Source organism: Chroicocephalus ridibundus, chromosome 9, assembly GCF_963924245.1.
Source record: "Chroicocephalus ridibundus chromosome 9, bChrRid1.1, whole genome shotgun sequence".
Lineage (NCBI taxonomy): Eukaryota > Metazoa > Chordata > Aves > Charadriiformes > Laridae > Chroicocephalus > Chroicocephalus ridibundus.
The window spans coordinates 21,705,948-21,849,692 of NC_086292.1; the positions used below are offsets into that span (position 1 = coordinate 21,705,948).

The 143,745-nt window shown below is 46.8% G+C and overlaps 2 protein-coding genes and 1 long non-coding RNA gene across 8 annotated transcripts; 1 reads left to right on the forward strand and 2 right to left on the reverse strand.

The window, feature by feature from the left end:
* Window positions 1-52,604: 52,604 nt before the first annotated feature.
* HPRT1 (hypoxanthine phosphoribosyltransferase 1) lies at window positions 52,605-73,073 on the reverse strand. Of its 2 annotated transcripts, none has more exons than XM_063347114.1 (9): window positions 72,412-72,786; window positions 70,787-70,893; window positions 69,105-69,288; window positions 63,546-63,611; window positions 62,508-62,525; window positions 60,157-60,239; window positions 57,781-57,827; window positions 55,487-55,563; window positions 52,605-54,879 (listed from the first exon to the last, which is right to left on the reverse strand). In XM_063347114.1, exons 1-9 carry the CDS (start codon window positions 72,769-72,771, stop codon window positions 54,832-54,834), a joined length of 990 nt encoding a protein of 329 aa, XP_063203184.1. In that variant the 5' UTR covers window positions 72,772-72,786; the 3' UTR covers window positions 52,605-54,831. The 2 variants fall into 2 exon arrangements, with proteins under 2 accessions (XP_063203184.1, XP_063203185.1); XM_063347115.1 differs by lacking the exon at window positions 72,412-72,786 and adding an exon at window positions 72,921-73,073 and having other exon boundaries at window positions 52,641-54,879.
* Window positions 73,074-73,113: 40 nt separating this feature from the next.
* LOC134521054 (uncharacterized) lies at window positions 73,114-81,385 on the forward strand. The gene is made up of 3 exons (XR_010072608.1): window positions 73,114-73,264; window positions 74,017-74,279; window positions 76,947-81,385. It is a non-coding gene; the product is annotated as an uncharacterized LOC134521054 (long non-coding RNA).
* A 2,489-nt stretch (window positions 81,386-83,874) lies between these two features.
* On the reverse strand, window positions 83,875-111,744 carry PHF6 (PHD finger protein 6). 5 transcript variants are annotated; one of them, XM_063347112.1, is made up of 11 exons: window positions 111,517-111,744; window positions 106,316-106,495; window positions 106,011-106,112; window positions 102,443-102,576; window positions 102,078-102,121; window positions 92,553-92,719; window positions 92,231-92,374; window positions 90,898-91,002; window positions 89,955-90,088; window positions 89,208-89,337; window positions 83,875-83,984 (listed from the first exon to the last, which is right to left on the reverse strand). In XM_063347112.1, exons 2-10 carry the CDS (start codon window positions 106,451-106,453, stop codon window positions 89,208-89,210), a joined length of 1,098 nt encoding a protein of 365 aa, XP_063203182.1. In that variant the 5' UTR covers window positions 106,454-106,495; window positions 111,517-111,744; the 3' UTR covers window positions 83,875-83,984. The 5 variants fall into 5 exon arrangements, with proteins under 5 accessions (XP_063203182.1, XP_063203180.1, XP_063203181.1 ...); XM_063347110.1 differs by lacking the exon at window positions 83,875-83,984 and adding an exon at window positions 84,841-86,335; XM_063347111.1 differs by lacking the exon at window positions 83,875-83,984 and adding an exon at window positions 84,845-85,922.
* Between the last annotated feature and the right edge of the window lie 32,001 nt (window positions 111,745-143,745).

Here is a 143,745-nt window from a genome sequence, read left to right on the forward strand (position 1 = left end):
ACAAAGGAGACAGAAGCAGGCCCTGGAGTCCCCTTGATGAAAGCTCTCCCGCCACAGTTCTTCAAGTCTAAAGCTTTGCCACAATTTATAGCAGGATGAGGGAAGAGTTATAAAAAGTACAGGAATGCAAAATTCTGTCCTCTTCTCTGCAAAAGTAGAAATAAACTCTGTGTGTGCATTTCCAGGACAGAGCATTCTCTACCGTCAGTTGTGTCTGGTATAAATGACCTGTGCATTGGCATCTGCTGTACGTACAATTTTTCAAGCATCTTGGTTAGCGGAGCGGATCCTGCATCATTTATTTTGAAATGACTGTGTCCTCCCCACAATGCAACTGACCTGGAGGAACAGCATATTATGACTAAACACCACTTTAAAAGCAAATGTGATCCTTTGATGTCTAAAAGACGGATTTGTCGAGCCTGTGTTTGTGAGAGCAACACCAAAACTCGGAGGATTACTCACCATGGCAGTTTTTGAAGATACTGAGTCACTCACCCAGATTTTACCCGTAGACAGCCAGGCCAGGGGATCCCTGGGGTTGCCCGAGTTGGGATCTCCCACCGGTGCCCAGCTAAGGTCTCAGAGCCCTGCAAGACCTCATCAAAGACTGCGCCTCCACTTCTCATTGCCAAGCAAGTGGGACCATTGATAAGGGTTTGAAAAGGCACAGTCAAAAGACGGAGCAATGAACAGGAAGAATTCAGAGTCATGAGAAGAGATATAAAGTGAATTTCCTTAATTTTTGAATATTGCTCTCATTATTTTTACATCTACGATCTTTTGGCCAGAGGCACCGAATGGACCGATCCTGACGTCTTGCTCCGAAAAGACGGTAGCTCCAGCCTTTCGCTGTGCATCCCACCATGGCTGCGTGTTTGGAAGCCTGTGTCGGCAATGGTGGGAGAGCTGTGCAATACACTGCTATAACACGTTCCTCTTGCAACGTTATCTTGCTTTATATTCTGTTCTTCCTGGAAACTGTTATTGCCGGTGTAACAGCGGATCTCCTCCTTAAGGAAGGGCCATTGTCCGCATGCCTGCCCTCATCCATAGACTGAAGATACCAAAAAAACCAAACGGGAATTGAAAAAAGTAATGAGCTAAAAAGGAAGTGACACTGCTAATGAATTTATGAGATTGCTTAAATGCTTATTTCTCACCAGTCTTTATTGGGCTGTGTCAGGATCCCTTCCAAGCGTGGCCTGGAGCGCAGCAGCCCGGCTCGGAGCGGTGGAGACTGGCAAGGGGTAAGGAAGGAAACAGCTGTGATCCCTTTTCAGAGCGTTTGCTCCTATTCATCCCCTTAGATGTATCCCCATGTAAATAACCTTTCATATCACTTTACAAAGCAATTGCTAAGTGGGACGGAAGGGAAGGTATTCGGTAACGTAATAATTTCTGTCTTTTCTCTTTATTTTCCTGCTTGGTCACAGAAAGGGAATCTGGCTGGTTGTTAATTTGAAAGCATTTGTAGCGGTGATGGCATAATAGATATGAAAGTTCACAGGCCTCTGGCAAGTACTAATGTATTGAGGCTTTCAGATGAAAAAATGAAAGCTGCCTGTAAAGGATTCCCATTTGTCATGAAAACCCCACGATACCACGGGACAGCTGTTTGCCTGGGATCTGTATCTCAGATGTAAGGAACCAGAACAGACATGTGCTCTGTTGTACAAAGACCATTACCCCAGAGACAGGTAAATCATTCTTTATAAGGAAAAAACATCATAGAGAATTAACATTTTCTATAAAAGAGACTTTTCAGGTTTTGCTCGCTCTTCGACATAATCAAAAACATGGCTTCAAATGCATAAATTATGGTCTTTTATATTCTAGTGCTCCAGTAACTTGCTCTGGAGATGGATCTGGCGCTGCTGCAAGCGTGGCTGGATACCCTTTGGCAAGGAGTTCTCCCGTTGTCCCACAAGAGCACGAGGGTGCAGCAAGTGGCAAAAGTTTCCCGGGAGAGGTTGGGTCCAGAGTCTTTCTTTACTCCCCTCAAGCCACTCCCTGCTTTGCCTTGTTCCCCACACGGAATAACTTGGTGAGTTTTCATTTGAAAATCAGGATGAAAAAAAATTGTCCAGGGCTGAAGCTTCACCAAGCAGCTGGAAATGCTTGGTGGAAAAGCCAGGCTGTGATGCCAAGGTAACACAAGCTTCACACGAAGGGTGAGCTCCTGGCAAATCTCCCCGATTGCCCTGGTGTGGTTTTATTTTTCACATGGCATCTTTGCCATGGCTTCAAACACAGCGCCGGACTTACGTGTGACCAGATTGCTTCGGAGGCCATCGCACGAAAGTCTTTTAACGACACAGAGGTACTGCCATGAAGTTCAGGGAGGAGAAATAATCCCTCCTCAGCTCCCTGTGAGCCTCCCTGTTGATATATGTTAGCCATGACTCTTTTTAGTTCATTCTGTGTCAGGAAATTCTGCACTGAACTCCCCACTGTGCCACGCCGTGCCGGTGGCACAGGGCAAAGCACATCTGGGTGGAAGAGTTTACCTAACATAAATTTCTCTGACTTTGGCAGATCCCAAGATTTCCTCCCATCCTTCCTTCTTCTCTCCACTTTTTGGTTAGTGCTTCAAATGGAGAAGACAGCAAATAAGGGGTGACAAAAACATGCAAATAAAATGGCAAGATTAACCCAATTATGGGCTCAGTGTGTGCAGGCATAGGAAAGTGAACGAATATTGAACGGAGCTTTCAAAACTTTGTTTCTTTGCCAGAGCTCGATCTCCAGACACTAACTGAGCTGTACTAGTAATGCATTTAAGCGTGTTCCTCTGTTAAGCAGTATATTCCCTACAGAGCGGCTCTGGAGCAGCTGTTAGCTCCAGGCTTTCCGCAGGCTGAGGCCTCCAGGTCAGGAACGCTCCCTCTTCCACCAGCACATCCCCCTGAGCCGCTCCACACGTTGGTGATCTGTCCTCAGGCAAGGCGAGTTCCAGGTTTCAATGTGCTTTTAGCTCTGTTGGCAACGCAGAAGCCGAGGTGAACTCAACCGCTTGCTGCTCCTGCCAGAGAGAGCCATGGTGTCTGGAGGCTCAGCACTGTCCCTTGTCACATGTCGGCCAAAAATGCTGCCAACTTTGCTGCAAGGAGCTATGCTTGGCTGCTGCGTGCTCACCCCAAGTTGCATAAGCCACTGCGCCCCTGCGTTCAGACACAGACACCTTATTTTCCTTAAGGTGGTGCAAGGTCTTCCTTTTCCAAGGCATGAATTCATGTAAGTGCAACCCAGGGCTTGCAGAGCACCCGTGGGGTGAGACACTGGGGATGGAGGAGGACAACCTTGACTTTGTTGCTGCTAAAGACAGAGATTATTTTTAATGTAAAAGTTATCGTCTCGGGCAGCCTTCATCTCACCCGTGCACAATTTCAGAATGCTTTAAATTAAGTCTGGAAGCTAAAAGTGTGTTAGTCATTGCCCATACATCTTAGGGGAAGCAGGGCTCTCTAAAGTTATTGTTAGCATCAGGCATCTGGTTTATGTTTATAATGATTTATTCAATGATGGGAGACAGGTAAGGAACCATCATGGAAGACAAACTAGAAAAGACTGGGGTTTTCAAAGCTCTGAAGCCATTGTTAAATCAAAGTTGTCTGACTTCAAAAGGAATATCTAACTCGATTAGGTTCTTTAAACAATGTACAATGCTCACAAAGTTGGCAGATATTATTAGAGGCAGAGTTGGTAGCACAGCCTGCTCTGGAGGTGGCTTGTCCCTTCTAAGTGCAAGATCCTGTTCTTATGTCATGACTCTGGGTTTTTCTCTTTTTTTTTTGAGAAAATTTCAGCCAAGTACTTCAACTGCCTGCGAGAGCCAGGGCAGAGAAGAATACGTTGTTTTTACAGTGTTAGAATAATTCAGGAAATCCTTTCTTTGGAAAGATCTAACGCTTCCATACTTTGAAACGGGGACTTGAAATCCAATGGGGGAAGATAGGCTTTGTGCTAAAGACAGGCGCGTTGCCATTGCCATAAGGAGCCAACCACGGGTGTTTCAGTTTTATGAGCCTCTGAAAAAGTCTACTTTGTGTTTGTGCAGCAGGGCTTTGCAGGAGCTTAGCTAAGATTAGAGAAGAGTCTCTGCTCGTGTCTCCTGGTGCCTGGCCCTCACCGGCCTGCGCGAGGGGTGGAATTGGTCTTTCCTGGTAAGGACTAGCTCTCGCTAAAAGCGGGACGTTGGGAGGGAGAAGAGAAGCCCATCCACTGTGGCTGCCGGCATGCTGGAGCAGAGATGGGGACTGTGCCTGGAGGTGGGAGCTGGTGGGATGGGGCAGGTCGGGAAGGGCAGGCTGGGGGGGGGATGAATCCGTGCCCGTTCTATCCCCTCTCCCCAGCCTGACGGAGTATTGCCTTCCTCTCTGGACAGAAGACATCGGTGACACTCACAAGCAATAACCCACATTTCCTCCAGGCGTGGATGCACGCAGAGGGTCACAGACCACTGCTGTGGCCATCCCAGGTCGTGGTGTGCCCCAAGGGGAGGAGGGCAGCCCCGGGCACCCGGCAGGACGAAGGCAAAAGCTGCATCTGGAGGTCCTCAACTCTTCCTCCAGCTGAATGTGTTTGTTCATCTCATGCACTTTTTTGGATAAAGGACCCTGTCCCAGGTTGCAGCTGATGCCCTCAGCAGGTTCCAATCTCCACACTGTCCATCCCAAACTGTTGGGCAGGGGCTTCTCCATTTTCCTTCTGTAGCACAGGGCGGATACATCATCATTATTGCTCAGTCCTCTGCCTTGTTTCAGAGCAACCCTCTTTCCCTGCTGCAGAGACATGGTGCAGGGATGCATGGGGCTGGGCACCCAGAGGAGCCAGCTGGACATTTCCAGTGCCTGCACTTTTCCTGCAGGGTGAAAAACAGGGATACACAACTGTAACTGCACATAGCCACATATATACTTTTTTTTTTTTTTTATAACTTTTTCCAACACAAATCTTCACCCAGGGGATGACCCAGCTGGCATTTACCAGCCTGCTGAGGAAGGAGTTTAATGAAATGTTCCAGATTTGGGGGGAAACTCTGCGGATTTGGGAGAACTTTTCAGGGCTTTGCTATAAACTCAGCACGCCCGTCCCACCAGGTTCAGGCAGTGTCACCTCCTGCCATGCTGCTGAGGAGGCAGCGGCGATGTGGCCTCCGCATGGGGACAGGTTGTTGGGGGTGACCAACACCTGCCAGACCTGCAGCCACCCCAAAATGGAAATAAATAACCCACGTTTTGCATTGGCGCCATTCACCTGGGGTGAGCCCTACCCGCACCAACCAGCCTATTGCTCCTTATCCTGGCCAAAGCACTGTCCGACAGGCGTCCCCGGCTCGGGGAAGGGCACGGGGGTGGGCACAGCACACCCCGAGCGGCTCCGAGTGACATGGGCGCGGTGTCACACGTACGGTGCGGGGACCAAACCGACGCTCGGCGTGGGAAGTTTGTGGAGCTGCTGGAAGGAAGCCAGCAGCCTGTGTCTGCTCGAGTTAGAAAAACGTCCCAGCGCTGGATCCGCCCAGCGCAGGGAGAGCGGGGGGCTGCTTGGCCAGACGACAGGCCTGGCTCTCGCTCCAAAGTGGACGAGCGCCAAAGGGGATTTTTAATTTCCAGATGCTTTTAAAATAAAAATAAAGGCTCTGCTGTAAACTGGCTTTGAATGGACGCCTCTCCTTCAGCCAAATAGCTGACTGATATGGGCTGGATGACTGGGCGATCTGGTGCACGGTGGGTGCTGGCGAGCCCCGCGCCCGGCCCGGCCATGGCTCCGGGGCCTGCAGGCAGCCCGTCCTCCCCGCCGCGCTCCCGGCGCCCTCCGGCTCCGGATAAAAATCTTTACGCACTTTTCGACTTCTTTTTTGCCCTTTTGGGAGGGAGTGGGGGGAAACGCTCCGGGAGAAGATAGTTGGCAATAGCAGAGCGGGAATTAAAAATTTCATGGGGAATATTGTCCCGAACATGCTGTAAAGTGCTGCCGGGAGCCGGGCCGGGCTGGTGACAGGGTGACACCACAGGACCCCTCGCTCTGCGCCTTCCTCCAGATCCGGCCGCAGGCACGTTTCTAAGCTGGCCCTGGGTGAATCCCTCTGCAAGCAACTCAAACCTGGTGGCTGCCAATCAGCTTAATGAGACCGGTGAATTAATTTCCGGTGTCCGCAGGGATGTAGCTAACAAGGCAGGCAGCCAGCCCTGCTCTGGGCCTCTGGGAGCTGGGGCTATTACTCTGTGGCCTCCTGTAGCCCACATTTTACCAGCCCGCCGGGCGTTGGGGCATCCCAAGCCTGCAGAGGCACCTTGTTCACAGAATCCCCTCCCTGCAGCGCAGCCGGAGGGTGCTTTGTGAACGCGAGGGATGGATGGCTGTAGGAACGTGAGGGTCTCCGTGCCGATGCCGGTCGGGAAGGGGAGGGGGATGCCCGAGGCCGGCTCGGCAGCAGAGGAGCCGTCAGCTCACCCCCTGCTGCCGCTCATCGCCTCCCCGAACCCAAGCTCACCCCCTGCCCGGCGGCGCTGCCAGTTGCTTTATCAGCACAGATCTTGATTAATTCCTTACGCTGCAGGCATGATTGCCTTTTCTGGCTGGCTGGCTTTCTCTGCGCCGTGTTTTATCCCATTCCCGGCACCGAGCCGGCACGCGCGGGAGCCAAGGGAGACTGGGGCAGTGGAGCCAGAGACACCAGCATGGAGGGAGCATGGGCTGACGCAGGGTGACATGGGGACGACCCGGGGCTGCAGCCCACATGCAAGCCCAGGAGCAGTTCCCCAGCAGGTGCTCTTGGAAAAAAGCGGGTTTTTTGGCTGTTTCCAGAGCCTGTGTCCTGCTGCGGCAGGCAGGGAGTGAGGACAGGCTCGTTGCACATGACACCATGGCTGTTTTGGCAGCGCTGGGGCTGGCTGGGCTCGCTGGTGGCCGTAAGAAAACAGAGCAAGCGTGAACCTGCTCGGCTGTACCAGGGCTCACTGTTACCAGCAGAAATGCCTGCAATGGACGGCTTCAGTCGTCCATCTCCCTGACCCAGAGGAGGAAACATGGCTATTGCTGATGGCCTCCAGGGGACAGAGCCCTCCCAGTGACCCAGCAGGACCACCGAGGGCCAGTCCCTCTTTCCCTCCCTCTTGTAGCTTTTTTTTTCTTGTTGAACTACTTGCACAGAGGCAGCTTCTGCAATCTGTTCCCTGCCTGACTCCTTTTATTCTGCATTTCCTATGGTGATTTTGATCCGGAGCCAAGGCGAGCTGCTTTGCCTATGCCTGTCTGCACCTGGACAGGGCCGGAGCACGTCACCCTGCCTCTCGCCATCACCACCCATGAGGCAGCCTGGGGTGGCACCGCAGCCCCCAGCAAGGACCAGCAACGTTTTTTGCCCCTGGAGAGCAGGGGGATGTGAGGAGTTGTTGCAGATACTTCAGCAGCAGCACCAGCATTTTTGGTGTCGCTGTGGCATCTCTGGCATCACCTTTCTGTGGGGCAAGGTGTCTGCATTGTCCCGGTGTGACCCAGGACACGTGTCCACAGGCACATGGAGAAGGTCATGCTGGGGTGTGCAACACCTCTGCCTTGCAGCATCCTCCGTGGCTCCTCCGTCCGGACATTGTGCAGCTGACATGGAGCAGGGGGTTCTAATCCTTGCTCCTGTTTCAAATGTCATTCAATTCCTCGTGGCATCTCACAAAAGACTGAATGGGCAGCAAGCATAAAGGCAAAATAATCCTTACGATGGGAATGCCTTTGAACAGCCCTGACCTGGCTCCGCAGGCATCTGCCGGCATGGGGGATGCCACGCAGCTCTCCTGGGTGTCTGGAGTTTTGAAGATGGGAGACAGGATCCTGCCTAAAATATTTGCATCCAGATTAGACTCTCAAATGCCAGAACATGCATCTGTGTTTGCCTGTGTTACTCATTTCTTCCTGACTTGACATTCCTGGTCACTGGGTAAAAACCACAGCAAATTCGCTTTTTGTTCCCCCCTCTTGTTTAACTTATTAATTACATCTCCTGTTACACTACACGCTGGCCTCAATGGATTAATTTGTGATTCTCCTGAGATATGCATGCTGCAGCAGCAGATAGTAGCATATAATCATTTAACATGTGAATGCTGTCAAACAGTTTAATCAAATCTGAAATTGCCCGCCTTTGTGCCCTGCGCTAACTCGTTGTGACTGCGGAAAGTGAGCCCGGCTCCCCCAGACAAAGAGCAATTGCAGCCCAGCTCTTTGTCTACTCTCTTTGCATAATTTCCTGAACCCTGCCCTGTTCCACCTGCTCACTAATGTTAAGCTTATTTATGGATAATTTATATGTAGCCCCCTCCCTAAACACGCCCTGGCGAGGCATTTTTTTGGAGGAACTATGGGAACAAGCCTGTCTCCGGGTATGTTCCCCTCCAGTTTGTAAGCCCCGAAGTCCAAATGCTTCATCAGCACTTCCTCAGCCTTCCCTGAAACACCAACTTGCAAAAGCACAAGGGTTCTTGTCCTCGCACCAGCACCCGTCCATGGACTGCTGGAAATTCAAACGCTCTTTTGGTGGGGGTGGGGGATAAGTCGCAAATCTTCTTTTTGTTGTTTTGTTTTGTTTTTTTTTAACGCCTGCAGGACGGCCCCGCGGGATGCCCACTGCTCCAGCTCGCTGGCCACGTCGAGCGCAGGGTGTTTCTGTGGCGCTCATAGCCCTGACCTCGGGGCTCCCGGAGGAAGCGCGCGGTTCCTGGAAAGCATTGTTCCCACGTTTGTTTGTTCCGCGTCCTCCCAGCAGCCACTGAGAAGAAGAAGAAGAAAGGGCAGCCTACGGGAGCTGGCTCCCGTGGAGGAGACCCAGGAGGCAAACAGGGCTGTGCACCCTGCCTGAGCCCCCGCCAGCCTTCCCCGGCACAGCCTGCACGAGCATCCCTGACCATCTCGTGCTGGTCCACGCGTGTGAAGGCGCCTGGGTGTCCATCAGCTCCAAAGGCTCTCCGGCAAGGAGAACAGGCAGAGCTTTGCTGCCGGGGGACCTCAAGTATGAGCCCAGTACAAGACAGACATTATGATTCTGGAGTGTGTCCAGAGAAGGGCAACGGAGCTGGTGAGGGGTCTGGAGCCCAAGTCTTGTGAGGAGCGGCTGAGGGAGCTGGGGGTGTTCAGCCTGGAGAAAAGGGGGCTGAAGGGAGACCTTCTCGCTCTCTGCAACTCCCTGAAAGGAGGGGGCAGCCAGGGGGGGGTCAGGCTCTTCTCCCAAGGAACAGGCGATAGGACAAGAGGAAATGGCCTCAAGTTGAGCCAGGGGAGGTTTAAGTTGGATATTAGGAAAAATTTCTTCACCAAAAGGGTTATCAAACATTGGAACAGGCTGCCCAGGGCAGTGGTGGAATCGCCATCCCTGGAGGTATTTCAAAGACAAGTAGACGTGATGCTGCAGGACGTGGTTTAGTGGTGGGTTTGGCAGTGTCAGGTTGATGGTTGGACTTGATCTTAAAGTTCCCTTCCAACCTGGACAATTCTATGATTCTGTGACCACTCTTTGAAACACAAATGCAACCTCGGGGCCAGCCGGGCTGGCACTGGTTGTGTTGCAGGAAAGCCTTTGCCCCTGCTCTACCCTGGCACTAACTCTTCCAGGCGCCCATCGCCCTCCCGGGATGCCGGGGAGGAGGCTCCCAGCAGCCGCCTCTTTGGCCTGTGCTCAGGGGTCTGTGGGAGCAGCCACCCCCCATTGGCCTGGAGCGGAGCGAGCCCTCGCAGCCACCCCGTGGGGAGCAGCTATTTCAGGGCGGCGATAATCAGAAGCAGGACTGCCGAGCCAGAGGCGAAGGGGTGCCTCCCCCCACGCTGCTGCGGGGATGGCTGCAAATAACTTGTGCAGCCTCTGCCAGGGCCCAAGACGCCTGAGCTGGGGCCGCTGGTGAGACCCGGCCACCTGGCCACGCTCCAGCCCACGGGCAGCAGGACCATCCCCTGGCCAGAAGGTGCCGGCCACCCTCGGCCACCCTTGGGGCCACCTGTGGTGCCAATGCGGGTCAGCCCTAAGGTGGCGGTTGCATCTGGACGTGCTCATTAGCAACTGCCTTTGCAATTAGCCCACCAGTTTCCATCAGCATCACTGGGAATGAGCCTTGCCCTGGGATGGCTGCCCCGGAGCGGGATGCTGGCCCAGCAGCCACCGTGCGACATTGCTTGCCAGGGCTGATGCTGGGGCGCTGCAAAGCTCTTTTCCACACCAAAATCTCCAAACCTGGCTCAAGCAAACGCCTAAACCAGGTGCGGACAGTGGGGCCAGGTGGAGCAATTTGGATGCAGAGGCGTTTCCTACACGGCAGTGCCCAACCCACCAGTTCCCCAATTTATTATTGAAGAACCATTTGGTGTTTTGCAGCAATCTCTTCAGCCATCCCCCCAAAAGCTGGTTCGTTAACATCCCCCATACCTTGTATGCCATTTACTTTTGCTCACAAGGTTTTACAGCCCAGCCAGGAGCCCTGCAAGCAGCAGCATTCGTACCTGCCAGTGGCTGGGGACCCCCCGCTACCCCCAGCCCTCCAGACACCTGTCTTTGCCCAGGGGCCGCAGGGCGAGAGCGGGCAGCTGGGACGTGGCCAGCGTGGCTGCGCCGGTGCCTGACCGAGCCAGGGAGTATCAGCACGTCCTGGCACGCGACGCGACGCATTGTACCAAAAATAGGACTCCCCCATTGTATTGTTAGGCAAACATCTTCTGCGAGTATATCAAACTCCCTGGGATTTTCCAAGCCGACTGCCTGGGATTTCTCAGGGTGATTTCCCTCCAGCTGCTGGGCACACTGAGACCCCAAAGCACAAAGCAGCCCTGGGTAAGCGTGGCCCACAGGGGGTCTCCCCGCTTTCTGGCCTGCCCCAGCGGGCAGAGGTGATGCCGTGGGTCCCATCGACCTGCCACCGAGGAAATCCAAGTTTCTGGTTCTGCTGCCAACGCAAGCAGGGCTGCTGGCCATCCTCAGCCCATGCATCTCCTCCTGGTGCCCGGGCATCCCTGCCACCACCTCTGGGGCTTCAATACGGCCCTGTGCCAGCTCTGCCAATGCCGCAGCTCCTGGAATGCTCGCTCCAGGCAGGCAGAGCCAAATGAAAAAAACCCAGCCTGTCTGCTGAGCAAAAGGTCCAGGAGGAGGAAGAATAAACACAGGAAAAGCCACAACATTCAAGAACGTCGCTGGATACTTAAATGGTGCCAATGTCCTTAAAAAATGCTTGTGTTTGCAGAAATGCTTCAAATATGGCATAAATTTTTCATGAAATAAAACATTAGTGACCAAGATAGCAACATAGATAGTATCTGTCTCTGGCACTTGTAACAGCACCGCTGATGCAGTGACCTCCAGCCACAAAGCTTCCAGGTTCTCAAACAGCATGGTCATACCCACTGAGAGATGGGGAAACTGAGGCATGAGTGTGCACCACAGTTTTTCCTACCAAGGTGGCAGCTGGAGGGAACTGCCCCTGGCTGCTGGCCTGGCACCCCATCCTGACCTTCCTACCTCATCCCCATCCCGACCCAACCCATCCCATTCCACCACACTCCATCCCATCCCAACTCAACCCATCCCATCCCAACGCAACCCATCCCATCCCACCCCATTCCACCACACTCCATCCCATACCAACTCAACCCATTCCATCCTACCCCACTCCATCCCATCCCAACTCAACCCATCCCACTCCGTTCCATCCCATCCCAACTCAACTCAACCCATCCCATCCTACACCATCCCACTCAACCCCATCTCATCCCATCCCACCTCTTCCCAACCCATCCTACAGCTCTCCATTTCCTGGCCACATTGGAAGACAACTCACCGTGCTAGGGACCCTTAGGGACATCCTGCTCCCACCCCAGGTGCTGCACCAGCACCAAGGAAGGGACCCACGGCAGCTTTTGTGTGCTGGGGAGTTTTACAGGGAAAGCCTGGGCTTGACCCAACGTGGCACAACTCCTGTTGAATGTGCACCAAAAACTTCTGTTCTCCAGTGCAAAAAAGAGCTTCTTCATGGTCTTTTTTGTGTAGGACATGAATGGGAGTACAGGGGAACTGGGAAGGACTCTTGTTCCCAGTAATTGCTGGCCTGACATGGACAAACGACTCCTTAAAATATTGCAAAGACTATGAAAAGTATTACTGATAAAAGGCAAGAAGCTGGGAAAATGGACTAGGCTGGACTATTTTTAGAAGCAGTGGCATCTGGACAGCATGAGAATTGCTTCGTACAAATTTAGTACAGCTGATGTTTGAACAAAAAGTTTGCTGGCTAAGCTGAAATCACCCAGCACAGCCACCTAGAGAAACAGCGACTCGCACGAACCAGCGACGTGCGCACAGGCAAGAAAAACCCACAGCCAAGTGTCGCTCGGGGCCACCTGAAACAGTGACACGAGGCTCCTACCCGGCAGCCAGCGCTCGGGGAGGCTCTGCTTCAGGTGGGTTGGGAGGGGGAGGCTGTGCAAAGCGTGTGGCCTAATGAACAAACACTGTCAGCATTTTAAATAACCAAACTCTTTAAAAGCCAAATGCCGGTGACTCCTGACCTCGGACATTTTTGCCTGCCTGCATTTCTGCAGCAGCCGGGCTTGGGAGAGGGAGAAGCCCTGCAAGAGCAGTGCCACTCTCTCCGGTAAGGGGACAAATTCGTCTCGCATCCAGAGAGCCATTTAAATTGCCGAAGGAAGCCAAATATTGCCTGGGATGTATTTTCTCTCCACCCATGCAATAAACCTCTCTCATGTTCTCACTGATACGTCCCTCCTCCTTTTATATAGCAACAATTTGGGTTTGAAATCAGCCTCCAGCTGACTCCGGGTGTGACTGAGGGGACGCTGGCCTGAATCAGACATGTTTGAAGAACAAGTGGCACATCTCCCCCCCAGCCCCAGACTTGTCCCTGGGCAAAGCCCGTGGCAAGAGACGAGGGACGTGGGGAGACCCATCTGGGCACGGCTGGCAGGGGGTCGGCTCCAGGGGCTGCAGCCCCCCTGTTTGCAGGTCAGCAGGCAGCAGGACGGCCAGCACAGCCACCCCCTGCAGCATGTGGGACCGGGCGCTGTGGGTGCTGCACATGGCCCAGGACCCTTTAGCTGCCCACCCCAAGCTCAGATGCCACTCTGGACACCTCTGCCCTTCAAGGAGTGGGGTGGTCCCTACGCAATCCAGCAGCAAAGTCCTTCGATAAACCTGCATCGTCGGGGCTGGTGCTGGGGGTCTGGGGAACAGCAGGTTTGCTGCCGTGATCGGTTCGTGGGTGCTGGGGCCTGACTCAATGCATCCTCATCCCCACCAGCTCCATCACCTCCCTGCGTCCCTCCCTGCCTGGCCCACCTCCCTCCCCCTCCCTGCGGGACACGGCTCTCGGACAGGGCTCTTACCCTGCAGATGGGACCCCCTGACCTTCCTTCCTCCCTCAACACAGCAGCCCCCGCACCATTACTCCCAGTATGGCTGTGAATACTGGTCCCAGTCCCAGCAGAGAAGGTGCAGGGGCTGCCCACAGACCCCAGCCAGGGCAGCGTGTGCCCCCGAGGTGGGGGTGAGGGGGAGCCCAGCCCTCCGGGTAGAGCGACGGCAGCAGAGATGCTCCCGATGGCTGCGTCACGATAGCGGTAATGAAAAAGCGCTGGAGTTAAACCCCTGCCTTCGGTCTGTGTTTTGCTAGCCCACTTCTCTGGTTGGAGCTGGCAGCCCAGCACTCAGCTGGCTACGGACCCTTTCCAAAGGTTGGTGGTGGCAGTACGAACCATCTTGCCATGGCCAAAGGCTATTTCTTACTGGAAAAAGCTCTGGTTGAGTCCTCGATGAGGCACTCGGACACGGGCTGGGCAGCTGTGTGCTGCTGGGAGCCCCTGGGAGCCAGCGCACGGGGGTTTGCAGCCCACCTGCAGCAGAAAAGGCAGGCACGGGGACAGGGGACCGGGAACCGGGGAGGGGCCTGGGCACAAAACATCCTTTGCGTGGCCTGGGTGGCCACAGCATCCCCGAGAGACCTGAGGAGTCTGTCACCCCTTGCTTGGTGACAGACTGGGGAGATAGAGCAAAGCTGGCATTCCCCTTCCCCACGTTGCGTTCGTTGTGGTTCCTGTTAGTCATTGTTTGCATTTGGACAACCGCTGGGTGCTGGTGAAAACACTCGGAGCCCAGACTCACAGTGTCTCATCTATTTCAACACCAATGATTATTCACCCAGTAAGCTCAGACGGGAGTGTGGTATTCATTTTTTGCTACTCTTCAGTCTCCTGTTTAAAATGTTCCCAGTCCAGGCGCAGGAACCGCCCTGTGCCCAGACAGCCTGGCACGCACGCACGCACCCGCGGCAGAGCTCACCGGCAATGTCCAGGCCTCTTGATGATCACCGAGTGCATGAAGGCAACCCAGCTCTGCTCAGAAACCCTCCCCTTCCCCAAAGGAGACTGTTCGCTGCAGTTATTACCTCGGTCTCCGCTGACAATCATCATAATAGAGTATTTATTCTCCATCTCCTTCTGTTTACCCTGGAGGACATGATTGTGTCCCAGGCTCATCAACCCAATAGCGCCGGTCCCTGCGCACTGGGACCCCGTGAGCAGGAGCGATGTTGTCCCAAGGAGATGGCTCTGACGGGGACAGCCCCCGAGGAGGCGCTGGCTTCTGCAGCTGGGCGAGGGAGCCTGGGCCGGCTGGGAGGAGAACGTGGAGCTGGTTTTGGGGTGGGGGCTGCTCTGCTGAGCATTGTCATGCACTTCTCTGCCTGCACATGGGGGAAGAGCATGGTGAGAGTTGATGCAGAGCAAAGCAATGGCGCGTCGCTTTTTAGACCCCCTGTTTTTTCCTATCTGCCCTTCGCAAGGCCAGAGCTGCCACCAGGCAGGCGTGACGTGAGCTGACAGCACGAGGAGACGCATCCAAGAGCAGCCACGGCTCAGCTCCACGACAGTCAAGGGCCTCCAGCATCCCTGCACACGTGGCACAAAACTGCAGGAGCTCGGTCCCCACGTCTGTCCCATCCGGCAGGTCCAGTAGAAGGGACTTGCAGCTCGGGAGCTGGGAGCACCGAGCAGAGAAGGGAGGGCAGCAGATGCCCGTGCTGGTGCTGTAACAGAGTTATCAGCCCAGAGGATGCCCTGAAGAGCCCTGTGTACATGAGGCTGTCCGATCTGCCCTGATTTCACATGCTTAGGGATGCCCGGTGTGCGAGGAAGAGCAGTGCCACCCGCCCACCCGGGGCCACGCGCGATGGCAATGCCCAGTAAGCTCTCGAGAGCACGTTTGGGCTCCGAGCGGAGGCAACAACAACCCAGCTGAAATGTTACGCTAAAAATAGCCCAGTGTCTGTGTGGAAGCACGCTGTGGTTAGCCGGGGATTTCGCATCCCTGAGAAAGCCTGTGCTGAGCAGGGTCCCTTTGCTCCCGTTATTGTCCACTTTCCCCCTCTCCCTCCAGAGAGACCCTGGGGATTAACCAGAAAATAAATGACTTAACACAGGACAACAATGGCTTCTGTGATCCATCTTCATGAAATGTGGTTTGGTAGCTCTGCAAGAATCAAGCCAGCTGCCAATATAGCCCGGAATAAGTGAGAGGCTGCGACGGGGCTGCGGGGACGGAGAGGCGAAACGCCGGCGCCAAGAAGCGCAGCCCGGGCCACCTCAGGGCCACTGCAGGACCGGGGCTGCCCGGGATGGAGCCAGAGCCAGGCATCCTCTGGGAGCTGCGGTGCTGCTCGGCTCTGAGGATGCTGCGGAGGGAGGAAAATCAAGAAAAGACAAGTTTAGGAAAGTGTGAGTGTGCAGGCAAAGAGAAGCTCATCCCAGGGTGCTTAATTTGGGCAAAGAGTCAGGCCACCATGTTCATGGGTTCTTGTCCAGGAGCATCTAGAACTTGCCCTGAATGGCTTGGCTGGATTGGGTTTTCATGAAATTCCTTCCCAGGCTGCAAAAGCTGAACTCCAGATTAACCAGCGTTTGCTGCTGCAGTCGCTTATGTCAAGTTACGGCACTCGAGGTTATGGCTGAAGTCTGCACGGAACCTCACCTGTGTGGCTTCTCCATACAGACACCCCTGGCTTTTCACTGGCCAAAGGGAAAATGAAAATCAAGGTGGATGCAAAGTAGCGTAGACCATTTGCCTAATTTCCCATCCGGACAGCTTCGGTCTCTGCCGGTACCTGCCAGCCTCCACCTGAGACCCCCCCTGCCCCACTGGCGCCCGGTGTTGGACCATCCTCATCGCATGATGGAGTCTCTCCCTACACCCCAAGCCGCATCCCTGGAGCTGCCTGCAAAGCCCTCGTTACCGAGGCTCCTGCAGTGAAACATGAAGGAGGGTGAATTAAGATTTCACAAGCAGCAGTTCAGGTGGTTCCTCCCTCTCCAGCACCTGTCTTGGATGCAAAGGGGGGGGTTTCTGTGCACCACCGAAGGTCGGGAACTCGCCCAGCGGCACGCCTGCAGTTTCGGCACCCGTTGTATCAGAGACTACCGTTTCCTAGGGATGGTGCCTCGCTGTCACAAAATATTATTGCTGGTGGAAAAAAGAAGTTTGTTGCTCGCTCAAGAAAAATAAATCCTTGACCCTTTACGAGACCTGTGCAGTAGTGGCGCCGCTGACTCCTTGTGGAAGTGTGTGGGTGGGAAAATAGTCTGTGCTGACTTTTCTGCGAGCTCTGGGAGCTGTGCGAGACGTACAGCCTCTCGATAGATGGCTGATAACGCTCCGCTACTCCTCCGCTCGCAGCCTGCGAGCCCCTAAAGAAACACTGAGTGCAAGCACGAAATTAGAGTCTCCCACTCATTATTCGGGAAGGACGTGCCTTTCACAGCCAAGTGGCCTCTATTTGCTTGGGGGGTGGGGCGCGGGGGGGAGAACATGTGCTTATCTCTTGCTTTTGTGATTTATTTCTTGAGATTAATGCATCAAATTGGCTTGCTCCCAAGCTCTCAGTGAAGTCTCTGCTTTCATGGGACTGTCCCGAACCACGCAAACTTTCACTGCTTGTTTTCTGAAACGGGGAGGAGGATTTTTATCTCATTTGTAAAGCAGAATTTGGGGGTTTTGCAGATGCAAGGCAGCCAGCATTGTTTTGATCTGCAAGCAAACGATAGCCTTCCCCGAGTTCAAGGAGGGCTATTAAATCAGCCCTGTGGAGATAGAGCAAACAAAAACAGACGGAGCAAAGGAGTTGAGGGGGAATGTTTCTATTCATATAAGAAAGCACGGAAGCAAAGCAGGGGAGGCGAGTTAATGATCAGCTCATCTGGGGTGTTTACTTTTACATGCCACTGGGGTAAATAGAGCCATGTCATCCCTCCAGCCTGCTCTTGTTTATAAATATACAATAACATTTACAGCTGAGCCGGCTGGACTCCCCTGGGTCTGGGCTGGAGAAGCCGGATGGGTCTCGTCTCCCACCCCTGTGTTGCACAAACTCTTCTTCTAGAGCTCTGCTGCTGCAAATTCACCTTCCAGCTCTGCTTCTGCATCTGCCTGTGCCGGGGAGGCACAAGCCCATCTCCCAGTGCAGCCCCTTGGAGATGCCCCATTGGAGATGCCCCGCTAGAGGTGCCCCATTGGAGATGCCCCATTGGAGATGCCCTGTTTGAGGTGCCTCATTGGAGATGACCCATTAGAGGTGCCACGCTGGAGTTGCCCCATTGGAGATGTCCCACTGGAAATGTTCCATTGGAGATGCCCCGTTGGAGATGCCCCGTTGGAGGTGCCCCATTAGAGATGTCCCATTGGAGATGTTCCATTGGAGATGCCCTGTTGAAGATGCCCCATTAGAGGTGCCCGTTGGAAATGCCCCATTGGAGATGACCTGTTAGAGATGCCACACTGGAGTTGCCCCACTGGAGATGTTCCATTGGAGATGCCCCATTAGAGATACCCTGTTGGAGGTGCCCCATTGGAGATGACCTGTTAGAGGTGCCACACTGGAGTTGCCCCACTGGAGATGTTCCATTGGAGATGCCCCATTAGAGATACCCTGTTGGAGGTGCCCCATTGGAGATGACCTGTTAGAGGTGCCACACTGGAGTTGCCCCACTGGAGATGTTCCATTGGAGATGCCCCGTTGGAGATGCCCCATTAGAGGTGCCCGTTAGAAATGCCCCATTGGAGATGCCCTGTTGGAGGTGCCCCATTGGAGTTGTCCCATTGGAGATGCTCCAGCAATGTCTCTCCTACTCGATTCCTGTGGCTACTTGGAGCCATCCCTTTGCATTGCCGGGTTTGGAGCTGCAGCAGGTCCCAGAGCCCTCTTGGTGCCTTACAAAAGCCCGAGCAGATACGGAGACCAACATGCTCATCTTCGTGTCAGCCAACCTGCCACAATGACAGTCAGAGCAAGGATTTGAAGTCGTTGGTGTTACTGACTGCAATTCATAGTTATCCTTCAAAGAAAACATGTTTTGCCTAAAAAATAAAGTTGCTATAAATGCTGTATACATATATAAAGTTCCAGTAAATCCTATAAAGTTCCTGAGAATGCTACTATTCACTGAGACCCCATGGAGGAAGCAGAACAGCAAACACTAGGTGATTTACCACAGCTGACAACTTAGTGCAGCTATTTTGTCCTGGATTCATTGACCACCACCACAGACAAATCCTGATGATCTCCCGTTTTTTCAAGCTTCTGCCCTCGCTCTTGGTGCTCACCTGGTTTGCAGTCAACACGAAGGGCTGGGCGTTTGAAATGTGACCCTCCACAAGGACACGCCACGCAGGGTTTGTCGGCACGCAAATTTGCATGGCCGTAAATACACAGATGCAACTTCCTGTACAGACATGATCGTGGTGGTTTAAAAACATACTTTTTTTTGGGCTTACTTAAAACCCACTCCCAAACAATTTAAATTAGACGTATTTTATTTTAGAGTACTGGTGCTCATACAGGTTTTTTCCCACCTTAAATGTTGCATCTGTAGTTTAATCAGTGCGATTCCACGTGTGCCCTTAGCTCCATATCATGGGCAAAAAGATGCATTAAATCTAAATTACATTTCTGTGAATAGTCACTGATTTTTATTATTATTTTGTTAAATAACTGTTGACACTTTTTTGCCTGAAATTGCATAGGAGGCAAGAAGTTCTGGTTCTGTAAATAGTCAGCGTAAATACCAAGGACTATTCATCCTCATTTTCATTACTAAACCCATAATCCCGTAACGATGGAAAGGACCGTGGTGGGAATAAATTGGTTTACATGGAAATACGTGTTTGTGGACAGTTTTTGTTCACAGCGTGCACAGACCTGACAAACACATGTCCCCATTTGCATCTGTCCCCCGAAGGGGACTTGCAGAGCCCTTAATAAAATTAAAAATAGCCAAACAGGCATCAGTGAGGTGTGTGTTTCTGAGAGGGAAGCAATTCTGGGTTGCTTGATGTTCCCGGCCTATAGAAAGCAAATAACGCCCCAGGTGGCGTGGACGCTGTCTCTTGTCATCGCACTGCTGGCATTGCAGGCTTATATCAAGATTAGCACAGGATAAATACTGGAAAAATGTAATCAGTAGTTATTATGCAATGAAAACGAAAATGCCAAACTCCGCACAGAACCTTATTCACAACAAATTATACAACCAGCTGTAATCAAGGTCATTGCAATCTGAAAGCATTTTCTATTGAAATCCACAACAATATTCAGGCCCCGCTCATTGCCCAACAGCGAGAAAGCCACAATTGCTCTTGTGTGTCTGGATGCCCCGGGGTGGCGGGGCCGGGCCCGCCGAGGATGCACCCACCACAGCCCTCTCGCCCGCCGAGGGGACCAGCACAGCCTGCGCGTCTCAGCCTCGTTATCTCCAACGTCAGACCCAAGCACGGCTCACACCATTCCGAAACCGCCATTCCCTCCCCACGCCGTTCGCTCCGTCCCTTTCCTCCGTCGCAGCTTCGGGCAGATGCACGCTTTGCTCTGCAGTTTGGGTTTTAAGTCCTTGGGACCCAGAAGGTCCTCGAGTCACTCTTACTTCGTGGACCTCACGTGTGGTGTCACCTGCACCCACGCCCCGGGGACCAGCCCCCCGGGGTTTGGAGCTGAGCATCGGTGCCGGGACCAGCCGGACCCTGCCTGGCTCTGTGCCACCAGAGCTCAGCTGGGCTCCGGGAAATTGGGCTGGAGCTCAAGCTTTTGCACCATCCGTGCAGTTACCCAGGCTGGAGAGAGCGGCAGGGTTTCCTGAGGGACACCCCCAAGAAAGCTGCTGGTGAAGAGTCACGAGCAGGGAGGGGGATGCTCTGGAACCCGTCCCTCGGCTCACAGAGGGCTGCAAGAGATGGTTTCGTAGTTAAGGCTCAGGCTGAGGCCCCAGAGACTTGAGCTTGGCCACCGCCAGCCTCCGAGCAGAGCTCTGTGTGTCCATGCTCACATTTCCCACCCACGCAATGGGACCATCACCCTCCCTCGGCGCCCGGCCGCCAGTGGGACAGTCTCCAACGGCAGCTGTGACATGGATCCACCTACGGGCATGGGGACAGGGCACCCCCTATGAAAGGCAGCCGAAAATGTACAAAATGCTGGCTGTGCTTTCCTAAATAAATGCTGAAGCTTTGCCAGACAAGACCTAGAAGTTCTCCCCGTGGCAGCAACAGAAGTAACCGTGCAAACTCCCCGGCGCGATTTAATTCCTTTTCTGGAGTGACTAACACCTCTATTATTCCCATCTGACCTCTGCAGACATCCTGCCACGCAATTGTCTTAAACTCTGCAGCGAGGAAGATAACTGGGCCTAAAATTAAACCATCCAGCACGTTTTTAATATTAGCACAGGCGAGGAGTGAATTCCTCCCGGGTGGAATTCACCTCTTCTTGAATGAGCAAGAAAAAATAGCCCTCGCGACTGTACCAACAGCAGTGACGTGCTGGGAATTATTTGTCTTTTTGCTCTGTGAGCCCTGCAATGGCGGGGTTGGATCACCTGGCCCAGGTAGAGCCTGTTCGGCGCAGAGATCTGCCCTGCTGCAGGGCACAGGGCGCTGAAGGAGGTCCCAGCACGGCCATCGCACAGCAAATGCAGCCAGAGACTTGTTTGGTGAAGCCAGGCAGGGTGCAGACAGTAAACACGAGAGCAGGCACCCCCCTGTGAGCAACCTGGTGTAAATCAGGTCGGGGAGACCTTTGGGTCCCTTCCAGTCCCTAAAGGGGCTCCAGAAAAGCTGGTGAGGGACTCTGGATCAGGGAGGGGAGCCATAGGATGAGGGGGAAGGGTTTTCAACTGGAAGAGGGGAGATTTAGATGGGATATCAGGAAGAAATTCTTGGCTGTGAGGGTGGTGAGCCCCTGGCCCAGGTTGCCCAGAGAAGCTGTGGCTGCCCCATCCCTGGAGGGGTTCAAGGCCAGGCTGGACGGGGCTTGGAGCAACCTGGTCTGGTGGGAGGTGTCCCTGCCCAGGGCAGGGGGTGGCACTGGATGAGCTTTAAGGTTCCTTCCAACCCAAACCATTCCGCGATTCCATGGTTCAATGAAGCCGGAGCTCCAAGGTATCTTTGGCTCTGGGAGAACAAGAGCTGCAGCATGACAGGCAGCTCCAAGCCACAGCAGGGATATCACCAGACCCTTTGGCTACAGTTGGATGGCTGCTCTCTTTTCATTCGGATAGAGTTTTCCATCAAAAATAACCCCCTGGATTTTGCCATGATGGCTTTTTCACAGCGAACTCCAGAAGCAAGTCGGGTTCGGAGGTGCTGACAGCTGTCCCACGGGGCCGGGAGGGGAGCCTGGCTCCTTGGGGCACAGCAGGTACCCGCTGCTGTGCCCCCATCCCCAGCGATGGGTGCGGGTTGGGGCAGGGGGGCTTCGCTCACGCCAGCAGCGTGCGGAGGAGAGGGATACAGGTGTGGGGGATAGAAACATCTGAATTGAAATGTGCCCTGATGAACCAGCGATGTCGCTGCAGAGCTCCGGCCATGCCTTACGGAGTGCCCGGGCAGGCTGTGTCCCGAGCACGACCCTCCTTACTCGTTATGTTACCGTCTCCCACCGGACAACATGGCTCAGGGGGATGCTGAGGGAGAGCCCGAGGGATGGAGGTTGCCTGCGCCGCTCCATGCCTTCCCTATAGGTCCTGTCGGTGCTCGCTGACCCTTGGGGAGCCCTGTGGCTCTGGGATGGGGCGGTGGGTGTCTCAGGACCTCAGGACCAGGGCAGAGCAGCCGTGGGGCCCACAGTGGACCAGTGCACACCAGTGCACACCAGTGCAGCCGGAGCCCTCCTCCCCCTAGCTCCCAGGTGGGATTTTTGCACTCTTGTGCTCCCTCTGCTGGTCCTCGGCCCAGCATTGCTCCGGCACCGCACCGGCATGGCTCCGGCATCGCTCCAGCACCGCACCGCTACTACACCAGCATCGCTCCGGCATCGCTCCGGCATCCCTCTGGCACCGCACCGGCATCGTTCCGGCACCACTCCAGCATCGCATCAGTATCACTCTGGCACTGCATCAGCACAGCATCAGCATCGCTTGGGCACTGCACCCGCACCACTGAGCCCTTGGGCCACCCCCGCTCTCCAGGGCCAGCAACACCCCAAAGCACATCTCGGAGCCAGTCCCCAGCGAAAGAGAGGTCCCCGGTGCCGGCCCAGCTGCTGCCGTTGCACCAAGCGGGGCATCGCAGGATTCAGACAGGATCCATGCATCCCCAGAAACAGCACAAAAACCTTCCCCAAAATAAAAACTTTAAAAAATGCTATTGGGAGTGATATTACAACACATGGCTATGATGAAGATTACATGATGAAGAATACAAACAGGACCAGTATTGTAGGGTTTACTTTATTAAATAAAGTCACACACAGGCACAGAGAGGACACTGTGGGTTTCTCAACCCATTTTTCACAAACACCCTGTGCAGCTTTGTGCACCAACGCCTCCACAGCTTGCGGTGTTCGCGTAACCTGTGCAACACCAGGCGACCTGCCTTGCTCTTACATTGTGCAGGTACAGCTGGCCGCCGAGGTGCCGCCACCAGAGAAGGAGGCCACCAGCATGGAGCAAAGGCTGCAGCTTGGCTCACGAGTGCCAGCCACCCTCCTGCCAAAGGGGACAGGGAAGCACAGAATCGGGCTAGGACATTGCAGTGCAAGGTCTTGAGCAACCTGGTCTGGTGGGAGGTGTCCCTGCCCAGGGCAGGGGGTGGCACTGGGTGGGCTTTAAGGTCCCTTCCAACCCAAACCATTCTGTGATTCCATGATTCTATGATTGTATAAGGGCTGGTTTGCAGGCTGTGCTCCATGATTGCATGCGGGTCTCCTGCATTTTCTGTCTTAGCAACACTTGCCAGCTTTATTAGAAAGCTGGTTGTTGTTTCAAGGCTGCTTTCTAGGGGTTATTGCCAGCTGGGGACGGAGGTGGGGGAGCTGCGCTCCGCGCCGCATGAATGACAGCTGCCAAGACACCTTCTCCAAGGCCCCATAAAAGCCGGGTTATGGCTGAGGCTGCCTCCTCCAGCCAGACGCGCCGGAGGGTGACCTGGCGCGGGAGGCTGCCGCGCAGCCAGCTCCCCCAGCACACAGCCCCGTGTCCCCATCCCTGTCCCTCGCACACAGCTCCGTGTCCCCATCCCCATCCCTGTCCATGGCACACGGCCCCGCGTCTCCATCCCCATCCCTGTCCCTGCAGCGATGGCTGGCTGCCTCACTCACAGCCATGGTTCAGTCACAATCCTGATGTTCCTGGCACTTGGAGAGGAGCCGCTGTTTAGCGAAGGAGGTGAAAAACCTGCCCCAAGTGAGCTGAAACCCTCACCGTGCCCCGAAACCCTCACCGTGCCCCGAAACCCTCACTGTGCCCTGAAACCCTCGCTGTGCCCTGAAACCCTCACCGTGCTCCGAAACCTTCACTGTGCCCTGAAACCCTCGCTGTGCCCTGGAACCCTCGCTGTGCCCTGAAACCCTCGCTGTGCCCTGAAACCTTCGCTGTGCCCTGAAACCCTCACTGTGCCCCGAAAGCATTGCCATGCCCTGAAACCCTCCCCGTCCCCTGAAATCCTCGCTGTGCCCCAAAACCCTTGGCGTGCCCTGAAACCCTCGCTGTGCCCGAAACCCTTGCTGTGCCCCGGGAGCAGCCCGGCACGATGGGGAGCTCAAAGGCAGCGGAGAAGGAAGAGGATGTAAATTGAACAACAACAAAAAAGAATGCTGTTATCCTTCCCACGCAGCCTCCTCCTCCTCCCCACTACCGCCACTGCACCCCGGGAAGCCACGGTGACCCCACAGAGCATCGCTGACCATGGAGGCCGCGCCGGGCACGCGCTGCACCCCAACCTCCACCATCACCCCCCTAAAACCTGGGGGTTTGCCTTCAGCCGGGGCAAGGAGCAGCCCGGCAGCTCCTGGGGGTGCACGCCGGTGTTCGGGGTGTGCAGACCTGCCCGTTCAGAGCTGCTTTCCAGGGCGAACAATAAATCTTGGAAACAAGTGGGGGATTTCTCTGAAAGTGGCTGAATTCAATGGCTGAGCCCTGCAACAAAGGCTCTTCCTGAGCGGGGCGGCTCCTCGCCCGCTGCCCTCCCCGGGGGGACGGCAGGGGCGGCGGGGAGGAGGTGAGCTCGGCCTCAAGGTTGTGAACTGTGACTGCTGGAGGAAACAAAACCTGGCCAGAAGTTTTGGTAGGTGCCGATGCCTTCATTGACGCGGCTGGTCCCCGGAGGTGACCGGCACCGTGACCTGCTGCTTTTCCCCAAGGCACCCACCTTAGCGTGGACGATTTACATCCTCTTCCTTCTCCGCTGCCTTCGAGCTCCCTGTTGTGCCGGGATGCTCCTGGGGCACGCCGAGGGTTTCGGGGCACAGCGAGGGTTTCGGGGCATGGTGAGGGTTTTGGGGCACAGCGAGGGTTTTGGGGCACGGCGAAGGTTTTGGGGCACAGTGAGAGTTTCAGGGCACAGCGAGGGTTTCGGCGCACAGCGAGGGTTTCGGGGCACGGTGAAGATTTCAGGGCATGGCGAGGGTTTCAGGGCACAGCGAGGGTTTCAGGGCATGGTGAGGGTTTCGGGGCACAGCAAGGGTTTCGGGGCATGGTGAGGGTTTTGGGGCACAGCGAGGGTTTTGGGGCACTGCGAAGGTTTTGGGGCACAGTGAGAGTTTCAGGGCACAACGAGGGTTTCGGGGCACAGCGAGGGTTTCGGGGCATGGTGAAGGTTTCAGGGCACAGCGAGGGTTTCAGGGCACGGCGAGGGTTTCAGGACACAGCGAGGGTTTCGGCGCACAGCGAGGGTTTCGGGGCATGGTGAAGATTTCAGGGCACAGCGAGGATTTCAGGGCACAGCGAGGGTTTCAGGGCACAGCGAGGGTTTCGGGGCACAGCGAGGGTTTTGGGGCACTGCGAGGGTTTTGGGGCACAGCGAGTGTTTCAGGGCACAGCGAGGGTTTCGGGGCATGGCAAGTGTTTCAGGGCACTGTGAGGGTTTCAGGGCACAGCAAGGGTTTCAGGGCATGTGAAGGTTTCAGCGCACGGCGAGGGTTTCGGGGCACAGCAAGAGTTTCGGGGCACAGTGAGAGTTTCAGGGCACAGGGATGGTTTTGGGACATGGCGAGGGTTTCGGGGCATGGCGAGGGTTTCGGGGCACAGTGAGGGTTTCAGCTCACTTGGGGCAGGTTTTTCACCTCCTTTCGCTAAACAGCGGCTCCTCTCCAAGTTCAGCTCTGGGGCTGAACACCGTCGGGGGAGCTGCCAGAGCTTCTGCCAGCGCCTGGGGGACGCCCCACAGATATTTCTTCTCGTGAAGAGCCCACACTTGGTTTCTGCGCAACGCGGGGCTATTCCTATCTAACTGCCAACCCACGCCCCGTGTCCCTCTTAGGTGTCCCGCTCTGCCTCGGCAGATGTGAAAGCCCACATCGGACCGAGCGCTGCAGAGCCGTGGCGGGCTGACGGGTGCAGCCGGTGACCCACACCGCAGGGTGTCCTCCGGGTGAAGCCTCATCATCCACCCTTTCACTTCGTACAACTCTTGTAGGGAAAATATTTTCCGGAGAGAAATGCTTTATCTTTCAAAGCTGATCCCTCTGCTTTCTGGGAGCGTTTCTGTGGATGCAGATAAACAGTTAAACAGATGTAGTTGTCTCCCGTGTTCACTTTCTTTGGTATCATCGACAGCTGCTTTCCTTTCAGTGCATGAAACCGCAAAGTCGAAGTAAGTGAAAGTGTAGAAGAACCAGGGCTCGGATGGTGAAACCTTCCCGACCAGAGGCTGATAAAATGAAACAGTAAATGTTTTTCCATGGTTGAGAATAGCCCCGTTATCTCTCAGGGAGGCAGCAAACCTCCCTCTCCAAGGAGAAGGTGAGTCGATAGGGCCAGGCCAGGCAGCCCCGGCACGCACGTGCTCGAGGAGAAACGCTACAACATATTGCCATTTACTGAGAGACACAAATAAACTCCATTACTGATGTTAATTCTTCAGCGAAATTATTTTTCCAAATCTTCCCTAAGCCAGATGTGGAAATATTTAGCTACCTTTGCGCTCCTCCAGCCCCGAGCCCCAACAAAGTGTTTCGAAGCAGATGAGAGGCAGGGGGAGGTGGAAACTGTGGCTGGTTTCAGCGAAACTCATGGATTTCCCAATTCATGGTATCATTTACTGACATCATGAAACTCATTTGGGCTTTTTCTTCTGTCTCTTTACAGTTAGGTATTTTCCCCAGGAGGCGGGAATTTCTCTTTCTTTCAAACAAAATTGGATTTCATTCCTGTGAGGAGTGCAGAAATGTAGATCCCGTTCCCAGAAGCGAGATTCAGAAATCATTATTTTTTCGTATTAAAATATTTTATTAGATGGAGTCAGTGCAAAAGACTAAAAAGGCAAGTGGCTCCAACAGACCGTCTCATCACCACCTCTCCCAGTTCACACATCAGACTGGAAAACAAAACAGGCGGTCGCCCTGCTTCCCTCCTCGCCTTCGCCCCGGGGGTTACGCCGCCGCTTCTCTGCAGGTTTCCATGTCTCTTGCCTCCTCGGCAGAGCCGGAGAAGCCGGGATGCCCATGGCAGTGTGATGCTTGTGTCTGCCCAGGTGAGGGGCTCGCCGGGAAGGGCTGAGCTGGTGCGGAGCCGGCCCCCCACGGATGCGCGATGTGCAGAGGGTATGAAGGCAGCCGGGAGAGCGAATGGCCAAGCTGGCCGTCGAGGCGGTGACAGGCTGGGTGATGTGATGGCAGGTGAAATTTGGTGTGGGTGAGAAGGAAGAGCAGCCCCAGGGTGCCCTGTGCCGCCGCAGGGGGTGAGGAGCGCTCACAGAGAGGCAGGCTGTGGGCTGCGGGGTGCATCCCCCATGGCAGGGTCTGGCCGGGGCATGTGCCAACCATCACCGTTCCCAACCGAGGAGCCGGGGAAGGTGCGTCGGCAGCCACCCCCCTGGAATCCAAAGCCCGCCATGGCTCTCCCACCGCCCTCCTGGGCCACAGCTGGGGCACAGCGGTGGGAGCCGACCCATGAGACACCTACCTTTGTGCTTGCCCCGCACCCACATGGCCAACAAACCACCCCTGAGCTCAGAGGTGCCCCTTCTGCAAACCCCCGCGATGGCACTTCCACCCGTGATGGGAGCACGGTCTTGTTTTTCAAGCGCTTGATTTTCCTTCTCCAAGCAGAGATCTCCCTGCCCCCCCTCCTTAAAAACCACTAATTATTTCTCACAGTTTTCAGCACCCACTGAAATAAGTAATACTGGGGGAACTCGGACATTGCATTCGCTTTTTAAATTGCGCAGCCCTCGCGGTGGATGGGGGCCCTGCCGTACGCAGCAGCCTGGACGTACCTGTGTATTTCTGCTCCGGCCCGTCACACCTGGCTGTGCCCCCCCCAACCCGCACCATTTGAAACCAGACCCATTCCCAGCAGGACCGGCTCCGGGGCTGGCACGGGGCCCGATCCTGCACCCCAACCCGTGGGCAGCCCCAAGTCACTGCCATTCCCCATGGGAGCAGCGTGTTATCACACCCATCTGACTTGACATTTCATGAAGCCGAAAATGAATGAAAGATGAGCGGAGAGAAGCGCTAATTTAGGAAAAGTACTAATTAAAGCTATTCTGGGTGGTCTCGTTTTGGCGTTCTGCCTTTTGGGCTAGACTGGTTTTGCCGCCGCTTCCCTCTCTCCCACGTTTTCTCCTCTCTCAGCGCCTTTCCCAGCCGTCCCCGCAGGGGATTTCCAGGGGGGCCTGTCCCGGTGCCCGGGGGTCGCCCACCCCGCTGGCTGCCCCTTGCCGGGGCACAGGGCAGGATTTTCCCTTCTCTCCCTGGGCTGCGCTGCATCCCTCCCCTGCACGCCGAGCCGCGACACCCACAGCCCTCAGCACCATCCAGGGCAGGTCGCAGACACAGAGACACGGAGGCATCGCGAACCCCAGAAATGAACACAGCTTTTCAAGAGACAGACGTCCAGGGCTGACGTTAAGCAGCTAATTCCTTATACTACTTCTTTCTCTACAAATAACACTACAGTTTGCAGTTTTGGTGGAAAGCAGAAAGCTATTATTAGATTTCACTGGGCTTTCACTGGCCCGCACTGGGCTAGATGGGGCAGGCCAGTGCCTGGTCCCAAATGGCACTTCAAATACAAGTGCATTTGCAAAGTGGTGGATAGGGCAATCCCTCCCCACACTGTGTGCAAGTTTTGGCCACCCGCACAAGATACCTAATGCAACGTCTCCTCTTTGCACCCAGGACAACATAAGAAGTACCATCTGAAGCCTGTTTTGCCATTGTTTCTGCACTGTCAGTTAATATCCATGCAGTTTTGCACAGAAAGTCAGATCCTGCGTGGCTTTAAATTCCATATTCGCCCCTGAAGCCTTATTGCTATGGAGGCACGATGAGACAGATCGCTCTGGAAGAAGGGCATCGCAGAATCCCAGAATCCCAGACTGGCAGGGGTTGGAAGGGACCTCTGGAGACGATCCAGTCCAACCCCCTGCCAGAGCAGGGTCACCCACAGCAGGTGGCACAGGAACGCCTCCAGGCGGGTTTGGAATGTCTCCAGAGACGGAGACTCCACCACCTCTCTGGGCAGCCTGTGCCAGGGCTCTGCCACCCTCACAGGAAAGAAGTTCCTCCTCATGTTGAGGTGGAACTTCCCATGGTCACGTTTGTGCCTGTTACCCCTTGTCCTGTCCCCAGACACCACTGAAAAGAGCCTGGCCCCATCCTCCTGACACCCACCCTTTCCGTATTTATAAGCGTTGATTAAGATCCCCCCTCAGGAAGATGTGAATAAAGTGCCTCCCCATGAGCTCTGCCAGCCTTGACGTTATGGTACAAGCAACACTTCTTCATCCTCCTCCGCAGAGTGGGAAACACTGAGGTTCAACACGGTGTACTGAGTAATTCAGGGTAAAAACCATGTTTGAAGGTATATTGTGCCCTGGCCGTCTCGAAACGTAATTAATGTTTATTCCCAGGAGCAATGCTCGTCTTCCTGTTAAAACTCTGCTAACAGTGGTGCACGGCCACGCTGCGCACTCACTCGGTGCTGCCATTACCTGTCCCACCCTGCGACACAGCGCAAGGCCGTCCCTGCTCAAAGCTGCCTTCTTCTAAAGCCTTGTTCTTCTCTTCGGGAAAATGAGTGCCGCCAAGGAAAACCAGGATGGGGATTCTCAAAAGCAATGGAGGTCGCTGTGGGAGCTGGGTCCCCCAAAAGCCCCCATGAGTTAAACTTCCCCCAGGTGGGTGTCCAGGAGCCACCAAACCAAGTATTCATGGGCTGGAGGGACACAGATCTACTGCATAACCCTTCCCAAAGCCCTTCCACTCCTTCCCAGGGTGGGAAACCAGGGACACGCCAGCAGTTGGAGCGCTTGGGACCATCCTGCCATGCTCTCTCCAGCATTTGGACCCTCGCTCCTGTCCTCAGCAAGCCCGGCCTTCCTTACGAAGGCAAAGTGCTACCAGGGACCCCCAGACCTGCTGGAGGGCAGCGATCGCAGTCCAACACCCAACAAGGGACCCAGCTGCCTACAGACAGCAAAGGGCAAGGTTTTTTTCCCAAGGAAAATCACAGAGAGAGGCTTAAAACTCAGCCGTGAGAGCATGGTGCCAGCGTGTGGGCAGGGGCTCCTGGTGCTCCTGGGCTGGCCATGGACCTGCTTGCTTTGGAAACAGAGCTGGATCTCCAGGAGCGGTCCATGGGGTGACCAGCAGCTCAGAGGAACGTGTTTCCCCGCTAGCTTGTTGGCTGTCAGCTCTCAGAGACGCACAGCTTTACTGCTTGGGTTTTCTTTTCGCCAGTCCTAGGCACTAGCCTTTAGGAATTCATACGACTTCCAGGTAAGAAGCCAGGAGCCAGGCTATCTTTCCCAGGAGAAGGGCCAAGGCATCTGAAAGCTACCACTAACTCACCATTTCACAGACCCCCTCACACATCTAAGGGACACCTCCGGGGGCTATTGCCTCGAATTGTACAAAATAACTCTTGGACAGTATAATTTAATACTGTGTGTCATATGGCAGAGGTCCATGGGATGGTCAAGGAGCATGATACAAAAAATATTCAGCTGAAAATATCAGCTTTCCTATTGTCTCAGCAGAATGAGGACTTTTGCAAATGTCTGCTGTTGGGACCGGTTTGTATTGCAAATGTCCCTCCCTAATCTACAGCTCTGTGCTAAATAACACATGAGCCTATCGTGGCATTTCGCTGTGCCAGGAGAGCACACTGTTGATACGTACGTGCCCACAGGCCTGCATTTCTGACAGAATACCGTCTTAATGACAAACTGCAAGTTTGCTAACACAGCGGAAGGCTGTGCCACCATACAGCGAGACCTGGACAGGCTGGAGAGCTGGGTGGAGAGGAACCTCCTGAAGTTCAACAAGGGCAAGTGTAGGGTGCTGCCCCTGGGGAGGAATAACCCCCTGCACCAGGACAGGTTGGGGGTGACCTGCTGGAGAGCAGCTCTGTGGAAAGAGACCTGGGAGTCCTGGGGGACAACAGGATGCCCATGGGCCAGCAATGTGCTCTCGTGGCCAAGAAGGCCAATGGCATCCTGGGGGGCATCAAGAAGAGTGTGGCCAGCAGGTGGAGGGAGGTCATCCTCCCCCTCTGCTCTGCCCTGGGGAGGCCACATCTGGAGTGCTGTGTCCAGTGCTGGGCTCCCCGGTTCCAGAAGGACAGGGAACTGCTGGAGAGGGGACAGCAAAGGGCTACCAAGATGCTGAGGGGACTGGAACACCTCTCTCATGGAGAAAGGCTGAGGGATTTGGGTCTCTTCAGTCTGGAAAAAAGACAACTGAGGGGGGACCTTATCAACGCTTATAAATACGGAAAGGGTGGGTGTCAGGAGGATGGGGCCAGGCTCTTTTCAGTGGAGCCCGGCGACAGGACAAGGGGTAACGGGCACAAACTTGAGCACGGGAAGTTCCACCTCAACATGAGGAGGAACTTCTTTCCTGTGAGGGTGGCAGAGCCCTGGCACAGGCTGCCCAGAGAGGTGGTGGAGTCTCCGTCTCTGGAGACATTCCAAACGCGCCTGGAGGCGTTCCTGTGCCACCTGCTGTGGGTGACCCTGCTCTGGCAGGGGGTTGGACTGGATCATCTCCAGAGGTCCCTTCCAACCCCTGCCAGTCTGGGATTCTGTGAAGTTGGAAAAAGTTTATATGTGCTGGCTTGGGGAAGTGAGACAAGCTTGTTTAGACACAGAAGAGTCACAACAGCAGACAAAGTCATCATTTGAATAAATACTGATCTTCAAAACTGTGGCCAACTTTGCACAGAAATAGGGAATTTCTCAACGCTATTTCAAACGCGTGAGAGGAGCTCCGCTTTCAGGAGCGAGCAGCTCTTCACCCATGGGCCAGCCCATCTTCTGCCGATGCCACTCGCCTAAGGACGAAGCCAGGGGACGCCTCTGCGGCCAACGCGCTGGCGGTTACCCCGCGGAGAGCCACACTTCTGCTTCTCGCAGCCAGAGAAAACCAAGCGGAAAGTGCTCCAAGCCCTTTTTGGAGTGACCTTGATGTGCAACTCCCCTCCCGCGCCACCAAGCTCTGCTTTTTGTGTCCTGCCTCCATCCCTTCTTACGCTGCACCAAAACCTCTGCTGCAGTTTCGGGTATTTTGGGTATTTATATATATCTCGTGCAGCAGCATCTTCTTCCCTGCCTTCCTTGCTATTGTTGCGGGATTTGATGCATCCATGGGGAGAGCTCACGCTCCACTCAGGAACCCGAAAGGGCTGGAAATATCCAGGGAAATGGGTCTGAGCTGACGCGGGGGTCTGCGCAGGCCCGGGTGGCAGCAGCAATGCCGAGGGTTTGCCCAGGACAAGCTGGAGTATCTCACTCTTCCCCGCCCTGAATTTGGTTAGAATATTTTACAGGCAATTTTCGACCGAGATGTCGGCTGCGCTATCAACCCGCCCCCTCCCCTGCACATAATCAAAATATTTTGATAACCGAAAAATGTCAGGCAATCCAGCTAATTTTGCAGTAAATAAATAGAGCAAATAACTGCAAAGACAAGGAGGGGAGGAGCGGGAAGCTGCTGCCTCGGCAGAAGTTTTTCCATCCCCAAACAACAATAAGATCCTTTACAATGCCTGTTTTGACAAAACTCGTTATTTTCTACAAAAATACCCCCCCTCTAGTGGAAAAAGGAGGCTGATGGGAGGGAAGCTCATGCTGCTGGTTCACACCTCCCTGCTTTGGAGGGGCGGCGCTGCCTCCGAGAGCACAGCACAGCCCCACGGCACAGCCCCACAGCACAGCCCCCCACAGCACAACCCCACGGCACAGCCCCCCGGCACAACCTCATGGCACAACCCCATGGCACAGCCCCACGGCACAGCCCCCCACGGCACGGCCCCACGGCACAGCCCCATGGCACAACCTCACAGCACAGCCCCACGGCACAGCCCCACAGCGTAGCCCCACGGCACAACCTCACGGCACAGTCCACAGCACAGCCCAATGGCACAGCCCCACAGCACAACCCCACGGCACAGCAAAGGCCAAGCCGCTCTCGGCGGCAGACGAGCAGCTATTAGATGAATCGCCTGGCAAACGAGCCCTCAGCAAGATACTAAACACATCCCAAATATGTGTGACAAATTGCAATGACAAGGTTGCGCTGGCAGGCTGGATGGCGGGTAACGAAATCCCTGTCCAGACAGCGCTATGCTCCGGGCACTCTTTGAGCCAAGAGAAGGCAAGAAACGCTGCCAAAAACCCGTCGGCACGGCCACCACACCCATCTTCCACACCAAGGCGAGTGGTCGGGGCTGCTGCAAACAGTGGCGGTGCCCGGAAAGCCGGGGCTGGGACATCCACGCCACGGACAAAGCTGGGGGGAGCTGCAGAATGCCCAGGGCTGGGGCAGAAGGTCAGGTGAAGGAGACCCAGAGAGAAACCGAGCCCAAACCCAACCCGTCAGCGTGGCTGGAGAGGACCGAAGCGCCGGAGGAAAGGACGGTGCGGAAGGCAGGGCTGGAGATGGGCAGCTGGCGTGCGGTAACACAATAAATCAGAGGCACGGCTCCCCATTCTCCACGTGGCCAACCACGAGCTGTGGTGGCCACGCACACCCACGCTTGCTTTCCACCACCGCCCCCGGGCTGCCCGCCCGCACTCCCTGTACTCCCCACGCAGCCCCTGCCGGCGCAGGGACCCCCTTTTCCATGCCAAACCCCAGTGCCGGGATCCAGTTTGGGGCTGGCCAGGCACTCGGCCAGAAGGAGCCACAGTTTATGAGCCCAGTGGCTGTGGAGGGTCTCCAGGCTGGGCAGGATGCTCGGCAGCGAGCCTGGGGAGAGCAAGGGCAGCATGGCTCTCAGACCCCAGGGGCTACTTTTGAAGAGACGTCTCTCTTCAGCCATTTGCCCCTTCTGAGGTCCCCTGTCTCACCACCAGCCCTCCTCAAAGGGCACGTCACCTCCAAGCTTTGTCCTTTATTCTCCTTCCACTTCCACTGCCACTTGCTTCCGAGCAAAGATGAGCCCCGCATTTGGGCTGGCGCTGGGCAAACAGAATTGGACAAACTTTCTCTTCAAAGACAGTTCCCTGCCTTTGCCATGAACCCACTGCACAGAAGGGGCAGTCACAGCTTGTCCCCGCTGCGAGGAGCAGAAGCATTTCAGAGGGCCATGTTTAATAGCTGCGGTGCAGGGACATTTATTTTTTTAACCAGTTCCATAGCTACCACCTCTGCAAAGGCATCCGGGTTTGACTACGAGGACAGGCTGAGAGTTGGGGGGGTTCAGCCTGGAGAAGAGAAGGCTCTGGGGAGACTGCAGAGCCCCTTCCAGTCCCTGAAGGGGCTCCAGAAAAGCTGGGGAGGGACTCTGGAGCAGGGAGGGGAGCCATAGGATGAGGGGTAACGGTTTTCAACTGGAAGAGGGGAGATTTAGATGAGATCTGAGGAAGAAATTCTTTGCTGTGAGGGCGGTGAGCCCCTGGCCCAGGTTGCCCAGAGAAGCTGTGGCTGCCCCATCCCTGGAGGGGTTCAAGGCCAGGCTGGACGGGGCTTGGAGCAACCTGGTGTGGTGGGAGGTGTCCCTGCCCAGGGCAGGGGGTGGCAAAGGGTGGGCTTTAAGGTCCCTTCCAACCCGAACCATTCTATGACTCAATTATTCTATCTCCCCTTCCCATACTGTGCTACTGGAGTTCTCCACAAGCACTGGTTCGCACCCTTCCCCATCAGCAGATGCTGTGTCATCGTTCTATGACTATTTGATAAGCCCCAACCCGGCTGGGTTTCTGTATCCCACGGGGGAGGGAAAGCCAGCTGTATCCCTTTCCCTAGAGCGGAATGGTGATGCTGGGAGAGCCGGGGGCTGCAGGGGAGGTGGCGATGCCAGGGGAGCCGGGGGCTGTCGGGTAGACGGCACCCAGGCAGGACCCCAGCAGGTCATCCTGCAGGAGGGGAGAGCAGCCAACAGCTTCCCAGGGGTATTTTGGGCTTTCTGCTTTCCGGCCGAGCGACCTGCGGGGCACATCTCTGCTGGAAGGCAGCGGCTGTAGACCATCCATCTGCAAAAATACCCCGGCAAACACAACTCCTCGCCCTCCCCCCCAGGTCTCTGCGAGCGGCGTTCATTCCTTGCTCCCGCTGTAGATCCGGCGTGCCGAGTCCTTTCTCCCCAAGAGTATTCTCCCTTTACAAAGCAAGATCATAAAGCAGTGACATAATCCGAGCTTGGCAAACACTTCTGCTGATGCGAAGCCAGTGCCTTTCGTGGTTCTCGCTGCTGCTTTTGCCTCCACGATATAGATGGCGCAACCGGCTGATTAAACGCACAGGAGCCTCCCAAGATACCATTTCGTTTGAAAGGCTTTTTTTTTTAATTATTTATATTTGACATTCCAATAAGTGTGGGGGCTTTTTTTTTTTTTTTTTTTTTTAATTGGTTCTCGCAAGGGTGCAGGTCAGCCACGGCTACGCGATGAAGTTCTCCGTAGAAGAGGTAGGATCCAAAGCGATGACTCCCGGCCAGACTTCCTAACCCATCTAACCTTGCAGCCGAGCCTCCGAGCCAAATTAATTAGAGGCCACCCACGGGGAGACGGGAGAGGTTGTAGGTGAATCTCTTCGCCCGTTCATCCCCCGCCACGTCTGCCGAGATCTCGGCGCACACGCTAAGGGTGCGTGGGAGGGCCCCGGTGCTAAAGAAATGACTCGATGCCTTTCGTTTTGACACCAAAACGCAGCCAGCCGGCGAGGCCCAGTAGTAAACAATAGTAGAAATGCAAGAAAAAAAAAAAAAAATTAAAAAAGCGCATATAAGATGCCTCAATGAAGAGGTGTGATTGTTGGCAAAACGTGTCCTGTTTGAGTTTATGGGATGTACAGAGTCTTTTTATTGGGGATACTTTTTGCTATTAGCGCAATAAAAAAAAGGACCAATTGTTTCTGCCATCTGAGAAAACTCTTGGTGGAACAGGCAGAAATCCAGGAATAATTAAGAAAATAATAGCGCACACCCAACAAGAAAAACATTATTTGTTTAAAGATGAAGTCCCTCCAGAATACTTGCTAGTGATTGCGTTTCTTTCAAAAAGTCGGGGGGGGGGGGGGACGGGGGACGGGGGACCCTTCTAAATGAAGAGCAGCAGCCCTCAGCTCGTTTCTAAGATGCCGAGCGGAAAAAGCGCGGGGCTGCGATACCCTTCAGAGGTGAGGCTTTTTTCCGTTTTCACCGCTCTTATCAGCCTGCGCAAAGTTGCAAAATAATAGTGTTTTGCCCTTACATGTTTCCATCGGAGGATGAGAAGCGCTTCACAAAGCAGAATTAATTGAGCTTCACGGCTCACCTGTGAGAACAGAGCAATTATTTAGCAACAGGGCTTGGGGTTTTTTTTTATTTAGCTGGTTGGGGCGGGGGTAGAAGTAAAAACTGCAGTGGGAAGACCACGAACCCACCCAGTCAACAGGAGGCTTCACAGCTTTGCCCATTCCCAACGACGGACACTCAAGTGGAGGACCTCCATCCTCCAGGATGGACCTGCAAGTTTCTGACCTCCAAATCCGGATTGTCCCTTTGGAAGGGATCACTTTGTCCCAGCATCACTTTTTTCCCAGGCCTCAGCTCACCAGGCTTCCCACCGGCACGAATCACCATCCTCCCAAGCTCTGACTCTTCACATTCAAGAATCTTCAGACAACCATGTCTCCAAGCCACCCGCCTTCCCTGCAAGTGTGTCGCGGTGCCACTCCGCACCCAGCATGTGTGAGGTGGGCCCCCAAATCCCTTTCCCATCGCTCCTGGGTGACTCTGGGTGGGTTATAAAGCTCTGCCAGCTGTGCACAGGAACACGGTGGGGAACACCTCCTGATGTTGGAGACCCAAGTCATATGAGGAGAGGCTGAGGGAGCTGGGCATGTTTAGTTTGGAGGAGAGGAGGCTGAGGGGAGACCTCATTGCCCTCTGCAACTACCTGAAAGGAGGTGGGAGAGAGGTGGGTGTTGGCCTCTTCTCCCACGTGAATAATGACAGGACCAGAGGAAATGGCCTGAAGTTGCAGCAGGGGAGGTTTAGATTAGACATTAGGAAGAATGACTTTACTGCAAGAGTGGTCAGGCACTGGAACAGCCTGCCCAGGGAGGTGGTGGAGTCACCATCCCTAGAGGTATTTAAGAAACATCTAGATGTGGCACTTCAGGGCATGCTCCAGTGGCAGAGATTGTAGGGGTTTGTGTGTGTGCGTGTGGTTGAACTCGATGATCTCAAAGGTCCTTTCCAACCATGAAGATTCTGATTCTACGATTCTATGATTCTATGGGAAAGGGTGCAGACCAGCGCTTGTGGAGAACTCCAGTAGCACAGTACGGGGAGGGGAGATAGAATAATTGGATCATGGAATGGTTTGGGTTGGAAGGGACCTTAAAGCCCACCCAGTGCCACCCCCTGCCCTGGGCAGGGACACCTCCCACCAGACCAGGTTGCTCCAAGCCCCGTCCAGCCTGGCCTTGAACCCCTCCAGGGATGGGGCAGCCACAGCTTCTCTGGGCAACCTGGGCCAGGGGCTCACCACCCTCACAGCAAAGAATTTCTTCCTCAGATCTCATCTAAATCTCCCCTCTTCCAGTTGAAAACCCTTCCCCCTCGTCCTATGGCTCCCCTCCCTGCTCCAGAGTCCCTCCCCAGCTTTCCTGTGTCCCCTTTAGGGGCTGGAAGGGGCTCTAACGTCTCCCCGGAGCCTTCTCTTCCGAAGAACCCCAAAGAACCCGAACTCCCATCAACCCCCGTCAGACATCACGGACCGTGTGCGGGCAGAAGCTCACGCCCAACAGCCATAAACCGACTTTTACCCACCCAGGACTGAAAAAGCATCGCCCCCTCGCCACCCCCCCCCCCAACCCCGGGACGGTTCACAGGAGGCTGGAAACCGCGGAGGGCAGAGGCAGCGGAACGAGCCCGGAGGGCAAAGCCGAGGTCACCCTTACGCCCCGCGCGGCGCCTTCTGTATTTTCCCCGTTTTCAGGGAGAAAACTCGCAGGGATTTTTCCTCCGCAGCCTGGGCCGGGGGGGGACGGACAGGAGCCCGGGCTCCCCGCCACCGGGAACCCCCTCCCCACACGGGGAACCCCCTCCCCAGCCCTCCGCCGCTCCGGCCCGCGGAGATACGCGTCCCCCGCCGCGCCGGGGCCGGGGCCGGGAGGGGCCGCCGGGCTGCCCGCCCCCCCGCCCCGCCCCGCCCCGCCCCGCCCCGCCCCGCCCCGCCGCCGCCCCCGCTCCCAGCAGCCCTTGCAACCGCCTACAATGAAATTTGCGAAGTTTTTTCGGTTTCGGCGCCATTTTCGAGTGGACTCGGAGGTGAGGAGGGAGGGCGGGCAGGGCGGCGGGGGCCGGGGCGCCGCGGGGGGGCCGACCGCTGCCCCCCCGCACACCCCCTTCCTCCTCCTCCTCCTCTTCCTCCTCCTCCTCCTTCTTCTCCTCCCCCTTCCCCCGCGGGCGGGACCGGACCGGCGAAGGTGGGGGGGGCGGCGGGACGGGACGGGACGGGACGGACCCGGGGGGGGGGGGACCCGCTGCCGTGGGCGGGGTCGCGACACTCCCCGTTGTTGCGGGGCGGGGGGGGGGGGGGGGGGACGACGACGGACACGGGCCTGGGCGAAACTTGAGGGGAAAAGGATAAAAAAAGCGGTAAAAGAACTTTTTTTTTTGCGGCGGGTGGGGTGGGGAGAGCGGCGGCACCGGCAGCGCCCGCCCGCGCGGCGCCGCACAAAGGCGGCACTGGGGGGGGGGGGGGTGACCGGGGGTGGGGTGGGGGGGGGGGCGGCCGGTGACGCAGCGGGCGGTGACAGCGGGACCGCGCGGGGCGGGGGGGGGGGGGGGAGGACACCGGACCGTTAGGGCGGGAGCGGTGCGCGGGGACGGTTCCCACGTGGGTGCGGGGCGCCCCCCCCGATTCTTTTTCCTCCTTTTTATTATTATAATTTTTTTTTTTTTTTTTTTTTTTTTGCGTGGCGGGGAGCCGCGCCCGCCCCCCGCAGGTGTGGCTCGGCGTTGTTTGATTTTACGTTTTGTTGTTTTGGGGTGGGGGGGGTTTTTTTTGCCAGTTTCCCTTTTTTTTTTTTATTTATTTATTTATTTAAAAGAACCCCTCCCCACCCCCTCCCGGGAGCCCAGTGGCTCCGTTCCGGCGTGGGGCCTGCGCCCCCCCCCCCCCCCACCCGCGCTCGCCTCCGCTCCCAAGGCCAGCACACGGGAGAAAATAGTTTTATACGTTAAAAAGAAAAAATTAAAAAAAAATAAATCATAGTACAACCAAAAAATTAGGCGAAATTATTTAAAATATTAAAAAAAAAATTGGCAGCCAGTTTTTGCTATTTTTTTTAATTTTTATTTTTTTTAGCCCCCCCCCCCCCCCCCCCCCCGGCTGGTTCCTGGCTTTGTACAGGAAATTTGGATATCCTGGCAAAGGGCGACAAAGGGTGATGGGAGAAACGCGCGGGGGCACGGGGGGGTGTGTGCGTGTGTTCCCCTTCTGATTTATCCTGAACACCGTATTTTTCCCCGCGTAGGGATCAGGTACATAAAGACAATTTTTTCACACTCAGGGAGTGAGTTTTCCAAAGGTTAAAACATGCTCCCTCCCCACCCCCCAAAAAAAAAAAAAGAAATTGTGCTCGTGTGTAGGTGAGGGCCCATCCGCCAACTTCCATCATTTTCTGCTCTGAAGAAATCCAAGGAGCTCCAGCGCTCGCCATCGGCTGCGAAAGTCTGTCTTCAGTTAATCCACTTTGGTGGGAAATACAGTAAAACTGAGCTGCTAATGCAATAAACATTTATGAAATATAAGAGGGAAGCTCTAAGTAACGCTTCAGGCAAAATGACCCAAATATAAAAAAAAAAAAAAATTATAAAATTACTATGCGCTTGTTATGTTTTGAATTAATGTTCATCTGACAATTTTTTTATTAAATTTTTTTTCCCCCCCTGTTCTTAACAAATTTTATAGGAGTCGGGCTTCCAGATCTGTCCCTTGTTGTTTAAAACTGGACGGGATGACAATGCAGGAAAAAAAAAACCAAAAATATAAAAAAAATGGAAGTAACAAGAAGCATCCTACTTTTCTTCTCCTCAGCAGCGTTGAGAAAAAAACTGCGGATCCGGGAATTTTCCTGTGGATTTTACTGGTTTTCTGGAGCACTGTAAGTGGAAGTCGTATCCCGCAGGCCCTTGCGAGCGCCGGTAGCTCTCCCTCGTGTTAACAGCCCCGTCTCGATAAACGCGGCCCGTCCCGCCGGTAACCGTGCACCGGGGTCGAGTTTCGAATCGAATCGAGCTAACGAATTAATTTTCGGCGTTATTTGAATTTGCCCTTTGTAGCCGCGGTGTGGTTTCGGGTCCTCTGCCCCACCTCGGAGCGCCTTCGCGCCGTGCGGTTTCACGCGCGAAGGGTACACCAGGCTAAAATTAAAATGTAGCTCTGATATGCTGGTATTGATTTGAAATACACGCTGCTCCTCTGAACTTTTTCTGAGTAAATTAGGGAAAAAAAATAAAATTAATTTTTTATGAAGTGTAGGAGAAATTAGCCGCTCTCATGTAGCTTTGACAAACGAATGGGGAGAATATATATGTATTTTATGCGTTTATTTTGTGCCGCCTAGGAGAAGTGGTAGCTGGCTAAAAAAGCGGCGTACCGGTGATTTTTGGCGCGAGGTGAGGGGGTGCGGGGGCAAATGAAAGTAACGTGGGGGCTGCGTGACGTTCCCACGTCCGCCTGCTGCTGCTCCTGCTCCTCCGCAGCCTCCCGCGGCCGCTCCTGTGGGAAGCGCGAGAGCTGGAGCCGCTCGGTGGCTGTCGATGGAGCGTCGGCTCCGATTCCAGCTGTGGGCCACATCTGTAAATATTAATACGCGACTTGGGTTTGAATCGAATGGCTCAAGGGGAGGCGGGGGGGAAGTGGTGTGGGTCCTCTCAGGCCCAGGCAGGCACGGAGCGTTTCGGTGGTGCTGCTCGCCCCCTTATTTTCCTTTTGTTACCGTAGCTATGTCTCACTAATTAATGTCTGGGACCTTCAGCTCTAACAAGATGATTTATTTAGTCTTTTAGTAAAATAGTAAATGCCTTCTTTTTTTTTTTTTTCTTCTTTTTTTTTTTTTTTTAAATCCTTTGAGAACAATGACTTCAGGGTTAGTTTGTGCGTGTCTCCTGAAAAACTGTTCGATAACAAAGTTGGGTTTTTTTTTTTTTTTTTTCCTGTGCTTTATATAGGAAATGCTTAATATTTACTGGTTTTTGGGCTTAGCTGGCCCTGAAGTGTGCGAGTCAGTGAAGGCTCTGTATGCAAATCTGTCCTGTCATAGGCTCCTATATTTATTTCCTTTCCTTTCCCATGGCGCTCTTTCTCACTATTTTTTTTTTTTCTCTTTTTTTTTTTCCTGGTTACACTGTCCGTGAGGAGGGACGGGGTTGTGTTTTAAGGGAACCCCCTATTTCGGGGTGAATTTCTTTTGGTTTTGTGTGTGTGGACTCGGGGAGGGGTGTGTGTGTGTGTGTGTTTTTTACTTAATTGCCCAATATACTTTGGCAAGCAGAAGTTGCATTGTTTTGTGAGCTACCCTAATGGATTTCTGCATGTTTGAATTTCCCTGGTTGTGCGGGGGATTTAATTAAACCCCTGAAGGTGGTTGGTTCGCGTAGGTGACAGGTAGAAGCCTGGATTTCTAGAAATAGCTGATGTACACACCGCAGGCGCGGAGCAGAAGAGCTTTTGCGCTGCCTTTGCGTCGAGTTGGAGCTTTTGGGGCAGTTCTCTTGATATTTGGGGCTACTGGGTGCAGTGGGACCCCCCCAGTTCCCAAAGGCTGATGGTGCTGCTGGGATGCTGCCTGCCCCGGCAGCGAGGGGCTGAGGTGCCACCAAAAAAAAAGTCCCAACCCCCAAATAGCCGCCTTGCATCTTACCTGCTGGTCCTGAGGGGGGGTTATCACCTAAATTGGTGTAAGAAAGACGTTTCCTTTGCACCTGGTCGGCTGAGAGCAATGGGCTGCTCTCGCTGCTGCTGCTATAACCCCTTTGGGGAGGGATGGGGGCTTCCTGGTGGCCATGTGCGGTGGCTTTTCTGCTTGACCACTGGTTTTGGCCAGCAGGAGCCATCTCGCCTCATCCCTGCTGGCTGCCTGGCGCCCGGGCGATGATGTGGGGTTACTTGGGTACCACTGCCCACAGTCACCCTCCTGGCGGCAGGAATGGGGAGGAGAGGAGGGGTGCCCTCGCTCTTCATGTGCTGCTTTGTAGCCTGCCCTATCTGGAGGTGAAAACTTGATTTATTTTTATTTTCCCCCTAATTTAAAAAAATATTTGCGCCCATCCGAGCTCTTGTGTTCTGCACATCCCTAAGGAGAGGACTCTCCGAGGCTGCGCGATGGCCCCGGTGTCCCCTCCTGGAGCGCGGCCGTGCCTCTGCGAGCGTCTCCTCAACCCTCCTCCTTGTGTTGCTTCCTAGATCCCTCGGGAAGAGCGCATCCTTGTCCCCCGGGAGAGCCAGCACGGAGGAGCCGCTGCATCCCCAGGTGAGTTGGGAAGGTAAGCTCCCGCGGCCGACCTGCTCCGAAGCACCTGCAGCACCTCCCTCCCTCCGGATAAAGGCAGGTTCCTCTGAAAGGCGTATCCCGAGATGCGTGTCCCTTCCGGGGCACTGCGGGTACCGCCTCGGGGGGTCCGGATAAACTCAAACCGTCCCGTTCAGCTGCCGCCTTCCTGCTTTAGGGTGGAGGGTCCAGAGCACAGACTGAGCTTGAAAGAAGCCAAAGTAGTGACATGGGGCAATTCAAAGGCGGAGCTTTCTACTGCTTAAAATAATTACGCTGTCACGTCATAAACACGCGTAGTTTCTCAGATACATCTTGCGCTGCGTATCCCAAATTTCCACTTGCCCAATACCCAGCGCGAGTGTTGATTTTTCTCTCCGTGCTAGAGAACAGGCTGGTGGAGGTGTATCGAGCCCTCCCTTCGGAAGGTCCTCCTTGCTGAAGAGAGCTCTTGCCCCCCCTGTCGAACTAGCCGAAAGACTGGGGTTTATATATATAAAAGCATTAATTAAAAGAGGAACCTCAAACACAATCGAAATGGGTTCTAGAGCGGAGGTTGTTTGCTGTTGCCTTTATTAGTTTTTTTTTTTTTTGAGTCACTTGAAGAGATGAAAGGAATAAAACTACACAGGTACAGTCAAGTAAAACGTTGTTACGGAATAATTAGTGGTAAAGTTATGCGGGTGGGGGGGTTGTTTTGTTTTAGCTTGCGCAGGTTTAACTTTCTCTGGGCACTTGTTGGCTTTGCCGTAAGTAGCAGTTGCTGGCGGGAGAGCTGGCCCTGCTGCTGGCGGTACCGAGGACGCTCAAGTGGTGGGGGGGAAAAAAAAAAAAAAAAAACCCGAAACAAAAAACCTGCTTTTTGGTTAGCAAATATTTGATTTAAAATTTGCAATAATTTGGCCCGGGTGACGAGAGCTGTTGAAATTCCTATTTTTTTTTTTTTGAGTTTGCTGAAGGGGCAGGGAGTAAGAGGAGGGCCGGCTGGAGCCCGGTGCGGCGGTGGCCGCGGCACGAGCCTTTTGCCTGCTGGCGTCACTGCTGACATTGTCCGGGGTTGTTTTTTTGGGTTGTTTTTTTTTTTGTGATGCCGCTTTTAAAGAAAATGAATTGAAGGAAGTTGTCACATAACTAAAGTGGAGGGGGGGGGGAAGTAAAGTCGAAAGGAAGCACGAAAAATGTCAGGCTGTGTGCGCAGCTCCCGCGCAGCCCCTGCCGCTGCGCTGGGGATGCTGGTACAGGCAGGGGGGGCCGTCAGCTTCCAGGGTGTCTTTTATTTCTGATCGCATAAAGTTTGTCCATTCAAATAGTGAATGAGCACAATCTAGTCTTTTTTTTTTTTTTTTTTTTAGAAAAAAAAAAAGGGGGGGGGGAGTTAGCTTGTGGGGTTGTTTGTTTTTTTTTTTTTTTTTTTTTTAGATTTCTCAAAAGTCAAAACGAGCTGAATAAAAAATATTTTAAGGAAAACTGAACAGGTTTTTTTTGAACTGTTGGAATCTGGATTTATTTATCTGAAATATTAACATTGCGACTCCTGGAAAAAAAAAAAAAAATCCTTGCTGTTCAGCAGCCCCTCGGAGGGAAGTACCAGGTAACATTTCCCTGGGGAGGGCCGGGGGGGGGTATCTGGGATCTGCTGCCAAAGCAGCAGCTCTGCTGCATCGGAAGGTGCACGCGTGCCGAGGCCCGAATATTTTTGGGGGTGGGAAGGGAACAGTTTATTTCTGATTCTGTTTCTGGTTTGTTTGCACTGTGTAACTGCTTGTTCTCTTATAGTTACAGACTTTCTGATAGGACCCGTGAAGAGAAAAAAAAAAAAAAAAAAAAATAGTCCCGTGGTGGTAATGCATGCACGTTAAATTCTTCATTGTAGAGTGTTCTTCAGTACCTTATATCATGGTTTTAAAATAACAATAATAATATATATGTATATATTCAAAATACCATTTGGAATGTCAACATTCAGTGGGCTTTGAGGAGATGTAGCAGCACATCATGGTTTGTAGGGACAAGGAGATACAGACCATTCTGGGCTGCCTCATTACCTCAAGGATAAGACAAGAAAGTGAGCTTCTGGGTATCATAGATGTGGAAGCTAACGCAGTCCCATGTCTCTCTTTAGCTCAGTTGACCAGGTACGTGTAGATAAGTTCTGGTGCTTCTGTCTCCGCACATCCCTTGCAGCTGCAAATCCATTCCCCCAGGAGTTTGTGTGTGTCCGTGTGTCCCGGCGGGGCTGGCCCTGCAGGCAAGGAGGGACTTGTAGCTCCCTTTTCTTCTCCCGCACGGGCACGGCCGGTGTTGGCTTTGCACCCTGCCTTCCCCATGGCTCCTCCGTCCCTGCCCCGGCAAAGGATGGCCCGAGGTACTCTGTCCCCCGGAGTTTGTGGGGAGAGGCGGGGGGGTGGTGTGGGGGCCGTGGCGAGGCGCTGGGCTGGAGAGCTGTCAGCAGTGCTCTAGCAGCACGTAAATACTGGAGTTGGGGATTGCCTGTTGCTCTCCAGTATTGCATTGCTGCTTTAGTGAGGCTGGAAATCGGTCCCTGCCACAGGAGCCGGGGCTCTGGCTCTCGGGGGGGGGGCCCTCCACGGCACCCCCACGGCACCTTCCACCCTGCTGCTGGGGGGCTGGTGCCTCCCACACCAATAAACCACTGCGGAGGCAGCAACTACTGAGGGCTTGGTGTCGTTAATGGGGGGGGGGGGGGCCGGGGCCGGGCTGCACCCCAACACCCCACTGCTGGTGGGTACCCAACATCCCACCCCAGGCGTGGAGCGGGCAGAGGGCACTGCCAGGGCTGGGAAATGGTGCCACGTCCTTCCTCGGCGTCACTGTGGGGGAGGGAGGACCTCAGGGGGGGCGGGGGAGGGTGTTGGTGACGGGCAAGGGCTAATGGTGGTCCACCCAGTACTTGCCCTGCTGTACCCTGCCTCCAGCAGCTGGGGGGGGGGGGGTGAGGTGGTGAGGACTGATGGGGACCAGAGTGTCACCTGGGTGGGGAGAAGGAAAGGCTTGGGGTGCTCCTGGGGAAGCCCTGCCATGGAGGCGACCTGCAGCTCCAGCGGGCGCCCAGGGCAAGCACAGCCGAGCTGGGGGCTGCCAGCACCCACCCAGCATCTGGCAGCACTGGAGATGTAGTGGGAAGAGTTTGGAGGGCCTGGAGCACCCAAGGGTTTGTCCACAGACCCATGGCTGCAGCAGCGAGCTCCTCCTGAGCAAGCCCAGCCCCAAGGGGAGATGGTTTCCCTTCCTTTGCCCTGAGCATGGCCCTGCTCGCAGCTTCCCAGCCCGGATGGGAGCAAGGGATAAACACCGGGACTGCCGTGGGGCCAGGGTTGCTCCTCCTGGGAAGGGCTGGGATGGTGCCATCCATCCATCCATCCATCCATCCCCTGCGGTGGGAGCGCGGTCGCCTGTCGTGAGGGTGCATCGTTAAGGGCCCGATCCTGCAGTCTCCTCTTGAGCGCTGGCGGCTGCGAAGCCCAGAACATGTTTTTCCAACTGTTCTTAGGCATTAATAAATCACAGTCGCTAGTCGCGGGGCAGGGGGGTGGTGGGGGAGCGTCCTCCTGCTGATTTACAGCTTCGTGGCGGCTCCGGGGCTGCGCGGTGAGCGGCGGGTGAGCATCGGTGCCGCTGGCCGAGCAGCGCAGGTGAGCCCCCGTCCCGTGCATGAACGCCTCCAGCACAGGGGAGGTGCAGAAGGTGCCTGTGTGGGTGCACAAACAGCTCAAAGTCACAATATTTGGACACCCAACTGACTCATTTCAAAGCAAACATGGGCATTCTCGCGCTCGCGTCCCTAAAACGGCTGATTCCTGCTTTCTGCAAGTCAAACCCTTAATCACCGTATAAAATACTGCTTTCCCTCAGGAAAACAATTTAATGAATAACTTGGTTTACAGGGAAATTGGCCAGTAAAGTGATTAATTCTGTACTTCTACACTTTTATTAATTCTACATCAGATTTTTTTTTTTAGGACGGTTTTCTGCTATTTGCATTTATAGGTGGAGTGTAAGAGTTAAAAAGCAGGTTTAGTCCTTCTTTTTAGAACTTTCTGTTGTGATTGGTTTGATTTTCCTCGGCTAGAAAAAGAGATCTCCACCTCAGTCTCCAACGGAAGAGTCCTGCTAAAACTCCGCTTTCACCCTCCCGACAGCATCAAACCACCCTGACCGTAACAGGAGAATAAAAGCACCGTGGTTTTCGGAGCAGCGGGCAAGAATGAAATGTAGAGGCTCAATCAAGCCAACAGGGAAAACGATCCCAGGGGAGAGAGAAGGATGTGCCTGTGGAGGTGGCTGGGCTGTGAGTGAGCGGTTCCTGTCCAAGCCCCAGCTCCGGGTGATGGATGTGCCGTGGCCAGGGCACAGGGGTGGTGGCTACGGGGGGGGATGGATGTGCCGTGGCTGGGGCGCAGGATGGTGGATGTGCCCTGGTTCAGGCACAGGGGGGATGGATGTGCCCTGGTTCAGGCACAGGGGGGATGGATGTACCATGGTTGGGATGCAGAGGGGATGGATGTGCCCTGGTTTGGGCACAGGCGTGGTGGATGTACCATGGTTGGGATGCAGAGGGGATGGATGTGCCCTGGTTTGGGCACAGGCGTGGTGGATGTGCCATGGTTGGGGCCATGGATGTGCCATGACTGGGGTGCGGGGCTGGTGGATGTGCCATGACTGGGGTGCAGGGGTGGTGGACGTGCTGTGGTTGGGCACAGGGGTGGTGGATATGCCGTGGTTTGGGCACAGAGGGGACGGATGTGCCATGGTTGGAGTGCAGAGGGGATGGATGTGCCATGACCGCGGTGCAGGGGAATGGATGTGCCGTGGTTCGGTCGCAGGGGTGGTGGATGTGTCATAGCTGGAGCACAGTGGGGATGGATATGCCGTGGTTTGGGCACAGGGGTGGCGGATGTTCCCTGGTTGGGGTGCAGAGGGGATGCATGTGCTGTGACCGGGGTGCAGGGGTGGTGGATGTGCCTCCCGTGCCGTGATCACTCCCCTCTGCTGCTTGTGAGCATGTCTCTGCTCTGCTCCGGATCTGTCAGGATATTGCCAATTACTAAAGCAGAAAGCCCAGGGGACAGACATCCAGCCGGGTTCCTCCGGCTGAGAAGCTGGGGCAGCTCCTCTCGTATTTTTTTTTCCCCTTAAAACGTCCAAGTTTGCCTTCAACGTGTTTGCAGGTTGACTTCACTACCGTGTTTCGGCACAAACCACTTGGAAATAAATAAAAAAAAAAAAAAAAAAGGCAGCAGAAGCGCTTGCAGCACATCCCCGCGCCAAGCTGGGCCAGCGGAGCCCCCGGTGTCATCGGCGGGGGCAGCTCAGCTCCGCAGCGCCCAGCCCCGCAAAGGGGCAGCAGCTTTTCTCTTGCTATAGGCTAAAGCAAGATGTCTGTTTTATAAAATGTGAAGTCTGCTCCATCAGGAACACGCGTGACCGCTCTGGAGGAAAAGCCTTTCAGCTTCCCCAGTAGTTTTTTTGCTGTGTTTTTTTTTTTTTATAGTCGAGCTGGACGGCGGCAATTCCCCCGGCAGGTAAATCCGCGCAGCACATTGCACCGCGGCGTGGCTGCTGGGTTTAGGAGGCAGGCTCTAGACACGCTTATTAATGGCACGTTTCTACACCTTTTTTTTTTTTTTTTTGAAATTTCACCCAGACCGAAACCCTCCCACACGCGACGGCTGCTGCGGCGTTACTCTGCCGAGAGTACCAGGTACCTCCGTGAGCGAGGCAGCGGGGTGGGAGCCAAATGAGGTGTTGCAGATTCCTGTAAACACTAAAAAAGCAACGCCAAAAGCCGCCTTATCTACCTTCGGCGCTTCCCCGCTCGCCTCCTTTGATGCAAAAGGAATATTTGGCAGCGCTTGGCAGCGGCTCGTCGCGGTATCCAGCGTGATCTTGCTTCCCTTGCACTTCTTGCCCACCCACCTCCCCTGCGGGGCCGCAGCCCCATCCCGCGCTCCCAGCCGGGGCCGGCTTTCCCAGGGCTTGGAGCAGCGCCTTGCCCGGCAGCAGCGCCCGGTGCTGGGCGCTCACAACTTCAGGTCTTGCTTTTTATGCACTAACTGGGGGAGAAACCCCTTCATACGCCTGTTTTAGCGAGGGCGATCCTGGCTAAGGCGGCTCTAACCTCTCATGCAGCTGGGTTCAGGGGGATGCCACCGGTATCTACCCCACGCAAAGCTGCGGGAAGGACACAATCCCCTTGGTTAATTTAAAGGTGGTGGGTGGCAGCCCCCCCCCGGCAGAGCAGGAACCCGCTCACCCGCCCCAAGGGTTTGCTAAAGCGAGTGTCACCTCCAGGGCAAAGGATGGCGCTGGCGCCCTGAGGACTCGGTGGGTCTTGGCAACAAACTCACCAAGTGGAAGAAAAAAAATGGGATTTCTTTCCGTTTCATTCAAAAATCTTTTCATTTCTCTCAGCAGTTTCTCACCTAACCCCATTCCTGTGTGCTGGTCAAGTACCAGAACGTTGGAGGTTACTCAAAATAGGATTCAAGTAAAGCATATATTCATTTATAAACTGGGCAGAGCGAGTTCTCTGCGAGAGAAAAGAGCTTCCACCTCGTACCGAAAAGAAATTATTTGAGTGTGCACAACTCGGACGGCGGGGGAGGACGAGGGGGGGTGTGGAAGGTGCAGCTACACGGGGGATTGTGTGTGTCATTATTCTTTACTTAGACAGCACAAGATGGTTTTCTGATTGCGAGCGTCAGGATTTTAGACTGCAAAGGATATTTCTCCCTCGGATTTTGTATTCTCCGATTGCTATGGGGTACTTCTTGCATTTTGTGAATGGAAGAGAGAAAATTGGCAAGAAAGGAAATTGATTGAGGAGGAGAAGAAGAGCTGATAAATACACTGCGATGTCCATTTAAAAGCACAGACGGTCCCCTCCGCTCTCCTCCCCCCGCCTTCCGGATGGCTTTATCGTGTCCCGGCTCCTCAGATGGGAAACGGGCAAGTGAGGCATCGGCATCAGCATCGCTGCTCCGGCACGTCCCGGGCCCCACGGGATGCCCAGCGGAAAGTGCAGGAAAGGCAGCGTGTTCCGTCAGTACCCAGAAAGTCTGTCCCCAGGGAAAAGGCTTTCTCCCTCCCTGACGGATGGACGGCAGAGCTGACGCCTCGGGCTTCCCAAAACCCCAACAACACCTCAGGCTCCCCAAAACCCTGCCCCGGCTGCTTCGCAGGCTGCAGGGAGCGAACCCAGCCCCGCGCCGGCATCCCCGACCAGCACACAGCGGATCTGGGGGCATTGGCGCACCCCCACGCAAAAATCCATGGGGAGACATGCTGCTTTCAGTGGCGGGGTTGGAACACATGAAATAAATCAGGTCACTTCACCGCCCTGCACAGGAAAAGATTGTAGGAGACCTGAGTTTTTTTCTGAGTCTCTTCCAAAAGCAATCCTGAAGCGATCCCACCCGCGCGTCAGGGTTGTAAATGGGGCAGGGACGCGCTGCCCGGCCGCGGGAAACCCGACAGGGCTGCGATTGGAGGCGGAAAAAGATGGGTCCTCGTTTACACACGCAGACATTGTCCGTTGGGGAATTTTCCTGGCTGTATTTGTGGCGGGGGGGGGTTCACTACCTGCAGGAAAGAACACGGACCGTCTGGGAAACACACACCCGCTCCCCACCCCCAACGCCCGAAGTTGTGTCCCCCACACACAGCGACGTGCTGTGGGCGACCCAGAGACCGGCCGGAGGCACGAGGGTTGGTTCCCTTCCTGGTTATGGGGGGGGGGTGTGTGAAAAATAAAGATGCCACCCATATTCTCTTTTTAGATAAAACCAAGGTTCATTTACCCGCACCTCGATGTACTGGTGGGCACGGGCCTGTCCCTCCTGCCCACTTCTGTGAGGACTGGCACTTGCTGGGATGCCCCGCTTCACCCCAGGTGCTGTTTTACCTGCGCAGAAGAGCCCGGAGGACGAAGCCTGTACTCAGAATTGTGTCTGCAGAAGGTGGCTGGACACAGACCTGTGTCTGCAGCCACACAAACGTGTCCCACACACACACACCTCGCACCCGCCTTGGCTCACTCGGCTGACTCAGCCCCTGGGGATGGAAGCCCTCGCTGCCAGCTTTTACATCCTGCTGCATCTTTGTGCTCTTCTGTCCCTCCCTTCTTCAGCATCCTGCCTGCAGCGGGGCACTGGCACGTTCACAGAGCGAGGAAGCAATTTCCTCATCAAAATATTACCAAATTACAACTGCCTGTGAGATTAAATCAATTACAAATGCTTATACACTAAAAAAAAAAAAAAAAGAGAGAAAGAAAAAAAAAGGAGAAAAAAAAAAAAGACAACTGTGATGTCTCATTTGCTTATAAAGGCACTTGCTCCACAGATCTCTGACCTGGCTGGGTGCAAGAACCCAAGATGGGCAGAGCCCGAGCAGCGCTGCTTTGCGGCGCAGGGAGCAGTGCCCCTGGGAGCAGGGTGAGCCCTCACCCCGGGTCACAGAATCCCAGAATCCCAGACTGCCAGGGGTGGGAAGGGACCTCTGGAGATGATCCAGTCCAACCCCCTGCCAGAGCAGGGTCACCCACAGCAGGTGGCACAGGAACGCCTCCAGGCGGGTTTGGAGTGTCTCCAGAGACGGAGACTCCACCACCTCTCTGGGCAGCCTGTGCCAGGGCTCTGCCACCCTCACAGGAAAGAAGTTCCTCCTCATGTTGAGATGGAACTTCCCATGGTCATGTTTGTGCCTGTTACCCCTTGTCCTGTCCCCGGGCACCACTGAAAAGAGCCTGGCCCCATCCTCCTGACACCCACCCTTTCAGTATTTATAAGCGTTGATAAGATCCCCCCCTCAGTTGTCTTTTTTCCAGACTGAAGAGACCCAAATCCCTCAGCCTTTCTCCATGAGAGAGGTGTTCCAGTCCCCTCAGCATCTTGGTAGCCCTTTGCTGTCCCCTCTCCAGCAGTTCCCTGTCCTTCTGGAACCGGGGAGCCCAGCACTGGACACAGCACTCCAGATGTGGCCTCCCCAGGGCAGAGCAGAGGGGGAGGATGACCTCCCTCCACCTGCTGGCCATGCTCTTCTTGATGCACCCCAGGATGCCATCGGCCTTCTTGGCCACGAGGGCACATTGCTGCCCCATGGGCATCCTGTTGTCCACCAGGACTCCCAGGTCTCTTTCTCTGGCTTGGCAGCACTTTCGGAGCGCAACAATGAGCCACCAGCACCACTCCGTCAGCCAGGACATACAATTACAAGGCTGCTTAATAGATCCTCGTTTGTCTCCATTTTCAAACCAGGATTCACCCCCCCGCAGCGAGCCACCGGCTCAGGTCACATAAAGACTTTTAACCCCATGGCCCGGCTCCGTCCCAAGCACTTCAGATTCCGATCCATGTGGATTTAAAGCAAGAAAAACAAACACTCCAAGCCTGAGCTGCGCATTTGCGGCACCACATCAGGTGGCGTCAGCGGCCCGCGGCAGGCGGGAATTACCGAAATGTACAGAAACGCCAGATGTCACGGGGTGAGACGGTATATTAAAGCCTATAAATATTCAAAATTATTTTTCCAGCGTACATTTGCGAGTCATAAAACGTGGAGCTCTAATGAATTTCAAATGCCGCATAAATGTTCAAATACAAGATTGTCTCTGTGCTTTCATAATGTTTTAACAATATATGTCTGGGTTGCATAAAGTTGGCATTTAACTTGCCAAGGTGTGATGAAAACCCCAGCCTTTTAACCAAAATGACTGCCTAAAAAGTAACGACTGCGGCTTCAACTTTTTTCAAGTGGGAATTTCTCTTGCTGTAGCGCAGGCCCAGGTGCTGTAAAGCGCTGCAGTGCGTTAGAGGCGTTCCAGCCGGGGCGAGAGAGCGGCTAACTTTTCCTCCAAGCCATTTTCATCGAAAAGTACCCAAAGGTTTTGAGGGAGGAATCCCTCTGGGGTGATAAACTTCATCGGGCAAGCACCTCTGTGAAGGAAATGCAAAAAAAAAAAACAAACCAAAAACAAAAACGGTGCCTGTTCCCCAGAATTTGAAATGTGGGATTTTTATTTATTTATTTATTTTTTTAAATTATCGACCTTTCCCATCACAGGGGTGAGGTTTGTTACTAGGCAAACCGTCGCTCCCGGGGTCAGCGTAGCTCAAGAGCATCTTCCCAACCCTCTTCTGTGACTCCCCGACACACGCGTGTCCACGCAGTTCCTACCCTCCAATTTCCCCAATTTGGAAGATAAACCCCCTCATTTATGACTAAATCTCTCCTCCCCTTCCCAAATCACGGCATTTGAATGTCGTCTTAACCAACAGGATAAACCAATTGAACGGTTTAGTCCCAAAAGATACTGAACACCACTTCTCACTCTTTCCCTGTGTAAGCAGGCGCTTTTAGGCCGCCTCTCCAGTGTAATCTCCAGGTGCCATGAATTTATTTTAGGATTGTGAAGCAGGAACTACTCAGATGGCTGAAGAAACCGCCGCATTTTAAGATTCGACCTTAAGCCCAACCAGAACTAGTGCAAACTTGGATGGATGTAGCAATTCTCAAGCGGTTTCTATTTTCCTATGTTGCTTTTGCGCTTCCTCTTCTCGGAGCTGCATCACGTATTTTTGCAACAAGTTGTCCCAGGGACGGTCCAGGTTCTCGGAAAGGCAACTCCACAAACGTTATTTAGGAGATGGAGACGTACAGTCAGACTTTGCAGTGCATTTGGGAAAAGAAAAACAAAAAACAAACCTCTTTGGAAAGTTAACTCTAACATTGCAAAAGTATCGTATAATCACGAGCAGTGTTCTAATATTTGTTAATGAGAATTTTGATTTACAAATAGGTCTCCTACAGATCGTGGCCGTTTGATCTGAATTCCATCGTGAAAGTTACTCATATTTTAGGTCTGCTACAGACGACTACAGTTGTAACGTAACACAGCGTGGATGCACAAGGATGCGCGGTACTTGGAAAAGTACAGAAACACGACCCAAGCTCCAAAACCACAGAAAAATCCTTCCAAACAGGCTGGCAAAAACGTTGTGACGCATCGAGCGTTGAGCGGCGTTAAACAGGAGCACAGAGCGCAGAGCGACGGGAGCCGGGGCAGGGAAGGGATGGAAGAGCATGGCCAAGGAGGAGGCAGGAGACAGGCTGCCACGTTTAGAATCGACGCGAACAGAGGTGTTGAAAGAAACAAACCCAAACAATTCTGTACAAAATGGCTGTGGGGGTTTTCCACATGTGTATGTTTAATGAACATATAATCTCCACTCTTCATCTTTGCCAAAACAGAAGAAAGGACAGTGCTTAAACCATTTTCTCCAAAATCTACGCTGGTTATAGAACACGCAAGCCTTTCCATATTTTCCCTCAGCGCTTCACGATCTCTCTTGTAGCCAGGATAACGTTAACCAAAAGCTCCACAAAGACACCAAAGGGAGAGTCTGCCTTCACCACCAGAAACGCTCATGAAAAATATCACTGAGAAGAAAATTTCAAGCGCGCCTTAACAGACAGACCGAGCGGCATAAATGTATGGGGCTTATTTTAAAGAGACAGCCTTTATTTAAAGTACTTTGTTTGGTAGATCTTATAAAGTAAACATTACAATACTTTTTCACAAATATATTAAAATTGTTTAAATTTAAAAGGCAATTCCACTGGCTGATGGATATTTCTAAAGAAAAAAAAAAAATAATCCAAGAGAAAGAGGCAGCTCAACCGAAAGTAGATTTTAAACATTCTGTTTTGTCATTCCATCTCCTTTAAAAAAAAAAAAAAAAAAAAAAAAAAAAAAAAAAAGACTTTTTCACCCAGACTTCCTTTACAGCAATAAGGCAACTCCGGGAGATCTGAACGAGCTCCTTGGAGATTACAGATACTGTAACTGGCTGCTCCTCATGCCTTATGACACCCAAAGGTGCAAACTATCCATTAATCACAATCACATCTGTGCATTAAAATATAAAACTTAAATTACAGATTTTAAAAATATTACTAATAGACTTCCCTATCATAAAATGTTTTACATTTACAGTACTTGAACTATTTCAGTTCTGGGTTGATGAGGTTTAAGCAATTTACCACTGCGAGAGTTAGACTCCGGAGCTCACAAACAGCACAACCCAACCAGGGGCAGCAATAGTCGGTAGAGTCATAGTGCAAATCAAAATAAGGAGTGCAGAACCGCACCGGTTGTTTACAGTTCTAAAATATAAATGAACAAGACAAGATCTTATATCGTACATGCAATAAATTATAGTAAGCGGTATGACAATGGGGCTGGGGCATCCTACAATTTTAGCTGGTGTACCAGAGTTGAAGCCTGTGAAAGATAGGACTCGGTAAACAAAACATTTCAAAGCTGTGTTGTCATAGCACTTGAACTATGCTTTCATGCTTTGTACTTCTGCTTCCCCGTCTCGCTGATCACACAGATATGCTGAAACAAAACAAAATAAAAAGATCCTGTTAGAAAAGTGATGTAAGAGACCAACGGTTTACATATGCATTCAATAACGCGCTTCTGAAAAAAATCCAAGCACGCTATACACGGTTCAGTATGAAAGAATCTTGTGATACTATTTATGTAGAACAACTTAAGCCATTTTTTTTGTCTAAAAGTCTCAACATTGCCTTCTTCCTCCTCCCTCTAATTATCCCACACAGTGTCCAGTATAAAGTTGGCGAGACCCAGATGAAGAAAGTGACCCCCTCTTAACTTCCAAGGTTTCTCTTCTCTTACTAACTAAGCAAATGCATTTATTTGTTGCAGGCATCTGGTGAGATAAGAAACTTCATATTACTTCAAAGTTGACAGGAGATGCGTAGCCTCCATTGTGCACGTAGCCAAATAAATTTTAGTTTCCCAAGAGCTCCAAAAGGCTGTCCTGCTGCTCTAGGGTTTGCTCTCCTCGTTGCATCACCAGCGGAACAGATCTGCACACGAGGCATGATTTACAGAGGAGGGAGAGCGACGTGAGGGGACTTCCCTTCCTTCCTCCTCCCTGGTTTTAAATGGACAAAAACATACGGGAGAAATTACTTACGTTCAAATCTCTAAAGTATTCATTGTAATCTAGGGCGTATCCCACAACAAATTTGTCTGGCACTTCAAATCCAACAACTGAAAAAGACCATAAGTCACCAGCATGTTAGAAAAGAACTTCCCAGAGTTCGTTAGACCTTTTTACAGAGGCAATCTGGAATTGTATCGCTATGTGTGCATCCTAACTCACTTTATTTCTTCTACTCAAGCACCCTCAGATTAACATTCAAGCTACTTTAAAATTTTAACTTACTTTGTTGATTTATTTCATCGACTAAAGCGAAATTAAATGGATGTGTTTATCGGTTCCCACGCAGCAGCGTGGTGCTAGCACGCAGTCTGCAGGAAATGAATGGAAGTACTTAAATCTACAGACACAGCATTATTATCAGAATGTAAAATTCCTTGAAAAAGTCCTGCAACTTTGTAAATACATACAAAAAAGAGCACTCCCTAGATGCCTGACGTGCCAGTGCAGCAGCAGTGGATCTGGGGAGGACAGGACATGTCACGCTCCCAGAATCACTGGAGAGGGAGCTGGGCCGGCGCCTGGGGCAGGGCTGCAGGAAGGGTACCCACAGGCGTAACGAGTTGGCAGGGTCAGTCGTCAGCTCCTTCAAAACTGTGGGCGCGCCAAGTCCCACAGGACTTTCTATGAAGGGCTGGGAGAGCGAGCACGGAACAACACGAGTATCAGAACCATGGTTCTTGCAGGGAAACCAATCCTTCGCCTTTCAGTAACTGCCTGGTGGACTCCACCCTCGTGACTCGCAGGCATTGACCCACTATGTAGGAACATACTATCACTGCTAGAGCACGTCTTAGATACTGAGTCTGTGATATAGAGAATAGTGAAGCGCAAAGAATTCTTTATGGAGTCACCTGCAAGTTTCAGAAACAGGTGTGGGGTTTTTATTTTTCCACCAAAATTTCCGAATTTGGTATGTTCGGTTGTGTTTTTTTCCTCCCAGAGAAGCTGCCTAGAAAGAGGACATCAGCTATTCCACAGATTGTCTAAGCAGCTCTAGCAGGACGGTTTGTGGGCGGCCAGGCGGTATCAGTCCAACCTGTCCACACACACTACAAAATGACCAAAAATATTAAATTATATACAATATAAGATTTCCAAATGGCTTTCTCCCCTTCATGCTAAAATGAAAGACTCCTGAGCACAGGAAAGCTGCGTGGTTTTTCCCTCCCTGGCTACAACCAGGGTCTGTAAGGGAAACAGGGAGAGAAATTGTACAATTCGAAGAAAAGGCTGTGTGCGCTTTTGGAAAAATTAAGGTGAAGTTTAGGGTCTGCTTGGCCTCACAACAGAGGGATAAAACAGAGGCCCAGCCATTACTGCCTTGCTGTCTCTTCTTTCAGAGCTCGCATGTCCCACACCGAACAGGTTGTCTCTGTGGACAGATGGCAAAACAAGCCATCGGCTGCAAGATGCTCAAAAGGCAGAGCAGTAACCCAGCTAAGCTTATAATAAGATCTCAGGAATGAGGGGCATCCTTGACTGAGGGAAACACCTCAACTAAGCTTTAAGGCATTGAAAAATTTCAGTTCCAGAACATTGTACAAACTCAGAAAGGAGGAGGAAGAGGATTCTGTTGCTAAATTCACTCCGCTTCCATGGTCCAGCTAAACAGGAATTTGGCCTCTGGAACAGGGTTAAAACACATAGCTTTTCCCAAGGCAGGAGGAGTTGTCACTCTGGTGCCACTCTCTGCTGTGGATGCTGGTCCTTTCTTTACGGTCTTGGGACAGACAGGAGAAGACAAAAAGGGAGTAATTCAGATGCCTTGACATAATCAGTTTTGTGGCCAATTTAGGCATCTTGCCACTGTAAACTTTTATCAGACCTGCTACCCTATGCAGTCCTCCTTCGTTCCTGGGGACATCCAAATGGCGTGAGGTGGTTAGGTTTAGACACCCAAATCACTCCCCAGAGCGTCAAAGGGTAATCCAGCAGATTCTGCTGACAAAAACATCTGACGGCATGCGAGCTGGGAGAATTTGCACATGAAAAAGGTGTACCCTGGACCAAAATGTCAAAGTTTGCTTTTCATATAGTACAATGTTACAAAAAGTTAAGGAAAAAGAAAAAAAAAGGATCAGACCAAATCCAGATTAACCCTGTCAAAATACATTCAAAATATTTAAATTCCCTAAATAAGAGCAAAATCTATCCACAATCATTAGTGAAAACTTATTTGGAACATCCTTGGACTATGATCAAAGGGTACACAATACATTAACACACTTTTAAAAATGAATAATGGTTGTCAAAAAGTCACTTACAGTCTGGCCGATATCCCACACTTCGAGGAGTTCTTTTTACCAACAAACTGTCAAATAAAACCAATGTAAAACTGAAACAAGCAAAAGCACTGTATACAAATACAAGACACTGTTTTGATGACAGACAAGCTGAATTTGGCCTAAACGCGCAAAACTGAAAGCACATCTACACCTATTTTAAACTATTCTTTTATTTGCAGGTGCAGCTGATCATAATGACAATATCAAAACTTCCTAGAGCCTAAAGGATAACTGCAAGAAAGAGGCCAGGAGATACTGATCTGGATGGATTTCATCATGAGAAGTGACTTAATGAGGTTTTACGTGTGTTAGGAACTGCAGGTGCAATTTAGCTTACAGGTAAAGAGGCGACAACTTGGGATCTGGCCAGACCAACTGTGCTCTTTTCAAAAGCATTAGTATTACGAAGCAAAAGTTCAGCTGGTTAAATGCAACCTCAATTGCACTTGTGCAACACGCCCTCAACTCCTCTTCGCTGGCAGTGCTAATGACCCCCATAAAGAAAATGTAATTGGTTATGAGGATCAAGCAACACAAACCAGCTCCACTTTCCCAGAATTAATAGTCAGAGGTGTAAAAACCACAGAGATACAGAGTTGGGTGTATTGTAGTAGAGAGAAACGCCTTGCCGGTTTGATTCACTCCTCATTCAGTTGAGCGCTTCTACCTCTTAGAAGACAACCCCACAGGCCTGATATTTATCTGTCTGAGACACAGAGACTTGGGCAGGGAAAGAAAAGGTGGTTGATGGCTGAACGTAAAGACAGAGGTCAGCATAACTCTACGCATGAAGCACAGAATTCCCTCCCGGATCCCCTCTGAAGGTGGGGCTTCATTCGTCAGTCACAGTTTCAATTTTTGACAGCTACTGAAACTTCTAGTTGTAAGACTTAATTTTTGAGAATTAGTGTAGGATTTGATCAAAGAAACCCCCGGAATCATATTAGGACTAGCTAACATCTCCCTGCTACAACGACTTAATTGTCAGAGAGAAAGAAAATTTAAAAACAAAAAAAGAGAGGGAGAGAGAGAGAAGAAAGAGAGGCAACTGAAGTAACTAAGAACGTTATACTTAAGACCACGTAGAATGATCGTGTGTTATCTCCTCAGGTCTTTGTCAGACCCAAATTACTGCAACAGGTTTAAACAACAGGAAACTGGACTTTGCTCATACTGTATTATATTCATGATGTACACTGCAGTGTTAGCGCACTATTCAGTGACAAATACGTAAAATTTGGCACACTAAATCAGGCCAGGGAGAAATCCTCAACAACCTCACCTTCAGCAGGTCACCTCCAGATTATCAGCAAGAAGAGCTATTCTCACACGTTTAACAACTGCTTTGACATTGTTATGGCAACACAACTGATTAGATATTACACACAGCTCTGCTTTATCTTTAATCCCCAGCAATCATTATCGTTTATTGTTATTGTATCGTTACTACAACCACAGCACAGCAGCGCCGAAGATGCAATTTAAAAAGAAGCAGGAATAATGTCAGTATTGGTCAATAATATAATATTATCCTCAATGTTTCTTGTTAGTTGTAAATTACCTAATTATAAAATGTTTTGAAACGAATTGATTAAAGATGTAACTAAGTAGAAAAGCCTGGAAGAGCATATGGCTGGGTGACTCTCACAGAATGACCTCTAAAGCTCAGCTGCACTATGCACACTATACAAACAGTAATGTTAGTGTGCAAACTAATTTAATTCTGCAATTAAAGAAGGCAAACTAAAAAACGGTCTCCATTGCACAGGTACATGACTGCAGCATACTGTAATTGCAGAGAGCGCAAGCAGAAACAAACATGTTTGGATAGATACTACATATAGGTAAGTGACAACCACCAATTTTTTTATCTCCTTCCCTAGTAAAAGTCTACATTTATGAACTAAATTTGTGCTGCAAATACCTCTACCAACTTGAGAGGGTATTTTTGTTAAGTCCAAAAGGTTTAAACTCTTCCATATACTTCTAAACCTAACTCGGACACAAATCTTACCATCACGTGATAAGGCAAGACATGTACCAGGCATGCACAAGCTGTCCCGTTATGAAGCACTGAAATTCTTCCAGCAGTAAGACTGAAAAGAGCAGTGCTTCCACCAGCCTAACGAATGTAGGTTCTCATAACAAGCAAAAGTGCTTTTGGAGTTTGAACAAATAGTAAACTCCCACAGATCACATCATATATGACTCCTATGACTCCTGCAGAAACGTCCCCTCCCGTTTCTCTTTCATGGAAATGTACTCTATGCTACTTTTTTCTTTTTTTTTTTTTTTTTAAACACTGTCTGTCATTGTTAAGGCAAAACACAGCACAAACAATCATTAAAAATTTACCTGGCTACTTTCACCATCTTTGGATTGTATTGCTTAAGTAGAGACAGCAACGTTTTCATTGTTTTACCAGTATCAATTATATCCTGAAAATAAAAAAAGCTCAAGTAAGAAAGAATATTAAACAAGTGAAGAGAGGCATTTTCAAGTTTCTACCACAGAAACTGCTTATTTGCAAGAGCATGACAATATGCCAAAATACTATTCATAATCAAATATAGGTGACGTGTAACACCATGTTGTGCTTACGTAACTATGCTCAGTAACGTGATCACGCACATTAACAATAGTTCTTAATTGTTGTGGATAACTATGACTTTGAAAGCGGTTACTAAACTATGACCTTCTTGGCTCCTTTTGGAGATGTTAGGGCTTGTGCTCCTTGCAGCTATTAGACAAACAATGTTTAATCTGAATATGATAAGAGTAACATTAGTCTCACTGTTGAGCTCGGTTACAGAGACAGAAAGAAAAGTAAGAAGGGAAAATAGTCAGAACGACCCATTATTGCAATTAAAGAAAAAGGAGAGTAATTTACATTACAGATCCAAGAAATAGCTGAAGAAATTGCATTGGGAATATCTGGGTGCAGTTCTAAAGTCTATACTCAAACACACTGAAATGAATTTTGACACACCATTTTATTCCCTGCGCATGTAAGCAGAAAAAAGAATACATGGCTTACAACCAAAGCATCAGAAACGGACTCCTCATTTGCACTGAAATAATCAGACAATCTTTAGAGGGACAGTCCTTCCCCTGGCCCGAAATCAAGCCTATCTGCAGGGAAGGAGGTAGATAACACAGAAGCAGCAGTGTCCTGGTTTCAGCTTATTTTCCCACGACTCCCAATTAAAATAAAAATCAAACAAAAAACTCAACAGCGCACCTGTCAGCAATATCATCTCTAACACTTAATGCTTTTAATCATGGTTATAAACTCAAGAAAAGTTAAAGGCATACAGATACATAGATAAAAACAAAAGTTGGTGAATAAACGTAAGTAGCTACTTCCATATTCCAAAATAAAAATAGAATCTATTACTGATTTTGTATTGAGTATCTGTTGATTGGAGGTGAATCTCCATTTTCTTCAGACTTTTTTGCGCATTAAAGGGATGCTGTATAGAAAAGCCTAGCGATGTTAAACCTACAATATATGTGCATTTTTATTGTTTGATAGTTAAAACAGTGATCGGTAAAAGGGTTCATATTTGATAGTGTATAAGTCAAGTGACTGGATAGATGATTCACTGAACAAATGAGAAACTAACCTAGTTAGCTGTCTGGGACTTTAAAGACATACATTCATCTGAAATGGAGCAGATACATAATTAAATGCATCTGCCTATCTGAAGCAAAATACACTCTGAAGGACACCACTGGTCACACAAACACTGCTGTATATGTACTATTTTGGTAGGAGTTTGGGAACTGAATGTGCTTCCTGTGGAATAATATAACTTTCTCAAATTAAAAAAAAAAAACCCAACATATATAAAACCCACCACATTTTATGAGAGGAAACATCCTTCCCTTTGGCTGCTGAATCACTGAATCAGTTGCCATAGCTGTTTCTTTGGTTTCAAACAAGGCACTTCCATTATTTGGAGCCTTAAGACATGATTAGATTGCACGTCCCTTTTTCCTGTCTCCTGCTGCTGCTTCCCTGCCCTGACACTGGCAATCTTAGTCAAGAACATCCTTTGCCAAACTTACTGAAAACACACGACGCTGCCCATCAAGAACGAGGTGCGAAAGCAAGAATTAAGCAACAGCAGCTACCCAGAAATCAAACTGAGGTGTACTGTGCCTGGTATCATCCAAAGAACCACGACAAGACAGAAGAATAGGAATTTAGCAATTGCAATATGCTAATTACGAATTAGTGCTCTCTATGCCACGATTCTCTAAACAAATTATACACAGATGCATTGGGCTTAGATCTGTTTTTCACATATTTTAGGATATTCCTATTAGGAACATTTCTACTCCTGCAGTTTAATTTCCTAGTTGGCTGTTACAAACCCAGAACAATAATATGCTTAATAACAGTTTGTTTAAGCTATATTTTAATTTAAAAAAAAAAAGGGGTATTTTAGAATTGACAGAATCCCTAAAAACTGAAAGCAAATACAAACAGTTTTACATGGGTATCTTCAGTGTTAAATTTGGCAGTAGAATGAATTTGAGAATTCAAAACACAGATCATTTTAAATTCAGAGCCCACTTGCAAAATTCAGGCCTGGAAGCCTTGAAACCAGAAACTGTAGGTTTTCTAGTTTAAGAACAACTTTATTAGAACTCTTTTACCAGTCACACATTAGAACTTCAGAGTGAAACATAATACTTACTTCTACGATCAAAACATTCTGGTGGGAAGGAAAAAGAAAAGAAAAAAAGAAAAGAAAAATCCATTAACATCTAGAGAATATGCCATTTCTTATATATATTAATCTCTATAACTTATTAATTTTCATTGCAGTTAAATATTTGTACCAGCATGTATTTATGTTGACACATGTAACAGCGAATTCTACGTAGTTAACATTTCTGATGCGCCAGGAACAATTATCTGGCAATGAGATTCTGCTCAATGTCTCACGCTGAGTACAAAGTGGTCTTTAAATTATTTAGACTTTCAGGATTCTAGATATATGCAAGAGATCAAAACAGTCTACACAATTCATATTCTTCCACAGCAAAGAGTGTCATAATATAGACACACACACAATGCTGTCACACCTACGTCCTTTATATCGAACTATTGAATTTATATCAACATACATGCCTTAAAGATTACCTACGTGTAAGGGGAAGGGGAAAGTCATGTGTTGTGACAGAGCAGAAGGCACTGATGCTTTAACCCCAGACATCTGGCTCAGCGATCTCCACAGAGTCACTGGAGAAAAGCTGGTTCCCAATTTACATTCTCTCATTTCCTTCTCTAGTCACTGCCTGTAACAGGAACCTCCGTCCCCATCCTGGGCTGCACATTACAGGTCTCGACAGCATGGATTCCCACCACTACTTCACCGAATCACCAATACAGCAAGTAAATAATACCACTCTCTTTCAAAGGTTGTTTGTAGTCAACAACCCACACCAGATTATTCTTCTCAGGCGCTGCAGAAAAACAAATCTCCTAAAACTTTGCTGATACTAAAGATGGTGAATAGGGTTTTTTCTGTTAAGTTCAGACTAAACTGATGGCTTTTGTGGGGCTTATCCGCTCTCCTAGTATACAGGGGTGAACATTTAAGTGAAACTCTTCCATTTTCATTTTTTAAAACTCTATAATCTTCGCACACTAAAAGAGCAGCCTTAAAACCACGCAGGTATGTGGGTTCTTCAGTGGTTTTGTTTGTTTTCAAACGTACAAAGGGCCATACCTTTCCAGTCAAGGTCGAGAGGTCATCCCCACCAATGACTTTTATATCTCCAGTCGATTGATCGTTCTGAGAAAGAGGAAGGTGAGCATTAGCATTACCAGAATTAAAATAATGTTTTCTTTCAGTAAATATCAAAACTGCAAAGTACATAACCACTGAATGTTAATGCTTTCAGAAACATAGCACCAACAGCATCTATTAACTAAGAAATTAGAAGTGATCCAATTAAAAGATGGTACTTCAGACTAAAGACTGTTTGACGAGAGATCTGCATAAACACAGACACCGCTATATATGTGTATGTCACACATGTGACCGTTATATATACACATGTACCTAAAATGATATGATTTGCTACGCATTCCCTACAGAGATGGAAATAAGACAAAAAGCACTTCAGTTTCCAAGCTCCGTGCTGCTACAGAGCTGGTAATTTACATTTTAAACTTTAATGATTTAGAAAGCCTTACTCTTTGAATAAGATTAAACAATCATAACAAGAATAGCCAACAAACAAGGCACAGATTAATATTTAGAAATATAAGCTCCACAAATAGCCAGAAAAGCTTCTGTTTGCCTAGTTTACAACAAATATTAGTAACAATAAAATTACCTCTTACAGTAATTGAACAGCAACATAGGTACACCATCACTATACAGCATTTCACTTCAGTAAAACTAAACTTTGATACAAATGTAAATGAAGCGTTCTATAAGAAAGTTAGACAGCTGCTAGGAGCGCTTCGCAGATCTTTGCAGTTTAGTTAAAGTCACTCAACCGACTTTAAACCTTGACGGGCTCTCACAGTTAGATGTGATATGCTTATTATTGTACTACTTACAGATGATGATACTACCCTACAATGTAATCATTTCAGTCAAAGGTTAATACCGCTTATCAAACTTTATTCTCATAACTCCTCACCACGTTATCTTCCTTTTAGAAAACCGATATGATTTTGCTGCTGCAACATGAAGCCCGAGTGTGCTGCACAACTACGCAGACACGTAGCAAAACAGCAGTTCCTTCCCCAAACCCAGGAATGGCAGAGGCAACGGAGAGGAGACCACAAGGGAACAGAGAGACAGCCACATACAGCTTCCTGTTTTTGCAGACGCCTGAAGACGGATATTCCTGCTATATGGATTGTAGGCAAAAACTAAAAATGTTGTCACAAAAAAGGCCAAGCAAATTATTTAGAGTCACACGCCAAGTACACAGCAAGTAACACTGGGATGATAGTAAAGAGAAAATGTATTAGAATCTTTTTGATAGTGGTGTCACCTTTCTAGCTCGAGGCATGTGAAAGCAGATAAGCCTAACAGATTCCTACAACACAACATAAAGAAATGCAAATTATTAGAAAAAGTATCTTTTCAGTTTTGCCCCACATGTTTTCAAGAAAACATTAGTTTGAGTTATACCACTCTGAAATTACACCGAACTGCCATATTTCATTACTATAAGAAACATTCACTTTTGATAAATAGTCAACTGTTTCAGTGCTTCCATAACAGTGCAAACAATAAGTAAACCCAACAGCATCCATGTCACTGTGCTGAAAAAGTCCATGACCAAAGATGTCCAAAATGATGGCTGCTTGACCTGGCAGGTATACACACTGCTACCGAATGCCTAGATACTGGCTAGATCAACCACAAAAATGTGCTTTAGTTAAGCACTGTATTCACAAAGCTAAAACACATTTCCTGTGTTCCCCCTATCTTAAAATTATCTTAAGTGACAGCTTCTTGAAGCTTTTCCTTGTTTATGTTACAGGATTCTCTTTTATCTATTCATACACTAATAGGGATTTCATCCTCCTTCCATGGAAGGATGTAAAAAACCCATCATTCCTTACAAAACAACGATGGAGAAAGATCTTAACAGCTATTTGTTCCATTAAAATCACGTGCACAGGTGGCAGACTGGTACTTCTCAGTATATGCAGAAGATCAGATTCTTGATGATCTGTTTGGCTACAAAGCAATGCACCATACTCAGACAAGAACACCACAAAACTGTAGTAGGCTACGGTAAACCTTTGGATTATGCACATTGAAGTATGATGATCAGCAGAGAAAAAACAATCTAACCTACAGAAACTTTCCTTCTCCTTCCCAACAAACCCCTTACAAATTGCTACACTTCTTAATGCAAAACAAATCTTCGCTGGCAGATAAACCTGCATTCCTATGCAGGTACTGACCTCCTGAGCAATTAAAGGATAAAAAACAGTTAAAGAATTTCTGTCACCGGTTGTAACCAGATTTCCATTGGAAAGAACATTGTTTAATAATTAAGCAATGTTTTAATTGTCTTCAGGAGCATTATTTCTGATTTCAGTACTGGTAAGACTTTAATGCTTTGTGGTTTAACACATAAGAGTTTTACTGTTTAGATCTGTTTTCACTGCCTCCCCGTTGTCACTGCTGAAAAACAATAATGCTTTACAAGATCGTAACTCCTGACCCAAGTGACTCCAAGATCACCTTTTAAAAAGGCATTTTAAGTTCCTTACAGTATTTGCTATAAGGCTTGGTTAACAGAGATCTTTCAGAATACTGCCGTGACCAGCCTAACCAGAGTTTACCATGGACTCCATTGCAAATCCCTGTTTTCCTCAGTGACAGTGCAACACATTCATTGTCTTTTGGCTGCCCTTCATGACTACATACGTAACGCTTGCTCATTTCCAAGTTTAAATGCAGGAGAGTGGTGAAAAGCCATTCTTCTTGTAGCACAAACTAAATAAACTATTTGTCAAGAATACTGAAATCTGGGTCTGTTCACAAACACTATCTTTCCATTTCTTAACAGCTTGCCAGATCATTAAAATTCATCTGTAAGGACTCGAAAAGCTGGAGTTATGAGCAAAGTTTAATCACAGCTTGATCATGTCAGTATTCTTGGAGAATTATTTTTGGGTGCAGAACAGTGTGAGCTTTGCACTGCAACACAAAAAAGCCCCATACGCTTGTAAATATTAAATGATCGGTTTGAAACAAGAATAGAACCTCAATTACATCAATTTCAAAACCATTACACAAGTTCAGCTGCTTTGTTTATGCGACCAGGGTATTTTTAACATCTTTTATCCGGTCTGTAAAGGCAGGCAGCATGATCTAGTAATCGCATCCAGAGGCAGTGACAGGAGAGCTAGCTCCACTTTCAACTGTCCATTACCATTTGCGATGGTTTTCACATCACTAACAACGCTGATCCCTCCATCTAGTAAAGCACAGATAAAAACTACAAAGCAGATTTAGCATTCTGACACTATTAACATCGGAAGACCTAGTCAATCTGTTACATACGTGTTCGTGCTAGGACAATCTTATCCCGTCTAACAAGTTATGCAATCTAAAGGACATAAGTCTGGATATTAATAACCACCTAAGAGAATCCACAGAAATGAAATGCTCGTAAATACTGTAGTGGAGGCATCAAGTAACAGCAGCTCCTCACTCATCTAGAACAAGAAAACATTCTTTTATAGACTTGGCTGACAAAACCAAAAACCCTGAAGCCAACACCTCAAGGAAAACATTCTAGTTAGACAGTTTTCTGTCTAAATTTCTCCGTGTTTCTCTTCATCTACTTGTTTTTGCTACAAAACCGTAATTTCCATAAAACTTATTTTGCTGCTCGCTCCCCTATTAATATCAAGGCACTGTAGTTCTGGGGAGTAAATGACAAAAGCAGCCGTAGTAAAGAAATGAACCAAGACATGCCTAACACACCAGTATGAGCAAAGAAAACATGTGGTTAATAAAGCAGCCTTGCTTTTTAACGGAGGGGTTTTTTTTCAGGTGTTTCAAACCATTTCTCCAATAGTTTTTTTCCAAATTAGTCAGAAAGCGGAGAGACTGAAAGGGTGTAGCCTTCATATTGTTTTTTAAACAAACCAAGTAAGTTATTGGAAGTGTCCCTTGAAGAAGGCAGAAGATACACAATTTCCTCACCAAAAAAAAAAAAAGTGGGAGTTGTCATTTCCTATTCTTTAACATATTATCCTGTAATAAAGACATTCAGCTTTCTGTTGTGGCTTTTACAGGCAGAATATATGGGCATGTGGTGGCTTAGTGGTTACGTGGACCTGCAGCAGCAGCCTGAATCTTTTATTTCGGGCGGGGGGAGCAGAAAGAAAGGGTGTCAAGCAGCTCTCACCCACTGATTTAAATACAGTGCACAAGCACAGAGAGTGCCTTGTGAGACGCAACCAAAGGCTGGCAGGAACCTTTCTGCCCAGCCTTGCCTCCTCATTAAAGAGCACAGTTAAATTACTGCCTTGCATTCAGCAAACATGATTGTGGTTTCCAGGTAACCCCTGGACGGCCAGCCGTGTGTTTAATGCCTTGGGCAGCCAGGGCCTCTCGCCCTGCAGATGGACTTGACCAAAGCCCCACGCAGTTCCGGGCTTCGTTGTGAAATGTTAACAGATCGCTCAACAGAAATCATGAACCTATGAAGTTCTTTGACAGTCCAAACTAAGCCTGCAGATAACTCCATCTCTGGTTTCACAGTTTAATGAAAGGAAGGATGAGGCTGAGCTTCCAATTTTGTAATTTCTATTTTTTTCTACTGGAATAGGCACTCACCTACAACTGTGACACGCAACTTATACTGCTGACTTGAATGCAAAATTACTGTGACAGAACTAACAGCATAACTTTACAAAACAATTTATTTAAACACCCTAAACTGAAATTAAAAAAATTAATTATTTCCATGCTACAGATGGTCTTATGGAACAAATCATAAACACCATCCTGAAAACGTGACAGTAGGCTATCGGTAAATCAGGAAACACAGGGTACTAACATACATCTGCCTCTTCCTTCGACCTGCACAACATAACCTCGTGCTTCCTTCTATAAAACCTACACCTTACCTCATGTTACAGAATGTTCAATTTCCCTATAAAATTAAATCCTGGTGTTCAGAATGACAATAAATTATTTTCCAAAAATGTAAACCCAATGCAACCTATGCCTAATCTTGAAAAGGTAGTGCCATACTCAGTGGCCACTAATCATAAATCTAGGTTTAAGAACCTAGTATTTCCTCAAGGCCAAATCCAACTCCTTGTGTTCACTGCTTGGTTGAGATGAGACAGGGAACTCGGGTACAACTGCTTTTGCAGCTTTCAAGTCTTCCTGTCCAATGAATGATGTCTAAGCCACATAAAAATTCCTAGAATTAATTTTTTGTAACCACACTTGCCAAAGAATCCTCTGCATTATTCTAGAGCCACAGCTTTAGAGACGGGGTAGTGGGCAGAGAGGAAATTGTTTAACAAGTAAAGGACATGGAAAGGGTCTCTCTGCTTTGCATAGGATTTTACTGGGCTGTGGAAATATCAAGGTCTAAAAGAAAACAGATGATATAATATGGTAGAGGAAGCTTAAATTAGCTTGTGACTCTTAACTCCCTTAAATATTTGTTTAATATTAGCACATTCTGGCAGTAACGATATTAAACCACCTCTGTTAATAATCTGAAGTCTATACAGTCAAGTTTATATAAAAATTGCACAGTATCACAGAGATACTTACACAATAACTCTTCAACCTAATGAAGTCGACAGTCATAGGGATTGATTTGTCACTGTTCCTGTTCAGTGCTTTGATGTAGTCTAATAAATCAGCAAAAAATTTATAGCCACCCTTGAGTACACAGAGTGCTACAATGTGGTGTCCTCCCATGCCCTTCATAATTTCTCGTGCCAGTCTCTCCGTCCTATACAAAACCAAGAAAGAGATAGCTGTCATAACACATTTCATTTGCGTGCTATAGCAGCAGCATTCTGTATCACTAACAACAGCAGCAAACACATGCATCCAACTTGGAAATTACACTTTTCTCAGAAATATTTGCCTACCACTTCAGTCACCTTTACACATTATTGGTCAAGGAAGTTTTGCTTCTCAAGGTTAATCTGACAGTAGCTCTGCCAAATGCCTTTGTTTTCATACGTCACACTCAGTCAAAGCAAACCTTAACACCCTGAAGCTGTTTCACTGCGAGATACACGACACGAAGGTGTGTTTTCTCCTTCCAAAGACAGCTTCAGCTTCCACGAGAAGAGCAGCGTAAGCTAACACAACCAAAAAGGCAGTGGCCCTCACTGACTGAGGAGCAAGAAAATTCTCAAATTGTAAACTAAAGAGCTTATGTGTATTTGCCAAGCTAGGATGCCGGAAATTTGTCCTAACTGTAAAATACAATACCAACGGAGGAGAGCAAGAGAACACTGCCCTGTTTTTCTGCAATCATTGTTTCTAAATGTATGTTGTAATTTATTTTAGAAAGCATGGTATGCATTTATTGTGTGCCAGCTGACAGCAGGTTTCTCAGCGAAAGCCTACCATTATAAACGTTACATCAATTACTTAATGACATGTACTTTGTCCAATTTTTCCCTCTATATGGACTTGCAGTGCAAAGTTTTTACAATATTTTAAAAACATTTTATAGGAAAGTTTATTGTATTGAATCAAACAGCACCACGTGAAATCTAGGTGCATTCCTATCCAGGAGATCTCCAGGAAGATCCACCCAGCACCACTCTTAAATGGTTGTGTCTCTCCAACAACTCCTTCACTGAATCTGTTCATTCTCTTAAAGGGAATTAGCAACTATCAAAGTAAAGGAAAAATGCCTTGTAGGCTTATGCACCCATTTCTGATCACACAAGATAAAATTGCTACCGCACATCACAGATTTCAGCAACCACAGAAGTGACAGATTGATATTTCCAGAGGCTAATGCCTTTCCCAGAAGGTAGGAGAAAGCTAGATACTACTTACCTACCATACGAACATGAGAAAGTCTAAGATGATGTGATTAATAATTTACTTTTATTAATATCCTAAGGAAATTCAAGAGACTGTAATTATTTTCAGACTGAACTGGCACAACAAATAACATCTCTAATTAGGCTTTAAGAAGGTAAAACATCAAAGAAACACTGGAAAGAAAGTTGTAGATTGCTACATGCCACAAAATTTCACTTGAGAATTATGACAAATTTCCAAACAATAGCATAACAGCAAATATACAAACTCTTAGATGCCAAACAAGAAAGAAAGAGTTAATTAGCACTTGTACTTCTTAGTCTCTAATTAAATGTAATCTATTTAGACAGTCACCAGGCAGCAAAACTATCACTGGAAGATTGTTTATTCCAGCGTCATGGAATCAGCTGGAGCAGCGTACTGTCTGAAGTCAAACCAACCTGTCCATGATGAGCCCATGAGGAATATAGACTTTTTCCAAATCATCTGCGTAATGTTTAGGTATGCAGAACAAGTCCAGGTCGTAACCTTGTTCATCGTCACCAATCTGAAAAGGAAATAAGGTGAGATTTCTACAAAGCCTTATGGAAAGTCTGTAGTGAGAAACTGCAAGTCCTTTGCTGTATTCAGTAAACTATCAAACCCATCACACTCATTGGGATCACCTCACTTTCCCTCTCTGTAAAAACATTTGTCACACTGAACGCAGCACAAAGTGCAATGTAACAGAACCTACAGTTCACAGGAGTTGCTTGAAATACCACATGAGCTGTTGCGCAGTACGATATGGGTAAGAAATTAAGTCCTAACAACATTCTGCTACATCAGAGAGCGCGAAAATGAAACTACTACACCTCAATTAATCTCTTTATTCCATTAAAAAAATCAAGGAGCTTTTTAACACCTTTGATTTTCCTAGTGTAATGCAAAACCTGCATTTGCAATTCAGCAAGCAGAGTTTTTGACATGGACACCTTCCAAATCGTCACAACACCAAGTAATGACAAAACGCACAGGCAGTTTTCAGGACAAGGCAAGTGAGCCAGCTGAGCATGACAAGTTACGGGGCTGCGAAGTAAGCCTTCTGCAGAGCGTGGGGGTTCGGGATCTTTCAGAATCTGAAAGGAAAGCCCTACTTCAGCAACCTGTTCCTCACAGGCAAACTCCCGGTGTAAAACAGCCTGCAATATTAGCAAGTGCATATTAATTAGGACAAGGGATTAGCATACGTATATAATTATCCGAAACACTGCTGAGGTTCAGGACACATCATCGCAACGGCATCAAAAATAGCCTCCCCGGAACCCCAACCCCGCTGCAACTCGAAAATGACAATATGCTTCTTAATTACTCCTCGCTCTTTTGGTTATGCAGCTGAACGTTACTATGTGTAAAATGAAGTTAAGAATTTCAGCGGGAAAACCAAAGCTTATTACTGACAGCTCACCAGGGCAGGCATTTTTAAGTATCCATTTTGGCTACCGCAGCCCTCACAGGACACAATCTGATTTCAGAGCCCAAGGAAGCGCTTACCTGGCCTGTGATCAGCCAACTGTTTACATGGTTTTTTGTTGTGTAACCCCCTAATAAGTATTTCACATTGGGAATTTCATGAGTATTTCACCCTCCTGTTCCAAAAAAATCCTGTATGAGCCACCCACGCACCCGGCTCAGGCATCGAGTCCCTGACCCAGCTCCCTGCAAGCCAGGGCAGGCTGTTATTTTAAGTAATAAGACATGTCCCTCCCAAAACACATGGTATTTTCCTGTGGTTCAGCCCCATCGTTACATGCAGCATGCCTACCAAACCTTCCCTTCTGCCTTCGGTAGGGAATGGGCCATTCCTAGAGATTTTATCAGGTTTTTTTTATTGACCGCAGGGATTTACGGCGGCAACCCTGCGGCCGCCACAGCTCTCAGGGATGTATCTCATAAACGCCCGGCACTGGCTTTAAAAAAATAATAAAAATTAATATATAAGAGCCTCAGCAGATACAGCGAAGATGCAAAAAAAAAACCCCAACAAACCCCAAACATCCCCAGAATGCTCTCCCTCCAAAAATACCTCCGAATTCGGAGGCTTAAGCGACTCGGACGGCGTTCCCGGCCCTCGCTGCCGCCCGCAGGGATGGAAGTTGTACCGGCCGCGCTCCCGCCCGCCGGGAACTTCTTCCCCTGCGCTGCTGAGGCGGCAGCTCCGGCTCCCCGCGCCGTCCTCCGCCTCTAAACCCTCCCGGGAGGCCTCCAGTGACCGCCAACCCCCCACACCCACCCCCCGGCAGGCCCGGCACCGCTCGGGGAATGGGAGGGCGCCCCGGGCCCGGCGCCGGGAGGCCGGGGCTCCCCTCAAGGTGACTCGGCGGGGCGGCGGCTCCCGCCGCTGAGGGATCCCCCCGCCCGCCGGCCCCGCTCCCTCACAGATCATCGGATCCGGGAGGACAGGCGGGACCCCCCCCTCCCCTCAGCCGGCGGCGGCATGGCGGGAGACATCTACCCCTCAGGCGCCCGGCAGCTCCCGGCCCAGCAGGCAGGCTCCCCCGCGGGGGGAGGCCGCGGCAGCGGCGCCGGACTCACCACGATGCAGGGGCTGGGGGTCGCCATGGAGCGGGGCGGCCCGGCGGCGCGCGGCCCGGAGGAGAGGCGGCAGTGGCGGCGGCGTGCGGCCAGCAGGAGCGGGGAGGCGCCGCGCCCCGCCGCGGCCCCGGCGCCGCCTCCGCGCTGCCCGCCCTCAACATGGCCGCGGCGGCGCCGCCGCCCTCTCCGGCGGCCGGAGGCCTGCAGCGGGCCGGGCGCGGAGCCGGGATGGGGACGGGGATGGGGACGGGGATGGGGACGGGGATGGGGCGGCCCCGCCGGCAGCCGCCTCCCTGGAGTCTCGGAGAGCCGCCCTCAGCCCCGGCGGCAGCGCTGCCCCGCAGGTACGGGTCCTCTCTCCCAGCCGGGGCGGTCCCCCTGCCCTTCCCTCGCTTAGGGCTGTCCCCATCCCAGCAGGGGTGCGGGTGTCTCCCCCATCCCATCCCGGGTCTTTAGAGTCGACGTCCCCCTCCCCCAGGGCGGTGCACGGATGTCCCCTGTCCCCTCACAGACCCCTCTCCCATCCCCGGGGGGGAAAAGGTGCGTAATGGCTGTCGCCCTGAAAGCCAGGACGGGGATGCTCTTCCCACGGATGTTCACGTCCTTGGAGGGGATGGAGAACACCCCTCTCCTGCCAGGTGTTGCCCAGCTCCTCTCCTCCATCACCAGGACACCACCACCACTCCTCCACCGTGGCTTTGTGCACCTCGAAGGAGCAAAGAAAAGGGACTGCCTGCATCACTTCGGGGCTTCCCGCGAATCACGGGATTTGGTGGAGCTTCTTTCTCCCCAGTTGTAGGAAATCCAACCCTCTGGTATGGGCACCTGAGGGAAAATACACCTAAATTCCCATCAGACCAGCACATGCGGGTACTGGGCTGTTGGGGCACCGCCAGCCCTCGGGGCCCAGGCATGGCAGGGTCACCCGCCTTGACCTTGGCATGCTAATGATGCTGGCAGCTTCATGTCAGGGCCATTGCGATAACCAGACCTCATGCTTCAGGGCTCCAATTTGATCAGTTGCAGGGGACGGGTCCCTGCGTGAACAACTGCCTGAATAAAATGGGGGATTTTTCTTCTCTGCTTTCCCTTGCAGCTCTAGTGTGGTCACAGCTATCAAACAACCATCACTGGCATCGTACGTGGAACCCTGCACAGATGCTGCTCCAAAGTCCCCAACAGCAGAAGGACACGGAGCTGTTGGAGCGGGGCCAGAGGAGGCCACGGAGATGCTGGGAGGGCTGGAGCCCCTCTGCTGTGAGGACAGGCTGAGAGAGTTGGCGAGCTTCAGCCTGGAGAAGAGAAGGCTCCGGGGAGACCTTAGAGCCCCTTCCAGTCCCTAAAGGGGACACAGGAAAGGTGGGGAGGGCCTCTGGATCAGGGAGGGGAGCCATAGGACGAGGGGGAACGCTTTCAAACTGGAAGAGGGGAGATTGAGATGAGATCTGAGGAAGAAATTCTTTGCTGTGAGGGCGGTGAGCCCCTGGCCCAGGTTGCCCAGAGAAGCTGTGGCTGCCCCATCCCTGGAGGGGTTCAAGGCCAGGCTGGACGGGGCTTGGAGCAACCTGGTCTGGTGGGAGGTGTCCCTGCCCAGGGCAGGGGGTGGCACTGGATGGGCTTTAAGGTCCCTTCCAACCCAAACCATTCCATGATTCTATGATGTGTCAGAGCAGGGAACTGATTTAAAAGTAGGCCATAGTTGGTAATAACTGTGCCTTTTCCTTAGACAAAGACAGTGACAGGTGCTACTTTCCAGGCACAAATGAAAAAGGATCCCCTGCACCCCCGTCACAGATGGGGTGGACAGAAGATGCACTTTCCATTTGGTGTAAGATAAGGCTGAACTGCGCCTGCAGAAGCTATCCATATCTTTAATTGTCTGTGTCAAAAAACTTTGATAAATATTGGTATTTACTGGTATTTGATAAATCTTGGTATTAAATATTGGTAAAATAATAAGAAAGCATGTAAATGGCTGGATAGTTCCAGTGGTGTCAAATGGGAAGAAAACTCCTGTGTCAACTTTTCCTGTAAGTCTGGAGTTAAGGAAAATACACCAGTACAAATGAAAATTCATGGTTTCTTATATTCAACAATTATGTTATCAGCTGAAGACTTCCCCCTTCTTTCTCTAAGGGGTGGAGACCAAGTTTTATCTTATGCTGCATAAATACTTGGTGTCAAGAAAAGGATAATGATTCTTAAAAATAACTTTATTCATAAAGAGCTGCAGCAATCAACTCCCGGTATACATTTAGCATTATTACTGTTGGCTCAGAAAACACGATGAAAATCAATGCAAGTGTTCCTTTGTATGAAACAACCAATTTAAGCAAATTTTAACCAAGGAAATAGGCACGATCCCTAGCAAACACGGTATTGTTGCAGCTAGGTGTTCAGCTATGGTTTGGGCGGGTTAACACTGGAGTGGGAGGAAAGAGCCTTTATCAAATTGCCTGGAGCGGCAGAATGAAATACGCCCTGCAGCTAGCTAATATCAGGGACGTGTTGTAGCTGGCCTATTTCCAACAGGCTGGGGAAAACAGCAGCTGTCAAGTTCAGGGAGAGCCTGCCATTATGGGGCAGCGGGCAGTATCTGTTGAGAGACAGTTCAACCACAGAAGCCTTTCAGGATCTGCTTTTATTTTAAGTTACTGAAGACATGTCTTATTCATGACTGATATCAATGTCTGCCATTAAAAGCAGCATCCATCGGCACCTTTCTGATTGCACGCAAAAGCTCTTGGCTTGACTTTGTGCGGTTTCTCCCGAGCAGACAAAAGCATTAGTTCTGTTTTGCCCTTCTGGGTGAGCAATCTCTTTGTTCCTCCTGCCAACCAGCGCATTTCTAGATCCAAAGCATTCCTGGTCCTGCTGGCACCCCGTTACGGAGGGAAGAACAGATTTACAAAAGCCGAAATATTTGCTGATGTTACAGGAAGTCGGTTAGCTGAGATCAGCAACAGATTTAGCAGATGACCAGTTTTGTTCTTGCTGGTATGGGAGCCACCGAGGTTTGCGGGGCAGGGTGAAGGAAGGGGGCTCAGAGGTACCTGGGAGCTGCGCATTTTCTGTCTAGATGATGCAGCAGCTGGGAGAGCCAATGTTCTGACTTCTCCGGTATACACGGCTTTTTAGAAGGCAAAATAATTTAAGAAATATGGTTTGTCTCTGAGTAGATTCCTGATTTTGTAATTATTTTACCCTCTGTTGCCAGTCAGGCGTATCTCAGTGCTCAGGCACGGTGAACCATGGCCCATGTGGGCACCAGTTGTATGTAACTTTATTAACAGACTTTTAAAGCCTTGCTTGGTAACCACGTGCCCCCAGTGACGGGATACCTGGAGATAAGTATTCATCATTTGTAAACACTTGAAATACTGTACTCATCTGAGGCAAGTCTTCAGGTCACCACCCACTCACCAATTCCCCTCTTCCCCCCTGTTTTTTCCTCCCAGCTTTGCCATTGCTGCTGGGTGACTCACAGGGAATTAGCAAAATCTGCTGGTTTTTGGTTTTGGGTTTTTTTGGTTTTTTTTTTCCACAAGACAAGCCTCCTAAAAAAGCCAAGAGCACAATGATTTTTCAGCAGATTATCAACTGAGACCAGCAAGACCCACTTGTGGCCAGAAATCAGTCTCTGCAGACAGAATGGGAAAAAACAGAGAATTCGAGGCATATTAAACTGGTCCTGATGTGAGCACCGACGGTTTTAATCAAGAGCAAAATCAAAAAGGAATATCTCATTAGATGATATATAAAGCATTCATCAAAATATGAACTTAGCATGTGAGCATCCCGTCTTCATCATGACTACAGAGAAGTCCCTCCACTGTTACTAGTAATTCAAATAGCCCCAAATTCTTTTTCTAGCCTAATGTCTCAAACGGGAGAGGAAGCCAGATGGACCAAAACAACATTTGGAGAGACACACCCCTCCTAAGAAACAGGGAATAGATGTTGTTTGTTGCAAAATACCTTTTTAAATAATGTCATTCCTGTTCTCCATCTTGTTGACTTTTACAGAAATTAGTCATCAAAGCGATTCTCGGTGGTGACGGTCCCATGGATTTTGGAAAGTGGTGTCTATCTCTTTACTTGTTTTAAGACCAGGACTTCCTGGATGATGAGAGTTTACCAAGATTTCTCTCTCTGCTCAGCTAATAAATGAAGATTTACTTATCAAAATGAAAATAAGCAAAACCTCTGACCCGGTGCACTCCTCTGGATCTGTAAGTGACTTCCTTTTTCACATACATCTTTGCCTCTGCCAACCTTTTTAGGAAAAAGGTTTCCACACTCTAGGCAGGGGGGTTGGAGGAATTACAGACATTTTGCTCTATTCAGTAGCGCAAGAAATGGTCACTGACACAAGAATTAAACAATTACTACAGAACACTCAGTGTTGGCTTATCACAAAATGTCAACCAGCCTCGGAGACGCCAACCTGGATTGCTGCAGACAATGCCGTGCTGGTATTTATGGCATTTTTTGGCTTTCGTTTGCCAACACCCGTTAAGAATTATCCCAGTGGTCCCGGTTCAGCAGGACCAGACAGGCGATGGCGTCCATCACAACACAGTGGAGAGGCTTGCGCTTGGCACCGCGCATCCCTAAAGGCGCACCCAAGTCCTGCCCAACAGGATTTACGGAGTGCCAGCATGCTGCCAAGGTCCGCCCAGCCTAAGGGCCTGCAGAAATTTAAACAGGGATTATCTTAAAATGGCAGAAAACAAGCAAAGGCCATATCCTGTCACCGAAGCAGAGCAGCTGGCGTGGGCTCAGTGCTGCTAGACCTGAAGCACAACCCCGTGCTGTGGGGCCCGATGCCCTTGGAGACACCCAAGGCTTTGAGTAGCTCAAGCCCCATTGCCATGACCCAGCACGTGGGGGGTCCCACCTTCCCCCCCCAGCTCAGAGCCCTGGGCTGGCTCCTCTTCCCGCTCTCCAGGGAACTCGCTCCCCGGGCACGGGAGAGCTGTGGGAAGCGGCTGGGATGGGGAGGATGGCACAGCTGAAATCCAGAGACCCGCCCAAAGGACATTGTTTTTGTTTGAACCTGTCCTGACAGAAAGGTTGAAGCCTGAGCAATGTAACTACCAGGAAGGTATTTTTCTTATTTTTTTTAGTTTGAAACAGCAGTTTTTCAAGCTCAACTTGAACAATGCGGCCTGACGGAGTTGCTGACTTTTCACACAGCAAAAAGTAAAAACCCAGGAGTTTGTTTTAAGACGATAGCCCTGTGCTTGCTGCAGAGCTGCCCTCAGAGCTGCTACACCACCCACCCCTCCCGCTGCACGAGGGGAACCACCAGCGTTTATCAGAGACGTGGTCACGTGGCAGCGAAAACCCCGCGCCAAGGACACGGTAAAGCCTGGGCTGACCTCCTCTCACTCCTCCCACACGTCTCCTTTGGCTGCACCCATTGCTCCCCTCATGCTGGAGCGGTCATCCAAGGTCCCCAGCAACCCCAAAGCAGAACAAAGAGCAGGGCCAAGGCCAGTTAAGAAGACCAGATCCCTTCCTTCACTGGGCGGCAAGCATCAGTGAGCGGCATGTTTTCCCCATGCCAGTAACAAGGAAAACGCTTCTGCTCCCCTCATTCAGCAGCACTTGCATCAGCAAGATACGTGGGTGACCCAGAAGCTTCCGGGTGACACATTTCAGGGCAAACCCCACCAAAATTACCACGACTGATGGCAGTGACCTTACTGGCTTACTGGAAATTAAGTGGTCTCTGGGAGCAGAGGAGTGGACAGATGTCCACACTGCGACATGCATGTGCGGCAAACTCCTAGGACTACACAGGCATAAAAGGATGTCTGGGAGATGGACTGTGCACGGGAAGTGCTCTCACTGAAGTTGAGCGGCTTATTTTAGCCAAAAACGTAGTTAACATGGCCTCCATTTTTTCAGGCACCATTTAGATGAAAGCACGCTAGCAAGAAACCACAGGCACCCTGCGGCAGGGCTTCAGCCCAGGGTATCTGCGCTGGACGCTCGCTCGTAGCGTACCTTCAGCTGCAGCCTGAGAGAAGGCTGGAGGACTCCAAATGCAGGTGGTTGGCACCAGCCGGTCTTCCCACTGGGGAAGGGGGAGTGAGGGACAGATGTGGGGTTTCCCCCCTTGCTCGGCTGCTTTCTGAGGAATGAACAGGCTCATCTGCTCCCAGCAGGCACCTGAGCACAGGACCTGTCTGCGAACCCCAGGAAGCATTTCTAAAAAGCTGTAGAAGACTAGCTGTGTTGCATGTCTCAGAAGAGGTGTCCGTACAGCTACATGCAGGCGAGCCAGACGCAAGGATTGTTTATAAAAAAATAAATCTGGTACCTGTTGATAACAGCATGGACAAATGCGCCCAACGGGCTGCCACGTGTGGACAGAAACTGGAGAGGAGGCAAAAGAAGGTGGTTGCAGCAACAGGGGAGAATGAGGAAGACCAGCATGAGACCACAAGGCAGCAACATGATCAGATAACTTGCTGATAGAGGCTGTATTTGCCGAGCAGATCCAGCTGGCACCGTCTCAAGTCAGCCTAGGTTCAGGTGGCAGCGCTCACATACCACGGCCTCTGCCTCCATCCAGACCCTGGCAGCCGTTCAAGTATCTCAGAAATCTTCCCTGGGCAGACTGCAAGGGAAGCAGAGACAAAGCATGTGGCAGGCCGGGAGGGAACTGCGCTTCAGGACTCCCTTTCCCTTTGCGAGACCTTTTGTGTTGTATGGTACGAGCTAGCAAAATCACCATTCGCAACCTCAAATATTAAACGCTGTTCTAGGAGTAACAGCAGACCCTGCCTCTGGATCTGGGTTAAGGGTGCAGGACTGGATGAGGTGCCTGGTGAGGACAGAGGCAGATAGTTCAGTGGAAGAGTGCTTTTAGAATTCAGTTTATATTTAAAAGGGGAAATAAGTGAATATATAGGGTCTGAAGAGAAACAACCAGGCAGCAGGGAGCTAGAATTCCTGGGTGCTATCTGTTGGCCACCCAGAATCCTGTGTGACCCAGTGGAAAGCCCCCTCAGAGATCTGTCCTCAAAAACCCTGCAGGGATGGGAAGGGGGAGAACTGTTCTCAAAAGGACTGCCAGGCCCCACGGCAAGGGAGAAGACAGGACCTCATCTGAACCCTCTCTCCAGACAGCTAGAAAGCCGAAGGTCCTGGAAAAAGAAATAAGCTTGATGCTTTTTGAACCTCTCTGGCTCCAGACACTAACCCTATTTAGCAAACCATGCGTTCAGTTAATTGCAGAACAGAGAACCTGTACCTGTAATTGCAGAAATGTAAGATATCATAAAGTGCTCAACAGAGATGACAATTGGATAATTTTGCTTCAAATAACATTATTTTTGCCAAACCTCTGCTCTCAATTTTATCTATTAACTGAAATCCACTCCCCAAATTGTAAATCTGTGATATCTGATGGGCTAATCCAAGTTTTACACAGCGATAGCATCAAGAGTTTTTAAATTCACCAAGGCTTATCTAAGTCTCAGGTTGCTTGGTTTCCTCTGAGTCTGGAAAAGTTTTCCAAAACTCCGTTCCCTTCTGGTGTAAATATTGTCCGGCAGCACCAGCGAGGCTTTCCAAGGGGAATTGGGACAGACTAGGGCTCCTGTCCCTTTGAACCCCCGCCAAGCCCATCTTAAATTACAAATTTAGAGATTAGTGTGGCCCTGCTATTGATGAGAGTTTAAAAAGGTAAAGTACAATGACACTGATCTTCTGTTTAATTGCCGCACAAATCTGATAATTGGATACAGAGGATTCAAATAAAAGCTGGGTATTTGACAATAAAATATCAGGAGGGAAAAAACAGCTATGCAAAATTACTGCGTTTTCAGTGATTCCTGTGAAATAGATGAAAATGATCCCGAGATTTAATTACTGTCTTGGAAAATACTCTTGCTACAAATAAGAAATCATGATAAAGGAGAATGTGAATCTTCTTATGTCTAAACAATGAACAACCATTGAAACAAAGAACAAGGAAGCTTAATACTTCAATTGCCACATCAGTCTTCATAGTCAAAACGTACGGAAGCACGGGACATGATTTACTTTAGAGCAAAATGTTGGCACTAATAAGTAGGTAAAAATCACTGGAAAATATGGCAAAACCAAATAACTCCTAGGCTTCAAGGCCTGAATGAATCACTTCTGTCATTCAGTCCAACTGCCCGGAGAGTCTTGTGTTTATTCTTTTTATACTGGTTTCATTTAAGGAACTGACTTTCCAATTTCATATCATCACATCAGGATTTAAGGATGTTTATTTAATGGCAATTTGGAGAGTTTAAAAACCTTTTGCAGCCCAGCTACTGCCGTTCTTACTCTGCAGGAAAGCACTTTTTTGGATGCGTCACCTGAGTATTTCAGTTTTAGATTAAAGGCCTCCTCCCTCCTTTGAACTTTGCAGACTCCAGGGACTGCCAGCACCAGTCTTAACCATGCTTTAAGTAAAAAAAAAAAAAATAAAAAATTTGAACTTAAGATCCCAGTAAGCTACCTGCACTCTGGAAGAAGCTAAAACTGATACAACACAGCAGGGAGTAATAAGATTAAAAGCGTTGCTGACTGCGTTTAACTTTGGTGACTTCTTGTTTTGGAGAGGTATCTAGGCTTAAAACGTGAAGGCAGCTGCATGGCTGCCTGCCAGAAGGAAGTTCACAGCAAAGCTGTTTGCACAGCATCAGCCTATTTTTAGTGTACGGTTAGGGAGCCAGTGTCTTCCTCCCTCTGCCCCAAGCCTCCATAAAGCCCTCCGCTGGCAGGCAGGAGCTTGATGGAGCTTACTTACCCAGGAATATGGGATTTTTTTGGCCAGCAGCGTGAAATAGGGTATTGCACGTGTGCCAAGCAACCTGCACGTCTATCCGAGGAATAAAGCACAGGGGCGGCACCAGCCCTGGTTGCTCTCTTCTCAGCTGGAATGTTGTTTTAGGAAAAATAAAAGCAGAGAACTCTGTTTAAACAAAGTGCCAGAGAAACCATTTCTGGCAAAAATTCAGAGAAAGGTTTAAGATTCCTGCCACAATAACTGGGTAAGAGATCAGTCGCTCCAAACTCTGGATCATCCCAGTGCACGTACGCACGCAATTAAGAAGCATCAAGGAGTTGTGTGCTCTACTGCCACACACACGTTCATATGAAATACTGCTCTCACTTCACTTATTCTTATACAATAGAAATGTACGCTCAAGGTGCGGGACACATTACTCCAGAAGTTGGAGCGCTGAAGTACTCCCAAAAATGGGAAATGGAGAGCAGAGTGCGCCTTACGCTGGGTGGTGTCGGAAAGTTCATACTAACTACGCAGACGTGGGCAAGTCTCCCCACAGATGTTATTACCACAAGCGCTATTTTAAAAGACAAGATGAAAAAGGAAACGCATGGCTGTGAGCCTTGAGGTCAAGCTTGGTAGCTCTGCCAGCGCAGCATTTTGCTCCCAAACAGTTCTCCCACTCCCTCGCAGAAGGCCTTAATGTAAAAAATGTAAGAGAAATACAAGCTGGGAGGCACTTCAGCTAGCCTTATCCCCAGCACCTCCAACCCACATTTGCACCAGCCCTGTAAAATGCCCACTAAATTTTCCTTTAAAACCCCAAACTCCAGAAATTCCACAACCTGCCCAGGAAAGGTACTCCAGAGCCTAACTCTCCCTGCTGGCAGGGCCAACTACCCATTCTGATGTCTAAGCTAAATGTCTCCTGCTGCAATGTAATCGTTTTTTCTTGTCCTACCTGCAGCAGTGAGGGAAAGTGTTTATTTCCTCCTCCTTTGCCGCTACCTCTTAGTGATTTGAAAACAAGTCTCTCCCATCACCTTGAAAGAAGCCCAATCTTCCATCCTGCCATCCCTCTCATTGCTTTGCTCTGGTTATCTCCAGCTGCTCCACATTTTCCATGAAGCACGGTGCCTACAGCGGGATACCATGTTCCAAGAAAGGTTTGCTACTACCACATGAGGGAGGAGGACCACGTCATGTATCTTACAGACTATGTTCCTGATCATACATTCCATAACATTTGGGTTTTTTCTCCAGGAACAGGATGCTGTTGAATCACATTCAGCTGGTGACTGGCCTTAACCCCAGGAGAACATTTCTGTACAACTGTTACCCTGTCCTGTCCCATCCTGTATTTGTTCAGCTGATTGTTGCTTCTGCCGAAGTGTACAAATACACATTTGTTAAACCCATTGCTGGATTTACTGAATCACATTCTAACCCTTTAGAATTTATCAAGTTCACTTTGAATTGTAATTGTCTTCTACTCAGTCAGTAGTTGGCTCAAGTCTGGTGCTCCCTACAATTTAATCAGCGTATGCCATCTAAATTGTTAATGAAAATACCAAATAACATCAAATCAGAGCAGAACCAGAAAATCCCACTCAATACATCCTTGCAGTCTGACTATGAATGATTAATAATTACTCTGAGAGGAGTTTTCCAAACTGGTTTTTATAACCTCACTTTCAAATTGGTGTCAGACCACATTCTCCTATTTTCTTACGGAAAGTCATTAGAGTCAGTTAAAGTAAAGCTATGCCCGCTGCTTCTCTGCTCTTTGAGAAGCTTGGTGTAGACGGAGCAACATTAATTTAACACAACTTGATCTTTCTTTCTTTTAGCAGCTCACCAATAGTTTCCCTTTTCCATTAATTTTCCAGTTTAAACCATTGACCCCCAGTTCTGGGAGCAGAGACAAGCTGAGCCTTCAGTTTACAGCATCCCTCTTTGTCTCTCATGCATGAAAGTCATTTACCATATGGAGTGTCTGATCTAGGCATGAGGATAACTACGGTTGTCGTGCTTGTGCTGCATCCTCTTACACAGGGCAGAATAAATAGAGCTTGGCCAAGTGAGGGCATGAGAGCCCTTGAAGTACTCACTACTCTGCCCTAACGTCACACCAAGCGAGGATGATCAAAATCTCTTGCTCCTGTGTCTGTGGGTCCCTCCTCCATTGCTCCAAGGTTTCAGTGACCAGCTATTCCAGTGAGAAGTCACATCCATGGAACTCCGCAACAATATCCTGCACTTCCTTCAAAGATCCCAGCGGACTGAATTAAACACAAAAAACATACAGCAAATAAAGTAAACATGCATCCAGTAATTATTTCCCTGGCACCAAAAGCCCTGTGGTAAAAGCACTCCCAATACTGATTTTGAAAATAAAAGTCTTAAATTAACCTCTTCAGGAAACCTTTGCAAAGATGGATGTGGAATCACAGCATCAATAACTACACTTCATCAACAAGACCCGATCATTTGGCAACTCCTATTTGCAGACAGTGCCTGACAATTTTTTCCTGCCACGTAAGTCTGTGCTGACTGGGGATATGATTTTTCTCAAGTCACAGTAAATACCTGCTACGCTCATTAAATTGACTCGTTGAAGGTGATGACATAAAAGCACGTACTTGTTTTTAGAAAATAAAATCTTCACCAATAGGTTAATAGCACTCTTCCTCCTACAGAGTTTTTCCATCACTTTTCTTGATAGTTCAAAAACACAACTAGGCAGTTACATATTTGGACAAATCCAGCATCTTCCTTATCTTTTGTTTTGTTAATCTCTTCAGCTACATTTACACAGTTCTAAAGTGCATTCTGGATGCAACTGCTCTTCTGAAGTGTAACTGTATTACACTCCTCATTCCCTTGGTATCTCTGTCTATACTAATTTGCTCTTAAAAAAGAAAAAATAAAGTTCTCGAAAGGTGAGAATGGGACCCTTCAGTGAGTCAGTCACTTCACATTATTAATCACAAAGTTAAAAAAAAAACCCACAAATATGCAGAGTTACCTCTGAGCAAGTGGCATACTGTCAATATGCATTCTCGCTTCTCTCCTGGTAAAATTTTCACGGGCCTGTAACCTCAACGGGAAATACTGCATTTATGCATTAAAACGACAATTTTAAGTTATACTTTCAGAAAAAGGACAGATATGCAAATATGAAATTCATAACTCATTTATTGAATATATATATGCAAGGATACCAATAAAAAGAAACTAATACTGCAAACTACAACTTTGGAAGTAAAGCCAATATAACAGGAACAAAATATACATAACATTGTAGATAGGAATGCATTTACCCTCTTCCATACATTCCTTGTCTTTACACCTAATGTAAATGTATGCTAGAGCAAAAGCTGCAAACGTTAGCCTAACCTGAGTGCTTTTTGACAAGCAACAGTTCTCCAGGATCCTTTAAGGGTTGAGATGTCACTGTTGACTAATGAATGTGCATACATATGCATATATAGAAAATGCTTCGACAAGTATAGGAATCAAGAGCTGTGTTCTGTTTTTTAACCTCCATCACTAACACAGTGGAATCTCTTTCAGGTGACATGGAAGAAGAGTTACTATTTGCTATAAGGTACTTTCAGTTCTCTTAAGATTAATTTCATCTAATGAGGATTAATTTTCCTGTCAATCTGATGCAGCATATTAATATTTTTGGAACGCACTGATTATCAGCTGCCAGAGAAGTCTGATACTTCAAATAGATTATCACCTCTTCATCTTTCACTCTGGCTTAGCACAAAGTTATTTTTCATATAGGCAGCAGTACGCAGCAAGCTCTCTTCCTTTCCATGACATTTTAGGGACAGATTCAGTATAACCATACATTCTAGATCAGCACAGCTCTTTGTACCTAAAAGATCAGACTGTGGGGAGTGTAGGTGTAACTCCTACTAGAGCCTTATCCCAGAACCTCCTGTGGATCAACACCTGGTGAAGGAGTAGACCTTTTGCTCACCTACCTAATCTGTTTCATCCTAGCTAGCTGCACTGACGCTGGCACTGCACCGGCCTTTCACCCTTCCTTGAAACGGAGTGATAGCACAGCTTACTGCTAGAGTGTTTGATCACGCCTCGAGACTCTGGCATTACACCAGCTGTATCCTCAAGTTATTTGAACAATATCCTTCTGATGCCTGTCCTTCCTTGGTACAGTCCTTTCTTGGTCTAGCACAATCGCAGATCTGTTAATATAGAGATACAGTGAGTTGGGGAGGTCTGTTAATACAGGGATACATTGAGGTGGGGAGAAACCTCCCTTCTCAGAGGGTTCCAGGCGCCTCAAACAGCACACATTACTCTTGCGAGCAAAAGAAATGCCCAAAGGACAAAAAAAAAAAAAATTTAAATAAAGTGAAACCAGTTTCATAAGACAAGTTTTGTTAAATTCATGAGTTCTCTGATTGTGAGATGAAAGCAGAAGGTGCCTATTAAAAAAAACCAAACCCCTCAGTAACAAATAGACTGCATTAATTTAACTAGCTAGTTTAAACATACCTATTTCACCTATAGAGCACTTTCATTACTTCTAACATTTCTGGGAAGGCAGTAGATGCTCCAGAATAATCTTCAGTATATGCTTGCAAAGATTACATTGCTTTACCAAAAAAAAAAAAAAAAAGAAAAAATATTCAGACAGACTGTCTGAAATTCCAAGCTAAAATACACATAAAAAGACAGTAATGGCAGTATTTTGTCTTTAAAAAAATGATGTAAATGTTGTATAGTATCATACATCGTCATGCTTTTTAAAACTACAATTAAGGATGTAAGAGATGTACAGTAAATACACTGCTGAGGTACATTTCTTCTAAATATTAACACCACAACAGAATTACTCCCCAGCAGGTGATGCTACTTGGGAACATATAAATACAATTTTTACATTGTAAGGCACTTTTACCCAGCATACATGAGTTGAAGTCAGTTATGACAAATTTGAGGCTCGTAAGAAAAGATTTTTGCTTTTGACTTTGTTTCCATGAATTCTGAATTAATGGCAGCGTAGTCAGGCCACCTCAGCACAGAGAGGTAACAGGTAAACCAGCCACTTACTTTTCTGCTACCCGAAGGTAAAGTGCTGCTGTGGTTCTTCGAGGCATGGAACGGGGTAATTTATTTCCTAACAGATGAATCGTTGGACTGAATATTATACTAAGCAACTGACACACTATGAATTAGAGCTCAGTCTCAAATACAATCAGTATGCTGGCAGATCTACCCCATGCAACCTTAGTTAAAATACAGTAGCTGCAAACAAAGTGCCTTTCTTCCATGGGAGGGCCATGTCTGAGGCACAAATCTAGAAGTCATTTAAACATCGAAGGATGTCGTTTTGCATCCTAAAACTGTTCTGAGTGGCTGAAAAATGTTCATATTCTAGGAGAAACAAAACACCTTGATAGACAATTTCAATAACCGATCTGTCATTGCAATTCAAGTCACGCTTTTAATTTTGAAAGTTACAAATACAAAATAAAAATGATCAATGGCATCATGTTTAGAGCAGTAACTGAATATGTTCTGTACACAGCAATATTTCTTTCCAAAACGGCATTATTCTCCAGGAAAGCAAACAGAATTGATTGAGTTCTAACAGGTAAAATGTTAGAAACTCCAATATACAGTAATTGAGTCCCTCAAGACATTAAGGGAATGCATAAGAAGACAAATGACACACATTAAATCTCTTAAAAATACAAGTAAAAAATGCTACAGAAACTCATGTTACAAATGAACTGTTTTTGCAATACCAATCACAGAAGAACTGTAGCAGTTTATAGTCAAATCAGTGTATTTTGCTTGTTTCCTTCCTTCAAATCCAGAAGTTTTGTTGGGAATTCAGAGTGAAACAAGTCAAACCCCTAAACAAACAATAAGGTGATGCGATAGCAACAAACATATGGACTAGATTCAGCTTTTTGGTTTTATTTAAGTAAGTCTGAGAATGTGCTTTAACAGACCAATTGAAGAAGCTAGTAGCCATTAGAAACAACAAGGCGTTTTGAAAGCAGTCAGAGGACTGAGCTGTTAGGTTTGGTATAGCCTAGATCCGATTATTCCCTAAAGGAACATTGGACTCTAGCAAGTAGAATTCCATGACGTGATTGCTGACTTGACAGAAAGAGGAAAAAAAATAATCGCTAAAACAATAAGGATGATAAGCAGAGTTTCTCATATAGTGGTCATAAGACTAAAAAATAAATACCAATCTAGCAAAACAGGTTGTTTCCTCTTTCTTCTTGCAGAATATGGGACCTTTATGCATATTCTGGACAAAAGATGAAGTGTTCCACACACGACAGAACACTTGAGGTATGGACGTCAGATATGGTGGCTAAATTCCATAGTGAGTGAAGAGTTGTAACTCTCTGAAGTAAAAGAGATTGGGCTGCAGAGTCCAAACATTTGTAGGGTAAGGTTTTAATCACACTTAGTGAAGTGTTCTTTGTAAATCAGGGACACAGAAAGAGGTGGGTCCTCGGGGAAAGAATGAACTACAGCCCTTTGGCATGAGTTCTAAAGCTCACAGCTCAGAACCAACAGCTGCTCAAGTCAATCTCCCGCAAACAATGCTGGGCGGAATGAGCAATCACAACAGGAACAACCTGAAATGTTCAAGCGTGCTTCGGTGTACAATGAGTCCTTTTCTACTGTGTGCTTTGCAAGCAAAAAACAGAGAGCGGCTTTCCCATGTATAGCCTCCGTAACTTGTGTATGAAGAAAATGCAAAATTCACAAAGTACCAGCTTGTTGCCACCACGAACTTGTCCATGTTGTTAATTAAACTAGCTAAGACCTTTCCCTCGTTGCATGAATCCACTAAACAACTTACACATTCCAAATCTTAAGGTTTTTATTCAGTCCAGAAATATAGATCTTACTTCATTTCAATGTCTGCCTTAACTTTTGACACTGTACATATTACATATCATTTATATAGTGTTTCATTTTTTCCAGACACTGCAGACTACAAACTACATAATATTGACATGTAAAACTCTGCCACTTACTGAAGGCTCACACACATGAACGTTTCAGGCAGTTCAATGAAATTTCTAACAGAGTCGGGCAGTAAAGACTTACTAGCCCTTTTCTGATTTTAGAAAACAATTTAAAAGAATTAGTAGTTATGATGTCTTAGCCATTCCCACTTCTATAACTCTGTCCCTTGAACCTGTTTAAAAAACGATGAAAACAATAGTAAATTTAAAATCATACAGGAAAGCATTTAGCAGCTCTGACATTACATCTATATTTAGCGATAGAAACGAGGGCCTCCCTTCTTACACTGTTACAAAGTCAGCTGGATTTAAAAAACAACAATTCCTCCCCATTTTTCTACAGTATGCCAATAAAAAGTACTTATCTGCATACACTAGATTTAAATACTTCACTGCAATAAACTACATTAAATGTATATTGCGTTTCAGTCTCGGTAACAGATCTGTCAGGAGTAACTTCCATACCTAGTTTCCATTGAGCTGCTGCTGAGGAATGTCATTATGGTCAGTGCCTGATTTGCCACGGCTTTTGCTTTCTCTTTCTTCATCCTCTTCATCTCTTTCATCATTTCCACTATGGTTTTTACAATAGAGTCTAGCACAATAAAAGAAAGAGTGAGGACTTTTACTGAAAATATCTACCAGAACCAGAACCTCCTCTCAGTTAGTTTTGAGAAGTGCTACAAGTCAATTGCTCCCTCTTTTAACTCATTCATGGTTTTCAGTCAGGCATCAGTTAAACTGAGAAATAAAACAAGGTTGAAGACCAGGCAACAAAACTTGGTTCAATTCTAGTTTCCAGGAACTGCTACTACACTGCTCAGAGAATGCCCTCTTGTGGGCACAGCCACACTGGCAACTCAACGTTCAGCAAGCAAACATGGAATGTTACAGGGTCCAAAAAACCCGAAAATAAGCTACAAAACATATTATCCAGGATTTCCTCAATATAAATTACAATTAATCGAGGAGGAAAAGATAACATAGGTCAATTAATTTTCTCATTTCTCTTATTACAACACTACTCGATAAATCTTAAGTTAGCAGAGTAACTGAAATATTTTGCAAAGTCAACAACTACTTAAAAATAACATTTAAAATAAATAATAGTCTCTTTTTTAATAACATACTTGACTAGTCAAGTTAGGCAGAAAAAGTGCCATGAAATATCTTCACTCTCATAATAGATTCAAGAATTACATAGGTCCTTACTTATAAATTCCTCGTGACATATTCTCAATGTATTTAGCTTTGTCTTCTACTCCACAGTGGTAATGGTATGTTTTTATGCAGGCTTTAATTTCACACCCGATAGTAGCACCAGGCTGGCTGCAAAGCGTGCATTTCTGGGCAGGGGAAAGAAGAGAAGGGCACTGTTCAGTCTCTTGCCTCTTAGTATTCAGTTTAGCGTTCCTCATATTTATAGCTATCATTTCAGAACAGAGTAATTTCTCCGGCAGATCATCCTTCCAATGAAAAGTTAATCAAAGATACTGTAAAACAGAAACTATATAATACTAACCTATTAAAATATGAACACTAGGATTTACCTGTCCATTGCATTGACTATTGCAACATGATTGCACGTATTACTGCATTTCCAAGATCACTGTATTGCCACTGAAGTTAGTATGTTAATATATAAAGAATTTTAAATGATTATTTTTCAGGGAACAATATTGTAAGTTGTTTGTTTTCTCTGCCCCTCCAAATTTCTTACCACTTTAAAAACATCCTGAATTTTAATAAAATACAATGTGACGTTTTACCAACATCCCCACCTCTGAGGCCTTAATATGTTTTCATATTAAAACACCAAAATAGTTGTAAACCCGTCTCTGCAAGAACATATTCTCTAAGTTTATTTGTAGTTTTACACTTTGTGCTTTTAGTAACACAGGATCCAAAGCTGTTACAGGAAGGTTAACAATAATTTACTATGTACACTGTCATAAAGAACACTAAATACCACATGCCCAAACTCCATTAATTTTAAGGTGATTTCTAGCCCGCTACCTGTCCCAAAAGTAACAATACATTCAAATTTTGGTTTTAGAAGCAGATGGAAAAGCTTTTTCCACAAAAGGAAGGAGGCAGAGCTATATACACCTTAGTAGAATCAGTGACACGTTCATCGCATTCTGCAGATACATACCATTCTTTTTCCTCTCTTGATTTCTTGAAGTACAGTTTTAATATCAAAATCACCAAACTCTGCCCTTGAAGTTGTTGTTAGCTGGACAGTGCCAGAAGAGAACAACTGTAAAACAAGCAAGTCAAAAGAATTTCAGGTCACCAACATGATTAGAACTTTTTTTATGTGCAGGAATATCTGAGCATTGAACATCCCCTTCTGCGATCTCAGACAGCATGTGCTCTGCCAACAAACTAGGAAAAACCCAACATCCTAAATGAGTAGTTAGTATGGTGAGTATTCCTTCTGATACCCGCCTGACTGCTTTATTACACCTGTTGCCTTGGAGAAATGTATTTTAAATGACAAAGGAGTAGACAAGAAATATGACATGATGAAAGCACAGAGTAATAAATGGGGAATATTACCAATTACACCACTGAACTTTTTACGAATATTCCATTTCCTTCCCTGTGACATATATACAATTCAGCTGATGTCGACATACCTGAAAAGCCCTGAGGGATTATCAACAGAGCACATAAACACCATCCCCACCATCATCATCCTGGTATATTCAGTTTAAATTGTTTTAAAATTCAAGCTCGGGTACACAAAGTACTGAAGAGTAGAATAAGACTCAAGGCTGCTGGCACACACCAGCTCTCCGTTTAGTGAGGCTAGGTATAGAAAAACAATTAATACTCCACAGATTACCTGGACTATTTATTCATTTTGAGGTACAACAGGAACCACTGAGGTTTGTTACTCAAAGCCCTACCTCAGTCACAGAACGAGTTACATGAAAGATAGCGCTATCTGCTCATGTTCATTGAAACGAGCAGATTCTTTTCAGGCTGATGGTTCTGTAAATGTGATCATCTAAAGGCAAGGGTTTTCTAGACCTTCCATATCCCACTCTACGAGTCACACAGCCCGAACCCACTGCTCAGAAAACTAATGAAGTGCATGGATTCTTCCCAGATTTTGTCTGAATGTCTGCGGAGTAAAGGTATTTTATTTTTGGAGTGGATTCTTTTCCTTAAAACTGTTTTCTGTTTTCCTTTTTAAATATTGTGTATGCATTTAGACGCTAAGGGAGCATTTTTAATAAGCTAAAGAGTCTCCCTGAGCTAATTCCGTCTCTTAGCACGTAGCCAACTTTTATCCATATTGCCCGCAGTGAAAATAAACGAATTGCTCACTTTGCAACACTTCAGCGCTTAAAGAGATCATCAGCACACAGACAATACTCATGCATAATTACATGTGAGGGTACTGTATTAAAATCTAAAATAAGCAATTCAGACAAAATTCACATAATAGACTGGCTAACAACACCACTGTTACTCACCATGCACTTATAGTGTGCTGCAGCCTTTTTGGCATTAAATATATGAAGCTTTCCTCTAGCTTCATTTTCTTCTTCACCTGCATGACAGAATCCACATTTAGGTTTTGTATCACTGGGGCTGCTTCTGTGGGGAGACCTGTCTCTCTGAAAGAAAAACATTTTACTAAAATATACTGCTGGGTCACAAATAAGGTTGTAATTTTAAAAGCCTGTGGCCACCAGCTGGAGGCTCAGACAAATGCAAATTTTAATAAAAATGATATTTGCAGAGAAGAAATATGCAATTCTGTCTTCTAAGAAGTTTAGCATATTTACTGCTTACATAGGAACTGCTTTCTATTTCATCTGTGCCATGTGAGGACGTAGATCTAGTGTCTTCTGATTGCCCCTTTAGATTTGTTTTTCTCGGCTTTCCCTTACGACCCCTCCTTTTTCCTTTGGGAGGTGAAGGCTCCAACTCGTGTTCATTGATACTTTCTTCTAAATCTGCTTTAGAAGTTAGAAAACATCATCAAATAACATTCTCAAAAATTTTAGGCAAAACAAACCAACCAACCAAAAAAAAAACCCAACAAAAAAACCCCAAACCAGACAAGAAAAAACATAACCTGTATTCTCTGTATTTTGGTCAGAAATAAAAATAGCAGCTTTCCCCCATTTATTACAAACATGCAACTGCAGATCCTGAAAACATTATTTACTTCTTTATACATATCACACAGCTTTGCATCTTTATAATATAATATATGAAGAAGGTTTAGCATTTCTTACAACTTCTACTTTCAGACCCAAAATGTCTCCTCAGATACATATATTCACCTCCACGGAAAATAAGACTCATTTAAACTACACTGAAACCAGAAAGTGTTTTCAACCATGAAATAAGCTTTTAATTTTTTAAAATTTTTTTTTAAGATGCATAACTCCAATGTAAATTGTCCTTGATTTATGCCAGTGTTTCTAAATAACACCTCTCCTTGCTTTATTAATCAATGCCTTTTGACTGAAGAAAAAAAATTCACCCATTTTGCCTATAACATTAACATCAAGTTTTAAAACTGAAATGTATTTTGCCTCCATGAAACAAACCTAAAATTTCATTTTAGCCACAGTATATTTTTACATCTACAGCTAAAAAAGGCTGCCAGTTTACAGAAAACCACCCACACTGATAATATCCCAGAAAAAGTATTTATAGACCATTAGGAATATAAGAATGTATCTTTTTAATACAGATATACCAAAGAGGTCTGACAAGTTCCTCTGAAAGTGTCAGCTCAGGTGGTGAACGCTACGTAGAACTGCAGTCCCGTATTCTAGCAGAGTCTCCTTTTGATTGCTCAAAGCTCTGCAATTAATATGGATCAATTCTGCAAACTCAACTAGATCGTATTGGAAGCGATCTTAAGTTCTATTTGATACTGACTAACCAGCTCTGTTCAGTCACTAACAACTTTCCTCACCATCAGCTGCTCACAGGAACGTCTTTCTTTTTACTTTTAATATGTAACAGCCACCCCTGCCCAAATGGCAAAGACGTTTCAGCAGACTTGCTTAAACAAACACACACACACACACCACTGAAGAACCTGCTTCTCAAAATCCAAACCACAAACATCACTACGAGCCCCCAAACGGAAGGAAATCTTAATCAGAAGATTCAGAACATCTACTTTATACATTAATGGGACACTTAACCGCTGTGGTATAATTATTATTGTTATTTAAGCATTGCTATGGCACTTATCGCCATTATATCGTGGTCTCGCTAGCCAGAGAGGACATCTTACTTTGCGACTAAATGCTGCTCTGCCAGAACTCGTCTTTCTTATCTATTTTCACATAAAAATCGAATCACGTTTCTATCTCATGATCAACAGCGACTCAACTGCGCAAGAGTTTGAAGTCAAAGACTTGAACATATTCCACAGCCACCAACTTGGAGCAGGAGATAACTCGACTCCTGGCCCGAAGCCTTGCGCACAAGTGTATCCTATTAAGGTCTATCGTCTCTGGCGCTAATCCCCGAGAACGCTACAGCTTCTTGCACATTTATTAATGAAGGACAGAAAACTAATCCAAATGCAGCACCAACAGGTTATACTGAAACATAATTCCCCCAAAGCTTTACTCTGTTGTACAGATAGAAAGAGGCAAAAAATTGAGAATAAATTAATACAAATCTGCAAATTATTTTGGCTTGAATTGAGAGATTATTCAGCTATATACAGATATTCCCAAATTGCTACTGAAATACGTCAGTCTATTTACCACAACATTCCTATGGTTTAATATATATACTACCCTTTTGTTATTAGATGAAAAAAGCACCATTTAATTTACTTCGAAAAAACATAAGAACATACAGGATGACATGGATTATCTAATGAAACAATACGTTTTACATTTTCTTCTCAGAATTTACTGTCTAACGTTATTTTTCATTTATGATTACTTGCTGAATTCCCCAAGCAAGATTATGCAATTTAGGTTATCATACCTCTCAGGTTGCACATAGCAAATTTTATTACAACCGAAAACTTATTTCAAAGAAAAGAATTCTCTTTCATCTTATCCCTCATCATATGAGCTCTCCACCAAATTATTAAAAGACATTTGTGAATCTTTGTCTCTACTTTTACATTTACAGAAATCATAGATGGTTATTCTAGAAAAAAATCTTACAAAAATGTGACTATTGAATTCGTGACCCTTTAAATAACATCACTAAGAAGTTAAAAATATTTCTTTCAAAACCATTCCACAGATTTCCCTACTGTATCTGATGAAGCAAAACGTAGTCCATTCACCAACATTCCTTATTTTTTCCAAAGTTCTTTATCGGTTCTGTCAACCATAATGCTTTCCACCTTTAGTCCATCCTTATTTTCTAAATAACATTAAAGCAGATCCTGAGCTCTTTACAGTCACACTTTCAAAACTGGAAGTGAATCATAATTGCTAAAACCCAAGCGCACATTATGAAAACCAACTTTTCGTAAGAAATGTCACAGCCTAGTTCTAAAGTGTTATTTTTTTAGTCTACAACTATTAGAATATTTAAGATTTGAAAAGTAAAAATGCTATATTTTTAAAAGATGGTTTCAGTGTAAGATAAAAAATACCAAGATTGCACAGCTTTCCTCAAAGGAACCCCCCTTTTCTGTGCTCAAAACTAGTAGTTCATTGAAATCTAGACGCTACCCGACTCCTTCATCAAAATAAAATTCCTTGCAGATTTAGATGTCCTCCAAGTGACATGGACCTAGAGATTAATACCACCGAGATGCGAGGATCTGCTCTACCACATCTGTCTGCAAGATTGATACCTCAAAACAAGAAAGTTTCGCTCATTTTTAACAGCACTATGAACTAGCGTAACAGTATAGGAAGAGTGAGATTGTAACCAGCTTTAAAATACACCTGCCCTGGATGGTCTTTACTGTTTAATATACAATTTGGTTTGTGCCCTATCCCTCCCCTCGAGCCCACTGCCAGCTTACCCTGTTTCCCTGGCATCTGATGGTTGGGTGTTTCCAACTTCTCATGTCAGCTTGAACTAAGGAAAACACAAAAAGTTGTTCAACTCCTCCCTGACCAGATGACGTTTTATCATGGATATCACCCCTACGCTGAATCCCCTGAGATTCCCTACATATTCTTCAACTGCCCCCCATCCCATACCCAATTACTGCATCGATCGTTACAAGCACCACAATATTCTCAACATAACTTTGTCTAAAGTCTTCAAAGGAGGTATCTTACGAGCTTTCTTCAGAAGGCTCTAAATGCTGTATCTGAAAAAACGAGCTTAATACGCAACATAGTGTGAGAAGGAGGGGTGGGGATAGAAATCAAGAGGAAACATTCTACATTTTAAAAAGCGCCTATGAACACGATATTGTAAATTCAGATGAGCGGGAAGATGAGCAGCAACAAGCCCCAAATTTGCATTTTAGAAATCCCTGAGCAGTACAAAGTACCACAAAAAGAAGACTGGCAAAATGCTGTATTACATAAGCTGTTAACAGGGAGACTCAGCTTTAGAGAGAAATCTAAAAATTCTCCTTTGATCACGACCAGAAGGAAAAGGATCAAGATGTTTGGCTGTTTAAAATAAGGCTTGGCAGAGAAGAGGCTGAGATATCACTGTTCTATTCTATATTGAATCAGCTTGAAATATACAGGGAATCACCCTTCTCCAAAAGCTAGGTTAAAGCAAAGTAATAAAAGAATTAAGTGATTTAAAGGTTGTGAAAGAACAAATAAAAAGAGGATGTGTACAATAAAGGCCACTACTGCTCTCTGTATCCACCTCCTACATTACCTTAAACAATGGACTAAGTGAGCCAGAAGCAAAGGGGGCTAAGTCTGTGTGAGGAAGATAATAAATAAAACTGACTGGCAAAATATATTTGCAAGTAGGATTGTACATAAAAAGAAGGCAAAATGTAGAAGGTGGAAGTGGTTTAGACATGCTGCTACGTAAATCTGAAATCACACATAAGTATTTAAATTTTTACAATGTGTTTGGGATAAAAGAGAAACTAAAAACTACAAAGAACAAAATCAACCTTACTACATTTTTAGAAGAGAAACGGAATATAACAGAGAAAGAAAAAAGCACTTTAGCATGTTAAAGTAAGATGTCCTTAAAATATGGCTGAAACCCAATGATCCATGTGTGGCAACATAATTATCTTAAATTGAAAAGAAATGTCAAAAAACCCAGAAAACCTTATTGTCCCAGTAGTCAATAATAAAAATGGGAAAGCATATTTAAGAATTAATAAGAATCAGAGATTTGCATAAAAGCCCTTGCAAGCAAATACAGAATAAGGTAAACCTATCATGAAACAATAGTAGCTTTTATCAGCAAATGACGTGAAATTAACAATCAAAATGCTGAATGTAATTTTTAGTTTGCTTGTTTGTTTTTTAATGGAAAAAGACTAAGTTACATGAAATATCTGAACTGGAGAAAGTAAGAGTGGAGAGGAAAAAAATTAAATTACCCCTTAGGTCCTGTCACTACGATGTTTTCCAAGAGTATCAGATACCTCAAGGAACTGATGACTCTTGTCCAAAAGCTGTTTTTGACTGAGTAGTAGCTACGTTATGAAGAACGTGAGATTATTTCTTTAATGAAGTACATTTAACATAGAAAATGAATAAAATAGTCCTTCATAACTATACAGTCTAAATACTTTTACATGCAAACAATTGTTGGCAAAGACTGAAGGCAGACAATACACTTAGCTTATCTGCATAATCAGAAAGCTTATGACAAACTGGTATGATAAACCCATTAAGTATGAGTTAGCTGACCAAGTTTCTAGTTGTATAACGTCTTGCCTAGAGAGGAAGGAGAATTAGAACATGAACACCACAGGACACCTCCTTGGACAGGACAAACCGTTTGCCACATTACTTTTATATTTTTTTCCTTTTCCCTAAGAAAACACCATTGTGATTCTTCTGCAGAATCCCTCGCTAGTCTGTAATGGACTGCATAGGAGATTGCTGACTTACTGCCTGGAGCAATCAGTTTTGTCGTAACGCTACGTATACATGCGATGCCACGTTCAGAGCAGCATTCTCCACGAGACAGACAATGAGAAGGCTGAGGGGCAGAGCCCAGGAAGGATTTGTTCCCGTCCACCAGCAGAACTGTGCTGACACCCGACTGCAGCATTACAGAAACTTTTATACCCGGCTGCATTAAGGCATGCAATGTTAGGCAAGCCTGTGCTGTCAATAGCGTTACACAAAATGCAACTATGAACAAACACCGATTCAAGAATCCAAAGATGAATCAAGATGTTACCTAACTATAATGCCAAAAAGTTTCGGATGTTTTTCCTGCCAGCCTCTGGTTTACACAGTGCTTTGAAAAAGTATTCGGTTTGATACAGACTGCAGCATCCCAAAATAGGTCTCACAGAGAAATATTATCCTGACTCAACTTGCTGAGCACTACGAGAAGCATAGATTTCATGTTTGATCTGTAGAATAACATGAAAAGGATGCTGAGAGAGGGAACGTCCTTATTTCCGCTGTGGAAACATAATTCTCCAAGGCTTTGAGTACAGCTACTATAGGAATTATGGACACTTCATTTTCTGACCCCACAGTTCCCAAGCATCTGTTTTAAACATTAACAATAGATGATCACATGACTGTCTTCGTTATTCTTTGTTTTACTCCTATGTAACAGAAAAATGAAATTACGTTCTTATCTTAGTTTATATTAAAGTATACTCCTGATCAGCTGAATTTGTTTTAAATACAACAGAGGGGCCAGGGCAGCCCCACCTGCAGGGAACTGAAAGATACCAGATTTTACATTTTTCAACAATTATTTCCAGTACATTGGAATAAATTCCAGTAAATAGTTCCAAAATCTTAGTTCAACAATACTCTATTCTTCAAAAAGAATAAATGCAATTGTATCAAACTGAACAGTAATTCCAGTAATAGTCAGCTGTGATAGTTTGAAAGCACTGGCACCAATTCCTGGAACCTATTAGGTACTGAAAACTTAAGATGGTTTGCCTAAATTATGAATTAAACTATTACTTGAAGTTCAGGTCAGGTCATTTTGTTAGATTTGTAACCAGCAGGACAAAAATCTAGACGTGAAGCTTTCAGTAATAGCACAGAAGAATTGCTCTGAAATATATATACACAAAGGAAATACAGGAGACATACAAATGCCCTATTGTAGGTCACCTGAAGGCCAGGCCATACAGATAAATTAGACAAACCCAACAATGTGCTGAAACAGGTAATGAATTTAAGAGCACAATACTCTGCTGCCATGTCTCATATATCTGTATTCAAAGAAAACAGGAAGTAGTTCAGCAACTCTTGTCAATTAAAGGAAAATGAACTCCCATCACTCATTAATTTTGTCTTGATGAGTAGAGAGATACTTAGTCTGATGAATTCTTGCACCACTTGAACTTCATGACAGCAATAAATAACATCTAAGAGGTCCTTTTATTAGGTTTGAACTGGGTAACTTTAATTCCAACGTAGGTCTTTCAACCACATTTCCATGCAGCCTCAAGAAATATTCTTTAGCTGTTAGTAAATGGTTAACAGATATTCTTTTTAAACTACAATTTCTAACAAAAGGTACATTAGCCCAATCTCAGACTTGAAGAGATATGCCCCCAAAACCCATCCATTTTCTAGGGAAGGGAAGGAAAAATCTCACTATTACGCAGCAGTTCTGCCTACAGAAAATAAACTGTTCTGGACTGCACCAACCCAAACACTCCTAAAAACTCTTCCAACATCCACTAATAAAAGTGACATAATAAAAATATTTGGATTGCAACAATTAAATCTGGATACGGAGAACAAAGGATAAAAACCCCAGATGTTCTACACCGACCAAGGAAAAAACCAAAGCAGCATCCCAGAGCAGGAGCAGTGAGTTTCCATTAAAAGGACCGATAATTCCAGTGCCTCTGTGCAACCTCCATTGAGTGACATAACCACAGATAAGCTTTAACTATTCTGTTATGAAAACACTGCTGAGAGCAAGGATTCACAAAAATGAAACAAAAACAAGAAAGAAAAAAAAGGCTGCTGCGTTAGCATCTAGTATGCCTAGCTCATCTGTTCACTCTTCTCTGCAAGCCCTTTCTGGTTTCACACACCACCATTCTTTCACATTTGAAGTCCTCTTTGATATTCACATTTTCCTCAAGAAAGAGCCAACAAAATACATATATAAAGCTTAATCTCACCATCCAACATCTTCCAGTTCTCGTTTCACTGCACAAATTTCAGCACTTAAATGTTAAGAAACAAACCCTCCAAAGTCCCTTCCTTAAAGCCTGAAATCCACCCTGTTTATGTCTGTCTTCTAAAGGTAATTAGTTTTCAACATAGCAAAATAACGTTGCTATACAATGCTGCAAGTCATTTCCCTAAGACAAATGCAATATGTATTTTTACTTTCTTTGAGTAAGAAGAGCCCCAGCTTCTGGCATTATCAAATCCATAACTGTAAGTAATAATATTCACTGGGTATAGTTCCCTAAATTGCATGGACTAAAAAGAGAACATATTCTACCAGAGCACTGGTAAAATTTCAGTCAAATATTGAACAAAACCCAGAATACAAATTGTATATGTATAGCTACATATATTTCTAGAAGTGTAAAGCATAACAGAACTAAATATTTTAAACAAAAAAAAAAACGTGGGCCGAGTTAAATGCTAAGTAAGATGCTATTGGGCTCTCTGGCCTCAGTTTTTCTGAGTGATGTTGTTTATTCCTCCCTCTCCTACCCTCAATCCCAGAGTCTCTTTGGATGCATCTAGTTTAATGTTTTAGTAAACTGCCATCATCAACATTTAAGAAAAAATCCACTATGCCTCTAGTAATTTTTCCCGTGTCTCCTCAGACAAATATATCCATATAAAATTTAAAAGCCTTTGCTGTTAGAGAATGAGATTGTAGAATTGGAGATAATGGTTTCTGAAAACTCTTAAAGAAAAGCCTGCAAGGAATTCCAAGCAGAAAAAGTTGCCCATTGGCATTGGGCTCCATGCAGAATTGGGAGGCATTTCTCAATAGATGTCAAACACTGAGCCATTTGTGAATAAGTAGAAAAAATTATGTTTAAATATCAGTTAAAGTGATTAATCTCTGTCTGGACTCAGATGTCTTTCATATTCAGTTTCTGCTAACGAGCAAAACAAACCCCAAACCAAAGAAACAAAGTGCCAAACAACAAGACAATGTGGCCCAGTCTCTTTAGGGAATTAATATAACACGTATATTGCTCTTCCTGTTTAAACCTAGTAAGAGCAAAATCAGAGAGAGTGTTTTATACAAAGCACGTGACAATAATTATTTAAATAGACTAAAAAAAAAAAAATACCCATTTTTATTTGGGATTTTCTACTGCCTTCAATATCTTTCTGAACATTGAAGTAACATCCAAACCTTACCATGAATGTATTTACTACCCATAGCATAAAAAGTAGGATATTACCTTAAAAATACATTTGGCAGAAAGAGACTGAATTAATTTATGAAATTTCATCTTTACTAAATAAAGAGCCGCATACTCCTTATTAGTTAAATCTGATGACATTTCAGTTGAAAGCAATGCAAAAACTAAACTAACAACTGCTCGCTTACCCAAATTCAGATACAGTAGGAAAAAGGAAAAAGAAAAAAATCCCCGCAGAAATACACAGTAGCACAACTAGTTTGGAATTTTAACAGACCACACAATTAATCTACTTTTGTGGCATATCACCCCACATGCATTTCACTAATCTCTGCAGAGATGCACAGCTTTCATAAATGTATCCATACAGAGTTTTTTTGTTTATCAAAATGACTCAGAAATATATCTACGAATGATCTGATCACAAACCTTTTCTTCTACTATTGGGTCCTTCTTATTTGAAGGGTTAAACTCTACTTAATAGTTCAAATAAAACCAGTGAATATTTAGGAACATTAGCAATAGCAAAAATCAGATGTTACCTGACATAATATTTTAGATGTGAATATTTAACTACAAATATAAGGCGGCTTCTTCCCAGAAGGGAATGCATTACTTCTATCCAAACTTTGTTTTGACAGAACATCAAATCCTTCGAACATCCTAAAATTTATGGCTTGGGTTTTTCTCCACCTCAACCAATAATTTTTAGAGAAAATACAGAAATCAGATGGGCTTCCAAACTCAGTGTTTCTCCAAAAAATGTAGTTCTAATTTTTACTGAAAACATTTATATTCTCCAGAAAAATTAAATTTAACCAAGTATCTTTCTACAATGGGAAAAATTTATATTGAATAATTAATTTTACCTTCAGAGTTATGCGTAGTTTTCTTGTGTTTTCGACATAAAATCCTATAAACAAAGTAGTTGAAAACTGTCAAGTCAGTCACGATTCACAGATTATTTACTCATCTTTTAAATTTAAATGCCAGTACATTTTTCTCCCACTTGTAAGACTCACTGATATACAAATCTTGCAGTGAAAATATGCTTTTCTAGCACATCACTATTTTGAATGCCACAATCATCATTAGATTTTTTTGCAACAGTCTTGTTTAGATTTCAAAGTGGGGTATTTTTTTGTTTTGCTTTGATGCTGTTTTTTTTTTTTTTTAAAACAAAGAATGTGAAATATAAATACAAAAGTAAACATAGCAAATAAATAATAGTTACATGTAAATGCCTTGTGAGGGTTTCTCTCTTATCTGAGCTTTATCATGCAAAGCACAGTAGTAGTGATATGTCTTGTGACAGGTTTTCACATCACAGCCAATGGTCGCTCCAGGACAATGGCATAAAGAGCACATCTGTAAAGAAAAGGAAGCACGATTCATGTTACTGTTGGCTTAGTATTTCCAAGTTCAAAAATAATATAGTTACCACTCCTGGTGACAAAATAAATGGAGTTATGCACTGGGCATTGGTCTTCCTGCTCTCAGGTGGTTTTCATAATTTATTTTAAAATCAAGAAGCAGCTTGTTGCAGTTACGCAACAGTATAATAACCATCATACATTGATTATCAATTCAACGAAGAAAACAAGCAATTTACTTCTGTGAAAGGTGTTTAATGAACGTGACACAGCTATTCACCGAAATATCCAACTCCCGAGGACAGTCCGTTTGTACCAACCATTTCAGAAAAGTTAAAATCATGAATTGTATCTGTTTAATTCCCAATCACATTACGAAGGTAGGAGAAAAAAAAGACACCCATTTGGCAATGAATCTTGCAGTCAGAAATACCAATCACCTGCAAATTTACCGTAGTCTCAACAGCTAACTTTACTTCTTTTTTCTATACAGCTTTTTCCTAAAGTAATTTCCAAACCACTGAATTTACTGAAATATTTGTTAAATAGAATGAATTTATTTCAATTAGACTAAATTTTGCTCTTTATACTTCTACTGCAGAAAAGGTTTAAATGGGAGCCTGATGCTTTAGTCTTCTTTCCCAATAATTAGTTCTTCTCACATTAGACTCATCATTGCTTAGGATACACCAACCATCATGCTTCTAAACTGATCGCTGCCCTTCTTAGAATATGTTAGAAAAGGAAGTGATTGATAGCATCACAATATTTTTTCTCTGTATTATTTTTTTACTGACATAATAGTACCCCAAAATCTCAGAATTTCCCATTAAACTCCAATCTTTGTGGAATACACTTTGCGTCCACTGCACTAGCTTAGTCAAGTTCTTCTTGTTACTCTCCAATATGTCAAATAAATATACCACCAAAGTTATGTATCACCATCCTGTTTTTCAATTTTAACAAAGTTAACTGAACAGTAAAAATGTCAAAGCCTTGGATCATCTCCATTTACTCCTCTGCAAGCTCTGAAAGGGTATAGTTATATGCTGTTCCCTGGTTGTTATCTAATTTGTATGAGCATTTTGTCTCATAAATTTATTATACGTTACAGTTTAATATATAATAATGGCTGATCAAAGCTCTTTACAAAAGCCTAGGTTGAAATCATATCCATCCAATCAATTTTAGTCAGTACTTCAGTATTTTGAAAGCCAGAAATGACTCAAAGAAAACTTTCTTTTTACGAACACCATGATGTACCTGTATGAACAAAACAGACCGCAGGAATTTTTAAATTGATTTACTGGTCTATGTTTCCTAACAACAATAAAATATTTATTCCATTGGTACAATCCCTGCTGTCCAAACCATCACTGTCAACGGATTAATTAATTCCCAAGCTATATCAGGTATATGTGAAGTTTGACAAGCTGCAAAATAGGTAAGTGCTTTGAAAAAAAATCCTCCTACGCACAGCTAACAGAAATAATAATATCAGCGTCTTGCACTCCCAAATATTTAGATTCATAAGTTTTTATGACTGCCCTACTAAGATTTGAATCTACAAACTTTTCTCAGACAGAACTAAACCATATTATCACCAGAAAGGCTTTACACACCACGGGCCTCAGTTTTCAGTGCATGCCTGGCCAGCAGCAGCACCTCCTGAAGGAGGGCAGCTGCGTAAATTCTATCAGCAGATAAATTTAGTCCAAGCTATCAATATAATTACTTCGCCCAGTGCACCACGCTGAGATATTTTTGCTCAATGTGTTCCCACATAAAAGAAGAGGCTAGAACAGAAAGCAGACCATAGAAAGGGGTATGTGGGCTGACTGTAAACATCTAGCTTTAAGCTTCCTGTACAAGTCAAGGCAGAAAAAGAGATTCCTCCAGAGGGTGATTCAGAGCTGTAGTTTTCTGACAGCTACAGACAGAGATAAGGCACTTAAGATCTAAAATTTTATTGTAAATTCTCTCCAAATAGGAAACATCTCAGGACTATGAATCTACTAAGTTAAGCAGATCCAGGTTTTCTGCAAAAAGCTGAACGTAGTGCCTGATACGTACAGCTAGTGAGCTCCAGGAATATATCCAGCTGTGGCATCAGTAAAGGAACATAAAAACATTCAGAAGCAGAGCAAGACAGAAATCGCCAACGACATAAAAAGAAATAAACTTCAAGAAACATTTAAGAGACCCAAGAAGCAAAAAGTTTCTTTGCGATCTGTAGTTCCACTTACTAACATGTTTTTTGGAAAGTCTTAATCACAACACAAATGACTTGTGAATAGTTATTTCTTTCTGCTTAGCTAATTAGAGCAAGTAAAGCTCCCTGCATTGGAAAAGGTTCAAATGAAACACTGGATGAAAAATTGGGCTATCATTATATAATCGTAGTTCTACAATAATACTTCAGACTACTCTTAGTCGTCCAAGAACTGCTAAAGAGGTAAGCGTGCTTTAAATAACGAAGCTGAAAAATTTTCATGTGAGGAGGAAATTGATCGTTTGTCAAAAATATTTTGAAAAAGTCCTAGTCACTTCCCAAAAGAAAAACAATTATTTCTAAAAAAAAAAAAAAAAAAAAAAAAAAGAAATTTCCGAGATTAGCTTCTCAGGTATTAAAAACAAGTCATTGCTGCTTAATTCTCATGAATCTGATAGAGCTGTAATCACTATTATACCCACGTACCTCATAAGATGCCTATATTCACAGAGTCATCTACTAAATCAATATAAAAAGAAGCAATAAAGTACGTTTGGTAGTTACAACCAGATTTTGGCAGCAAAACCAAATACTGGTAAAGGTACAATAATACCCTTGCCAAGTCCCTAAAATGTAGGTTTCATTCTGAAATCTAACAGAAAATATTAAATAGAAATTACTGGATTAGAAACATAAATTTGGGAAATGCTATTGTTTATATGCAGTCCATCAAACAGAAACACGGGCATAGTCTGTAAGTATTCAAATTTGCTTGGAAAAAATGCATACCTCCTACAACCATCTACATTTGCCAATAAGAAAGAAGTGACTGTAAAAGTAATAATTCTGGAATTATTTTTTAATAATTCCATGAGTAAGCTACAATTCTTAAAACAACATGTTTGCACGAGAGCAGAACTTGACTGAAATCAACAAACTACGTTTTATCCAACTTCAAGGGTTGGTTAACTGACATTTCAATTTCATTTCAATATAAGTATAAGCATATCTACTGAGGTTTTCTTTTTGTAAATCCAAGACCAATTTTACTTCAACATCTTCTTCTATAAGTTACCTATTACCTTAGAGCTCACACAAGGTAGCACTTTAAAAAAACCCAACCAAATATATAATACACTGAACAACTTCATGGTAAACTCTATAAAAGGTAAGAAAATATTGTCTTCCATTTTCAAGAGCCAAAAATAGAGACTTACCAGTTTAGTGCCTCTCTTTATTTCTTTCTGAATATCTTCAATAGAGAATCCACCAAGACTCTCATTATCAGTGTGTGAAGATACCAGTGCAGATGAGAACAGCTAAAATTATAAAAACAAAACTTATTTTTTAAGTTTTAAGGGTATAAATGATATAGAACATTTATATATTTGAAACCCATAAAAATTTCAAATTAGACTGATTAAGGATTTGTGCCCATGCCACAGCTGGTTGAATTTTTCATTTGTTTGTAGTCTTTTACTAGCTGAGTACATTCGTTTCCTTTTTCCTATGGGTTACTTACCATACATTTGTGATGTGCTGCCACCTTCTGGTTTTCTGACATCAACAATTGTCCACATTCATTATCTTTATTAGATCTACAAAAACCACACTTCCTTTGTCTTGAAGAGACTTTTTTCTGTCCGACTGAGCTTGTCATGATTTTAAATGACCTTAGAATGCCACTTCAATCCTCTCAATGCTACGGGAAAAAAAGGTGCAATCAGCATGTTAACTTCAAAAAAAGGCAATTTATCTTACAGTTTTATAACTATAATATTAGTTGCTTGAAAGTGATCTGTCCCTCTCTACCCTTTTCTTTACTTCAATATATCCAAATAAACACACAGAGGCAGTATTTTAGCAACTTCTTATGAAAATGTATCAGCAAGAATTAGTTCTTTAGGCAAAAACGTTTGAACATTAATATAAAGCTTCAGATACTAATATAAAACTTTACGGGGAAAGTAGAAATAAGTGGAAAATACAAGAAGTACAGCAATCGTCAGGGGAAAAGTTACTGCAACTCTTTCATCCCATTCTTATTTATTACAGCAAAAGAATTTGTAGGAAACGCACTACCTGTGCATACAATAACATTCACGCTGCTGAACTTCTTCGGAAACAGAAGCAAAGAAAAACCCCAAGAGTCCAGCAGAGCAGCCAGACCAGGTTTTGCGTGTACAAGCTCACAAAGTAGCGTGGCAGATGAGTAAGTACCCTTCATGACGGCAGAGATGAGAAGATAAAACGTTACCATTTTCGGTATCACACAGATACTCTGTGGCTACTCAAACTGCACCAGGAACAAAATTGTAGAAGGATCTAGGTATGACTAAGGCGCTGCAATGGAAACCTTTGCGAGACCCACACTTAATTTAGCAGTACCACACTAGTTTTCAGTAAGTACACGAGAGCTGCTATTCTCATCTAAGAAAAGTAACTTAAAATTAAACTCAAAATGAATCAAAAACTTTTCATGCGGTATCAGCAACACATTTTAAAATATAACATTGTGGTCCGGATCCCCTAATCGGGCAGACACTGCGATTTCAAAAGTGAAAATATGCAGTGAGCATATGTGCATCTTGGCCTGGTATTAAGTAATTCATGTCCATTTGTTTCTACATCTCTCACAAAATAAAATACTGTCCTCTTCAAATAGACCCGCTCAGAGCTTTTTACTTTGGAGATCTGAGCCTTGCTGTCAGAATTGGCCACAACCGCAATAAAAGCATCCTCCTCAGCCTTTGTCTGCATTGGACTCATCTAAATAAGAAAAGCCACCACATAGTTTGATATTTCTGTTGAAAAAAATAATCCATCCATAAGAATAGCGGAGTTGCAGTACATCTGGACTGAGCTACAATGGTGATCGGGACAAAAATGCACGACTGTTTGCCGGAATTTGCATAGGCAAACCTGCCTGCTCCTCAGTGCTGTCACACTCTCATAATACCAATATCACTCACTATTTTTCTCATCGAAAGCAGAGGAATGTCATTAAGTTCCTGCCAGCACACGCTACTGCTAAAAGACAACCTTTTTAGATTCTCACGCTTCCGTTTCGACAGATTTTCACGGACTGAGTTTTAACTTGCAATGTTTGCTGCAAAACTCCTGCAGCAAAAGGTGTCTGTCCTGGATCTATTGCCTCTGCTTTACCAACAGCTTCATTTGCTTTCTTTTATAACTGGAAAGCAGTTTACTAGCCGGTGACGCATACTCATAAGAAGAATGCATAGATTTCAGATCTTGCTGATTTGCACAAAAAATGTGCCAATCTGGATAAACTAGTCACACCCTTTTGCAGTGGCAATAGAGAGTCCTTAAGTGTTAAACACAAAAGAATTACTATACTGTATTCTTCTAAAGAAAAAACAAAACAAGACCATTCTGTAATCCCTTCTGAGTAGAAAGGAGGAATGGGTCCTGAAGGAAAGATACACAGATTTTCACCTTTTTTTTTTTTTAATAATTTTTTAAACTTAAAAAAAATTAAAAATATTTGGGAGCAGGAAAAAGACCTACAAAAAGAGAAGTAGGAAATAATAACACAAAGATTTCTTGTTTTCAGGTCACATTCAATAGCTCAACATAAATCACAACAGTGATGGGTTAGAAATATATTACGAAAATAATTTAAAATGCAAAAAGTTCCGCTTTGGTATAAATACTTTGATACACACATACATTCATTTGGGTCTACCTGTTTCATTTTATATTCAGGTCATACTATCACTATATTGGTAGCAATGATAGTAGTTCTTAAAAGGAAGATCGGGTATTTCCTTGAACACTTGCATAGGTTCTACTGACTTGCAAAAATGAGAATTACTGCTATAAAAAACAGCTATCCCTCAATTTAACAAGCAAATTCATATTTTAGAAAATGCAAATAATTTATAGAACACATAAAAATTTATTAAGTGACTCTCATCATCTTTAATTTATAGGAACAGTAACTTTCCAAGAAACAAGATTATAAAAAAGTCTTCCCACTGCTTTATGCTTTCCAGCGCACTAACAGACACGAGAAGGCACGTCATGACAGCAAGACTAGAACCTGACTTCTTGAAGTACTTTTGCATAATTAATTTTTTAAGGCTCACGGTGAAGTTAAAAGTAATGCCAATATTTACTTGATGATGCATGGATGTTGATGTTATAACAACAACAAAAAAATTAAATTAGCAAATACTATGTTTTGAAATACTTATTCAATCATAAATAATTTAACACTTGAAAAATTACTTGAAACGTCAACAGACCAAAAAGCATCAGGGTATGCCAGAAAGGAAACTCACATTTTTTTTCACCATCAGATTAAATTACTCTGAAAGCATTTTACAAGGATATCTAAAAGTTTTCTTTCCACCCCTGCGTTCTTTGCATTTATGTTTTCTGTATCACTAGGCATTAACACTATTTATACATTTTTAAAGGCTGTGGAAGAAACCCTGAGCCCGAGAAATATTTCAGAAGCATTTCGCCTGTAGACCTCTCCCTAAATTATATTTGCTTTCTCACAAATGTGAAAAAATGCTACCCGGGGATCAGTTTTCTTTGTGCCAAAACGCACGTCTTACTCAGTCCATTTAAAAATATCCATTTTCTGAAAAATATGAACAAAGTTATGCAGCTATGCCATAGACCCGGAATTCTGAATGCAAACACTCATTTTCTGCTTTCATCTCTCGAGTTAAATTGCCTAAAAGCAACTAATCCAGTTTGCCAAGTATCAAGCTACTTTTCAATGGAACAAGAAAAATAATGCAACTTAAAACCAGCTCGATATTTCTGTTTTCCACATTAAAAAACCTAACAAATGAACAAGACTTATAAAATAGTGTTTAAATATACTGTTGACAGCATCTTGCTTGTCAGCTTTGTCAGAGAAAGTCTTACAGATTGGATCACAGAAAGCGTACTATGGAATCACTGACTAAGAGATTATACACTATCTCTACCAAAACGGAACACGTGCACTACAAAACATAGATTATTACATATAGATACGTTTTCCACACGCTTGGTCCAAAAAAATAAAAAAGTTACATCTATTCTAAAATCACAAAAGAAGAAACTCATTCGGTGATTTTTCACTCAAAAATTGGGGTTCATTTGCATTCACGTTTCTTAACGTCCACTAAGGTACTCAACATGGTGCTTCCCCTAATAGCGCTTTTATTTAATCTTTAAAGCAGCATGTTTTACAAACTCATATGGCTTGCACACTGTTTTACCGAGTTCTTCTAGACAACAGATTTTTCAAATGTAAAAGAAAAGTGCAAGTTCAATGACTCTCAGGCAAGGAAAAATGCTCTCCGTGTATGAGACATTGTTCAGCACTGAAGAACGGAAAGTAACCTGGATTCCAATTTCTATTTACCGCCTGAATATGTTTCAAGAGCTACTGCCTGTTTATAGGGGTTAAGGCCTCACTTGTATTTCCAACAAAGGACAGTGATCTACATGCTACACCCTCTCAGGTACAGTTTGTTTTGCTCTGTGGCCTGTATGATTACAAAATGACACAAAATTATTTAGGATTTAAATTTATATGTCAAGAAAACTTCAGACAACCAAGGAAAACCTACAAGAGAAGTATACGAGTTTCGTAAAATTTCATTAAACATGCTGAAGTGGTTTGGACTCTCAGAAAACGCTACAGAAAACATTTGCGTCAATTTTTCAAGATGCTCACTAGAGATACTTGATTCTCTGTTCAAGAAACTATCAAGTGCTTTCTAGTTTCTAGGGTAGATCTGGGGGCATTATTTTGGAGAAGGCAGGGGGTGAAGCTAGGGAGAGGGGTGGTATCCTGTAGGTGTGCGCAGGGGAGAACCCAAAGTCACAAGTCCCACAGAAATCTTTACCCAAGAGCTACGGTCGCACAGCATCCTACAGCCATTATAAAAAGTAGGATAGGAACTTATCTGTGCAACTTCCTTAAAAAAAAAAAGAAACCAAAAGGGGGCAAAGGCGGGGGGTGGGGCCCAGCCCTGGAAAGTCTAAACAATAAGAATAAAGCAGGTAACTAAAAATTACACAAAAAGAGCCTGCGGTTAGGAAGATCTGGCAGGCGGCACAGACCGATCTTCAGGAAAGTTTACACACACCCACGGGGAGCGGGAGATGAGCCGATACCGGCACCTCCGCCGCTCGCCTCCCCGGGGGGACCGATGGGGCACGGCACGGCACCCCCTCGGGGAGGGACGGCCGCCATCTCCCCCGCAAGGGCTCGGCCACCAGCACCGGCGGGGCCTGACCCCTCCCCGACGGAGGGCCTACCGAGGGGGACTCGGCGGGACGCGGGGTCCCGGGGAGGGCGATTCCCCCCGCGTTCCTCACCAAATTTTGGGGGGAAACGGGACTCGGAGACAAGGGGGGGCGGATCCTTCAGGGAAGGAGGGAGCGGGCCGAGGCGGGCGGAGCGAGCGGCTGCCGTCGGCGCGGGGAGGGGAAGGGGGGGCGGGTAACGGCACCGGGGGCGCCCCCCGAGGCGGCAGCGCTGGGTGCCGGGACCCTCCCGGGGCGGGCGGCTCGCTGAGGCCCAGGGAACGGCGGCGGGGCGGCGGGAGGGCCCGGCGGGCTCCCCGGGCGGGGGGCTGCGGGCGGGCGGGCCGGGGGGCGCCGTGCCTGCCCCCGGGCGCGCGGCAAAGAGGCGGTTGGGCGGGCAACGAGGCGGTTGGACGCTGGGTCGGTCACTCAGTCACTCACCCGTGCGGCGGGTGGGGCGCCGGGGAGAGGAGCAGCTCGGGCACACCCCCACCCCCCCGTCGCCGCCGGTCGCTCACGGCCGCTCGCTCGCCGGGACCGTCCCTTTCATTCGGGGCAGGGGACGCTGCGCCGCCGCCGCCGCCGCCGCCGAGCGCAAGCACGCACGCACGCACGCACGCACGCACGCGCGGACGCACGCACGCACGCACGGCACGCACGGCGCGCTCGGGCCGCGACGGCGCGACGCTGCGGGGCGGTGCTCGATTGGCGCGCGAGGCGGCGCGGCGGGAGCGGGCCGGAGCCTGGCCGCCTCTCCTGCGCACGCGCGCCGCCGCGCGCCCTCCCCCCCCCCCCCGCTCCTCCGCGAGGTCCGGAGGCGGGAAACGGAATTGGAGGGGGGAGATCTGCGCACGCGCAGTTGCCAGCCGCAGCCGTTGGGGGCGGGGGGGCGCCTGACTGCCTGGACCGCGCAGGCGCAGTGCCCCCACAGGCGGCGTGCGCATGCGCAGAGCGCGCGCAGGCGGGTGCCAGTGCTGCGGAAGCGCGGGGGGTGGTGACGCATGCGCAGTGCGCGCGGGCGGTGCTGCCCCGAGGGCGGGCTCTCACAGCGCCTCAGGGGCGGCCCTGGCCTGGGTTGCTCAAGCCTTGTGGATGCGGGTCCAGCCTTATGGATGTGACACCAGCGGGCAGCCTTGCCCTTGCCCTTGCCTTGCTGGCTAAGCCAGTACACACGTTGTTGGTGTTGGTGCAGCGGCTGGCGGTAGCGAGTTACAGGGTGGTGGGAGGTTGGGTTACCTCACCCAGGCGTCAAAAGCATGGTATAGCCCAAGGCCCTGCGCTACTGCAGGGCTAGGGCAGTGTGGAGGTGGCCATAGAGGGCTGTGCTGTCTGTCAGCAGCTCGTGGTGGTGTCTCAACCTGTCTGAGGAGGAAGTGAGAGGAGTCACGGTTCCCTCAGCTGCCCAACTGAGAGCTCGCGCTGTCTTCAGGCTTACATTGGGAGGGGAAGAGAAACCAGGACTCTAGCCATAGCTCCTTGGTTACAGCCATAAGAGCAGGACTTTGGACCACCAAAATAAGGCCCAGTTTTGCTAAATGTTGTGCTGAGGCAGCAGAGGGCCTCAACCGGAGGGATTATGGACCAGCAAGGTGGGAAAGGGTATAAGGCACAGAAGACAGCCACAGCCAAGCAGGTTTCCCAGGTACTTGTGTTTGGGAAGGGGTGGAGGAATCGTGGCTAAGTTAGAGGTAGGACTGAACTGAAAAGAAATGAACTGAGCAAGACAACAGGTGGTAAGAGAGGCAAGTGTGGAAAGAAGCTAAGATAAAGAGGTGATAAGGACAAGAAACTGCTGGAGCAAACAGTGATCAGTACAAATCCCTGCTGGATGCCATATGCTGAAAACACAGACACAGCTGAAAGGCAGAATTGTCATTGCACAGCAAATTGTCATTGCACTGCTTGTTTCTACAGTGGCTCTGATCGTATGCTTTCTTCCTACCTTTTACTAGTACCATATGACAGATACAGAGAGGTATCGTTTTGATACTAGTTTCTCCAGTTGGTTTCATGTCTACAAACATCTTGCTCCCAGAGGATCCTTGGGAAGGATGGATTGAAAGAGTTTTGTGGGTAGATCTATTAATTCAGATGAACTCTCAAGAATTTTTTTTTGGTAGACACTGCAGCAAAGTAATTCGAAATGCTTACAGAAAATGGCTTATCACTTTGAACCGATACGAGGTGAAAAAAATGTCAGGAATAATTAAAAGTGATCTGAGCTGTAAGCGTATACTGCAGCTTAACAGATACACAAAGTATACGCACATCGTGCATCAACAGTGTGCTTCAGCAGAGAAGCACAATTCATGACAGGAATAACTATTCTGTGTTGAGAAAAAATATATTGTAGATGGTTGTGTCAGGAAAACTCTTAGCCTGATATGATTTGTTGTATTTGCAGTGTAGTGGTGATTTTAAAACACTGATCCTGTACTCGGTGTTAGGAGAAGAGTTGCAACTGAATGTCCTACTGGCATAAGAATAAATCAAACTGATAAAGCACTTTTCCTGTGGCTAAGATATTTTAAAACATTTAGGTTTGGTTTGAAAAAAGCTATTAGCTATAATTGCTGTAATAACTAAATAGAAAAATGTGAGGCAAGAATCAAATTCCAGGAGATCGCCTATTTTTCCGAAACACAATAAGTAACAGAAATTATACTTTTTTTTCCACAAAGTTGTCATCATATTGAATGTGTTGACTGAATCTGCATTACACTATAGTGAGAAACTCAGATGCTGATACGCATTTAAATATTCAAGCTGCTGCCATTTTATGTCTTTATACATAGATGATTTACACTCATAGCCCTACGGACATTATTCACCCATCTTGTTATTTTATTCTTTTTATTTTGCAGTTTATTAATAAAAAGATGTCTTTTCATTTAGTTCCAGAAAACACTGCATGTCTTGAGGAAAACCTTTCTCTTTGGTGTTCTTTGATTTTTACTTTTCAGTGAATGTTTATTAAATATCAACTATTGGGAAAAAATAAAAAAGCCACAAAGACAATTGCTTTGGGCTTTTCTTGAAAAAACTTTTCCAGTGATTGTGCTTCCCTCCCAAGACAAGGATTTTTCTTTCCCTCTAGCAATATTTTTGTCTTCCTTCAGCACAAGGAGCTTTAGAGGGTAACATTTAAAAATACACACAGCAGTAAAGATAATTGTGATCATTGTTTGCTTTGGCTCCTGTTGAAATATATGCTATGCAGCGTGTTGCTGTGTAGCCCTGGCACCTGCAGGGCTAGGCAGAAAAAGCCTTCTGTGAAGGACCCTACTGATTTCATGCTCTAGTAAAAGGCTGAGAACCAAAGGTGTGGAGGGAGAAGGCAGTATTTTGTGTGCATTATCAGATAGTGATGTTTAGTCCTATGTTATTTCTGATTTTCCAAGCACGAGTGTATTTTCCTTTCTTTCTAAAGGAACTTAAAATTTACATAGCCAGTTGCTTTATTCTCTCATAGAACAGCATTTAAGAGCACTCTAGGGATGCTGTACCTCACATGAATACCAAACTCTTACATACTTAGTTTCACTGAGAGGCTCAGCAAGGCAAAAGAATTCACGAGTTTTAAAAACAGCGTACCCAGCTGACTTCGTGTTTTATCATCATGATATTTTACAGCAAGAGATCCCATGAATAATGGTCACATGCAGTAGTATCACAGGTTCGTTTTTAATTCCTAATGCCAGGTTATGTCTAGCCAACTGATTGCAGTGGACAAATGACAACACAAAGAGATTCTAACCTTATGCTAAAATATTTTGACCGTGTTGGCAAGCCCAGCAAGCATTAACCACTACAGGAGCTTACAGAACTTCTCAGTGCCTTGTGTTTGGCGAGCTCGTCACCCACAGACTCAATTATTTACTTTCTTCCATTTCAAGAGAATAAGAAGTGTCATAATCAAGAATCTAAAAAGACTGAAATTACAAAATAGAGCTTGTCATTTGTTCACAGACGCAGCATTAATCCAGTTGCTGTGTAGACATCAGACTTACATAGCAACTATTCATCTTTCATCAAAGACGTGATCAGTTTTTTTCGATTTTCTATAGCCCAGCTGTAGTGGAGTACGTTTTACAGTGACTTCAGTGTGTGAAGCTATTTTTTTTAGTTAAAATGATGTGACATAAAACCTCATTTATTCCCTACGAAGCAGTGCCTGATTAAAGCAAAACCCAAACATTATATAAGGTCTGTAAGAACATAGCGGGGGGAGCTATTTAAGAAAAGTCATTTTAGAGGTGGGTTGACTCCTCTAAAAGAAACAAAATCTCTTTAGCTGCTGTATTTCTGCTACGTGATTTAAGTATGACCCAAACAAGTGCAGTCAGTCAAATCTTATCCTTTCAGCAGCCTGGTTTTAGGTACAAGATGTAGCTGAGATAAAACAAGGTGAGACCTACATCATCTCCTCAGTGCTGGCAGCTTTCAAGAGCACAGCTGAACCGCTCAACCAAAACCCCAGCTACTTGCTCAAACAACCCTGCTACTCTTTCTGTTGGGACAGTGCTTTAAACCTTAGGAACAAAGGCAACATGTTTACAGGATAAGATTTCAAGACGAGCACTGCCAACTTTGCTTTAAGGAGATCCACAAAAATCTGATTGCAAGGGTTCAGGAGAGAAATCAAAATAAAACAAGAAAACTGGTAGTGAATGGGAAATGTCCTGGGAAGAGAGACATGGGAAAGTGTCCTGGAATTGCTTAGCCATCCTGCAGGTACCCTGATTTTTAGCTATCAGGGGAGAAAAAAATAAAGACGTTCTCATAATTTTATTAATGGCCATTCAAATGTAGTTTAAAAATGATAATGAGTAACGTTGACCACGTGTCCTAGTTGGTAGGCAAATATGGACATCAAAGGCCCGTGCCAAAGGAACTTGTGTCCTGCAAGCTTTGAGCTCTACCACAAAACACCACAGGCAAACAAGTCTCTTCTCTGCTTTTACTGTACAACAGCAGCTTGGTTTTATGCTCTGGAATAATTGTCGGCCAATATGTGTTAGATACTTAATTGCATTTGCTTGGTTTTGTACAAGATTGTTAATCTTAGAACCTTTCATTCTCAAAGCAGCTACAAAAGGTCCAGGCTTTAAACCCGAAGTGAAACAAAACAAGTCCCCATAAATCCCCTTCAAAAGAACAAATGTTGCCAATAGTGACTGAAACCTTAATTATTTTACCACTGATTATTTTAGCATAAAGATATGCATAAGGTACAGCGTTCACAATCCTAAACTAGCTCTTTCATCTTCCAGGATTAGGAAATACAGAGGTTCCTTACTCACTTAATTCATGTTGATTGAGTTAAAAGCACGCTGCTTTAGACAGCCCTCCAGTACAGCAGAATGTTAGCTCTATGAGGTATTACGGTGTCCACTACGGTGCACGTAGGGACATAAGGACACTGGTTTAGTGTTCAGTCGCCTCAATATATCTATGTTCTGTGTGTTTATACTGCTCTCCTGTTATTCTGGGACAAAACAATGGCAAATGCCCTGCTAATACGTAAACAGACGCTTTCCCTTGACCTAAGTCCAAGTTTGTCTTTCTGTGGCGACTAAAAAAAATTATATATCTTGAGGTTTCACATGATATGCATTGTACACGTATCATTAGGATCTCATGCTACAAGTCACTTCAAGAAGAATGTCGCATCATCTCACTACTTTCTTTCTACAGGCTTAGACAGCAGCTAGCATAATAGCATCCTGATATTTTCTAGGGACTCTAGCTGCTATGTTATACAAGTATTTAAGATACAATATTTTCAGACGTACAGATAGAAATCTGCATCTCAATTACTAGATTTCTTAGCTGTATTATGGTGTCTTGTGGAGTTAAGGGTTATATACAAACAACCAAGTCGGTCCTGGTCCCGCAGAATTCACCCACTGATTCTTAAAAGAAGATGATCATTACACATCAGTTATGTTACAATTACAAAGATAAAATGACAACAAGAAGTAAGAGTCTTACACCATTTATGAGGTGTGAGATAATAAATCATTGTTCAGATTCTTCTTTTTGAGAAGGAGAGAACTGCATTAAACGTGAATGCTCTACATATGGCTTATCCAGGTGGACTTTACTGCTAATACCAAGAGCACTGGATTTTATTTCCAAAAGTAATAGAATTTCAATTTCAAACAAATCTGAAGAGGATTAATACAAATCATACTTGTTTTGATTTAAGATGTAGTTAATTCAGACTGCAGTCTTGTTTTAAATACACAACAGATGTTTGTGGTTACAATCAGTAACTGGAACATGCAAGCCGTTGAGGCTAGAGGTAAGATAAATTTAAAGATAAGTGAAGGACATTAAAACCATTTGGGTTCTAGTATTTTAACAAGATTTTTTTCTGCTAAAAACACACTAACATAGAAATAACTAATGCTACTGTCATTTAAATAACCATCTTTTAAGTTTCTGAATTAAACCAGTCAAAAGCAGTGGATGGTTCTTGGAGCTATTGTCAGAGCTATTGTTTCAAGCCATCTGTGGCTTACGGAAAACATCTTCTCCTCATTTGTATTCAATATATTGTTAAAACCATCAGCACTTCCTTAAAAATAAACAAACAAGTCTCAGATCGTAGACCTCAGTTTTCCATCTAGAAAAGGATTTCACAGCTATGGATTTAATACACCCTTGTGTTTTTTGAAGTGCTAGAGCTATCCAGAATATGTTCTTTACAGTCAGACAATAAGGATTTCTTAGACCAGCAATTTCTAAACTTCACTTTCTGGATGAACAAATACTGTTCACCTCTTAATATGTCAGGAATTGCTGTCAAACGTAACTGAAAACACTGGCTTGTGAGTACTGGCTGAGTGCAATGGCTTTGAAGACTGTCCTCTGGCAATACCTGCACTAGGCAAGTAAAACTGCAAAATTTCTGTAAAACTTGGGTGTTTGAATGACATTCAGAGCTCAGACGTTCAGAGAACAGTCCACAGTTTTGGTCAAGCTCCCTCAAAAGAGGTAGATATTCTGTGTATATGATTTGGGACTTGACTCTTGCGTATGTGCAGTTTATGTCCTTTACCACCATGAATTTAGATCCTTCTGACTCCCAGAGGAGGTGCAGTTGCGTGGCCATCTGTATCTTTATTAACGGGGAAGGTGGCGGTGAGGGGGGGAAGTTTTTAGTTTTCAACCAGGTCAGTACCCTGATCTGACTGATTTCAGGCCAGCGGTACCGCCTGAGCCAGGCGCTGGGGTTAGGGAGGGAACGCTCTTTCACAGGCAACACAGTCCTAGCGGGCACTGACACAACTGTGGGAGGGCATTTTTTTAGGCTATTTTTTAAAGTACAATAGGACGATTTTGCTTTATGACCCAGGACAGTCTGTTCGGAAACCCACCTGGCCACACAAGGTAGCTTTCTGAGAGCCCCAAGCTCTCCCCGTGAGAAGGCTGAGATGCCTGATTATTCAGAAAATATCAGCGATCCACACGCCACTGCCTCTCACACAACAACGGGACATGACTGACTTGTTGCCAGATCTTCTCCCAGACGCTGCTGGCTTTGAGCTGAGCTGGTATAAATCACCCCGCGTAGCTCTCGGTTACTTCACACTCCAGCAGCCGTGTCTGTTCGAATGGTGCGGAAAAGCTGTAAATGAAACACGTGTTCTGCCATTGTGTTTTATTGCAACATCTATGGTTTTCTGAACCAAAACTGTGGACTTTCCAGTGAATTACATTAGCACTACTTTATAGTCTTTACGGATTGCCGTTAAATACCTGGCTGACAGCACAGAAGCATCTAAGTATCGTGGAAAGTGACTTCCCATTTTCAGGACTTACGAAGAGCTGTCAGACAGTAACGTGTGTTGCCTTCGCACTCCTGTAGCATCTTGGAGAGGATGAAATTTAGTTATCACATCACAGAACTACTGCCTGGCAGGAAACCAGCCCTCTGACAGAGGTATAGCAAAGGCTTGTAACAATAAGAGTATCTGTGTGTGGGCTAAAACTCACCAGGATTTTACAGCTGGCATCAAACAGTTTTTGCCAGTTTTTAGCCGACCACTTCATAGGAGTGCTGCGCTGTAGTTATCAGCAAACTATTAAATTCAAGTTTAAAAAAATGAAAAGCAATTTTCAGTGCAAATAAACCGTGAAATGTATTTGAAAAGCAATGTAACAGTTGCAAATTATATGTTACGAGCTTTCTTCTTCTGGCAGTAACTATCACACTAACAACACGACATTTGGGACACTGGGAATATTTAAGCTTGATAGTCTAGCCTAAGGACTGCGCTAAGCTTTAGTAAGACTATAAAGTCATCATCTCAGGTACCATTTAACATGGTTTCACTTGACACAAGTCAGAGATGGACAGTATTTTAAAGACCCATGTATTAGATTTGCTGCCATGCTTCTGTGGACTGAACCTGAGCATGAATTCTCATAAATACCCTGGGAGTATGAAAAAAAAAAAAAAGTGTTAATCAGACTAAGTGCAGCCTTGGACAATTCACTTTAAAATAGTAAGCCTTACCTTAAACGCCGTCAAAATCTAGCAACTGCGATAGCGCAAATGTGTGTTTATCTCACCTTCTCTCTGTAAGCTATTTTGGTGACATCCTCTACACAACAAAATAGCTGGCAATAAAGCCACAAAAACATTTAAAGAACCCAGGAAAGTCCCCAAACCGATCACTCCAAAGAGGTTTTAAATGAAATTAGGTTATAAACTTTCAGGCTTCTCCTTCCAGAACAGGCACGATGGAAGAAGGTATAACGCTGGGAAATGTTCTGCGTGTGGTAGCAAGGACCCCGAGGACTGAAATCAGTAAAAGGCAAGTGAGAGAGTTTTACTGCAGCAGAGGGGAGAGTGAGGCGGGGTTCGCCACAGAAGTCAGGCGGGAGATTAGTTTTCATTGGTTTTAGCTTCAAGTCAAATGTGCTTCTAAAGCATCAACAGAGAGACACGAATGCAGTTGTGACTGTGGGTTTGTGAGGCAGAGGGAGAGGGAGAAGACCGGCTGCAAGGCTCCCCTTGGCCACAAAGGCAGTTTTGCTTCACAAAAGAAGAGGTGAATACTGAGCTGTGCAGAGCTCAGCTCTATGCAGAGCAGCCTGGAGAAGACGAGCCTCAAACACAGGACAGGACAAAGGCCAAAGAAAGCTGCTTCAGCCTCTGAACTGGATGCTTCTGCTTAAAATATCCCAAACAATTCAGCAGTCTCTCCTCCTGCCTCCACTTACCCGGCTCCAGACTCGACTAGTACAGCTGTAAAAAAACCAAAACAACACCACATTTGAATCTGTGCAATTACTTTTACTTTCTTACCCCTGTTTTTGGTTCTCTCAATTTGCTTCTTCCCAGTTGCTTTGCCAGTTTGAACATCCCTTCCCCCTGCCCCCCTCCCCTAAAACGCAGCCTCTACTTATGGAGTAGTTTGGTCCTATAGCTTCTTATAACTTGATTTTTTTTTTTAAGCTAGCTATTGTTTAATTACTACTTTGAAGTCAATTTAGCAGAAAAAAAATCCCTAGTTTAAGGTGGCTTTTTGCATCCCCACCAAGCTATTCAGCAGGGCATTCATCCAGGATACAAAACTGGGCTGAAGCTTTGGGAGTTGAATGCATCACTCCAGTAGAGATTTAATTTCCATGAAATTCCTCCATGAAAATCCACTCACTCCTCTTAGATCTGACAGACAGGCAAAAACCAGCCACTACCTTTGAACTGAGTAATTTCTAAATGCATCCCACCCCTCTTTGCCCCCCATGTAAATACGAATCGCCGAGGCTCACAGCGCCCTGCTAGACTTTAAACCGCTCATCTCTTCACAGAGTGCAAGGGGGCGGGAAAAAGCAAAGTCAAGCACATGGCTCCTTGATGACTAAACTTAGGTGGGTTGATAAATTAGCCCAAAAGCCAACTGCTGCCAGGTCTGCCCTGCTACAGGTTAACTCCACAGAAATAATGGCTTTGCCAGGGAGACGGTTGGCAGAAACCTGCAGAAAGGCACTGCCTGTATCAGAGAAGGTCCCCAGCAGCTCTTGGACACCTCCCCAGCAGCTGTGGGCACCTCCCCTGCAGCTCTGGAAACCAATCCAGCAGGTCTGGACACCCTCCCAGCAGCTCTGGGCACCTCCACTGCAGCTCTGGACATCTCTCCAGGAGCTCTAGATACCTCCCCTGCAGCTCTGAAAACCAATCCATCATCTCTGGACACTGCCCCATCAGCTCTGGACACCTCCCCAGGACCTCTAATACCTCCCCAGGAGCTCTGGACACCTCCCAGCAGCTCTAGATACCTCCCCAGGAGCTCCGGACACCTCTCTAGCAGCTCTGGACACCTCCCAGGAGCTCTGGACACCTCTCTACCAGGTCTAGATACCTTCCCAGGAGCTACAGACACCCCTCTAGCAGCTCTAGACACCTCCCAGCAGCTCTAGATACCTCCCCGGGAGCTCCAGTGACCTCTCTAGCAGCTCTGGACACCTCCCAGCAGCTCTGGACATCTCCCAGGAGTTCTGGGCACCTCCCCTGCAGCTCTGGAAACCAATCCAGCAGATCTGGATGCCCTCCTAGGAGCTCTGGACACCTCCCATCAGCTCTGGGCACCTCCCCATCAGCTCTGGACACTTCTCCAGGAGCTCTAGATACCTCCCCAGGAGCTCTGGAAATCAATCCATCATCTCTGGACATCTCCCAGCAGTTCTAGATACCTCCCCAGGAGCTCTGGACACCTCCCAGCAGCTCTGGACCCCTCCCCTGCAGCTCTGGACCCCTCCCCTGCAGCTCTGGACACCTTCCAGCAGCTCTGGACACCTCCCTACCAGGTCTAGATACCTCCCCAGGAGCTCCAGACACCTCTCTAGCAGCTCTGGACACCTCCCCAGGAGCTCTGGACCCCTCCGCAGGAGCTCTGGGCACCTCCCAGCAGCTCTGGACACCTCACCTTGTCGCTTTAGAGCAGCTCTGGGGGTTCCCCATCCCCCAGGGGGTTGCATTTCCCGGGTGTTTGCAGTTAGAAACTAAAACTTTTCGCCCAAACTCGAGAGCCCGGGTGGTTTTGGTGCCGTGTTGTCCCCGCAGAAGCCCCCCGCGCTGGATGTGCCACCGGGGCGCGTCCGGCGGACACACGGCCCCGCCCCGACACGTCTCTTCTCCTCCTGCTTTTAAAGCGTTTCCACGATCCCTTCCCACGGACCGACGAGCCTTTACCGGAGCCCAGCGCCGCTCCCCGGCGCCGCTCCCGGAGGCACAGCGCCCCCTGCCGGCCGGACGCGCCGCCGCCGCCGCCCCCCGTTACCGGGGCGGGCGTGCGGGGCTGCCGCCGCGGCGGGTTCGGGTCAGCCGGGCATCGTGGCGATACAGCCGGGCATCGTGGCGATACAGCCGGGTATCGTGGCGATACAGCCGGGCATCGCCGCGGTACAGCCGGGGCCGGCAGCCGGGCATCGCCTCGTCCGGCCGGGCACGGCGGGGAGCCCCGCCTCGGCGGGCGCCGGTGCCGCTGAAACCTGCCCAGGTTTCACCGGCAAAATCCACGGCTGCGGATTTTCCTTTTTTTCCCACCCCTTCTTATCCCCTGCAGCCAGCAGGGATTCCTTCCACTCGGGTGTTTTAGAAAATATTTACCCCCAAGTCATCCAGTGCATCACTTAATGGTTGGGCCAAAACACGTCTTTTTTAAGTATTTCTAAAGCTTTAATATTCCAGGAGTGCAAGAACTCTTCAACATTTAGCTCACTTTTAACAGCTTCCGTTCGCTCCTTATTCTCCCGAGCATTGATGCGTTTCCACCTTCTCCGTGCAAATCTTCCTCCCCAGCCCAGGCTGCTGTTTTAACTTTACTCAGACACTCGCTGTAAATCTTTGCTGTTTAAATTTAAATTAAAAGCTGCTTCTCTTGCCTGGAGCAACTCTTCATTTAATCTTAAAGTTGCTGATTTTTCACCTGAGCCTTGTTTTAAACAAGATCTTTCCCAAATCTTGCCCTTTGACTGCTGTAACTGGGGAGTTCGGCAGTGAATCTCTTTTTTTTTTTCTTTTGTTTTTGGTTTGGTTTTTTTTTTTTTTTGTGGTTTGCTGTTCCTGCTCGGCACTCGCCAGGTCCCTTTCTGGATTTCCACGTGTGGCTTTGGGCTCCAAGCAGCTCCCATGCCATTTCTCGCCCCAAAGCTGCGAGTGCCTTTGCATCCCAGGCACAATGACCCTCTGTTCCCTGGAAGCTTCCTGCGGCTCCAACATCGAAATCACCCGCCCCGCAGCAGGCAGAATCCTCTTCTCTTTCCTCCTTGGAAATGTTTACCTTTGCACCTACCAACTTAGGTTCACATGCTTGAACAACGGGTTTGGGAAACCATTCTTTTCCTTTGGAACCCTGCTTCCTCTAGGATTTTTGTAATTGCCGTATTGTAAAGGTTTTTTCACTGTCTCTGCTCTCTCTAAAGGCAATTTTTCAAACATCAGCGATTTGTATTGACTGGCTTGGCTAAAAAAAGTCCTGTGCGCTGAAATCAGGAGAAAATAACTCCCCCCAGTTATTTTCTTTGCATTCCTAAGGTTTGTTTCCTATCACAGGAAAAAAAACCAAACAGTTAAAACAATATACTTTCACTTTGATGTGAATGCTGATTATTTTTCTTGTAGAAGGATTTAAAACTTTGAATACCTTTCCTTAGCAGTTCTCGTTTAAGGCTGCAGTGGGAAACTCACCCACCGGGGTGGTGTATATGTATTATATTCAGTATAAATAAGGGTCTTAGCAACGTTACTACACACCAGCTGAACTATACGGGAGCTCAGCTGTATTTTAGCTCTTAGAGTGATATTAAAGCTGTTGGTATGATATTAGTTTGTGGGAGGAAACATTTAGGAACTATACTTTTTAAAACCAGATAAATGCCTATAGCTCATGCATTAAGCAAACCTTATTTTTCAAATAAAGTAAGTTTTATAGGACCTGTATTTGAAATGTTTACGTTGATGGACTGAGGATAGCGAACTCTGTTGTAAACTCACGTCTTCACTTAATCGCGTCACCCCTCAAACTCTTCAAAGGAACTTACTTTGTTTTAACATTTGCATTAGGATCCGAATGTATGAAACACTGCTGCGATTTAGGCGCTAAGTGTTATTTAAGAGCCGTGGAGGTGTCAGACCTCATTACGCCGAATTACTAGAAAGCTGTACCCAGTACAGACAGGCAATACTTGCTGCCTCTGGTAACCCTGATAATTGCCCTTTAATCCTGACCTACAAGATTCCCGATATTCCAGCCACAGTCCATTCTGTGCGTACAAACTGAGCGGAGACACAATTGTACAGAATCACACAAGTTTTGCTAGGGAAACGAACTTCTGTAGGAACTGCAAGGGTATCTCCAAATCCATATCACTTAAAACCAAATCAGGACACGGATCAAAGCCTCCAGGAGTGAAAAATGTGGAGTACGTTATTATCCTGTTTACTCAGCGTTATTTGTTCAGGTATGCTTCATCGCACTGTAATTGCTGAACTGAGGAGACGAAACCTAGTCTACTTGCTGTTAAAAATAGAAAAGTAACAAAGTTTATCTGGGTTTACATTAAAATCCCATAAGAACAACTGCATGAGGTGAAATATTTCGACAAAGGGTTATGGTAAATGTTTGTCTGTTCTCAGAACTGGATAATCGAAGTATAATTTAAAGTTTTATAAGTATTATAAGTACTATAAACTAGATGTGAACAAGATTTTTGACACGGGTTTTGTATTTGTGCACGAGGAAAGTTAATAACTAAATGACAGCGGTAATATTTCATTTAACCAAAATCAAACAATTGGACAGTAATGAGTTCGGAGATGCTTTATCAGGTGTCGAGGTACTCCTATATGGTACGAGTGTGAGTAAATCGAAATACAAGTGTTGCAGAAAGGGTGTCTTCTACTTTGGTTTCCATATGAACCTCTCACTGACATTAGAGGAGGATCAGTGTAAATTGAAGGCAGTTTGAAGTCCCGAATTTCTCTCTCAGTTGACTAAGGATTAATAATCATGGAACCCGTCTTCCTCCTCCGTGGGATTCTGATTCGAGCAGCTACTAGCCAGTAGTGCGGTTGTTTCAGTCCAGATTCTATCACACAGGTACCTCCATCCTAGAGATCGGCGCTAATTTAATCTGGAAAGGAGCCTGAAATCATACCGGCAAGGATCGTATTAATCATTAGAGAGTGGCAACTGCACCCGACGTTGTCCTTCTGGAACAAGAACTAAGAGTGTGCGTAACAGGAGTTTGCAGCCGGTTGCGTAGTGAGGAGCCATTTGGGGCTCTTGGAAGGCAATTTGCAAGGGTGGTACATTCCCGTAACAGGTTGGGAACACAAATGCCGCTGCATGAAGAAAAAAGGGAAAAGGAAGAGAGGAAGCAAGACGGGAAGCAAGAGAAAAAAATACAGGAGAAGGGAGGAAGGGAGGAAGGAAGGAATGGAGGGAGGGAGGAAGGGAGGAAGGGAGGGCTGGAGGGCGGGAGGGAGGGAGGGAGGGAGGGAGGCAGAAAGGAAGGAAGGAAGGAAGGAGGGAGGGAGGGAGGGAGGAGGGAAGGCAGGCTTGACTCTACCAAGCCAGTGTGCCACAGACACCTCAACGGGACAGCAACTGTGGGGCTCAAAATTGTGGATACCTGTCACGTAAATCGCCCCTGTGCATGTATGCGAGACAGAGCGTGCCGCATGGTCTTCGAAAACGTTTTGTGCCGATATCAATTGCCTGATACATCAATTGAAAATTAAATAGTAACAGAAAGAGTTATTGAAATCCGCTCTTCCTAGAGGGGTAGAGGTACTCTGTGCAGCTCAGTCCTCTTCTACTACGGAGGGAAATTATACGAGTTAAAAGCAACCGACGTGAGCTCCGCCTGCCTTTGGAACTGCCCGTATTCAAAGCGGCAGTTCTCCAGTAACAAGCTGACGCCCCCGGCTCTGTAATTGCAAGAGTTTTGGTCAGAGTCTTAGTCTCTGGGGCTGGTGGCCTGTCCTCTCGGGCTTGCCCTGAAAATGGGCTTTCTTACATGATACGTATCGTACCTCTGAGATAAACTGGGAGCTAAGGGGCACAGGAGAGGAGGGAAGGAGCAATTCATCAGGTTTCCTGCTGCAGCCTGATCTCGGAGGAAGCCGTTGTTTCCTGCAGCCTGGGCAGGGGAGCCCTGGGAGCCAGCTGGGTGTTTGCTCCAAGAGAGAGACCCATTTAGATAAGTCAAAAGCTGGGTAGGAGCGAGCAAAGAGAGGTGCCGAACAAGGCTGGAAAGAACACCGCCAGTCCTCCAAAGCAATCAGAAGCCACCAGATCCGCCACTGCCCATCACCACCTTGCAAGAAGACGGTGCCTCCACGATCAAGCCCTGTGTGCGTGGAGTCTCCCCTTCCAGTCTAACGACCAGCATATTGCAGAAGGGGACGGAGAGGGTCTAGACCTCTCTGACAAGCAGGAACTCTTTGTGACCTAGGTAAATTTGACCTAGGCACCCTCTAAGAACCTAATAAAGGAAGAGAGGAGTGCTCAGGTAGGTTTATTTGTCTTTTTCCTAATTTTAATTTCTTCACCCCTCCCCACCCTTGCTTTCTCCACCCAAGTGCTTTCCCCTCTATGTTTCCTCCTTTCCCAGAAGTGCTTGTCAAATGTCTCCAGGTATGGAACAAAGGGATCGCTTTTTGAAGTGACTGTTTTATTTCAGGGGGATGCACTGGCAGAAAACAAAAAACAAAAAAAAAGAAAAAGAAAAAAAAAAAGGCGAATACTTCAAGCAACACAAACTCATTCCAAACGGCGTGCTTTCTTGGGTTAGACAGCTTTTCTAGCAACAGAACGAAAATTCCAACAACAAAACAATTCCAGTTACAGGCTGATAATTTGAGGGTGACACCCGTGAAATCGACGTTTCCCCGCGAGCAGAGGAGGAGCAGCGGAGGGCACACGGCGCCCGGCAGAAGCTCTTTGCAGGAAGGTGTCCTGGGTGGGCAGGGACGGCCCTGCCCCAGCTCGCTCCGAGTCACCCCCGCTCGACAGCGCCAAACTGAGCAAAACTTTGTTCGAAGAGAAGCGCAAATATTCAGAAGCAGCAATCAAACCACAGACAGAACTCGGTGGCAAACCATGGATTTTACCGTCTTATTACATTGTGTTTAATCATCTGTTTTCCTACGTGGTAACCCTGCTTTCCAGCTCTAACAAGCCAAACGAGAGAAAGGAGGAGACATTTTAGTGTGGCTTTTCTGGGACATTCACCTTTCTCCCTCAGAAAGCTCTCCTTTGGAAACATGGATCAGCCAGAATCCATTTGAGATGAAAACCGCTAAAGTAAAAATACAGCCAGTATACTGGTACCAGCGTACATTCTGGCTGACGTTACTCCCCGGCCTCCCTCTCCCACCAGACGCTGTCGCCATCCCTGCTGGCACAACAGTTTGAAACAAGGCCCTTTATCTCCCCAGCTTTCACCTGAACCAGATTAAGCGAACGCATCTATGTACATTACTTAACGATTTTTCTCAATGAGGGCTCGAGAGTGTGCAATACGAGTTCCTCTGTCCTTACATCTACAGGGTCGGTGATCTTCGGCAGAGACAACAAGCTGGAGGCAGCAATATCTTCAAACGCCCTTGCTGGATCTGGAGGAGAGTATTTGTAAATGGCGCGAGATTTCTAAACACACGGTAAAAACAAACGTCTGAAGTTCCAACTTAAGGCAGGTCACAGCTCTGTTTCCAAGTGACGGGGTAAAAGATGGCAATGAGGTCAGCAGGCAAAAGGGACCTCGGGAGCCAAGGCACCGGCTCCCGCCGGAGGAGCTGGGTTCTCATTCCTCCGGTCCGAAAGGATCAGCCAATACCCAGACTGATGGTCCGACAGTCTGGAAACGCAGAGAAATGTGCACGTTGAACAAACTTCTTTTCAGAATACCGAGAGCAACCTCTGTAATCCACCTTCCCCCCCTCCCTTCCCCGCAGTCCGCGCTGCGCCGGGGGCAGCACTGCTTCCCAGGGAGGAGGAAACCTGCCAGGTAAACAGTGTTTACGAGAAATTGGCAGTTTACTTCTGAAGCATCAGAGAAAAATCATTCGTGATTTCAGTTTCTGGATTTCACGAAGGGTGAGACTGTCAAACCTGCAAAAAAAAAAACCAAACAACCCCACCCCAACAAATCCACAGAAAAATGAAGTGATATCGCAGGAGGAGGAAGAGGAACAGGACAGCGCTGCCTGAAGACACGGAGAAAATTTCTAATGGTTTTCACTTTCCTTTTATTAACTCTTCCCCCATGCACAGTTTCTCTCCGCACCATGAGATACGCTGCTCATTTTGCTTAATGTACTACCGGGAGGTGCTCAGACATTACAAACCATGTACCTGGCCTCAGTGCCCCCCCAGAACAGGAGACTGTCTGCTGCGAAATCTCCTGGAGAGACATCAGAGCTACTGGCTGTTTCTATGGAGGGACTCGTTAGCTTCTCCTCCAACCATCCGGCAAGAATCTTCTCGGGTCTGTGGCTTGAAAAAATGACACATTGAGAGTTATCGCCAAGAACAGAAGAGAAAATTAAAGTTTCCAGTATGACTAATAAAAACTACTTGAATCTCAACCAGTTTCTCCGGCAGCTTTAGGTAGCACATGGCGTGAGTTTATCCCGGATAAAATGCAAGACGTTCTGAACTATCAAGTCCCAGTCTTTTGAGACATAGTTAGGAAGCTTTTTTAAACATTATAATACAGCTACTTCTATTGAAATTCCATTTGATATTTGAATATTAAAGAACACAAATTATGGCGAATTTCACTGTAGATATTAGACACCAGCAGAAAGGCCCCCAGTGTAGTCTGGATAATGCTGCAAAAGAATTAAAAGCAACTCAAAAACATCTCAAACACCTTTTATTCTAATTTAGATGTTTATGTTGCCTTACCGTCACTCCCTTTGAGAATCAGAGCTGCACCCACCTGAGCTAGGATATCTTAATTACATCTGAAAAAGCATTTAGGAAAGCGGAATGGTGGGTAGGAAGGTACAGGAAATAATGACGTTATTTCACAGGATGCTATTGGTGTTCTTAGTCTGATTGCTGTAGATATTTAAAAAAAAAAAATGCTCTGAAGGTCTGGGAACTACACGTATGGCTGGATGCTACCTTCGGGTCTGGGACAGGCACGTTTTCTAGAGCTGGGGGGGGGGGCCTGGAGACCCCAGACATCTCTGACCAAAGCATGGTTCAGCCCCTTTCTGAAAACCGGCTGCTCACTTGACAATTCCCACTGCTAATCAATATTTCATTAGTCACAAGGTGTTTTACGTTTTTTCGGGACTCAATTTAGCCCTTTCGAGCCTTGCCACAAGTTACATTAAACTGCAGATGTATTTTTGCCCATGAAGTCTCCCGTGTTTTTAACTGGGAGCGGGCTGGAGAAGCAGTTCTGGTTTGGGAAGCATCCCTCATCCCACCCTCTCACATCCAGCTTGCGAAGAGTGGGACAGCTGTGCCGGTTCCCGGATTTCCCGGTACGACGGCAGGTTCAGCACTGTGGATTAAGAAGAATATTCTTTGATCCCTTTTAATCAAGACTGAGCCTTCTGTGGGTAGTTTGCTGAGAGCACCGGAGGAGTTTGGAGACATCGCCCTTGCTTTGCTGTGATTTCTGTGGGCTGTACGGGTCGTCTGACGCCGGGTTGCTCCGTCCTCTACCCCAAACTCCCCGAGAACAGCCCGGCTGGATCTTCCCCAGCCTTAATGGAGGAGGGGGAGAGCAATTACACCTCTTTGTACTCGCTTAGATGGATTTCGCTTTTCATTTCTGAGATACGTAACACATTTCTGAGATAAGTATATGAAATACGTATACATATGAAATACATTTCAGGGATATGTCATAAAGGGTGCTTTTTTTTTGGTAATATGAAAGCTTAAATATGAAATTATGGAAATAATATTTAAAATTTAATTATAGGGCTTGAAATGTGTCTTATATGTGCCTTTCTTGGACGTGGTTTATCCTGTGCATATATATTACGTCACGGAAATGTGTGACGTGTATTATTATGTGTTTCAGCCTCAACATTTACTTAGCCAAGGATATAATGAATTCTTTCAGCTTCTTTCCTTCTATTAAATGGAAGCACTGAACGAAACAGAAATTAACCATTCTTAGCTCCCAAATCTATTTTTTGTTCTGATATTAGTTTCTGCTTGTTTTATAAGATCCTACTTTGAATTCTTCAGGCTGCTGGAGATTCTGGGCTGGGCTGGGCCAGTGGAAACGACAAGTCGAGTTTAGGAAAACCCTGCAGTCAAACAAGACAAGGGAGTTGGCTTCATGAGAACCTACATCTTTGCTCACTAAACGCCGCGGCCACCAACTGCGCAGAAAATTTTCTTCTCATAGCACAGAAGAGCGTGATCCGTACGTTGAACCAGAGAAAATACATCTCATATTAAACACCGGTGAATCCGGTCTGCTGTTCTAGTGGTGCCTCGCCGGTCTGGCATTAGATACAGCCAGGATTTGAGCTTTCCAGCGGCTGATAGATAAATTGGTTTAATTTAATTCTGGTAAATTAGAAATACCTTCCAATTTCCAAGGTAACAAGATATCTGAACAATAAGGATGAAAATGTCTTCTGGACATGGAATACTTCACAGGGTCTCTTCTTCCTATTTCCAGGTGCCCTCCTTTTGCTCTGAGAAAAATCAGCATTGCACCTTGGGAATCCGGGGTTGAATTCTTTCAAAGGGGAGGGACTACAGGGGATCCCTAAAATAGCTTTAAAAATACCCTCTTCTCTTGTTTTTCGGGGCAGATTTAGAAGGCTTTGGTACACATTTCAGTACAAACCTTATTAATTTACCAGCTGCAGCGTTTACGTTGGGAAATGCATCCTGCTGTTTCTGTAAGCAAAATGTCTTTATCTTGACGGACCCTTTTCCGAAAAAAATAAAAAAAAGAAAAGAAAAGAAAAGGAAAACAAGAATGGATCACAGAAACCTCTGCCTGCCGTGTGGGAATTTGGCTAAAAAGGGAAGATGGGAACACGAGGCATTCCCCTGACAAGTGCCATGAAGCTTTTCCAAATCAGACTATTTCAGGTTTTGCACACAATTTTTTTTTTTTTTTCATTAGGAAACTAAACAGAACAACATTTGCTCAGGGATAATACACTTTTCTCCACATTTTACTTCGGGAAATAATGAATTTTCTATCTTTAAAGGCTGTGACCAGCCTTACCCCTAAAGCAGAGAGGAGCCTGGCACCGCACGGAGGCTCCGGCATTTAGCATCAATAAATAAATAAATGTGTTTCTTATCTCAGGCTCGGGGCCGAGTGAAGGACTCCTCTCTTCAGCCCGCCTCCCCCCAGGGTGCGACCTGGCGTTTGACGGCTTCCTCAGCCCTCACGGCCCCGCTCCAGCACCTCGCCGCCTTCTCCCACCGCTCTCCACCCCGAAGCCGCCCTTGCTCTTGCCAGGACCTTTAAAACTACTCCAGACCGCTGAAACGTGGGTGCGGGAGGGGGAGGGTGATGCCAGCTTTCCTCTTTTCCAGCACCGACCGTATCCAGGGCACGATCCTGTCAAGACACAAATTCCAACAAGGAGGTGCCGGGCTGCGCCTCCTCTAAAAGAGCCACCCATAGCAGAGAGGGCTACAAAAACCCAAACAGCCATGGGGGCGCGCGGTGGGAACGGTAAAGAGATAGACCAGCGCAAACAACAACACTTATTTCCTCTACGTGAATTTTATTTTTAAAATCAAGTACACGTGTTTAAGAAAGGGGCTTCTTTCTTTCGTGCAGCATTTCCAAGGTGGGCTATTAAATTTCCTATCAGAAATTCAGTTTTCAATAGTCTTTTTGGAAGAGCAGAGAGTCCCTTGGAAGAGCAGAGAGTCCTTAAGAACCGTGATTTAACTGAGAGAGCAGATGATAATTTGTTAGCGTTTCGCCACAAAATTACAAACACATAATAAAGCCCTTTTTGAAAGACACTAGAAAATGAATTAAAACGATTCTAATTACAACTAGATATTAAAATAACGTCGCATTTTTGTTGTCTGGTGACCGTTAATTGTTTGAATGCGAAGAGATATTCCAGGATGAATTCTGTGACTTTATGAACAGATATTTATTAATGTTTGGATATTCTCACAATGTGTTTAATGCTATTTTCTCCCTCAAACTGCAATCTTCACTGTAATTTAACAAAGCACGCGACTGAAGTTCTGCTACACAAAACACCCTCCGTGCCTTCACCAACTTTAGGGTCCTTTAACTGCCTTTTTATACAGAATTTTAGGCTCGGAGGAACAAAAGGATGCACTTTTCACGACCCTGGAACCCTGTGACCACTGGGAAATCAAAAGGGTGGTGACACGAAGGAAAACTATTGTCCACAAAAATAAGCTCTTCAAGGGGCACCAGGAATGCACAATAAAATCCCAGTTTCCTTTGTGCGGCTGTTTATGCCTACGGCTTGCATCATCCAAAGCTCAAGAAAAGATCTAAACTAAAAAGGTTTCTAAGAAAATTCCATATTCTTCTAAAAAAAAAACAACCCCGAGCCCAACCCCTATGTGAAATAGAACCTTTTAAGAGTTCGTCATCTCTTTACACATTAAATATCTAACTCTGAGGAAATGAAAATCCTCCAGCCTGCTCGGTGGGAATCAGAGAGGTGGATTTAAAAAGTGATTCCAGCAAGTAGGAGCAGATGGGAAAAGAACCTGATTTGTCAGGACTGGAGGATTTAGTGAATTTGCTGCCTCCTAACTCTATCGTTACTACAACGCAGCAGCGTGTAAGAGCTTAATTAGAGAATCAGCTCTACTTTGACCTGAAAACATTTCGAGTAAAAAGGAAAAAAAAAAGAGAGAGAGAGAAAAAAAAAAAAAAAAAGAGGACTGGTCCTAAATTCTTAATTAAGCAAAGCTGCTATTGAAGGCAGTAGTCTTTTTTTCCAGTGAAGACTGAAAAACCTGGAAAATATCTCGCAACTAAAAAATCCAGGCACATAAAATTATGTGTGAGCCTCATGTTGCAGTCTCTCGAAATAAACTATTGTGTCCTGTATCATTGTACAAAAAGTAAGAAGTTATTGTTGTTAAAGTCTTCTTCAAAGACTTTTTCTAATTCATCTTGAAATCAGTGAAGAGAAAAAATTCCATTGACTTTAATAAGCTTTGTATCAGGGAATTTGCCTGGTAATTTATGCAAAACGTTGTAAGTCGAGTTTCTTCTAATAAAATCAGTTAATAAAAACGCGCAGAGGTAAAATATGCAGTCAAGCCACTTTTGTGTGTGTATAAACGTCGCAGAGATCTGCAGAGCGGGGCTGAAGTGCTGTGCTCGTGCTGCAGGGCGAGACGACGACGGTGCTCAGACACTTCTTGGAAGCAAAAGGGAAATCAACTGATTTTTCTCATTTCTTCTTAGGGACTTGCCAAAAAAAAAAAAAAAAAAAAAAGTGAGCAAAAGCATATTTGGAGGAAAAAAATACAGCTCAAAATGCTGGGGATTTAACGGTCTACGAAAAAAACCCAACAGTTCAAAATGCTGTGGATTTAACAGCCTGCATTTACATCAGGAAAACGGAGAAGTAATTTTTTTAAAGATTGTTTTAAATTGCATAATTTTACAATTAAAATGGTCGTGAGAATTTGTTTTGTGGGGAAGGATGCTAAGAGTACTGAAACATTTTACGTTGCAGCGGTTGGTCGTCTCTGCAGAAAGGCGTAAAATGACAACTTTTTAAAAAAAACAATTCAACAGTCCCAAAAGCGAGGATTTTGAAGCTGCTAACGCAGGTGATCTTTTTAACGCTGATTTTTGGTTGCGGATCTGGTAGCGGGAATCAATTATACGATCCTCCTAAAAACTGATTATGCAAAAGCTGGCAGAAGCAGGGCGACAAAAGCGGCAGCCTAACAGGCATGCCGAAAACGCCGGCGAGAGCCCAAACCTACAAGTGACCTCTGGAGCCCTCGGGCACCGCACGCGGCCCCCAGCGTTTTCAAGACAAACCCTGCTTATTCCTGGTCCTGTTTTCAAACAGGCTGGGAAGCGATGGCAGATATTTCCTACAAAGCAGAGAACAGGTTTCGACGGAATTCGGTGTGATCTTGTACCAAAAAGTAAAGAAGAGTTAAAGAACTGAAACGTTCTTAAAGGCTGACGCGTGTTTTTTCACATCTAATCAAAACTTGCTGTTGCAGAGGTCGGCAGGAGATTGCAACGGCAGACGAACCTTAAGGGAAAAACTCACGTTCGATTTCAGATCTTTCTCGCTGAATCTTTGGTCTTCCTGAAGTTTTGTGCTTTTCTTTTTTTGGTTAGGACAGAGGGGAACTACTTATCTCGCAGGCAAGCAAAGCGCCCTCCCCAACGGCAGCGATGCCACAAGCCGTGGCAGCCGTCCCGGGGTTCTGAGGCAGCCCCCATCAGGAGGGGGGGAAGAGAACAGCATCTGTCCCAGCGAGTAGTTTAGGGAGGAAAGGAAAAGGCAAGCTAAATCAAAAGAAACAAAATAGGAAGAGGCGTTGTTTCAACGCTTTACATCACGGTATGTGTCAGGTACAATATCTCTGATACGCCAAATCTTTAAACTACACAGAGGTTCACGCGGAAAATCCTGCTCCAGAATCCGCATTTCAGTTTTACTCGGGAACATGTGGTAAATTTAAAAAAAAAATAAAAAAAAAAATATCCTGAGCATTCTCTTGTAATTTGCCTTTAAACCTTTTATCTTCCAAATTACACAGTCGTTTTTTTTTTTTTAAGCAGAGCAGCCAAAACCTAGTGCAGAGGTACATGGCAGAAAATATACTTTAAATCACTAAACAGAGATCTTTTTGCTGCCTTTTTATACAAAATTCTGGGTGCATTATAACAAAAGGATGCACTTTGCACGACCTTGGGAGCCTGTGACCATTGGGAAATCAAAAGGGTAGTGACACTGAGGAAAACCATTGTCCAGCAAAATAAGCCTCTCCAAGGGGCACCGAGAATCCACAATAAAATCCCTGTTTCCAAGAAAATTCAGGCATTTCCATCAAAAAAGACTGGTAAGATAAATAGAATGTCCTCATAAGCCACAGATTCTTAATAATGCAAAATGTCTAAGTCCACGGTAAACAAAGCCCCAACGAAAACTAACATCGACGAACTCGGGCTTCTCAAGACCTGGGTCGCGACCCAGCGCCTGGTCACAAGGGACCTCAAAAGCCTTTCGGAGCTGAAATGGCGCGGAATTTGTTCTGCATAATATACATTTCGGTGAGAGTTTCACCCCGCTGCCGAGCCCGTAAAGCTCCTGTGACTATCTCCTCGCCGACAGATATGATTTCCGCGTTAACCATCGCCGCCGCCGTGATTTCTCCAGCAGCACGGCGGGCGTGAGCACGCACGCCGGTCCGACAGGAACCCCAGCAGGCTGGCGGCTTTCTGCCCGCCCGCCCTTCCATTTCGGGTGCTTTTTTCACAAGTTTTTCCATTGCTCCACTGCGAAACTTTAAAAAAATCAATAGCAAATGCATTTTTGCTCTACATCTTGCACTTTGCTTTTTAATTCTCTATCAAGACTTAATTTTTCAGTGACTTTTTTTTTTTGTCGCATTGAGTCTCTTCAGTTTCCTCTAATGATCGTACGGGAGGAAAAAAATATTTGGGATAGATTCAAATATCACAATGGGGCATTTTGTGACAAATAAGCGTGGCTACGCTGATGAAGTCATTTGCAGAACGTCTCTGTTTAGACTGAGCCCCTGTTTGTACTAAACTCACCTTGTTCTCTCTCAGACCTGTAGGAGGCAGAACTCAACAAATCTTTCACCATTTTACGTGGCTCGAATGTGGCGTTTTTGTCACCGAATGCCATCTTCTTGCTAGGCGGTGCTGGCAAGAATTAATCAAAGAAGGAAAGTTATATATATCAATATTTGTAGTTGATATAGACTCTTAAAGTCTCATCCTGCAAGTATTTACATGCACGAGTAACTTTACTCACATAAATAAAGCTACTCGCATCTGAAGAACCGGCCTATAATTTCCATGAAAATCTAAAGAAAATAATGTATGATTTTTTTCTCGAAGAGTTAACTAAAGGGCATATGTAACAGGCGGACTTGGGAACTAGACGACTTATTTATTAACTCAGTTTAGTATAAATTCCTAAGAGCTACTGCCTACGAGAATTTCTACACATGGGCTGTAATTTTAACTTCTATCCTTGCAAAAAAATAGCGGGGAACGTTATTGATGCTACACTGCAAGCTTGTATCAAGGGCTGAATCACAAAAATCTGAATGTTTTCACTCATTTTTGCGAAGCTGACAACTCTGCGATGTAAACTGCAAATCTGCCTCGGCTGGCTGCATATGGCTCATGTTTAACCAGAAAATAATTTACTGTAATGAGCTGCACGGGAAACCAGTCTTAAACGTTAACAGAACTTGCTGTCCTGACACATGGGATTGCTGTGAAATAACACCTTTCCTCCACATTAATTCCATGTTCTATTCGGATTAATGAAATCCCACCGCAGAAGCATTGCTTTTAAAATAGGCTTAATAGGTTCGTTTATACAGTGGGAGTAAATCTATGCAAACACGAGGAAGGGGGTGTCTTCCCACAACTAACAACTCTAAGCGCTAGAAAAGGACTACGCCAGGAGGGGTGATCTTTTGCAAATGCGATGGGGCAGGGGCTGCTCTTGTGCCCCTCTGGCTGGGGGGCAAAGGAGCGGCAGCACTGGCAGGACAGAAGGCATGGCATCTGCTGGCGCATCCCCAGGGCTGGAAGCCAGGCTGATCAGCTGGGCAGAGGGGCTTCTGCTGCAGTGCCGGACCCTGGGCTGCCACGGGACACTGGGCTGCCATGGGGCACTGGGCTGCCATGAGACCCTGGGCTGCTACAGGATGCTGGGCTTCCATGAGACTCTGGGCTTCCATGGGACTCCGGGCTTCCATGGGTCTGTTGGCTTCCACAGGACCCTGGGCTTCCATGAGACCCTGGGCTTCCATGGGACTGTTGGCTTCCACGGGACCCTGGGCTTCCATGAGACCCTGGGCTGCCATCATACCCTGGGCTTCCACGGGACCCTGGGCTTCCATGAGACCCTGGGCTGCCACGGGACACTGGGCTTCCATGAGACCCTGGGCTTCTATGGGACTGTTGGCTTCCATGGGACCCTGGTCTGCCCTCAGACCCTGGGCTGCCATCAGACCCTGGGGTTCCATGGGACTGTTGGCTTCCACGGGACCCTGGGCTGCCATGAGATCCTGGGCTGCCTTCATACCCTGGGCTTCCATGGGACACTGGGCTGCCATGAGACCCTGGGCTGCCATGGGAATGTTGGCTTCCACGGGACCCTGGGCTGCCATCAGACCCTGGGCTGCCATGAGACCCGGGGCTGCCATCAGACCCTGGGCTGCCATCAGACCCTGGCCTTCCATGGGACCCTGGGCTGCCATGAGACGCTGGGCTTCCATGGGACTGTTGGCTTCCATGAGACCCTGGGCTACCATGGGACCCTGGGCTGCCATGAGACGCTGGGCTTCCATGGGACTGTTGGCTTCCATGAGACCCTGGGCTACCATGGGACCCTGGGCTGCCATGAGACGCTGGGCTTCCATGGGACTGTTGGCTTCCATGAGACTCTGGGCTACCATGGGACCCTGGGCTGCCATCAGACCCTGGGCTGCCACCGCAGAGATGCTGCTGAACGTCCCGCAGCCGGCAAGAAGCAGCGCCTGGGCTTCAGGCTGGGGGGGCTTCACCCCAAATATCCCTCTTGCTCCCTCTGATATTAAAGTGGGGGGATATTATTCCGGACTTGGGGATACCTTTCTTTCCTTTCTTAGTGCTGTACTTCGAGCTGTCTGCAGCTTGGGGGCAGAGCCACACTGGCTGGCGCTGGCAGCGGGGAAAAGCCGCTTTCTGGAGATTTTCGCAGCTGGGACAGGCTCCGGAGCAGGAATTCCACCCTCTTTCCTCCCGCAGACACGGAGTTACCGCACGCTGAGGCAGAAAGGAGCTTCCCTCCTAGAAAGGAGAGTATTTTTGCCAAAAAATACACCTTTGCATTTTTGTGTGTGAACTCCAGTCCGTGTCCATCCTCAGCCTTACTTCCAGGCTGGGCTGCCTCTGGGGACTTTCCTTCCCAAAGCAAGCATGTTTTCCCACTACGCTGAGACAAATTACACATTCTTCCTCACGCTAAGGTTTGTTTGCCTCCTGTCATGCTTTTCTCCTCCAGCCGAACATTTTGAGCTCGGGATAACAGGATCATCCTGTAGGTACGCCCATCCGAAAACGCGCTGAACTGCTGGTAATATGTTTTATCTTCTTAGCAGGGAGCTGGAGCGTGCAGAACACGCGCCCTGGGAAAAAGCGCTGCCTCGGGAAGAGAGGTGAGGTTCTGTGTTACGCCTCTAGCCATAGCTCTGGGAACATACAGCAGGTTTAAGCTGTTTTTATGCCCTTCTAATCCCGAGCTGCTCTGGGGGCTGGAGCTGACCTCCTGGTGTTCCGTCAGCCTGAGGTCTCCATGGGTTTTACCTCCCCTGGGAACTCCGCTCTTCCCTGAATTCCCGAAATGCGACAGCCTCTCTGCGACACACCCTCTGGTGCTGCCCAGCTCCCGCGCACGGGTTTGGGAGAGAAATCGCTGCAGGGAAACTCTGACGAGCCACATAACGAAATGCCTCCCCCAAATGGGTGTAAAAAATACTTGGCGCCACGCTGCTCCGAGGAGCTCATCCTAATTGACAGGATTTTGAATTTAAGGGCTACATGCGCTGATTTCTGCCTGGGACATCTGCTTTCGCGCGGTCGGCGCTCCTGAAGGCACGCTGACGATCAGCGCTCTGGGAGAAGAAGAGGAGGGCCGCGGGGATGCCGTGGGTGCTGGTGGGACCTGGTGGAGCTGCTGCCAGCAACGTGCTCCTGTCTCTTCTGCAAAAAAAAAAAAGAGAGGAATCCCAGCATTTCCTATTGCACACAACTGGAGGAATTCAACAGCGGAAAAAAAGGTTATCAGCTGTTTTTTTTGGCTCGTGCGTGACAATACGGTGCGTGTGTCCACTGCTGGGTTTCTTAACACGCACAAATACCCACCTGTCTGCCTCTTTTAGAAACAATTCTCCAAATCCGGTATCTGCTCGACTCCCTCGAGTGCATACAAGCTGGCAACAGGGAAAGGTAAATGGGTCCCTTTACCCGAGAAGGAATATTCGGGCAGAGTGCAACACACGGACCACGTCACACGATGGAAACGCGAGGACAAGCTCCGGGTCTCTGGGTCTCCTCATCACGTCCTTACACCAAACCTTGATAATACCTGGAGACGGCAGAGAAAAATGCAGGCAATACTGCGCTGCATCCTACAGTGACTGAGTAACAGAGCTCAACGAAAAAATGAATTTTCTGTGTAACCTGCACTCGGACAGTAATTTATTGACTCATTTCTCAAACGTCACATGGGGTAAGGGACGTATATTTTGGAAGGAGATGTCTCATCTAGAAATGACTCGAGCATATTCTTACACGTACGCACAGCGAAGAAATTTAAGCTATTTCTCCTCCATGGATGTCCCCACGGACCCCTCGCAGGCGGGGACGGGGCTGAACCCTGGTGGGGGCACTCCCGTCCCTGCTACCTGGCTTGGGGACAAGGCATTTGGGGGGTCAGATTCATGGGGCAGCTGGCCCCGTACCCCGCTTTACTGGAAAGTTTACTGTTCCTCTTTTCCTGGTTTGCCAACTTACACATTTAAGCCATTTACACAGTTTTCAGGGCTTGAGCACGTATTTAGATATGGGGCTCACGGAAAAAAATAAGATTTACCCGAAATCTAAGCAGCTCACAGCATATTCTGATTGCCAGCTGTGGAGAAATAAAATCTGTTAAGCAATTTTACAAAAAGGGGAAGTTGGGTGCTGTTACAGAACAGAAAATTGTGCTTCGTGTTGAACATGCAGGGCTGCATGCATGAATTCAGATGTCAGGTTATACAGACAAATAAAAAACCTCATTGAAGCACCTGTGATATTTGCCAAACTGGCAGCCTGTCGGTGGGAAGGATATGCACATTTGGACTGAAGCGAAGCAGAGGAATTGTAATACAACAAAAAGCTTCTGATGAGAAAGGCAAATCTCAAACCACCGAGACTTTACGGAGGTAATTTGGGCAGGTATAATCCCGGATCTTCTCAAAGTGGCAGGAGGACGCCTACTGCGCCTGAAGATGAGCCCGAAAGAGAAAATATACGGCCAGCTCGGCTACGCGGTCAAAACTCCATCTTCAAAGAATTGATTTTGACATGAGAAAAATGCAAACGGAGCAAGTTGCTACGGGAAGCATTTCTAACAGCGCAGGTCAGCATTACACAGGGCACCATCCTGAGAACACAACGTGGGGCAATCCGTCCTGCACGTAACCACATCTTCAATTAGGCAACGTATAGCCAGATTCCAGGATTTGACCCACCTGAAACCGGAAAGAAATAGATGAAGAACTCAGCGCTGTGAAGGGATGAGTTCATTGAGCTTCCCAGGATGTTAAGGAAAATGGAAGCAACTCCCAGCACCCAAACCTATAGAAATCACATGAAAGAGCTCCACAGAAATCTCAGTTCAGCCTGCTAGAAAATAAAATAAATACAAAAGAAGCGAAAAGGGTTAGAAAGTTAAATGCAGAATTTAGCGTATTTACATAGCGACTATGAAAATAAATACGAGAGAGAGCTTTCGTTCTTTACATTTTGTTTTAATAAACATGTTCGTAATAAATTGTCAAAGAGCTCTCAAAAAGAAAAGTCTGAGTCATTAGTATGCGGCAGTGCTTTACAGCGTACCAGAGATACAGCAAACGTTACATTATTTATCACAAGCAATCAATATTGTAAAAAAAAAAAAAAAAAAAAAGTTAAAATTAGCCATGATGTCCATGCCATTAGTATACATTTGTTTCTCATTTTACATGTAGATCCGTCTTATTTAGGAGAGGGTTTAGTGTTTTTCTAGGCATATTTCACCTAACAAAAACGCAGACTAACGTAGCTTCTCTGTATCTTCTTTTTTCTGTAGTGAAATAGTTTTACAAATAAAGTAAATAGAAATGAAAAGGTGAATGCCAGTTTTACATGTTTTACCAACACAATGACAAAAGTGTGAGACTTTTTGTAATAGAACCTCTATTACCGGTCATTTTTCAGAGAGAAGTGCACATACATAGAGACTATTCAGAAAACGAATCTCGAGTTAAATTTTTCATTGAAGTTGAGGAAAAATTTGAATTGTAATCTCAAAGGACTTCTTTTTATTCCATCCCCACAAGAGGAAAATAATTTTCATTCTACGTATTCTTCGGCTGAATGCTTTAATACAAAGGCAGCTTAGCAGCAGACGAGAGGTAATTCACCTTTATATGAAAAATCCAAGGTGCGCAGAAGACAACTGAAGACAGATCTTTAAGGCTCGAACTCCACTCCTGCAAAGCTTTACCACAGTTGTGACCGTGTGAGCTCTCGCGGAAGTCAGCCGCCTCCTCAGGATCAGAATAACTCCGTAGCTAACGATTAAAGTATTTTCTCTTAAATATTCCTTTGCATTTTTTGTTTCTTTTTTAAGAGGACCTGATTTCTCTGTACGCTTTCTTCCAAAAGTATAAAATACGATGTCTGAAAGTCTCCAGGGCTGGCTATAAAACAGGGTTCTGGGCACTGATATCCTGCTGCTCTTCTACAAGTTTAGTGGAAGACCTTCTTAAGCCTTTCAACTGTTCCCAGAGTTTTGAGAAATAAGATCGAATGTATTAATCTGACAGAAATCTCCCCATGCAGCGACCGAAATACATCTTTGGATAGTTTGTTTTGAAAATCCGTTTGCCGTTTCACAAAGATGCAATCCCCCCTGACTTGGTCCTGATTTTCATTTCTTTTCTGCATCCGGATAGTTCAGCACAATCCACCGCGCCTTCTTCAGCATGAAAAAGTTCAGACAAACGTTCTGATTCCTGAAGGAAAGAGAAGTGGAGGAGACATTCCAAGGCAATCCTAGAACAGGGTCGTTAGTGTACGGATGAATCAGTAACCAAAAGGAGAGAGAACGGAATTAGCTGCAGCACTGAGAAGAAAAGTGCTACGAAGGCAACAGAAATGTCTTCTCAGCATGTGTGCCTGCACATGATTCCATTACAGACAATAAATACCCAAATTTCTGCATATCTGGTATAAGAAATTTCACAATAAATTCTGAGAGTCATTTTCAGGAATATATATATAAAATTTTTTTTTTTTTGTATCTCTGTATGGGGATTGCGCCTCGCTTCGTCTTCCGAATGCTCCTCCTAACCCGGGACAAAGCCTGACCACCGTAAGCAACGTGTCCCACAGGCACCGCCGTCGTCTATAAACCACGCGTGTTGAAAAGGCCGTCGGCGCCACGACACCGCTCTGCCGAGCCGCCACGGCAGGCGGCCGCGTCAGCCGCATAGCGCCCTGCAAACCGTTAAGAAATGTTCTGGCGCTTTTTCCTTTGACCATTACTTTTTTTAGCAACTGGTGTATTTGCAGACCTCAGGATTCCCTTCCAGGAGACACAAAAATACAAGTCAAAGGTCAGCAGGAGGATGTAAAAATACCTTTTAATCTTATCTGCGCAACACGTCGTGTAGACTTATTTCCCCATCTTCAGGCGCTCTTTGCTGAAAGACTAATTCACTTCTCAACTGACAGAAGAGAGATAATCGATGTGCAGCATGTGTGGAGTAAAAGCTGCGACACACACAACTTTATCCATGTGTAAGATTTGAATAACGCTTAGGATGCAACTTTTCATATTAAATAATCAAAAATATCATCGCAAAGCACATGGTTCCTATATAAAGAAGAAAGTTTTTGAGTACCGTGTCACGTCTAGTGCTTATTTGCTGCAAGTTTTAAAAAGTTTTGTTTTCCGGAGTTAGACATGAAGTGTCTTTAATTTGGGAAGGTTTCCTGCCCTGTTGTGCGTACGTGAGTTACCGGGACACCTTTCTATTTTTCGTCACTGCGTCAATTCACTGTTTCGTTTCTGCAGGGGCGTTGATAACAAATTTACACGCCCATGCTAAATTATTGGCTTTAATGTCGAGCATTTTGCTCTCTTTTAGCATTTGGGGCTCGAAACTTCACAAAGGCACTTTTCCTAACGAGGAGAAAATTTAAAATTTCAAATTTTACCGCGTCCTCCATTACACAAAAATCTCCCCGCGGCTCCAAATCAGGAGTCGCTACATTCGATATCTCTCCCGGACACCGCAACATTAAAAAGTTTGCAAAAGCGCAACCCGGCCGAGCGTTTCCACTGATAACGCAGAAACAAATTGCAGTTTCTGGAACAAATAATACAAATGGGCTCGGGAGCGGGTCGGCCTGCGGAGAGCCCTCCCGTCTCGCTTTGATACGGCGGCGGCTTTGTTTGAGGCCTCGCAGGGGCAGGCGGGAGGAACGCGGGGCAGCTCGGAAAAACTCGCCCCTTCAAACCTGAAAGATTTTTTTTTTTTTTTTAAAAAAAAGAAATTAAACAGTAGTAAATACCGGCGGGACAAAAGCCCTTTTCTCGTCGTGGAACGAACGTAATACTGATAGATTACTCCCCGGTTTCCATGGGGACCTTTT

Coding starts and splice junctions, on each gene's coding strand:
- HPRT1 (XM_063347114.1), bottom strand. CDS start 72,771: ATGATCTGTGAGGGAGCGGGGCCGGCGGGCGGGGGGATCCCTCAGCGG. Junction 63,612..69,104: donor TTAGGTTGAAGAGTTATTGT/GTAAGTATCTCT, acceptor CCTCTTTCTCAG/AACGATCAATCGACTGGAGA. Junction 57,828..60,156: donor AAGATGGTGAAAGTAGCCAG/GTAAATTTTTAA, acceptor TTTATTTGACAG/TTTGTTGGTAAAAAGAACTC.
- PHF6 (XM_063347112.1), bottom strand. CDS start 106,453: ATGACAAGCTCAGTCGGACAGAAAAAAGTCTCTTCAAGACAAAGGAAG. Junction 92,720..102,077: donor AACTACGCATAACTCTGAAG/GTAAAATTAATT, acceptor TAACTTCTAAAG/CAGATTTAGAAGAAAGTATC. Junction 92,375..92,552: donor AAATAGAAAGCAGTTCCTAT/GTAAGCAGTAAA, acceptor TTTTTCTTTCAG/AGAGACAGGTCTCCCCACAG.